Source organism: Rhinolophus ferrumequinum, chromosome 7 (assembly GCF_004115265.2).
Source record: "Rhinolophus ferrumequinum isolate MPI-CBG mRhiFer1 chromosome 7, mRhiFer1_v1.p, whole genome shotgun sequence".
NCBI classification, from domain to species: Eukaryota; Metazoa; Chordata; class Mammalia; order Chiroptera; family Rhinolophidae; genus Rhinolophus; species Rhinolophus ferrumequinum.
In genome coordinates this window covers 88,491,205-88,635,383 of record NC_046290.1, presented here as the reverse complement: position 1 = coordinate 88,635,383, position 144,179 = coordinate 88,491,205, and the positions used below count along the sequence as shown (strand labels likewise).

General features: G+C 36.4%; 1 protein-coding gene across 2 annotated transcripts; it reads right to left on the bottom strand.

The window, feature by feature from the left end:
* Positions 1 to 25,493: 25,493 nt before the first annotated feature.
* SLC12A2 (solute carrier family 12 member 2) lies at positions 25,494 to 111,189 on the bottom strand. Of its 2 annotated transcripts, XM_033110166.1 has the most exons (27): positions 110,278 to 111,189; positions 85,283 to 85,402; positions 84,149 to 84,224; positions 83,740 to 83,835; positions 77,504 to 77,643; positions 75,784 to 75,894; positions 74,003 to 74,111; positions 69,005 to 69,132; positions 68,808 to 68,892; positions 65,957 to 66,108; positions 59,994 to 60,101; positions 58,804 to 58,927; positions 57,650 to 57,751; positions 56,813 to 56,968; positions 55,431 to 55,530; positions 50,929 to 51,040; positions 49,472 to 49,612; positions 46,100 to 46,206; positions 44,336 to 44,415; positions 39,906 to 40,031; positions 37,076 to 37,123; positions 35,553 to 35,675; positions 33,181 to 33,292; positions 31,331 to 31,417; positions 29,341 to 29,476; positions 28,993 to 29,060; positions 25,494 to 27,729 (listed from the first exon to the last, which is right to left on the bottom strand). In XM_033110166.1, the coding sequence occupies exons 1-27, from the start codon at positions 111,001 to 111,003 to the stop codon at positions 27,594 to 27,596; spliced, it is 3,609 nt and encodes a 1,202-aa protein (XP_032966057.1). In that variant the 5' UTR covers positions 111,004 to 111,189; the 3' UTR covers positions 25,494 to 27,593. The 2 variants fall into 2 exon arrangements, with proteins under 2 accessions (XP_032966057.1, XP_032966058.1); XM_033110167.1 differs by lacking the exon at positions 37,076 to 37,123 and having other exon boundaries at positions 27,594 to 27,729; positions 110,278 to 111,003.
* Positions 111,190 to 144,179: the final 32,990 nt, after the last annotated feature.

Here is a 144,179-nt window from a genome sequence, read left to right as displayed (position 1 = left end):
TTGTCTCCACTGCAGGCCTGGAGACCAGTTCCCTTCGGGGTCATTTCCCTCCTGGAATCAGGATCAAAGCGGACACAGCCCACGCAGGGCCACAGCACACTCCTCGGGGAGGAAGCTGGCCTTACTTTAGAGCGACACAAGGGACTTTCCAAAACCGAAGTTATTGAGGAAAGCAGGAAAGGGAACGTTGGGGAAAAAGCGTTGTTAACACCTGATTCACGCGTTCTTTCCTCCCGCCCTCTGCTGCTCGTAATCACTCATAGGCACTGCGAAGTTAGGAACAGACAGGCAACCTCAACTTTCATAGTCCCCCAAGACCCGAAGCCTCGCTTCAGCTTCTCTGTTTTCTGTTCAACTGTAATTGTAATGTTAAATCAGGGGAAATTTTTTTTTTAACCTTTTGACCCCCTTCACCCATTTCTCCCATCTCCCACCCCCTGCCTCTGGTAACCACCAATCTGTTCTCTGTATCTAAGAGCTTGGTTTTTGTTGTTATTTGCTTGCTTGTTTTTAGATTCACATATAAGAGAGATTATATAGTATTTGTCTTTCTCTGTCTTATTTCACTTAGCATGATGCCCTCAAGGTCCATCCATGTTGTCGTGAATGACAAGATTCCATCCTTTTTTGTGGCTGAATAAATATCCCAATGTGTGTGTGTGTGTGTGTGTGTGTGTGTGTGTGTGTGTGTTATACATTTCACATCGTCTTTATCCATTCATCCGTCATTGGGCACTTAGGTTGTTCCCATATCTTGGCTGTTGAAAATAATGGTACACATATCTTTTCAATATTGTTTTCATTTTCTTCAGATAAATACCCAGAAATGGAATTGTTGGGTCATATGGTAGTTCTGTTTTCAATTTTTTGAGGAAACTCCATACTCTTTTGCCTAGTGGCTGCACCAATTTACAATCCCATCAATAGTGCACAAGGATTCCCTATACTCCACATCCTCACCAACACTTGTTATTTCTTATCTTGTTGATAATAGCCATTCTATGAAGTTTGAGGTGAGGACAAATTTTAAAAGGAAAAAAATCAAGCATAACCCCACCAGTATTTTCTTTGTATATTTCCTTAAAGTTTTCTGCTCTTTCTATCAATTACAGAGAGGTGTGTGAAAATATACTATTATACTATGATTTTGAGTTTGCCTATTTCTCCTGGGAAGTCTGTCAATTTTTATTTCATATATTATGAAAACATGTCTTCAAAAGCATGTAAATTTTAAATTATTACATCTCCATTGAAACTGAATATTTTATACTTGAAGAGCAACCTGCTTTACTTTTTAGTAGTGCTTTATGCCTGAAAGTTTCTTTTGTCTAATATTAATGTTGCTGCACCAGTCATTTTCTTTAGAATTTACCAGGTGCACTCTCTTTAATCCTTTTACTTTCAACCATCGTTTGTCCTTATGATTTAGATATGTCTCTTAAACAACATATGGTTGAGGGATTTTGTGTATCCAAGCAGGCATTCTTTTTTCTCTTAACTGGAGGATGCAATTCATTTAGGTTTAGAGTATTACATCTTTGTATTTTCTATTTGTTCCTGCTATTCTATGAAGAGTTTCTTTTTCTATCTATTCTTGCCTTTCTGGGGATTTCTTGAGTATTTTCTATACTGTTTCTCACTATTTTAATTTGGAAGCTACCCAAACTTTTATTTAAATTGTTTGTTTAAACTCTGTCTTGATTTTCTAAAAACCCACACAAGATATTGTTGCTTTATATGGTCAACACTTATTAAGAGATATCCACATATTAGCCATTTTCTTTTCTCTTAATTTATTCTTATATTTATTCTTTCTGGATTCACTTTATTTCTACCTCCAGTACAACATCTGTAATTTTTTTCTTGTGAGAATTACTGATGGAGAACTCAGTATTCATTTGTCTGCAGATGTCTTTATTTCAACCTCAGCCTTGAAAGATATTTTACTGTGTATAGAATATGACGTTAGTATTTATTTTTTTCTTAACATAAGATGTTCTATTAAAGATGTTCTATTATATCCTGACTTTTATTGCTACTGTTAAGAAGCATTGTCAAGCTATCATCCCTTTCAAGGAAATCAGTATTTTTCTTGCAGCTTTTATTTTTTTAAATTTTTTCCAGCTTTATTGAGATATAATTGACATACCACATTATGTAAGTTTAAGGTGTACATTGTGATCATTTGATACATGTATATATTGTGAAATGGTTACCGTAAGCTTAGTTAACAAACATATCCATCACCTCATGTAATTACCATTTTGTTGTTATTGTTATTGGGATGAAAATATTTAAGAACTTTTCAAGTATATAATGATACAGTAGTGTTAACTCTAGTCATCCTGCAGTACATTAGATCCCCAGAACTTATTCATCTTATAACTGGAGGTTTGTACTTTTTTTTTTTTAATTGGGGAATATTGGGGAACAGTGTGTTTCTCCAGGGCCCATCAGCTCCAAGTCTTGTCCTTCAATCTAGTTGTGGAGGGCACAGCTCAGCTCCAAGTCCAGTTGCTGTTTTCAATCTTTAGTTGCAGGAGGCGCAGCCCACCTTCCCATGGTGGGAATTGAACCGGCAACCTTGTTGTTGAGAGCTCGCACTAACCAGCTGAGCCATCCTGCCACCCCTCCAGAAGCTCAGCTGCAACTTGTTATTTTCAATCCAGTTGTGGAGGGCGCAGCTCACTGGCCCATGTGGGAATCGAACTGGCAACCCTGTTGTTCAGAGCTCTTGCTCTAACCAACTGAGCCATCTGGCCGCCTCCTGGAAGTCTGTACTTTTTGATCAATATCTCCTCATTTCTAGACACACACACACCCCCAGCCCCTAGTAACTGCCGGTTCTAGTCTCTGTTTCAATGAATTTGGCTTTTTTAGATTTCACATATAAGTGATACCATACAGTGTTTGTCTTTCTCTATCTGACTTACTTCATTTAGCATAATGCCCTAAAGTTTCATCCATATTGTCACAAATTGTTACTGCTTTAAAATTCTTCTTTTCGATTTTGATTTTCTACAGTTTCACTTAAATACCTATGAGTGCATCTGTTTTTATTTATCTGCCGTTTTATTTTTGAGCACCTAAAATTTGTTTTCTAATCTCAGACATTGCTTTTGTCTCATGTCATTCTTTCTCTTATTTGAGAACTCCTCACAAATGTATTTTGACCTTCTCACTCTATACTCCATACCTTATGTCCTCTTTCGTATTTTTCATCTCTTCATTTCTCTGTTCTCCATTCTGAATAATTTTTTCTGACCTGCCTATTAGCCTACTAATCCTCTCTTCAGTGATGTTGAATTTTATTAAATCTTTCCATCCAATTTTTAAAATGTTAAGTATTTTTTAAGTCAAGTAGTTCTGTTTAGTTTTATTTTTAAACACTTTGTTCTTAAAAGCGTATAGTTTACCGTTCCCATAGCAATTTTCTAGTTTGCTTTTTATTTTGTTTAATAAAGTTAGCAAGTTTTCATATTCTGTGTCTGAAAATTCCAATATGAGGCTTATGGGTCTGTTCCTGTTTTGTTTCTTCAAGTACTTGCTTATGGTGAGTGTTTTAGTCAGAGTTCTCCATAGAACTGAATCTATACATATATGAAAAGACTTATTCTAGTAATTGAGTCATGCAGTTATGGGGGCCACAAAGTCCTACAATTTGCTGTATGCAAGCTAGAGAACCAAAAAAGCCAGTTGTATAATTCAGTCCCAGTCCAGGCCAAAGGCTGAAAACCAGGAGCTTCACTGTATGAGGGCAGGAGGAGGTGGACCTCCCAGCTCAAGAAAGGAGAGCAAACATTTATCTTTCCTTCAGCTTTTTTGTTCTATTTGGGCCCTTAGGGAATTGCATGATGATTGCCCACATTGGTGAGGGCAGATCTTCATTACTTGGTCTACTGGTTTAAATGCTAATCTCTTCTAGAAACATCCTCACAGACATACTCAGAAATAAGTTTTATCAGCTATCTTGGTATTTCTTATTCCAGTCAACTTGACATATGAAAGTAACCATCATAGTAAGTCTAGTTAATTTTTTTACTTTCTTGGGAAAATCATGTATGAGAATTCATAGGATAAAGTATGTATCTTCAAAGATCAGGGTTGCTTCTTCCTGGTAGCTCAGGCCATTACTATTCTGGGACAACTATCAATTAAGCTCATACATAGGATTTTCTGGACCACAAAGATAATGTAAATTTGGTTTGCATATCCTTGTAGAGATGAGCTTCTGGTTATAGGTTGTTTTTGTTTTGTTTGTTTGTTTGTTTTACTTTTCTCTGCTTAAGCAATTGTCAATGTATTCCTCTAGAGTCAGGGGTTTGGACAGATTAACTGCCGGAGCACCCTTACTTGAGAGAGCGAGATCTCAGCTGAGATCTCAGCTTTTACTGAGATGATCTTCTGCTGAACTACTCTGAGTGTGCCATGAGCTTTTTCTGCTGTCCCAGGTGCCCATTAAAGTCCTGACAACTGAAGCTCATGTTCCGAAGACATGGAAAATACTCTCTGGGCACTGTGGCTTGAGGGGTCTACTTAGCTTTTTCAGTTCCCACCTTCACTTAGATATTGGCCCAGTGATTTCGTACTATTCAGCACTTTGGTGCTTAAAAAAGACAATAGATCTTAACAATAGATCATAAATGTTTTACTTGCTTTTACTAGCAGAAAAAATAAATTAGTAATGCAGTGTTCATGGCCACTCCCCTGACAAAGAATTCCTTCTTTGTCAATTCAGTTCCAGGGCATTTAATTTGCAGAATTGAGACAATGGATGAGGAGGAAGAATAAAAGTCTTTGGAGCATGCTTGAGCATTTATATTGGAACAGGCTCAGAGTTACTGGCAATAGAAAAATTAAAGAAATCTAGAACCTGAGAAAGGAATGAAATGATAGTTTGGGGGACTGGTTTTGGAGTCATGTTAAAAATGTGGAGGAAAGAGGGAATCCCAGGTAGCTAACCTGCCTTCAGATAGTAAGGGTAAGAGATACAGAAAGAGAATCTTAAAGAGTTTTTACTGTGCTTTAAGAATGGAGGAGGTTTTCATTTTAGTTTGAGAAATTTAGATCGGAAGACTTGATTTCTAATAATTTGTCAGATTTTAGAGTGATATTTGTTTGAATGATTCTCTTTATGGAGACTGTGTTTACAAAACTGCCTTGCTTTATTCTGATTATACCATATGCCTTATAAATGCTCATTTTAACAACTACACAATGTATAAAATTTAAATGGCAGGAATTATCTAATCATTTCAAAATTCGTGGAACATTTAGGTTGTCTCTCACTATTAAAACACTAGAGTGGATATCTTTATTATAAGATATTTTACCATTCACTTTCTTTTGTCAAATCTTAACGTTGTTTGCCATATTGCTCAAAAGCTTTTCTTTTTAAGAGAAACAAAATTTCAAGATGTGATAGAAAGCCCATTCTTGATAAAATACTCCCAGCTGCCTCCAAGAGGTAATCAGTAATGTGAATTTGGTATTATTACTGGCCAACTTTACATTTTGTTCTATATGTATCAAAAACAATATGTAATATTATTAAGCATTTACATTTTTTCCTAAATGTTATCATAGTGTATGCACAACTTTTTTTTGCTAAGGTCATATTTTTGAAATTTAGTCATGTTGATACATATAACTCTGATTCATTTATTTTAACTGATATTTATTATATTTCACCTATGATTTCAAGATATTTGTAGTGGGAAGTTTTTCAGATAACCAAGTCTATAACATTACCAGCACTAGAAGTTCACAACACCTTGGCATACAGTTTTTAACTTCTTTTGCATTATGTCCTTTAGAAACAAACCCAGAAGCAAAGATTACAAGATAAACACTTTTATGTGGAGGGCCACCATTTACATTGTGAAGTTGTGCTCACTGAGATCCTATTGGTAGATATTAATATTGTCATAATGCTTCCCAAGACAGCTATAAAAATAAATCAGATTCACTACGAACATATTAGCATATTTGATTACTATGTTAAGATGTTTCCTAATTTAATAGTGGTTAATGGCACTTCAAATTTGCTTTAATTTGTATTTCTTTGAATTTGCACTATTACTTCCTGGATAATATTTCCATTTGCTTTTTTTTATAAATTGGCATTTAAAAATTTTGAGGGATCTTTATATTGCCTCAGCCTTTTGTGATCTGTTAAGAAAACGATCGCTTGTATTGAGATGAACATTTCTCAATAGCCAAATAAACACTTAGCCAGGACTCAGGGCCTCAGCCAGAACAGCCAAGAAGTCACTTCTTCCATACCTTCAAAAGTAAAAGCAAAGAGATGAACATTTAAATGGAAGCACCCCAAAACTACCCTGCATTGTCACCATGAGGTAAACAGAACCACAAATGCAGAAGGAGGGATTATAGATTTAGTTCATTTTAACGAAGTTCACTGTGAATCATGTATGTGCGGGGAACTGTCCTGAGGCAATGGGGACATACGCATCTTATACTCTTTGCTGTGTGTCAGGAGAAAGGGGAGGGTTACCTAACTACATTAAAGACAGAAACTTCCTTCTGGTTCTTTTCCCAGCCCCACAGGACAGAAGGATGGTAAAAGGGAAAGGTAGAGGGTGCAGCACAAAACCAACTCTTTTCTCTCAGGTGGCTGGCTGCCTCCACTAGCACTGGTGAAGGAGGGAGCCTCCCATTGGTGGCAACTGGGGTCCAAGTTGTTGTGGGCCTTTGAACCCATACTCAGCAGTGGGGCTGTGCTCCAACGAACCCTCAGATGGGAGCAGGCTGTGAAAGAGCTCCAGCTTGAAGGATTTCCTGGAAGCTTTTTACCCACTCAATTGGATGTCACTGAGATTTGGGACAGTGATGATAAGGTAAATATACTATATCTGCCAGCTTGTGGACTGAGCCTGGATATCTTTTCTATGTCAATCTTCAGCTCTGAACTCTGGTCCTCTTCACTTAGTAAATGGTCCCTCTGAATATCAGCTTGGTCTTCAACTTGGGTTTAACATTTTTATTTATGCCTTCTCTGCCATCATCATAGGTGGTTTATAGAGATGAATTGATACGAACACATATTTCTAAATAATACCACAAGCTTAATTCTTTACAATGTTCATGTGCAGTAATCCATAATTATAAACAGGATTTCTGGCTCTCAAATAGACATAGAGTCATTAAAAAATGCTTCCAGTTGTAATAGGGGAGGACTCTAATGAATGAGGAATTTCCTAACCACTCCCTACTTTAAATTATTATAAAATAGCTTACAGCCTTCCACCTCCATTCCAACCACTTCTCCTTTGGGTGAAGCACAAAATGACTAGCATTCCAGTTGTGAGCCATGCCCTTACGAGAAGATCTGACAACCAAAGGCAGGTACTATCAGCACCACCTCGTTGCTTTCCGTCACAGTCCACCATGAACAGATGAATAAGAATTAAAAGAAAATACATTTATCTTTTAAGTGGAACTGACTATTTGAATTTGACTCAATTAAGGGGAAGGTGGAGAATTTTGTTACTATTCTTCCTTTTAAGTTAACAAAGACCATTAATGCATACAATCATATTTGTCATAGCCCTACAAAAGTGTGAGAACATGGTTGAAACATTTTCTAATAATAATAAAAAAAAAGACCTACAACGGAGAGCAATTACAAAGACATTTTTCAACATTCAGGCCAAGTAATGGACCTCCCTCACTGGCCTTAACTCCAATGTTCAGATATATGCCAAGTACAGCACACATTCTACTGAATTTCCTTTACTTCAACTTTCATTATAATTATATTTATTAAAAAAAAATACAGTGCCAAATTGGCCTCCTTGGCTGTTGGCCTTGCATTTTAAAGACTTTGTATAATTCCAAAGATAGTGCAAATTATCTACCACAAATATTCCAAACCATTTTTTCGGGGGAAGGGACGGGGCACAGTTTCATTTTCCATACTCTTTAAAATTGTTTTTTGTTTGTTTGTTTGTGTTTGAAAAAGGTTCTGCAGTTGATACATATCATTTTTGGGGGTGGGGGTGAGCACTCAAATTTAATCCTCAAATTTCAACTCAGTTATGACTCATCCTCTGAGACCCTTATGTCATTATTTGGGGTGCAGTTTCCTGGCTCTGCATTTGCTTTCCAGCAGGCACAGCAGACAGTCAGTCTGTCAGGCCCAGTGAGATCCTCACGATGACACTACATGACAGGTTTTGGACTAGGGCTTAGAAGACCTGGGTTCTAGTACCAGATAAGCTCAGGACTGGGTTAGTCATTTAGCCTCTCAAGCCTCAGTTTCCTCACCTTTAGCATACAGATAAAAATACCCACTTTATACATCTCCCAAGGTGAGTGGGGATCAAATAAATTCATGTGAAAGCTCTTTGTAAACACTGTTAAATATATTTCTGTATCCCAACCTTTGGGGAAACCAGTTATGGCAGTCTAGAGAAAAATGTTGGTTAGCAGTCTTTCAGTTCCAAGTACCAAAACTACAATTCAGGCAGTATTAAGGTTAACGAAAATGTCTTGGTTCCATATACAAAAATCAATTGTATTTCTATACAGTTGTAAAGAACTATCTGAAAATAAAATTAAGAAAATAATTCCATTCACAATAGCATCATCAAGAATAAAATACTTAGGAATAAATTTAACAGAAAAAGTGTAAAACTTTTTATTTTTTAAAATTTTATTAAATTTATTGGAGTGACATTGGTTAATAAGATTATGTAGGTTTCGAGTGTACAGTTCTATAATACATAATCTGTGTTTTGCAGTGTGTGTTCACCACTGAAAGTCAAGTCTTCTTCCGTCATCATATGTTTGACCCACCTTACCCTCTTCTATTTTCCCCTCTCCCTCCTTCTTCTCTGATGACCACCATACTGTTGTCTGTGTCTGAGTTTTTTTGTTGCTATTTGTGTGTTTGTTTGTTCATTTGTTGCTTTCTGTTTTATATCCCACATATGACTGAAATCACATGGCTGTCGTTGATTTTTTGTTTCACTTATTGCGCTTAGCATGATATTCTCAAGATCCAAACATGTTGTTGCAAATGGCAGTATTTCATCTTTTCTTACGGCTGAGTAGTATTCCATTGCATACATGTTCCACATCTCCTTTATCCAATCATCCATTGAAGGACACTTAGGATGTTTCCATGTCTTGGCCACCGTGAATAATGCTGCAATGAGCATAGGGGTACATATATCTTTATGAGTAAATGTTTTCAATTTTGGGGGGTAGATACCCAGAAAAGGGATTGCTGGGACATATGGTAACTCTACTCTTAAGTTTTTTGAAAAACTATTTTCCATAATGGCTGTACCAATTTACATTCCCACCAGCAGTGTATGAGGGTTCCTTTTTCTCCACAACCTCTCCAACACTTGTTATAAGAAGTGTTTAAAACTTATACTCTGAAAAGAACAACATGTTTAAATTAAAGAGGATCTAAATAAATGAAAAAAAATATCTCATGTTCATGGATTGGAAAACTTAACATTGTTAAGATGGCAAAACTCCCCAAATTGATCTACAAAGTCAACACAATCCCTATGAGAATCTCAACTGACTTCTGTATAAAAAAAGACAAGCTGATTCCAAAATTTACATGGAATTACAAGTGACCCAAAATAGCCAAAAGAATCTTGAAAAAGAAGACCAAAGTAGGAAGACTCACACTTCCCAATTTCAAAACTTACAATGAAGCAACAGGAATCAACCCAGCGTGATACTGGTACAAGGATAAACATATAGATCAATGGAATAAAATGGAGAGTCCAGAAATAAACCCATGTGTTTATGTTCAATTGATTTTGCTGCCAAGTGCTGCCAAGACCATTCAGTGGAGGTAAGGATAGTTTTTAACAAATGGTGCTCGGACAACTGGACAGCCACATGCAAAAGAATGAAATAAATTTTTACCTCATACCTTATACAAAAATTAACTCAAAATGGATCAAGGACCTAAATATAAAAGTTAAAACTATAAAATTATTAGAAGAAATAATTTCTTCTAATAATCTTCATGACTTCAGATTTAGCAATGGATTCTTAGATTTGACATCAAAAGCACAGCAACAAAATAGCAACTATTAAACTGAGCTCCATTAAAATTAAAAATTCATATAGATGAGCCAAACAGATATGAGGTTATCGGACTTAAAACATACGGAAATTTCTCTGGAATGTGACATGTCTAGAGAGAAGGAATTGAGCAGGACACTCTCCACTCTTGTACCAGGTCTTATTAGTGCAAAGCTTTGGAGTCAGTCAGGTCACAGTTTGAACCGTGACTGCATCATTTTGAGATTGTGGGCCTCTGAGAACCTCAGTTTCCTCTTCTGTAAAATGAGGACAATTCCTACTTACATTGGGATATTCTAAGATTAAGTAATAATGTAAATGCCTGGCACCTCGGGAGTATTCTCATCTAGGTCTTTTCCCTTTCCTTTCCCTCATTTGCATGGCAAGAGTAACATTGGGGCATCCTGCAATAGTTCTACCCCACCTTGTTTCCCAGGCAGGATTTGGTTACTCGAAATTGAACATCACTAAATCCTTCTGCCAGAAGCCATGTTAGTCTTAGAAAAGCTGGAAACTTTTTCTGTTCTGAGAGAGAGACAAAAATGTACTATAAAGAAAACAAGAGCGTTTCCTGTGTCTGCTCCTGAGGGCAAGACCCTGCCTGGCCTTCTTCTTCCACGCTCAAAAGAGAACCGAAGTAAATATTCAAGTCACAGACGTCACTAACCGCTGGAGCCACACGGGGGAGCCCCTGTCAACTTAAACATGGATTGCGCAGCCAGAGTCCTGCAAAAGTCGCTGCAGGGAGGCGGCGGGTTCTCCACGTGCCAGCGAGACCTACCCTGACTCCCTCCTGCACCCCAGAGAACAGGCAAGACCCCCGCAATTGAGTCCTCACTATGCGGTTTGGCGTTTAATAAAACTAAAGTTAAAATAAGGGAGGAAAAAAAAGATGTGTGTGTTTTTTTAATTACTTTCAGGGGAACAAAAACAACGTAATAGTTAGACATTTATCATTTATATCCCTCACAAAGTGATAACTACCCTCCCCAATCTACTACCCCTCTGACATCGCACACAGCCCTTACATTTCCATTTCCACTGTCTCTATTCCTAATGCTGTACTCCACTTCTTGTAACTATATATAGATATACAGATAGATATGTATAACTATATATATAACTATATATATAATATGTATAACTGTATATATATATATATATAACTATATATATAAAATTATAGTTGACATTCATTATTGTTCAGCTTCAGCTTCAGGTGTACAGTGCAGTGATCAGGCATCTACATCCTCCCTGAGGTGGTCTCCCTAATAAGACAAATGTCCATCGGATACCCTACAAAATCTTTACAATGTTATTGATTACATTCCCCAAATTAACTTTGGTCTCCCCGTGGCCATCTTGTGGTTACCATTTGTGCCGTCTAATCTGCTCACCTCCCCCCTTATTCCCCACCCAGCAACCCTCAGTTTTTCCTCTATGTCTCTGAGGCTGTTTCTGATTAATTCGTTCATTTATTCTTTTAAAAGATGTGTTTTTAAAGAAAATATTTTCCAGTCAAACAGAACACAGAAGGGAATGAACTAAGTCAGAACTATAGTTATTCTAACTGGAATAGAGGGGGGACAAGAAAGGGAAAGAAAAAGGAAGGAAAGATTGAGGAAAGGAGGAAGGGGAGAGTGTTGAGATAGGAAACGGTTAAACCTGTACAGAATTTTTATGAGTTTATTTGAGCCAAACTGACAATAATTGCAGGGAAGCAAAATCTCAGTGAATTGAGAAAATGCTCCTGAGAATAGCAGTTTTGCAGCTTATTTTATACATACGTTAGAATCAAAGAAGGAGATGTAAAAAGGTACATGAAATCCATTGGTGGTAGATTAAAGGGGCGTGAGAAAGCAAAGCGGGGAAATCTCTGTGATTGGATAAAAAGTAAAACATACTTCTTTTACATTGGTGGGTACAGGACAGGTAAAAATTAACATTTTCAGCACATAGAGATGGTATTTGCGGAACGAGATAAAAATGAGAGGTTCTGTGGTCTCTTGCTCTGGTGCTGTGGATATGCCCTCAGGGGTCTGGAAAAGGCTCTGACATTTCAAAGGTATGTTATCTTAGATGCACAAAGACAATAGACAGGCTCACTTAAGGTAAAGACTGACCTTTGTCAAGGAAGCTACAGGCTAGGATTGTGACTACCCACCATGGCCTGCTTTTGGTTAGGAGTTTTTCAGTTCAGACCATCCTACGTGGTTACTTTCGGTCTCTGAGTTTGTAGGGCCTGCCATGCTGGCCTCCCCTGAGTTGTCAGGTTTAGTATGTGGCCCCTTTTTTGTCCACAAGAGGAAGGAAGGACAATCGAGGCTTCTTCTGTCGGTCTGCACCTGAGCTGGGAGTGACTCGATTAACCAGGAATCCCAGGCTCCACTTAGGACCCTGAGATTGTGTCAACCCTCAGAATCACCTCTCTCAGAGAAGAACCTCTCAAAACACTAGAGGTTTCACAATAAATAAGGATTTGCTTCCATTTGTGTACTTTTCAGCACGAAGTTTACTCACAATAGCAGGCACCTGTGGGACTGAATTGTTAAATAATCCTCAAAGAAATCCACCCAGAAGCATTTAAAGGGCAGTTAAAATATAAACTGGTGCTTGGACTTGGCCGAATAGGTGACGAATTCTTAAGCATATACTTCCACACCTTGCTAAACGCTGGCTTCCTTGAGCATTTTACTCCCAGCCCTGCTGCCTCCCCGCCAGGGTGGGTGGCTGTCTCAGGACTGCCCTGGCTGCACTGTTCATCCAACTTCCTTCTCAGGGCTGGTGTGGTGGCTCACATAGCCTGTGAGTGGCCTTTTAGGGATGTCTTAAATGAGGGCCCCCTTTGTACAGCTGCCCAGCTCCCCTCCACTGTTTTTCTCCATTTCTCCTCACACCCATATCCCAGGGACCCTCCCCCAGATTCTGGGCCCCCAGCTCTTGTGCCCTATATTTCTTTAGTTCTTCCCAGCCTCCAGCCCCACCCTCCACCCCACCACTCGTCCCTGTTCCCCTCCTCCAGGTGCCCTCCATCTGCCCTCGCCCCCCAGTTTCTGTCCCCGTGCTCCCATCCTCTCAGTTCCCTTTCTTGGTTCATCTCCTTCTGTTGTCCCTCTACTTCCCTCTCTCACCCCTGAGGTGCTGGGCACAGAAAGGGACACAAGGTCCTCCCATCCCCCGTAAGGCTTGGCCTCCTATACTAGGCCCGGCTCAGCTGGGCTTCAGTGTTGGGACAGTGACGATCCCTCCTGAAGCCAGGGCTCTCAGGCATGTGCATTCTTCTCCAGCTGATGGCTTCCCAGTCTCAGGGCGTCCTGCTCTTACGTCGCCTGACAGCACACTTCACCAAATTATTCTCTGAGAATCAATGTAAGTGTCCTTGGCAAGGCCATCACTTAAACTCTGGAAGCCCCCTTTTCTTTTATGTAAAATGGAGATAATAATGGAAACTGCCTTATTGGAGATTTGGGGATTAAATAAGATAACTCATGGAAATAGTTGCTACCTGTACTGTTAGTTCCTTCATGTCAGGCACCTAAAACCCCTGCATTTCTTTGCATCTTCAGCTCATGAATGTTGTAGATGAAAAAGGTACCCATGTGTAACTCTCAAGTCCATAATAGCCAATAGTTCTGACCTATTCCTCCAGCAAATGTTTTTCTAGGACATTAAAAAAAAAATACTGCTTTACTGTTCTTGGATTTTGGCATTTACTTATTTACTTTGCAATTACTTATTTACAACAGAAGTCTGTGAATTCCTCAAGGACAGGGTTTTATTCCTTTTTATTCCCTGGCACTTAGCACAGTACTTGGGATGTGGGAGTTCAATAGATGTTTGTAATATTGATTAAATCCTGTGTTGAAATCTCCTAACTGCTCACAACTAAGATAAGCCGCTGGAGATATGAAAATGATCAAGTCAGTTTTTATTACACAATCTAATTGGGAAATAAAATAAATAACAATGGGATGGTTCAAGAGAACAAGAGAGAAGGCTGAAGGAGGAATTTGGCAACAGGATGTCAGAGAAGTTTCATAGAGAAGGTGACTTTTGAGCTATGTCATAAAGAAAGAGCAGGATTTTGTCAATTAGAAAAAGTGATGAGTAATATTTACATAGCATTTTTATCAATCATAAAGTATGTATAGAGAGCATGGGTTTGAGAGGCATTTGGTCTGCGGACACTTGACAAGATAAGGCATTGATGGTACATGTTCAATTGGCTTTTTCACAATGATAAGAAAAATTTATTTAGTTTATAAGTGTTTCAACACTGCCACTCAGTTCCAGAAATGTAATGATGTTATAGTATCATTGAAAAAGTAGGAGTAGGAGTGGAAGAGGAGAAAGAAAGGATGTGAAAAGCCAGGGGTAAACCTAATACCTTGGATACCCGCCATAAACTTCTGAGAGTCCTTTTTACCTACCGGTCAAGGTTAAATGGGAAACAAAATTAATTACATAGTTCATAAGATTAAAAAACAAATCAGTTACTTACTTTATTTGTTCACTTCCTTCATTTACTCACACAACATTTACTTACAACAACATTAAGTTGTAAGCCCTGTCTAAGGTCATGCCCCCAGGCAGCTCCCAGACTGGTGTAAAACAGAACAAAACAAGGTCACTTGAGTCCTGATGGTGAGGTAGAAGAGGGCCAAGTGGATGAGCCCAGCAGAGAAGGGGGGGCCCCTAATGCAGCCTGGTGGCATCAGAGAAAATTCCCAGAGCAGGTGATTTTAAGTTTCCTCTTAAAGAGGAAGGTCAAAGACCGACAGCCAGAGAAAGTGGCATGTTCAACTGCAGAAGAGAACCCTGTGCAAATGGTTAGTGTGGCTGGAGTAGAGAGTTGGAGGCAGCTGGCAGTAATGGCTGAAAATGAAGGACTCAGAAGACGCTGACGCACTTGGAAATGAGGGAAATGTGGAGTGATGGGGAAGTTTTAAGGAGAAGAGGGATATGATCAAATCTTTGTTTTAAAAACTTCACCCTGACTTTAGAGTGGAGACTGGTCAGAATGATGTAATATGGGAAACAAAGAGACAAATGAGAAACTTTTTGCAATTATGTAAGAAAAAAATATGATCCATCTTGGCCAATCCATAAAGTTAGAGGACTAGAGGTAATAATTTGGACTCAGCTTAAGTGGACTTCTCTTGGGTTTGCTGAAAAACTGGTAAAGAAACAGTGCAAAGGAGGGCAGTATAATGGTACAAGTTGGTGGACGGAGCTCTGAGGTGGCCCCTGGTTCCTCAAGGATGCACCCACCACATTCAGGGGATGAGGAAGGAAGAGCCCAGAGGTGCGGCCTGCAGCAACACCCAAGGGGCCACCTCCCCAGGTGCAGGAATTCTCGTTCTGCCCTGGCTTCATGATCCCCGACTTTTCCTTACTGTCTCATTAGGCTTAGAACAGGCCTGCCACGGCCAGTCTCGCCATGTTGGAAACAAACTGACACCATAGCTAACCTATTGGTTGGAAGAGGTAGAGATTTGAGACGTTCAGGAGAAAAACAGCAATAGGATTGGGTGAGGGGTTATTCTGGGTGGTGAGCAAGAAGATGGAGGCACTCACAGTGCCCTGACTGGTGAGTGTTATCTTCTGACCCCTAATTCAGAAGAGATGGGGGAGAACAGAGACACTCCATGTACCACCAGCTTATGTATTTTAACTTATTTAAAATATCACAACACCCCTCTGAAGTGGATAGTATTATCCTTCTCCTAGCGTCGAGGAGCAAGGCTTAGAGGGGCTGTGAGCACAGTCAGCAGCAGACTCAGGACTGAAACCGGGCTCAGGGTCCCTCCAAAGCCACGTCGACACTTCTGTTTCCTCTCACAGGGGGCCCTCCAGTAGTTTTATATTCAACTTCTTAACTTCTCTGCACAAACATGGTCTCCTGTAGTATGCAGAAAATAATATTCCTTTCACTGGTGACTTTCTTAGGCGTCACACTTTTAATTTAATTAAAAAAATGTTTTCCAGTTACAGTTGACATTCAATATTATTTTATATTAGTTTCAGATGTACTACTGCACAGTGGTTAGACATTTATATAATTTATGCAGTGATCCCCTTGATTAGTGTAGTAACCCCTGGCACGATACATAGTCGTTGTATTTCTCATCACTTCTTTAAAAATTCAAGAGATAGCTCTTGCTTATCAGCTATTCCAGTATAAGTTCATCCAACAGGACATGTCAGCTCTCTGTGCAACCTGAGCTCAATGTGCAGCTTTCTGCCACGGAGCTGATTTTGTGCCATGGTTTCAGAAATAGAAGAGTTACTTCAACTTTTTAAAAAAATTTATTTTATTTTTGTAAGGTTTTTCTAAAAATACAGCTATTGTACAGCATTATGTTAGCTGCAGGTGTACACCATAGTTATTCAACATTTATATACCGAAAAAAGTGATCACCATGATAAGTCCAGCAACCATCTGACACTGTACCACGCTATCACAATATTATTGACTATATTCCCTATGCTGCACATTACATCAGGTGTACAACATATGGTTAGACATTTATATAATTTAAGAAGTGATCCCCCTGGTTAGTCTATTACATGGTGCTATACATGGTTGTTACCATATCATTAACTGTATTCCCTCCGCTTTACTTTACATCCCCGTGACTATTTTGTAACTACCAGTTTGTATTTCTTTATCCCTTCACCTTTTTCACCCTGTCCTGTCCCCCTCCCATCTATCACCCCAACAAATCTAGTACCCATCTGACAGCATACATAGTTATTACAATATTATTGACTATATTCCTTATGCTATACCTTACGTCCCCATGATTACTGTGTAACAGCCAATTTGTGCTTCTTAATCCCTTTCCTTTTTTTCACCACACTCTCAACTGCCCTCCCATCTGGCAACCATCAAAATGTTCTCTGTATCTATGAGTTTGTTTCTGCTTTATTTGTTTATTTTGTTCCTTAGATTCCACATATAAGCAAATCACATTGCATCTGTCTTTCTCTGTCTGACACACTCCACTCGGCACAATTCCCTCCCGGTCCATCCATGCCACTACAGATGGCAAGAACCCATTCCCTTCCATGGCAGAGCAATATGCCATTGTATATATGTACCATGTCCTCTTTATGCATTCTTCCATAGACAGACACCAAGGCTACCTCCACATCTTGTCCCTTGTAAACAATCCTGCAATAAATGTTTGGATGCACAGATTCCCTTGAAGTAATGTTTGGGGTTTTATTGGATAAATAATCAGAAGTGTGATTACTGGGTCCTTCTTTGTCTCTTGTTATAGCCTTTGTTTTAAAGTCTATTTTGTCTGCTATAAGCATTGCTACCCCAGCTTTTTTTTTTTTACCCGTTTTCATGAAATGTCTTTTTCCATCCCTTTACTTTCTGTCTGCGTGTCTTTCAAACTGAAGTGAGTCTCTTCTAGGTAGCATATGTATGGGTCTTGTTTTCTTATCCATTCAGCCCTCTTGGCTCACAGAGAAAGTGCTTTCGGCATTGGGGGAGTTGGGTGAGGGGGGTCCAGTGAGTCAGCATGGCAGAGCTGCAGAGCTGACCAACCCAGTCCGATTCAGAGTCAGCAGGAGCTGCAGAACTCATCAGACCAATCAGATTCAGATTTAGCCATAGGCATAGGAGGCAGGTTCAATGCAGGAAAGATGGTGCCAGCCGACTGTCCTTGAGCCCTTTTCTTGAAGTCACACAACTCAGTCTGCCCTCCCCCCACCCCTGTATGTCTCTGATATCCCCCGAGTTACTGTTTCTCTCCTGAAGCCCAAGGTGAGTGCCTGTGAGTGAGTGAGTCTGTGTGCAGGCCCTTTAAGAGGACACCTGGGTTTCCCACCGTCTTCCATCCCACCTGAATGGGTGGAATTTCCAATGTTTTTCGCAGACAGATGTTGTGAGGGTTCATCTTCCCAGCACCGGTACTCTGGGCCGGGGAGGCCAGTGTGCGGCTGGCGTCTCTCGCTCCTCTGGGGGGAAACTTCGTGGCTGAGATATCCCTCTCAGTTCTCAACCGCCACACGGAGGTTTGGGTTTAGCCAGTTTCGTGTCTCTGCCCCTCCTACCAGTCTCCATGTGGTTTTTTGTTTGTACCCTTAATTATAAAACTTCTGTTCAGCCAGACTTCAGATGGTTCTCCAGATTGATTGTCTATAATTTAGTTGTAATTTTAATTTGTTCACAGAAGGAAGCAGGTACAGTGTTTATCTACTCTGCCATCTTGGATCTACCTGATGTTTTGAAATAGTTAAACCTGTTGTTGATACAAGCACAAATTTTCCTTTATCTACAGACTACTATTTGCAGGATAGTGGTGTCTTTTGTAAACTGATGAATATATTTCCATACATTGATATCTTATAGTATATTTTTCTGGGAGTATGAGAAAAAAACATTCCGTGTGATTTAGGTCACATGTCATGAAGGGGAGAATTAAAACATAAAGCATTGCTTCTCTGTATTTGTTTCTTCAGCCATGACACCTGAGAAAATTAATGGAAGTGATAAATAAATCCAAAAGTGTGTCTCATGTAGGAAACAGAAAGAAATCCAATCAACAAATGAGAAAAAAAATCTAAAAAGGAAAAGAATATATTAAGTATATAAAATTTGAAACTATAAAAGTATGCTCTACCTAATTGCTAAAAAATTTCCATGCATAGGAATTAACATTTAATGAAAGATTATTGTAACTGACACAGCAAGAAATAGAAAGCTTAAGTAAACAGTAACCATAAACTGAACTGAACATAATTTAAGTCCAGTCTCCAAAGAAGGCTCTAGTCCCTATGGTTTTATTGGTAAATTATTTCAGTGGTTCAATAACTAGTTGTCATGTGGGGTTCCAGACACTGTATCTTTAACTTACATTCTAAACAGGTTCTTTTATCCCCCTCCCGCATGCACACCTTCCCTCAAACCTGCTCAACTTCCTGCCTCAGCAATTTCAGCACCTATGCCTGGCCCAGGCCAGAAACTTTGATGCCATCCTCATCTCATCCCCCAGTCTCCTCCTATCCATACTACATCTTATTGTCTTTTTTCCTCCTGAGTTTATTGAGAAATAATTGACATGTTTTTATATAAGTTTAAGGTGTATGGCATGATGGTTTGATTAACATATATTGTGAAATGATTACCACAATAGGTTCACCTAACATCCATCGTCTCATATAGATACAATAAAAAGAAGAAAAAACAATTTTCCTCCTTGTGATGAGAACTCTTGGGATTGACTCTCGTAACAACTTTCCTATATATCATACATCAGTGTCAGCTACAGTCATCGTGTGTACAGTACATTCCTAGTACTTATATCTTATAACTTGAAGTTAGTACTTTTGGACCATCTCCCTCCAATCCCCTCCCCCCACCTCTCTAACCAGAAGTCTGATATCTTTTTCTGTTGTTTTTTTTTTAATTCCGCATATAGTGAGATCATACAGTATTGTGTTCTCTGATTTATTTCACTTAGCGTAACACCTTCAAGGTCCATCCATGTTGTCACAAATGGTAGGATTTCCTTTTTATGGCTAAATAATGTTCCATTGTATATATACACCACACTTTCTTTCTCCAGTCATCCATCAGTGGACACTTAGATTGTTTTCATGTCTTGGCTATTGTAAATAATGCTGTTATGAACATGGGAATGCAGATACCTTTTCGAGTTAGTGTTTTAATTTCCTCTGGATGTATTCCCGTAAGTGGAATTGATTGATCACATGGTAGTTATATTTTTAGTTTTTTTGAAGAACCTCTATACTATTTTTCCATAGTAGCTGTACCAATTTATAATCCCTGCAACAGTACATGAGTTCACTATTTTTCACATCCATGCCAGCCTTCATTACATTTTTTCTTCTTTTTTCAGTTTTTATTGGGGAATATTGAGGAACAGTATGTTTTTCCAGGACCCATCAGTCGTTGTCTCTCAATCTAGTTATGGAGGGCACTCACTGGCCCACGTGGGAATCGAACTGGCAACCCTGTTGTTCAGAGCTCCCGCTCTAACCAACTAGCCATCCGACCACCCCCTTCATTACGTCTTTTGATGATGGTCATTCTAAGAGGCGTGAGCTGATAGCTCAACTGTGGTTTTAATTTGCATTTCCCTAATGACTAGTGATGTGAAGCATCTTTTCATGTACCTGTTGGCCATTTGTATATGTTCTTTGGAGAAATGCCTATTCAGGTCCTTTGCGCTTTTTTTAGTTGGGGTATTTGTGTGTGTGTGTGTGTGTGTGTGTGTGTGTGTGTTCGCTATTGAGCTATAGGAGTTCTTTATATATTTTGGATATTAACCCCTTATCAGACATATGATATGCAGGTATTTTCTCCTGTTCCGACGGTTGTCTTTTCACTTTGTTGATGGTTTCTTTTACTGTGTAGAAGGTTTTTAGTTTTATGTAATCCCAGTTGTTTGTTTTTGATTTTGTTGCTTGTGCTTTAGATGTCATATCCAAAAAATCATTTCCAAGGCCAATGTCAAGGAGCTTTATTCCTGTTTTCGCCTAGTTTTATGGTTTCAGGTTTTATATTTAAGTCTTTAATCCATTTGAATTTAATTTTTGTTATGTAAATTATTGCTTTTTAATTCTCTCAATGTTTTCTGCATCTAAACTTTTTTTCTGTTCTTTCTGCTCCTTACTTGGTTCAGTCCCTCCCGCCCATCATCTCACTTGAGCTGTTGTAAGGCCCTCCTATCTGGTACCGATGCCACCAGTGCCCACGGGCTCCCTCTCACTTTAGTCTGGGTACTAATGTCTTCCCCAAAAGAAGCTGATCCTGCAGTATACTTCTTACAGCTTTTGTTGGGTTACATTGCCTGGGCATGGGGTTCAAGGGTAACAGGGTGTGGTGCTGAGAATTTAATGCAACATAATAGGAAAAATTAACCCGATTATTTTCAATTGCTTTAGAAAAAGTGTACTTTGCCTCTTTTGGTGAGGGAAGACTAGTACTGCATTGCTAAGTGGTTACTGCATTTCCAGGTGCTGGAGGGAAAACAGACACTTCTGTGATCTGCAGCCTATTAGCTGAGTTTTTCTGCATTTTCCTATGGGTCACAAAGGTCCATTGTCAAGGAAATGGGAAGGAGAATAAAGGCTGGGTCTTGTTCCCGGGTTGGGAAGAGGCTGCCCCCTGGTGTGGGAGGGGATTAGGGAGGGAGTTCCAGAGAGACAGTGTCCTAAGGAGAAAGGACAAGAGAAGTGCTGCAAACGGAGCTGCTGCAGACAAGGGGATCAGGATCGCTTTGCCAAACTGAACACAAGCTTTTGAGTTGGGGATGGCTGAGCAGCTGTTGGGCTGGGGTGGATGATGGGGAGGGGAGTGGCTAGTAAGCTTTGAGCTGCAGAGATTTGGGAACCTAGTAAAAGCGATGGTAGCCCAGGTTTGGCCTGCAGAATTGTTCACCTTTGAATCAACTGCTGGAACCTGGGCTACCCAGCAACTGGAGCAGCAGCTAGCATGGTGACTGAAGATCTGAGGCCCTTCCCTAATTTCCTGGGCTGCATAAACCCCAGACTGCAAGGACAACCCTAAAGGAGAAGATATGGCTCCCGACAAATGTTACTTTTGTTGCTAACATACCTTTTTTTTTTTTTTTTTTTTTACTACAGATGTTGCTGAACTAATACTGGGATTGAGTGTGGTTTTTCCAGACGCCATTGAGCAGAGTGCATGGAGACAGCTTACCTGAAGAATCGACTTCAGCCCAGGGAGGGAAACCAGCGAGAAGGAAAGGTAGGGACAGAGCCCTACCTCAGAGACAGTTCTGAGTCCCTGCCTACACTAACTTGAGTTCCAGAATCCAGTTGTCCTCCTGGACTCTTTTCCCGTTAAGTTGTTTAGGGTTCTACTCCTGCCACTGACCGAGCGAGATCTAAGTAATATAAATGGAAAACACTGAGTTTGGGAGGTTATTATTGGAATTCGCAGCTATTGTGAGAGGAGCCTGTGGAAGAAACTTGGTAGAAAAGGCATAGATGGTTAAAGACAAAGGCAAACATAGAGGGAGGGTTATACTGAGAAGCAGTGTGCATACGTATGTGAAGGGGAGGAATTGAACTCAGAACAGAGATTGTCTGGCAGGAATCAAGTATGTTTTCTCCAACCCTCAGGTGATTCCAATGCAAATGAAAACCACTGTTCTAGTTAGTGTTTCAATAAATAACACACCTGTGCTTCCTTTCCATCAATTTTTTTAAAAAACCCAAGGGTGAAGTTTATGTCAACAATGCTAAACTCACAGGTTCATAGGCAGTAAACAAAAGACTAATGGAAAAGCTCGAGAAATAAATTGGCTGAAAGCTGTAGGTTGTATCTCTGAGATCGGTACCGCGTAACTAATAGGAGATGCTGGTTATGATTAACAGATTTAAAAATTTAGAAAGAAAGAGAACTGACTTCCAGTCTTCACAATTCAGTTTTCCAGGATGACAGCAAAACTTTTAGCCATAGAGGCAAATCTTTCACAGTCTATGAACCTCTTTTCTTAGAGCACAACTTTCCATCCTACTGCTGACACCCCCATTCCCAAATTGTCATCTTTTAAATTTCTTAACTAGTAACATGTGGGCTTGAAATACAACCAACCTGTGGCTTTTCGGTCATTCAAGTAAACTTCTAAAGCTTGCTGCTTTTCAAATTGTGACTACTTCCTTTAAAAATGGCGTAATTGGGGCTTCATTTTATTTACAATGTCAAAGAGCAAGTATAATCGTATCTTACAGTTCTCATATGCCTTTATGTGTACCATATAAGTATCAAAACGAATGCCGTTTTAATTTTAAAACTTTTTCTTGGTATATCTGTTATTAGAAATATAAGAGCTGGATATAAAATTACCCTACAAACTGTTTACCTTCTTTAGAATGGATAACACTTCTAGGACAAAATCTCCCTAATTTCCCATCCCAAATGCTTCAGCAGTATTCTAATGAAATTCTAACAAGTACCAAAGTCATACTTTGCTTTTGCATATCCATGTATCGCTGATCCTATTCTGTGGATCAAAAAAGTAAGTTTATTTCCGTTTGTAGCTGTGGGCAGAATTATCTTGGTTAATTTGCATTCATATCCTAGAAAAGTGGAACTAGTTGACAAGACACTATCATTTTTGAGAATCGGTTCCTGATCTGTGAGGACAGCAGCCATGAGTGAGGCTGCACAATAGATGACAAATTCAGAGGCCTTCACATTTCCCCTAAAAAATAGTTTCTAACTCTTACTTTGTCTAACAAAATTCAGTGGTAGTTTCAAGAGGGGAAAATGGGCTGAAGTTCTGAATGCTACCATTTAGCATCCTATCTGAAACGAAATGCCTGTCACACATTTGAAACAGGTCTACAACCACTGCCTCCAAATTCTGTGGAGTAATGAGACTTGGATCTTTAGGTATTTTCATAATCTACAAAAAATAGATTCAAATTGGTTAACCCACCAACACATTTTGTGTATCGATGATCCAAACTAGCTAAATTAAACAGTATTTTCTGATGAATATATCCTAGGGCTTGTGACATATTTACTCAAACAGTTAAACATTAAACTACCAAGAATTTACCCTGACCCTACAAACATCCTGATGATAAAGATAGAAGCATATCAAATGCATTCGTCTTCCTGGTGATTGACAAAAAAACCCCTGCGGGCTCAAGGATGAATTATAATACATTCCTATTTGGAAAACTGTTGGATTCTCTAATATTACGAAATGCCAGAGTTGCCTTTGAATTCTCTTTTAACTCCCCAAAGCAGTGAGTGAATTGGCCTGAATAGTAGCTTATTGGAGAATGAGCATGAAGCAAAGATCGTACAATGGACACATATATTTTGTTTCAGATCTATTACAGCAGCCTTTAATCTGTATTTTTCTAACTGTATAGAAAGCTTGGAAATGACCGGTCTAGCCCATCCTCTAAGATACGGACCATGCAGCAGTAAAGGGGTCGGAGACATCCCTGAAGTTGAAAGACCTGGGCTCTAAGCCAATATCCTTCCTTGATTTACCACATGACCTTGGGGAACTCCCTACACTGCTCCATGCTACTTTCTTAAAAGTAGGATACTCTGTTTCCCTAAAAATAAGACCTAGCTGGGCAATCAGCTCTAATGCGTCTTTTGGAGCAAAAATTAATTTAAGTCCATATTATAGTAAAATAAGACTGGGTCTTATATTAATTTTTGCTCCAAAGGACACATTAGAGCTGATTTTCCGGTAGCTGTCTGTATATATATATAACACACCTATTATAATATTCAAATGAGAAAGTGAAAATGTTTTGTAAAATTGTAAATCAGCTTAGCCAAAAATTTTAGGAAGAACAGAATCAGATTATATTCAGGGACATTTAATCTTCTAGCTTCCTCATTCATAAATGCATGATTTGGCCCAAAGGTAGATAACGCAGAATTTAAAAAGCGAAATCATTAAGGTTAAAGTCTTTAAAAAAACTCACACATCAATAAATTATGTATATGAGGTTAAGTCACAAAGTTGACACAGATTTATAAAAGAGATAAAATATGAGTAGACATTAAATAGTTTTAATGAATCCACTTCCTTTATTGCAGTAACCTCTGTACAAAGCAGCAACTGCAATACTCAATGTTAAAACATTAGAAAAGCATTTGTGTGACAGTTATAGTACAGTATTATCAAAATATTACATTTTCAAACTTAGTAAACAGCCACCAGAGCTCAAATCTTTAAATTATTTCCATAGTCTTTAAAAATATGTAATGTCAGAAAGCATATAAAAAGAATGTAAAAGAACCTAAAATACAAAAGAAAAAAATGTAAGAAATAAATATTTGATTTAATCAACCATTTATAATCAGCTTAACACCACCATTTTCTCTAAACCCACTTAATTTTTACCTATATGAATAATAAACTGTCAAATGTCATTGCATAATTATTTGTTTCCAAGTTACCACCAATGATTTAGGGAAAAAATTGGCATTAAAATAATCAAATTCAGCATAAATAAAATAGAGAATAGCTTCAACACAAGCTAGCATCTCTAAGAATTATTTAAATTTATTAAAGCACTACAATAACCTTGAAAATTTTGAGCTGGTGTCTAGCGTTAAGTAAAAGTAACACATTTTTTTAAAGTGAAAAGCTTCATACATTATTTCACAGACAATATTACCCTCCCCCCATTATGCATATTTAGATATATTTTATGTACTTTATACACATATGTATGATGCATGACATTTGGTTCCTGCAGTACAGATCACATTGTTTTCCTGAATGGGAAAAACTTAAAAAAAAGTAAGTGTACCTGTGCACATTTCAATATAGCAGCATTCAGTTCATGCCCTATTATTCATTTTAAAAGTTCAAACATGATATTGTTTACTGAAAATGTGACATTTCTACTGTCTTTACCCCAAAACACTACAAAACCTGCAATAAATGGAACAATGCTGTGAATTATAATGTAGAAAAAAAATAACAAAAAAACTTGTTTCATTATTCTGAATTCAAAATTATCAGGTCTCCATATTTAAATTTAGTTCATACTCCTGCAGCAAAAATACTGCACTATTGACAACAGTAGTAATTTTATAGCTTTCTATCTTGATTCATGAAAACCTGCATAAATTCTTCACCACTGAAACATACCAAGGAACCCACTGAACAGCACTTTAGATAAAATGTTCCCCATTTTCTAACTGGATAACTGCTTTGTTACATGCTCTTCAAATGAACACCCTTGTTCTCCAGGAAACCTGTTGCTTTCCATCTAATTTTGAACTTAACGTTTTCTAAAACAAAAAAACTTTAATGAGTCTTGATCACTTACTGTGTTTCCCCGAAAATAAGACCTAGCCGGACAATCAGCTCTAATGTGTCTTTTGAAACAAAAATTAATATAAGACCCGGTCTTATTTCTAGGTCTTATTTCCAGGGAAACACGGTAAAATGCAAAACCAGCAACATAAATGTCATTATATACCAGGGGTGCCAAAAAAATGTATATACATGACTTATAGTCATCTTTTGTTATTGGTAAATATTGAGTATTACAATTTTAATAGATTTTCCTTTCTTAAAATGTGTATACATGGTTTTTGGCACCCTCTGTATATATACACATGCATCTGTGAATGTATACACATACACATATACATATACACACACAGATATGTAGATATATATCCCTTGAAATGTTTTTAGGAAATCCTTCCTTGAATAAAAAATGAAAAACTTCACATTAATAACTATATAAAGCTTGTAGTAACAGTACATATGCACTGTCAAATTTGTACTAGTAGACGATGATGTCAAAACAGACATTTCAAAAGCATAAAGTGGCAGTTTTTCTTAACACAAAAGTCTTAAAGTATTAAGAATGGATTAAATTTAAATGTTCAGAATAATCTGTTCAAACCTGAGTATATTAATTAAGACTAAGCGTACTTGACAACTGAATGAATTAAGCCTAAAAACATTTCACTGAGAAACCAGTGGTCCATTTAACCATTTGATGAGACCTTATTTTAATGATTTAAAAAGAATATAGTGAAATTCCATGTAGTGTTTATTGAAATATTCTATGAAGTGGCATAGCTTTGTATAATTTTCCTCCAAATTTTTTTTTTAGCATTTCTTAAAAGTCCCTCAGATTTGAGGAAAACTCTTAACTTAGGACAGATCTCTCTTCTAATAAATATAAATGATCTTAATGATTTTTGCCATTAAAGAATGGCAATATATGTTTTTTCAGCATGGTATATAGAAGTACTGGATAAATCTTCAACATTCACTAAGGTTTCAAGAAATAATCAAATAAAGATAAAAAGAGCCACTGAGAAGTTTAACAACAACAACAAAAAGGTTTATTGGGCCTTTTTTCCTTAGAGCTACATTTATACATACTCATACGAACCTAAACTTGGGGTCACTTTTTGGTTCCCATTTTTTTTTTTTTTTTGCATTTTTCATTAAGTTGCCCTAATTCTCACCTTTCATATCTAACATATACCTTTACAAAAATGATAGAAAACATACAGTACTCAACACTAATTGGTCAATGGAAGAAAAGCAGTGTCCATTTTATTTTAAGGTGGAAGAGACTAGAAATAAAAATAGCTGAAGGCAAAGTTTGACATTCTATAAATTTATAAAAGAGTATATATGGATGAAATTTGGTTATTTTTCAGAAGGCACCTCAAGGCTAAAGGCTTTTTGTACTCCTTTCATCAATCAAAAAATAACACACTTTTATTGCTATTCAAGTAGCAAAGGAAAACCTGACGCTCATGAGCTTCAGTCCAACAAGGAATTATTAAGATTGAGACACATTATTGACTAAAACTGAAGTCTCCATGCACAGACCAATGGAGCAACTTCCGGTGTGCTTTCAAATTAATGAAATAGTGAGAGAAAAGTCACAGTTCGCCATTGTGATGTTAACGTGTCACTGAAGATTTCAGTTACTGCACTAGGCACTGAAGTACCATCTGAAGAGTTGTCCACTGTGTAGCACATTTAAGAATAGAAGGTAAGGACGCTCTGATGATTCCCACGGACTAGGAGAATTGGTGGTAGGTCCTTAGAGAGCACTTCTAACCATGCCATATAGAGAGCGCTAGACACAGCACCTTTTCGTGCAACTGGGAGACTCCTGGTATCAAAAGGAAAAAGGAAAGGAAGCAATGCATTTAAGTTGAGAAGAACAAAACCTAATAAAAATTATAAATTAAGTCAGAATAACAGTAACTAAAAATTATTACAGTTGCAGAATATTCTTAAGTGTGGGGAAATTCTGCTTATAGTATAGCAACTACTATTATACTGCCATAACACTATTTCTTTTTTTTAAGTTTGAACAAGATTTTAAAATATTTCCTCATAAGAATAGCAAATAAATATTTCTATAAACCATAACACATTTGGTATCTAACATTAAACCCCAGATTTCCCCTTCATCAATAAGTATGGAATTCTTTTAGGAGAAAATAAAGTTTCCATCTGAATTTAGAAAGTGAAAACTTGGATAAACTTAGAAAGTGGATATATGGATAAATGAAATTCAAACATAATTAATTCTACATATTAATTTTTATCTTCTCATCTCTGTGGGCTTTCATTTCTATTTGTAGATACTGGTAGTAGGGACCAATTGCTCTGTAGAGTATTTCTAAATTTCTGTTTTAGCATTTTCCATTACAGATACTTGATTATCAGCAAAACTTGAAATTTTCTGGTGTATTAAATGTTTATTGTTTATTAAAATAACAAGTCTTTGTGTTCATTTTGGCATGTTACTGAAGGTATGAACTTTCCTTACCTACTTGGGAACGCAGGCTCCAGGACTAAGAAAATTTGGGTTCAAGTAACACCTAGCTAAGCTGGTTCAGTAGAGGAAAAGCCAGAGTGAGCATCAGCATCTATATTCAATGCAGGGACGGTGTGTCCGTATGGAAAGTTTGTTGTGTGGGAACATGGGGTGGGTTTCAGACGGGAGCCATTTTTTACATTTAATCCTCCAGGTAACTTTATGGGGTTATTTCTACGAGGAAGCTGCCTGGGGTCCATATTTTAACTTTGGACCCTTGTACCCCACACATGCTTGATGGCTGGGCTACAGTGTTTCCAAAGCTAAAAATAATTTTAAAAGGTGGGGATAAGGATAAAGGAAAAATTTCAGAATAAACTGTTATGATAAAAAAGATTCATATAAGCTTAAGATTTTTGTTTTTCTTTCCCCCTACTTTCAATGATTCCTCCATATGCTTAAAGAATATTTTAAGTTAGTTTTTTTCCTCCTTTCAACTACTAATTCATTATGGGTGTTAAATAGATATGTACTTGGCATAGGAATCAATCCTAATTGCATTATTATAAAGTAAATACCTATGAAAATCTTAGTACAAGTATTACTTACATGACAATGATATTAGCTGTGCTTGAATGTTCCTTTAATAATTCATTTAACCTGATCTGCCGGTGTGTCTGAAATGAAATGGACAAAGTCACTCCTAGACCATTTGAATATCTAGTGTGGTTCATAAAACTATAAGTAGACAGAGAGAAACCAAAATAATTTTGGTGTAATAAAAGTCTGTTCCCTAATTTAAAAAAATTAATTCTTTACACTGTCCATATATAAATCCAACTTAAAGTAGATTTAATTTACACAACTGGTTACCCCCGTAACGAATTGCAGCTCTTGATACTTACTTATATCTTAAGTATTTTAAAAAATCACATGGAAGGTTAATGAAAAGAATACCTTGGTCTTATAAAGTTCAAGCTCATTATCTGTTATTCGCCATGGTTCATCTTCTTTCATTTTATCTGCAATATCTTGTTCTTTATCATCTTCATGAAGTCTGTATGGCTCAATCATTTCATCAAAAGCTACAATACTTAAAAAAAAATAGAAAGAGTACAGACAATTATCTTTATTTTGAATTACTTAACAATAAGCTTTATAAACGCTAAATTATAACTTGAATAGTATTTTCCATCTACCGTACTCCCCTCCATACTCTAAATACTCTGATCTCTCTGTGCCCATCCCCCTCAACTTAAGTAAATTTTCACCACAACAGCCAGAATGATTCCTGTGAGCAATAAGTGAAACTGTGTTAATCCTTTATCAAAGGATTTCCCAGTTCTAGAACCACTAAATAAAAGTATTATAAGAAAAGGTATTACAGCATCTTGAAGGGAGGGAAGGGCAAATACTAAACATTTAAGAAGATGCAGAATTAATCTCTAGATCCAGAGATACTTAATAGGACAAAAGATACTAAAAGAACATAAATTAGAACATTCTACTATTCCATGAATGAGAAAAGCATTTTTCAGCACTGCAAGACTGTGATTTATGACATTTGGTCTTCACACACAGTTCCTGACTCACAGCTCCCAAAACCCTTGGAATCTCCTGTGTTGAGAGTGATAAAGGTGTTTTGTTATATTAATGAGGTAACTTTTGGATAACAAGGGTGGGAGCTGGTTGCCAGGAGAACCCACCTTGTGATTAGAGGTTTGGAACTTTCAGTTGCAGCCCACCCACAACCTCCTGGGAGAGGGAAGTGGCTGGGATGGAGTTCAATGGCCAATGACTTAGGCAATCATGACTATACAATGAAGCCTCCATAAAGACCCAAGAGGACTGCTCATGGGTTCCTTTCCCTCCTTTTGGGAGAGCTTCCATTTTGGGGAACCAGAATTCTTCCATGTACCACCTTGCCAGGCCCCAAGCTCCACGAGGCCAGAAGTTCCTTGCTTGGGGACCTCATCCTTGACCTACCCCTTCATCTGGCTATCGATTTGTATCCTTTAATATCCATTGTAAGAAATCGGTAATCTAGTGACTGTTCTAGTAAATTAATTGAACACGAGGAGGGGGTTGTGAGAACCTCTGATTTATAGCCACTTGGTCAGAAGTACAAGTAACAACCTAGGCTTGTGACTGGCATCTAAAGTGGAGGGCAATTCTTGTGGGACTGAGCCCTTTAACCTGTGCAGTCTGATTCTATCTCTGGGTAGACAATGTCCTAACTGAGTTGAATTCTCAGACACCTTGCTGGTGTTCGAGAATTGCTTGTTGGTGTGGGGAAGCCTCCATACACACATTAGAATGGGTCCTGTGACACCCATTTTTGAGTATGAAGTCTCATACAAATCTCTCCCTGATTACAACCTTACAAAGGTTATTCCTTATTATTTTCTATTTAAAATGAATTCTTTATACCAGCATCATCCTTTATTCAACATTTATCTGAGAATAATTAAAATTCTGTCTGGTAATATACATATAATTGTAACAACCACTACATATTATTTTCAGATAGAATATTCCACAAGTCTACTTTTGAGAACTGTGAATGCAACTATTATAAGCAAATTCTTAGATTCTCCTATTTTAGTAATAAAACAAAAGAGTGTAAAGTAATTCACATGTGGAGTAGGGATCGAGTAGTCATAAACAACGGAACTTTAAAGAACCACGTGGAGTTTCTGTGGCATTATGATTTTCAGAAATTACTTATAAACAGTAATTGAATTCTCTGAAAATTGAAAGCTCTTCGACATCTGCTATAGACATGCCAACTATCTGTGCTAGATTTTAAAAGCTGACGTCACATGTAATTAGCAGCACGCAAAACTTCCGGATAATTTAAGTTGAATGATCTGTTACTGAAGCGTCTGGGTAGGTTGTCCATAAAAGGAGCAAAAATTTGTACAAAGTAACTTATTCAATAACTTACTTTTCTTTCTTTGGTTTAGTATTAATATCTCCCAGGACCATGATATCGGAGAAGTCTATCCGGAACTTGCTAAGCAAAGTAGCCATCCTAGAACAAAAATTAATAGCACTGAGATAGGTGAAGGCTGTGTACAAGTATTTTTATTCTATTTAGGGCTGGGTCTGTATACCTGATTTATTATCTGAAAAGCATGATTTATGAAGTCTATTAGGTGCTAAACAAAGTCCATCTGAATTAATTCACACAGTATATGCACAAAATAGAGGTCTAAATTCCCTGAGTAGAGAATTCTGTTACATTCTTTTATTTTCTCTGAATCTCTCCTTAGTATCCAATAATGAATGGACAGAGAAAGACATTAATAATGAAATTTAAATGGCAACTAGTTACTTTAAAGTTAATTTTAGTCAAATTATATTATTAAGTACATGGACTTCAGTAAAAACTCGTAAATAGTTATTTGTTTAATTAATTGTGGATTATTTTTCATCCATGAAGAATGCATATCTCAAGGCACACATGTAACTTTTTAGGCCAAACTGAAGCTGTAAGTGACAGTATAGATTAAGTCCACAGCCTTTCTCTGCGGGGTGGGGGGACTTGGACAGGCATGGGTAAGGAGCCCCAACAAGTCTCTGATATTTCAGTAAATAAATACTTTTATGGAGGCATAGCTGGCAATAAAGCCTTGGTGACAACAATAGGAAAGCTGAAACATACAAATAGGAAAAGCAATTAACAACAAGATTTCATTTTTAATAAAATAAGTTTTCTAAATTAAGATATTGGAAAACAGATGAGCAACATTATCTGTTTACATTATTTCTACTATTTCTTGCATAATTCACTATTTGAAATGAATAAACACCTAGTTGAATTCTGGTATAAATCTACTAGGTGCCTGCTATGTGTTATAGGGCCCACGAAACTCAAATTTAAGCCCCAGAATGTGGTGAGTGGTATCATGATTTAGGAAGGAAATGTAACAACTGGGGAGGACAAGGGGAAAAAAATTAGGGAAGGCGTTATGAAGAAGGTGACACTCATTTTGGTCTTTAAAAGAATGGAGTATTTTAACAGAGAAGGGAGGCAGTAAAGAGCTATTTATAGCAGAGATAGGAGAGTAGACAAAGGAATAAAAGTCTGATATCACATGCAAGTTTAAGGCGGGTGGAGAAAATGTAAATTACAGTATAAGGTGTATTGGGGGGGCGGGGAACAGGAGATAAAAATAGAGAACAGGAAGACATTGTAAAGGGCCTTGTCACATTTTGGCACAGACTTTCTACGGTCTATAACAGAGAAGTTAAAGGTATTTTGGGCAGAGGAAGCATGATCAAGCTATGCTTCCCAAACATGAAGTTGGGAGCAATGCGTACAATGTATGTTGAAAAGGTCAGACACAAGACACAGGGTACTTAGAGAAGCACTGAAATCAAACCTAGAATTGTGACAATACAGACAGATATAAGAGAATGAATGATAATGGCATCCTGCATTTCTGTTGTCTAGAAGTCTACAAAATGTATCCCATATAAGAATACGCACTTTCTCCCGATTTAAAAGGAAAAAAACTGCTTAACACTTTAATACCGTATTTAATAAAAACTTTCAAAATGTCAATATATTACAAATTATTACATATCAGTAAAACTAAATATTTACAACTTAAACATAAAGGCTAAATAAGAGAATAAGGTTTTATGTCTTTAAGTACAATTTTCAGCTTTAGTATAGAACAGAACACATGACTGACATTTTATGGATTGCCTAATTTTTATCCTATCGACTCTATATTGTAATAGCAAAGTACTACTAGTTAAATGCCCTTCAATTTAAAGTAGACTTACGCTCTCCGGTCATGGTCTATTCTGTTTATTTTTCCACCAATGAATACTCTGATCTTACAATCTTTCCACTTTTTCTTGGTAGTCAGAAGATAAGGTATCAATAAGGTCAAACCTGAATCATGAAAATACAACAAATCATTTACTAAATGCTGATTTTTCAATTAAGAACTTTTAATTCAATTTAGTCTCTAAAAACATGCTTACTACAACTCAATATAAAACAAATTTTTTCTTTCTGTCCTTTCAGGATTCAGTCATAAAGCCATAGGCAGGGCTGAACTAAGAGGGAAGCCCAATGAGCCAGGGCCCATGTGAGCAAGGCAGTGAAATGGGACAGTGACCTGGCAGAGTTGGGAAATTAGCCACGTACAGGAAGGTTGAGAATATTCATTGAAGCTAATGGGAGTCAGGTTTCTCACTGAAATAAATAAGAAACATAAAAAGGGAGAAGCTGGACTGAATCCCTCAGTGTTAGACTGGAAGTGGTTTCCAATTTACATGTACACATACACACATATACAGAGTGTGCCAAAAAAAATGTATACACATTGTAAGAAAGGAAAAAACTATTAAAATTGTAATACTCGATATATGCCAATAACAAAAGATGAAGAATACAAGTCATGTGTATACATTTTTTTGGCACCGCCAGTATACGTGTATTTTCCAGATCTGTCCACTGAGAGGGCTTGGGAGCAGGGACACCCCAGTAGCAACAAGCATGTCTAATGCCCTGATCTTTCATTCTCAATACCACTCTGTATTAAAAGGAATCAGGGCTCCTTGGATAAAAGGTGATTCAATGGCTGGTGTAAGGAAAGTACAAAACTGAGCCTGGAACATCTTATTATATCAGAAACTAAAGAATGATTGGGACATGACAAATGGACACAAAAGACTAAACAGGAAATCCAGGACAATTTGAATATCAAAACAAATAATGAGAATGACAAAGCATTTCCCAGTGAATACAAGAGAAATCCAAGAGTCCGCACAGATAGAAATAAAGAGAAAGCTCTTCCTTGTAGTAAAATGCCAACTAACAAATGAGGAAGAAGTTATAGGATTGGAAAATCATCATTTGGCAACCACAAATCTACCATAACAACAATAATAAATTCAGGCAGAAATATCAATGGATGCTAAAGGTGGTGGTAAAAGTTGTATTAACAATGGTATATTGACATAGTCTCAAAGTAACTCCCCACCCCCCAAATACCTGTAACTATAAAAGGGGAAACCAGTAACTTTCAGTGTATAGACCTGAGGAAAACCACCTCACTCAACAGTTCATCAGTGATGAGACAAATCACCATCATGTACCACCTGGTGAGATATGGACAGAAGAAGAGCACAGCATCGCTTCCGTGATATTTCTACCGAAAAGACTTAACTTGAAAATAATTATGATGAAACATCAAATGGCACTCCAAATTTTAAGTGACAGTCTACAAAATGGTCTGTAATTTAAAAAAAATGTTAATACCATGAAGCTCAAGGAAAGACCTAGCAACTCCCAAACTGGAGGACAATGAAGAGACGTGACCACTAAGCGCAATGCCTGATTCTGAAATTAATCCTATTGCTTTTGGGAGCGTTGGCAAAACTGGAATGGGCTCTGTCTCTTGGTGAAGAGTATCTGCCAATTCTTAGTAGTAGTCCCACAACTTGAGTACATTTAAAACTGTTAAAAAAATATATTAACAGGGCCGGCCTGGTGGCTCAGACGGTTAAAGCTCCATGCTCCTAACTCCCAAGGCTGCCGGTTCGATTCCCACATGGGCCAGTGGGCTCTCAACCACGAGGTTGCCAGTTCAATTTCTCGAGTCCTGCAAGGGATGGTGGGCTCCTCCCCCTGCAACTAAGATTGAACACAGCACCTTGAGCTGAGCTGCCTCCCGGATGGCTCAGTTGGTTAGAGCGCTGGCTCTCAACCACAAGGTTGCTGGTTCGACTCCCGCAAGGCATGGTGGGCTGCGCCCCCTGCAACTAAGATTGAACACGGCACCTTGAGCTGAGCTGCCGCTGAGCTCCCAGATGGCTCAGTTGGTTGGAGCGTGTCCTCTCAACCACATGGTTGTCGGTTCGACTCCCACAAGGGATGATGGGCTGCGCCCCCTGCAACTAGTAATGGCAACTGGACCTGGAGCTGAGCTGCATCCTCCACTACTAAGACTGAAAGGACAACAACTTGAAGCTGAATGGCACCCTCCACAACTAGGATTGAAAGGACAACAACTTGACTTGGGGAAAGAAAAAAAAAAAAAAGTCCTGGAAGTACACACTGTTCACCAATCAAGTCCTGTTCCCCTTCCCCAATAAAAAAAATCTTAATATATATATATATATATATATATATATAACAGCCTTACCTCCATCATCAAAAAGCCACCAGACGTCAATAGTCTTCTTTCCTTGTTTTTTCTGAAACTGTGTACTGGCCTCAAGAAGCTTTTGATCAGCTACATTTAAAGGCACAGCAGGGCCTTTGGATTCTACAGGATTAAGGAGAAAAATACGATTTAAGGGAGCTAAATATTAAAGTCCCTTTTGCTGAATTCCTAGTTTCCTAACTTTTATATATTCAATTGCTTATAATGCAAGTAGCTGCGTATGACATCCATCATAAACAGTTGTTTATGATTTAAAGATACTTTTAAAATGGTTACAGATAAATACATCTTTACAATAGCTAAACTCATCCAAATTATCTTGCCTAACTTCCAATATTTAAGTATTCTGAAAGAGTCATAAATGCCAATCGAGAATATTATAATTGACTGCTGGCTTTTGATTTCTGAATGGCTATATTAGGCTAACTGGACAAATTAAGTTTATGCCTATTCCATAAATATATTTCTTTTGTAATCTGGTTTCTCAATAATTCAAAGCTCAAAAATTTTTTTAAAATAAAATGTTATCTATAATATGAAAGACAGAAGGAAGTGGAAGACATACCAATACAATCATAAAATTATCACAGCAAAACCTCTTAGTCTAAGAAAAAATTCCCTTATCTTGACCTAAATTTGTCCCCTCAATATGTAACACCCGAATCTAAAGCCATAAAACCACATCTTTCTTTGAACCACAGAAAGATGGTGGGAACTCCCTGGAAGGGCACCTGTATGATACAAGTCTTTGGACAATATATCGAGAGTTCCCTTTTATATTCTCAGGAATAGGGGAGGAAAAATCAGCACTGGCTCTGTGAGCAAGCAAATGACTATTATGAAATTCCTACACCAAATTTTGAAAAGCAGAAATCCATAGGAGGAAATCTGATCACTTCTGCAGAATGTCTGTCATTCACTTTTCATGCTGCCATGACGTACGCAAACATGACAAATGATTTTGCATGATGAAATAATATGGCTACCAAACCACACTGCTCCATAACTCTCACCTCTATCTCCTTTTCATAAAATTCATGTACGTTGACATGACTGTATCTCCCAAACGCAGCAGGACTGTGAGAAATATTATAATTTTTGAAATGAAAAATATATTAGTATCAAAATTAAGGACTTGGCTGGGTACAACTGATGGTAAAGAATGCAAGTGACACTGTAAATAAACCTATTTCAGTGTCTCTACTTATCATCTAAACCATGCAGTTTAAGTTAAAAAATTAATATTGACTTTCAGGGTTTGAATATTTTAGAAATGCTAGGATGATATAAAAGCATTTGTCTTTGATATATCACCTTTTCCTGGAATGATTTAACTCTTTAGTTGAACTAATGATAATTTTTCTAATCTGCATTTAATAAATAACTAACATCACCTCACCATGAAAATAAAAACTAATGTAAAAAAAGAAAATTATAAGGTTGGAGTTAAGAGTTAACAGTATGAAAAAAGGGATTAAAAGAAAATGATGAAAAATGCCTGCCTTTTTTCAACAGTGGTTGAGTTGGAGTCTTGCCATCCTCTTCCTCATCTAGATTATGTTCAAAAAACACAAAATATAAGTTAATTGCCTTTATATTAATAAAATAATTAAAATGTAAATAGAGCACATTTATAAATAAAACATAGTATGAAGAAACAGTCTGTGAAAAATAATCAAGACTGAAGATAGGTATTTTCTACACTGAGTGTTCAGGGTTTTAAAAAGTAAACATATATTAGACCCTTCCAAAGGGATTACTGATTAACACTCATCCCTAAATTTTATTCCAGTACAAACTGACCAAAACTTCAGTAGAATTTTTAAACTTTCCAACTTTCATACTTGAAATCAGTTGAAGATGTTGAACTATGGCTTACAGAGTAGAAATATGACATTAAAAAATTGATGTTGCAGATAATATATAAATTTTGATCATGCCCCTGCATCACTGTGCAAATGACTGAAAAGTAATTTTAGAAGCATTTAATGGGTAGTTGGTATTTGTAAAAAGTTAATCACTGCTTGAAATATTGAAGAATTTGATCAGTCTTTTGGTTTATATAAAATACCACGTTATACAAGAGTTATTTTTTTACACATACATCAATTTGTGTATATGTATATGCATGTATGTATGCATATATTGGTCCATTTACATTTAAATATCTATAAATTATTTCCCTGGGGTTAAAGTTTTCCTAACCTCAGTGTTTTTTCTTAATATAAGCTTCTATTATTTGTTTAAGGCATATAGAACTCCCAACTTGGACAGGAACAAGTACACAGCAGTGGGCTCTTCAGCCAGACTCTCAGCAATCCAATATTCCCACTAACCCCTTTTCTGACTGTGTGACTGAACTCCTCACTTTCCTCAGTTGTAAAAAGGATGAACAATACCTAACTCTTAAGGCTGTTATACTGTAAGCATTAATGCCTTTAGCTCAGTGCTTAACACAAAGTAAGTATTCAAAGGGTGCTTGCTCTTTTTGTTCCCTTGTAGACTATACATATGCCTCAATAATCAAGACAGACATCTCAAATATCTATGGTTATAATAACTACACCAGAATATCTATAATTCTGAAGACTTTTAAAATTGTGTAAACTTTTCTACAGTTTCCATGCTAATTTTGAAAATAACAGGCTAAATAGAAAATAAACACAAAATAAATTTAATGCTACTTTTGAATGCTAATTTCTTATGCCTGTCATGGAACAAAAACCATTTCAATTATTACATTTAATTTTTTAGTATTAAATATTATTGTTCCTATAAATTAGGTCTTTGATGATAAAAAAGTTTATAAATATAACTGGATATTTTGTCTTCATTTCAAAGAGCTTAGATATGTCAAGGAAATATTGACACTTCAAAATGATTTAAAGTAAGTTGAAAGTATTTACATTTTTACAATAAATAGAAATGTACTGATCCAGTTTCCTACTTTATAAAAATAATGACATCATAAGATTGGGACAAACATTAATGAGCTAATGTATGGATAACATCTACTACAACGTGGGAGACACAAAGTAACTGCCTGGTAACTATTACTTCTCCTCCAACCCCATCATAGTTTCATCTATTCCTAAAAGATTCTGTAAAGAAAGGATTTGTTCTGGGCAAGACAAAAGGATAAGAACAAAGGTAAGAGGAAATGAAAGAACGTATACTGTAAACTAAAAATAAATGCAGGAACATAAGAATGGTATTATCACGATCAGTTTAGAGTTTTGATACGAAACAAAGAAATTACAATCCAAGCCAGAAAAGAACTGAAAAGGAAAATGGGTCTCAGCTAAGCTCTCCACTACCATTACTCTAGGCAAACGAGGTAAAGGAGGAGGAAAGAAATAAAAAAACAACATTAACACTTCTAAATAATGGAGGAGAGATCACTTTTCTCAAAGACGGGATTTGTCCCAAGTTATCAATTTCAGGAAAAGAATGGCAATTATTTTACAGGAATCAAAAGTATGATATGGTTTGATGATTTACAGTGCAGATTTCTCTTGTTGCATGTCAGCTGGGAATAGGACAGATGGAGATACTAGACTGAACAGAGGTAGGAGAGTGAGGGTGGGAGAGTAAGATTTGGAAGTCATCCCTCTTTCCTTCTCATAAACATGACATACAGATTTGTGGATGAAAGCATCTGAAAGTCTCATGAGATTTGGAAATTATTTTGTGGCTTAAAGCACATGAGCCACCCGGGGTATTATGTGTGTAATTATGGCCTAATAATTCAGCAATCAAATACAAACAGTTTGTTTCTTCAGAGACTAAATTGAGAAATAAAATTGCACTTGATTTCTTATGACATTGTTTTACCTAAAGAACTTCAGATACAGTAAATGTAAAAAACATCCTGAATATCTTAGCACATAAACAAAACCCCTGGTATTTAAATATCTTGACTTAAACCAAAAAATTACGTAAATTAATTATATAAACTTCATTCCTTTCAATGTTATCATATCCTATATATACACTGCTCTAAAAGTATCGTGTTTCTTTCCAAGTTTATATTTAACCTAAGGTTCAAATTAAAATGTTTGATTTAAAGCAAGCATAAATAAAAACATACAAGAAAACATTAGTATATAATTAATTGGTGTGGTTTCTGTTCTATGATCTACTTTAATACCTTAAAAATAAGTAATCATTTTGTTGCCATTTTTGAAAGCCATAATTTTATCTGAGCAACTAGAAATGAAAAGTACAAGTTTAAGAATAGGTTAATTTATTAGCTACGTTATATAATAAAAACCATTTCTCCCCCAATTAAAATATTACCTCAATAAAATTTCTTGTTCGAATAAAAATTACCTTTATGTGTAACAGTTTTTTCACCAGATGGTTTGGAAGTATCTAAATCTGATTTCTTACTATACTCCATACTTAGTACCACATCCTTCATACCAGGAGATTTCTCTTGTGATGACAGTAATTCTTCTGTAGATATGAAAGTATTCAAAATGTTATCTAAATCTTACTTTAACCGTTAAAGAAAGCATCATGGCATAAATCAATTAAATGGCAATTCTAAGCAAAGTTTATTATGAAATAAGTTTATAGTAAATGATTTCTTGTGCAAACAAATATGATAATCTGTTTTGAAATGACTGTTCACTTAAATATCTTGAGCCACAACTAAGTGTCAAGCATTTGAATTATGTGCTGGGGAATCGGTAATGAGTGAGATTCATGAAACCAAGAATCTGGTAGACAAGGGAATGATGTATGACATGTGAATCAACTCTACTCTCAAAGTCATTTACATATGTAAAAAATGTAAAATGTGACAAATGTTCATATACACGTAAGATGACAGAAACTGAACACTGAAAAATTATAGCCATGACTATAGAGCCAAAACTAGGTGACAGAGAACTTTTCTAAGCTCATGGTAAAAGTACCATTTCTTCTTCCATCTTTTGGGAAAGAATTAGTAAACATTTAACTTCCACCATAAAAACATTTATTATAAAGATAAACATAATAAGAAATTGATCATCTATTCTTAATCCTGATCACTAATTTGTGTTTCAAGAGAAATAACAATAGAAAATATGTGATAGAACAATTAATCCTAAAATGTATATGGAACTATAGAAGACCCCTAATAGCCACAGTAATCGTGAGAAAGAAGAACAAAGCTCGATGTATCACACTACCTGATATCAAACCACACTACAAGACTATAGTAATCAAAGCAGCATGATACTGGCATAAAAACAGACACATAGATCAAAAGAACAGAGAGCCCAGAAATAAACCCATGCCTCCATGGTCAATTAATCTATGACAAAGGAGGCAAGACTTTATAGTGGGGTAAAGACAGTCTCTTCAAGAAATGGTATTGTGAAAACTGGACAGATACATGCAAAAAAAATGAAATTAGACCACTTTCTTATACCATATACAAGAATAAATTCAAAATGGATTAAAGACTTAAATGTAAGACTTGAAACCATAAAACTCCTGGAAGAAAACAGGCAGTAAACTTCCAGACATTACCCTTAGTAATATTTTTACTGATATATCTCCTCAGGGAAGGGAAACAAAAGAAAAAATGAACAAATGGGACATCAAACTAAAAAGTTTTTCACAGCGAAGGAAATCATCAACAAAACAAAAAGACAGTCTACCGAATGGGAGAAGATATTTGCCAAAGATACATAAGATAAGGGGTTAATATCCAAAATATATAAGGAACTCATATAACTTAACACCAAAAAGACAAACATTCCAATTAAAAGTGGCAGAGGACCTGAACAGACATTTCTCCAAAGAGGACATACAGGTGGACAATAGACACATGAAAAGATGTTCAACCTCACTAATCATCAGAGAAATGCAAATAAAAATCACGAGATACCACCTCACTCCTGTCAGAATGACTATTATCAATAAATCAACAAACAAGTGCTGGTGAGGACATGGAGAAAAGGGAACCCGTGTGCTCTATTGGTGGGATTGCAGATTGGTGCAGCCACAATGGAAAGCAGTATGGAGGTTACTCAAAAAATTGAAAGTAGAACTACGTTATGACCCAGCAGTTCCACTCCTGGGTATTTATCCAAAACACTAAATTGAAAAAAATATATGTATCCCTATGTTTATTTCAGCGCTAATCACAATAGCTAAGATATGGAAACAACCGAAATGCCCATCAATAGATGATTGGATAAAGAAACTGTGGTGCATTTATACAATGGAATATTACTCTGCCATAAAAAAGAATGAAATCTTACCATTTGCAATAATATGGATGTACCTAGAGAGTATTATGCTAAGTGAAATAAGTCAGGCTGAGAAAAAAAAAGAAACAGACTCATAGATACAGAGAGGAAACTGATGGTTTCCAGGTAGGAGGAGGGGTCTGGGGGCTTGGGTGAAAAAGGTGAAGGGATTAAGAAGTACAAATTGATTGTTACAAAATAGTCATGGGGATGTAAAGTACAGCATAGGGAACATAGTTAGTAATATTGTAATAACTGTATAGTGTCAGGGTAGTACTAGACTTTTCAGGGGATCACTGTAAGCTACATAAATGTCTAACCACCATGCTGTACACCTGAAACTAATATAATATTAAATGTCAACTGTAACTGAAAAAACAATTCTCTCAAAAACAACCCTATGAATTATGTTTTAACAGATGATGAAACTGAGGGTTGGAAGTCAGCAAATTTCCCCAGGCTGTAAAACTACTAAGAGAAAAAGCTGAGATTTTTAATGCAGATCTGACTCCAAAGCCTGTAGTCTTAATTCCTGCGCTAAACCAAATCCCTGTCTCCAAGCCTAATGATGAATAACAAGGATTTCAAAACAATTTTCATAATGATTATAAACACGTGAAAGAATTTTCAAGTTCCAATCACATTCAAATATCAGTAAATTACAGAACTATATAATTTATTAGCCAAACTGTGATATTTTTGAGTGAAAGAAAACACTACCAATAATTATGCAGTTAACAAGTACCCTAAACCTAAATCACTGTTAGAGCAAGAGAGAATGAAACAGGTATTTTGCAAGGCCTAGTTCAGAGTAAGAAAATTCGTTTTCAGCAAGCCATACTATTGTTACATGGATAAAGACCTTCCTTTCAGAACTGCACAAAACGGTGAGGGGAGTGGGAGGATGAAAACAGTTGAAATATATAAACAGATGACAAAAGTTCATTATATGCCTCTCAGCTATTTAGGTTTAGATACTTTTGATCATTCCGTTAATTAATTGATAAGGGGGAAACATTAGGTATGCAAATTTTCTTAGAGCTTAGAATATTTTTTAAACTACCAGGAAATCATTAGAGGATGTGGAATTTTCCATCATTTTTCTAAAAGTTGGCAAAAGTAGTAGGTAAATTTTAATTGATTTTAATCTTCACTTTTTAAAAAAATGTGTTTTTTTTTTAATGCTTTATTTAAAACTGATATAGTTGGAGAAGAGATGAGTGGTGTGGGGCTAGTGCTGGGGATTGCAGGGGAAGAGCACGCTGAAGGCCGTAAGGGGTAAGGGCACCAGGGCGCTGTGTCTTGATCATGGTGCTCGTTCCGTGAATCAGCGTCTGGGATCGACGGCACAGACCCCACACACACATGCACATACACTTGTATACAAAACTGGTGAAATCTCAATACGGTACGTAAATTGTCCTAATGTCAATTTCCTGGTTTCGATATAGAATTACAGATACGCAAGATGTTACAATTGGGGAAAACTAAATGGAGAGTACAAAGGACCTCCGTGTACGATTTTTTACAACTTCTTGTGAGTCTACAATTATTTCAAAGTAAAAACTTTAAAAAAATGATTTACAGGGTCTTTTTTTGAGACATAGTAAATGATATCACAAAGTTTAGTTTTTCGTTATTACTATGCCTCTATATACAAAACATGATTTTCATAAACAAGAAAATGTCTACTGATTTAGCACTAGTATGGGGAATGTAATCAACAGTACTGTAAAGATTATGTAAGGTACCAGATGGGCACTGGACTTATCAGGGAGATCACTTCATAGACTGTGTAGATGCCTGACCACTGTGCTGTACAGCTGAAGCTGATGTAGAATAATACTGTATGTCAACTATAATTAAATATATACATTAGGTTGGTGCAAAAGTAACTGCGGTTTAAAAGGTTAAAAACAATTGCAAAAACCACACTTACTTTTGCACCAACCTTAAACACACACACACACACACACACAGTCATGGGAGGTGGAGTATAGCATAAGGAAGATAATCAATGGTAATGCGACAGCTATACAAGATGTCAGAAGGACAGTAGCTTGGAGGAAGGGGGTTATCACTTTGTGAGGGGTGTAAATGTGTATCACGTTGCTTTGTACACCTGAAGCTAAATTTAACATGCTAAATCACATCCATAGGAAGTTAAAAATAAATAGCACTTAAAAAAAGTTTTTTCCTCTGACTATTTTATTATGTAATTTTACAAATTTGGCCAATCTACAATCATACCTAATATTTGTTTCTCTTAAATTTATGATTGAATTTTATTTGCTCCATTAATAATCACTAGCCACTATCTAGGTTGGTACAGAGAGTAAACACAAACTTTGGTGGAGCCAAACATATATGATCTTAAAATGCCATACAATAAGTACATAACAGAATAGATGGTAAACATTAAAATTATTGAAGAACTTGTAAGAATTATATATAGTTTTGTAACAAAGTAATTTCTATTTTAAAAATAAAAAACATATTTCAAACAAGATTTACCTTGTCCTTGAAGATGAGATATATCCAGACCCTCTTTTAGGCGGATAACCACCACTCCATATTGTATGTCAAAGGCATCACTACAATAAGGGGGGAAAAAGAATCACAAAGATGGGTCTTAACTTTTATAAATTGAAGGCAATAGTGGATGATCTCTAAAATTACTTTCAACTTTAAATGTCTGATTCTTTAATATGCTTTAAAAATTCTAGTGAGATCCATATGTTAACTCTCAAATCTTATACCATTCCTTTTCCCCTTTTCTGTAATACCTTTAAAAACTAGTTACATATAGATCTTTATAGTACTGATATTCTACCTACAGCAGCTGTTTAAAGCAGTAACTATATTTTTATCCTATCAGAAACAAGCTAAAATTGTGGAAAAACAACTTTCAGGAATCCCATATTTAATGGGATTTTCATATTTAATTTAAGCTTGTATCTTTAAAGCCAAGAGAAATACATGAAGACAAAAAACATTTTACTGAGAATGAGAGCAGGTCATTGAGTATGATCATTTCTAAAAAGAGAAAGGGCATTTTTAAGTAATTTAAAAATGTTTACAAAAGTAAAGTATGAACTCTGGTTACTTCCTCAAAGATGTTTCAAGGCAGCTATGAAAACAAAACTATCATATATGATACAGGCAAATAGCTGTGTGCTTTTATATAGAGATACAACAGGAGTTCCAGTAAGGGAAATAAATAATAACAGGAACAGAGTAAAATCCGAAAGACAAAGTAACAGAAGAATACAAAAGAACCCACTAGACAAGAGGGAATTAAAGTGATGTAAGTCAAAACTAAGCTGTCTGATAAAGATCATTGGAAAAACCACTGAAAGTGTACAGTAAACTCAGAACTTATCAGTAGTTCATCCAGGGGGTTGGGTGGAGAAGCAAAACATGTGAGTACATGTTTTTAAAAAATGTAAATAACTTAATGGATGGACCAAATGACTAACTGCAGAATTAGTTTGAGAGGTTGGTATCAGTGATGCAATGTCTTCCTCAGCAGGTATTATTATAATGACGTAACTTAGAAAGTGATAGGTCTAGCAACATACAGGAACTCTGCTCACCAACAGCTGTCAAGATGTGAAAAAGCTTCCTAATTTAAATGGGAAGCCAGATATATGCGTACGTGTATGTGTGATATGTGTGTGAATGTTTGTGTGTAAAGAGACTTACAAAGATCAGTCAAATTAATTAGTAGATCATCAACCCAGATAGCCTCATGTGATGTTTCTCATCTTATGTTTCTAGTAGAAGAGACTATATAAGAAACAGTCTTGGGGCTGGCCCGGTGGCTCAGGTGGTTAGCGCTCCGTGCTCCTAACTCCGAAGGCTGCCGGTTCGATTCCCACATGGGCCAGTGGGCTCTCAACCACAAGATTGCCAGTTCAATTCCTCGAGTCCCGCAAGGGATGGTGGGCTGCGCCCTCTACAACTAGCAACAGCAACTGAACCTGGAGCTTAGCTGCGCCCTCCACAACAAAGACTGAAAGGACAACAAATTGAAGCTGAACGGCACCCTCCACAACTAAGATTGAAAGGACAACAACTTGACTTGGAAAAAAGTCCTGGAACTACACACTGTTCCCCAATGAAGTCCTGTTCCTCTTCCCCAATTAAATCTTTAAAAAACAAAACAAAACAAAACAAAACAAAAAAAAAAAAAAAAAAACAGTCTTCAAAAGTCAGTGCAAGCTTTCAAAATTTACATTTTTCTGAGCCAAGTTACTGAATTAAAAGAATACTTACTGGAATACATTTATATACATATCCACTTCCCTCTTATCTGCTTGCAACCAATCTTTCTTAAATCCAAGGACAAGTGTGTTTGGTTTCATACGCCCAAGACCAGCAGCCTAAAATATAGGAAAAATACAACTTTAAAGATATACTTACTATTCAACAAAATGTTTTTAAAATGATGAAATCCTTTAAATGGAAAACCTCTAAACATTTTAAAACTATGCACCCTTACTGGCCAAAGTTCTTAAACATCCAGTACGTGCATATTTATAAATTACATATACTATATCAATCATATATTACTTATGATTAAACATATACAAAATAAAAGATAAAATTAAACACTTGAAAAGTTCTCAATGTACATTTTTGTACTTTTACGACTTATCAAAATTTTCCTATTTTTAGTAAAAGAAAGGTGACGGAATATACTTAATCTTTTGTAAAAATCATAATACAGTGGTATTCTCAGTTATTTATTTTGATAACAGCCATTAAAACCTAGAAGCAAAAGTCCAAATGCAGGACATGCATCGTTGGTTACAGTTCTGAATCATACCAACACTAAATTTTTAATTCTTTCTACCAATCGTGAAAAGTATCTGCTGAAATTTGGCTAGTTAATTTCCTTCCTCAATTGTTCCATCAATCAGTTTTTCTTGCAACCTCATCAAGAGTTTCCAATTCAAAATGCTTAACATGCCCAAAAAGCCAATGAATCACTGCTTTGGTAAGATTTTATAACACTGAAAATTCTATTCCCAAGGTAGCGTGCACACAAGTTTGTTTGTTTTTTTAATTTTTTTATTGTGGTAAAAGATAAATAAAACATTTTGTAACTTTAACCATTTTAAAATGTATACTTCATTGCCATTAATTATATTGACAATGTTGTACAACCAACCCCACTATCTATTTCCAAAACTTCCTCATCACTTCAAACAGAAGTTCTGTAACCACTAAACAATAATTTACCCATTGTCACCACCCTCCAGGCCCTGGTAACTTCAAATCTACTTCTATCTCTATGAATATGCTTGTCCTAAATTTTTCCTATATGTGGAAATGCTGAAGAATACTACCTGGACTGAACCACCAGCAGCAGCATCACGTGGAAACTTGTTAGAATGCAAATTCTCGGGCCTTGCCCCAGACCTACTGAATCATTCCAAAGGTGGGGCGAAGCAATCTGTCTTAACAAGTCTGCCAGGTGATTCTGATGTATAATGAATTTTAAGAACCATTGCTCTAAGGAAATATTTCCTTCATAACATTTATTAAACACATAGCTATCAAAATGTTCCTATAAATTGCACAAAAGCAAGCAAGATTTACCCAGTAGAAACAACCTTATGACGAGGGGTAGCATTCTATTTGAAATAGATTAAGTATTTCACATATAAAGTGAATAAAGTAATAAATAATCATACCCACCATCTAGCAAAAGAAAATAAACACTACAAAAACCCATCAAGTACCCTATGTATCTTTTTCACACCCTTTGTATTTTCACTATGTATTCCATTATTTAGGCACACATACATATACATTTTAAATTTACGTATTTTTAAAAATGTATAATATCTTCATATTCTTCATATTCTTTTCTTAACTTGCTATTTTTCCTTAACACTTTTTGAGGTTTATCCCTGTTGATATGTATAGCTCCTTTCACCCACTATACAGAATTCTACTGTAAGATTATACCACAATTTTCAATCCTGTGATTGATGAAGTTTCTTCCATTTCCTTTTCACTATCACAAATGATGTCTGTCTGAAATTTCAGATAGCATATTTCACATGTGTGTAAATTTCTCTACAGTATATACTTAAGAATGGAGTGTCCTAGGATATTCACACTTTCTAATCTGCAGGTCGTTGCCAGGTTGCTGTCCAAATTAATTGTCTAATTTACAATACCACACAACTCAAAGATTTCCAGTTGCTTTATGCCATTTTTAACACTTGGCAGGCTTAATTTTGGTCAACCTGATGGGCATGAAATAAAACTATATTGTGGTTTTAATCTTTACTTCTGTCATTTAGGTTTCCACTTCTCGTATCTTTTGCGCTTTGTTCCCCCTCTTATTGATGTATATTATTTCTTTATATATTCTTAACCATATTCTTTTGCTGGTAACGTTATCTTCTTTTGGTCTGTGGCTTCCTTTTTTGTTTCCATGTTTTCTTTAGAAGCACAAAGTGTTAAATTTTACCTAAAAAATAAGTAAGCTCTTTTTCATAGTTCAACTTTTTGTCTCATTTTTAAAAATTCTTCTCTAGCCCAACATCACAAAACTACTCTATATTTTCGTCTAAAGGTTAAAAAAATACCTTTCATATTTAGGTCTTTAATCCATCTGGAAATGGTTTTTGTAAGGATCTGTTATATTATTTTTTCACATGGATAATCAATTGTCCAAAGTCATCCTTTCAATGCCACCTCTGTCATATATTAAATTTCCTATATCAGTGGCTCTATTTCTTCTGTTTTGTTCCATTAATCTAATAATCTATTGCTAATTCAATACCACAATGTCTTATTACTACAGTTTTATGATCAGGCTTTCTATCTGCCAAAGCAGCCCCACTCCCACCCCTTAGTATTCTTGAGGACTGCGTAGGATATTCTTAATCCTGTATGTCAAGTTTTAAGGAACACAAAACAGAAGGGGCTCAGATGGCAGCCTCTCACTTCTGCTTTAACAAAGCAGCTCCACAATTACCATGGTAAATGGGCTTCTTTTGGAGAGAGGGGTTCCTATAAAAATCAGTTGGCAAACACTGTATCAACCCATTTTTTTCTCCCCACAACCTTTAGGGCTGAGGAAACTGGGTTTCAGAGAGATTAAGTAACTTGCTTAGTCCAAAATCCATAATAAGGAAGTGGCAGTGCTAGCATTTAAACCTGGGACTGATTCCAAATCCCACATTCTGGCTACTATGCCATATACAAACCTGAAAGAGAAGTCTAAGTTTAGTACTATAAATAAATAGTGAGAAGTACAATAAAGAACTGGAATTTTTAAGAAAATAAATAAAGACTGCCATTACTTAACACTCTTACAAAAAAAACAAATAAACAAACAAAAAACCCAGTGAGGTGTAGCAGGAAGTTGAATGGGAAACAGAAGAAGAGAAACAGGCTAAGATAATTTATAAATGGGTTCTTCACTGTTAGCCAACAGTATATTACTACTTCTATATAGTCCCTTTAACTCTCATTTATATAACTCTTAGCAGTCTACTTTAATGAAGATATTTTAAAAGCTTTACCATTTGTATTAACATGAAGAATGAAACCTAGAATAAAGAAGTGTTTAAAAGCTTACAACAAAACTAAAATGTGTTCATTTGAAAGGCACATCAACTTTACCTGCATCAAATACTGTGCACCTTCTCTCAGGTCATCTGCATGTACAGGAGCATAAAAAGCTTTCATTTTATTTTTAATAAGCCATCGCTGATATTTAGCTTGGTCAATGGACATCTCTTTCATGGCTTGTCTTCGAGGGCCCTGTAAGGAAAACGTTATTAGTAACACCTTTAATTGAAAGGTAATCTATTCCACATTTATAAAAATCTTCCTGATACATTGGCTTAAACACAGTGCCTAAACATTGGGAGGAGAAGAGAGAAGTATAATAACTTCATTTCATTTTCATGTCAGTGAATTTTTGCAGTACTTAAGATTATGAAAAGATCGAGCTGATGGAATAGTTAAGGCGATGCCAAAAGATGGGAGAAGAGGAAGAAACAGACTGAAAAAGAAATAAAAACTTTCCGATGCTAAGTAAATGAGAGGGATTAGAAATTATAGAAAACGGAGAAGAGAAAAATAAGAGCCTTTTGTTTTTCTACAGAAAGTTTCCTAAATTGTTTTGTTTGTCCCAAATGTCTGAGTTAATTTTCAGTAACCCAGAAATATCATTGGAAATCAAAGTGAGTAATATAAATGCATTTTTTCTTTATACTTGTATTAAAGGATAAAAATGAGCTTTAACTTGCAATTCTATTTGATCCTTGCAAACAGTACATAAAACGTGTTATACACAAATGTATAAAACAAAAATGTAAAAATTATTTTAAGACTACACCCTCATCACACATGAATAAGTAAAGTACAATTTATCTTTCCTAGCTGAACAATAGAGCTTGGGAGAAAAACTAATCTGACGAATACTCCAATTTCTCATGTAGAACAGGCGATCCATCATCTACTGACCATTTTCAATAGCCAAGATGCCAAAAACATAAAACTACCTTTGGATGAAAGTTTATCATTATTTTTAATTATTTTACTCTTGATTAAAACAAAAATGAATGGGTTATGAGAAGTGTTTAAACTTGGAAATGTGGCATTTACTCTGCTCTTCTTATACACCTGATGTTAGACATTTACCACGATTTGTCTACCTCCTCCAATCTCTTTTTTTCCTGGTAAGTAAATGTTCCCAATGTTCTCAGGACTTTATAAGAAATATCAGTAAGGAAAAAAACACATGCTGAATTTCATTTAGGCTCCTTAGTTATCAAGAAGCTATTGTGCTTAGCAAACCATTCTATATGGGCAATATAGTTTGCTCAAGTCTACTCATAATAAATAAGAAAAACAATTAAGATTTCAAATTCCAACGTCTTTTTAGAAATGAGGTTTTAAGACAGTTTAGCGGGAAAAATATTTTGAAGAAAAAAACTACCTTCAAAAAAACCCCAACAAGCCAAAAATATTTATGTTGTCAAATTATTTCAGATCTAGAAAGCTCCACAAATTATAAATTATATACACAGAGTGTAAAACGTTTTAATATAGAAAACAAAACAAACACTTACCATATGTACATGACCACAGATCATCAAACCAACATTTTTTGTGAAATCATGAACAAGATGAAGTAAAGCTGGGCGTGAGTTTGGAGCACCTGTCATAACAAGACACTGTGGCCTAATTTAAGATTAAAAACAAAATTGAGTTTAGGGTTTTGGTAACATGGACATGATTTTACTTCTCTAAGAATATATTATTATACTAGAATCTCATTTATGTAACTGTCCACAAGACACAGGCCACAGGGTTGTCATAAAAGACGACTTTTAACCAGGGTTTCTTGATATATGAGAAACGCAGAAAAAGAACTTTCTTGGAACAAGCATTATGCCAAATGTCTTTCTAAACTAATAGCTAATATTACACATCAAGATTCTGGTAGGTATTACAGAAAGACATGACCATGCTAGTTAAAAAAATAAGTAAAAATTTTCATCTTCTAAAGGTAGTAAATGTTCCAGTTCTTCCACAGACTTTACAAAACTTCCTGAGAGTATGGCCTTGCCTTCACGTACAAAAACAGGTTACTTTACTGTCCTTTTTAGCTTGATCATATTATAATTACATCTACTTTGTAATATTAGCCCTCTTTAATCTAGCTTAATTTTAATGATTGTTGTCACATGAGTAAACCCATCTGGGTGAAGAAAAGTCTTCTATTTGAACTAAAAGTTTTAATTCTAATTAACTGTGGATGGAGAGAACCAGAATTGAATTAAAATGTCTTTGCAAACACAAGACAATGGCATGACTTCCATACTAATTTTCCGTGACTAGAAATGATCTTGTTTAATGAAAAAATATTTGGGTATCCATTTTATAAGTTCAAACAGTTTAGCAAAAGTTCTTTACAACAAAAATTTATATAATTAAAACAGAAATAAGAAAAACCAAATAGACTAAAAATTCTGCCTTAACCACTACATTAATTGTTGGAGTAGTTTCTAACTATACTCATAAAATAAGCATGAAACCTAAAAAAGACTGAAAAATATACTAACATTCAGGATTTTAGCAAGCTATATGAAAAACCAATTCTGTCTGGGAGAAATGCTTTGGGGCAATCAAATGTGAAATCATCTTCTACAGACCAGACTGCTAATATAGTCCAGTCTCCCTGTCTGAGCTTTTGCAGGTTGAATGGCTCCCCAGCTACAGCTTATATTTCCTAGCCTTTCTAACAGCTGAAAGTGGGCCTATGACTGATTACTGCTCATAGATATTCCTATTTCCAGGTCATGTCCTTTAAAACTAAAGCTGGCCGCCCTCCATACTTTCTTTCCCTTTCCTGTAAGCTAGGCCATGCGTGTTGTAATGACTTTGACCATATGGACAAAAATCTCCAAGGGAATGAATACAAGGAATGCGGGACCTAAATGACTGAGTGTAGCAAATTTGCCTACCTGCCAAAGAACGATCCACCTACCTCTGGAATACCACATAACACGGATGTCTGTCTTGTTTAGCCACTGTATTTTTTCAGCTTTTTGTTATGGTTTAACCTATACTCAGTATGACCTATTAGTGTGGGAAATTAATCTGTAGTCCGTCTTTACTAAATAGTAAACATAGCACAAAGGCATAACTTCGTATCGCTTAATGATACCAAAAAAGGTATAATGCAAAATACATTAGGGATGACCTTGAGCAGCAATGACTATGAATATCTGCCTTCATTTTAACTCCTTCCTCAAAAATCTCCAGGATACAGTGGGATCTTTTAAGGCACAAAACCACAAAAAGATGGAGAACAGGAGCGGATACAATAGTATAAAAATATTAAAAGCTAGGAAACAGATGGAAGAACAATAAAGGATTTTACAAATCAGGAAAAGGCTAGATCCTAAATGAGCTTTAGAGAAAGCTGCAAAGCTATCTGATTTACACCTAAAAAATCACCAAAATGACTCAGAGTTACATGCCTCTGGGAGTGGGGGTGGGGTGGGGGGCTGGGGAAGGCAGGCAATGTGTTAAACTAAAATAAGAAGGACTGGTTTCAAGTTTGCAAAAGAAGCAACTAGATAAACCTAAATTATCTCTGTCACTATGATGGGCATTGTCTCTGTCCCTCTCCAATCCTATTAGGCGAGGGCTTATTTGCTAGAGAGGGCCTCTGGTGGAGGAGAAATCAGCAACATATGGGGGCAGAAATAGCTACTTTAAATAGGGGAGTTAGGAGAACACTTATACGCTCTATCCTGAGAGCTCTGAGCTTCCTTTCCCACTGGGCTCTCAAAATTGGTACCCAGGAGTTTATTAACAAGCAGAATATTGAAAGATTTTCTTCTGGGCAATCTATCAGATCAAAAAAGAAAGCCTTTAAGATGACTTAACTGTCTCAGAGAACCAGCAAGGCCACATTAATCTATATTAAGGATTTCACAGACAAGCCCCACCTACCAGTGCAGGGCTTCCCTGGCCAAGGATCACAGATACTGAAGACAAGGCTAAATCCAAGAAACCCAAATTAAACAAACAGGAAACAGTGAAAGACAGTTCAAGGAAACAGAAACTACAAAGCGAAAGAAACACACTCTTTCAACAAGTTTGGTGAAAGCTGAGATAGTGATAAAATTAAGTAAGAAAAAAAATTATGGGCTCCAGAGAAAACAAGAAAGCTGTAGAGGAAAGATAAAGCAATCATAATTTACTACATGGCTTAGCTCCAAATCATGTTTGAAAAGTCAGAAAACTATAAATACCAAGCATGATGTAATCCAAACATGGCATAAAAATATTCTGGATGAGATCAGGGGAAGGGTGCATGTGTGCAGTGAGTGCATGTGGATGAAAGACATCAATAGATAATGACTAAAATTAAAAATTAAAAAGTACAGCAAGAGGAGCATGTTGTTCGGGAATATGAGTATGAAGTAAATAGTAAATGAAACAGCTAAGAGTTCTAAGTGTTTGCTTGTGATATGAGAGAAATAGGAATGTGAAAAGTGGGACAATCTCTGCAAGTGGCATCTATTTACCTGTACCCTCCGTCATTCTTGTGGTTTTCATGACAAATCTAAGTTTTTCCTCTTTAAACTATGTTCGTGTATAATTCTGGTAAAAATTTTAGATGTCATACACAATGCAAAATATAGATGATATATTTTAGAATTGTATACTTGAAACCTATATAATCTTATTAACCAATGTCACCCCAATAAATTTAATAAAACTTTAAAAATAAAATATAGTACTGCACCCAGAAAAAAAAAAGCCATATTGGAATAAAATATATATGTATTTGTAAATGTTCCCATTACTAATAAGCCAAAGCAACAGGTTTTTATTGATGGCAAATTAACTTTGACTCTTGGATATACTCTCAGTTCCGGGATACAATTTTTTACATAAAGGAGTGATTTCTATTTTCTGCCATACTTGGCATCAACTATCTAAAATGCACTGAAATTAAAGTTTTCCTCCCATTCCCTTTTCTTTTCCCAAGTTCTCTCTACTCCAAAGCTGAAGATCTGTGGTCTCAGGGAACTTTTCATTTTAGAAACAAAGAGGAGGTAGATCTAAACAAGAGTAACAAAGAAAACACACAACAACTTTTCTTACTGGGAGAAATTTGGTACAGCCATTCTTTTCTGGTGCTTGTCCTCTCCTCAGGCTTTCTTTAAAAAACATTTTTCTTTTGGTTTACTGACAAACATGGAACATATTTCTGGGTTTATTTTGCCAAAGTCAGTAGAAGGGGATTACTCATGACTACAGAAAGTCACCTGCTCGCAGCCAGGCTTAAGTGAACAATGTAAGAACTAATGATCCATTTAAAAAAAAAAAATTACAAGCCTATTTTTAACTAAGAATAGATAATAATCTATAGCTTCTAAGAATCTATATAAGTAAATAATATTTCTGAATTTAGAAAAGTATATATCAATAGTGATTTAGTAACTGAATCTCACCAATTATTAGAAGCATGTTAAGTTAAGGACTAGTTTTTAAACCGATGACTGATCAAATAAACTACTGTAAGATAAAATATAAAGTCATTTATTGAGAAAAACAGTAATAAATACTCTTTACTCTAAGGCATTGATTCTTTATCACTAAAGCTGGTTTCCAGTTAAGCAGATAATGAGAAAAAAGCAACTAACATGAAAATATTCAGTTCTTTAATAAAATTACAAAATAATTTGTCAAAAATCTTTATGGATTCCATACACAGTAGTTATACAGTAATTATATAACTTCAGTGGCCACAAAGGAGGAAAAAACTGTTTACTTTATAACTCCCACTTAAAAGTCTTCAGATGAGATACCTCTAAAACTTTCATAACATTTTTGTAAGGCAGGTGATATTTATGTTTGTAAAATTTTGGTAACGAAGAAAGCTCAACCTTGTTTTTGAATAAATTGTCCAAGTCCAACCAAACAAAAAATATTCTATGCTTTTAGAGAACTTTTCATGAAATAGCAGCATATAAAAATGTTACTGAACAGTAAATGAAGATCTGATCATCACCTAAGACAAATGTTTCCACGTTACCTAGTCACTTACCTAAAGTTTTTCACATGGTCTTCCACTCCAGAAAGACGGATCGAGTGCTGCAGTGCATTCAGGTAAGTCAGGGCTTGTGTAGAGGATCCCCAGTTCACATCTGTGGGAAGACATTGTCCGTGCGGCATAACACCAATATTAAAACCCAATCAATAACCAATTTGAGACACATAGAGAAGTAAACAATGCTTTCACATTTACAGTCAATTGCTAAAATAAACTATTACAGTTGGAACCAGCATGACATGAAAACAATGCTAATCTGAACTATAGTTACATTTAAAGGGAAAGTACAATTTGGAAAAGATTGAGCTGACAGGGCTGCAGACATGCTGTGCATGCAACTCAAGTCTTTCACAGATAAAGAAAACATTTTAAAATTATTGTTTACATAGCCAAAAGTTTAAAGGGAAAGACAGATCTCTGAATGTTAAGAAGTAGTATTTATAATACTTAACCGTTTAAATTATTTAAACAGGCAAATTTTACTCCTTATTGAATAAACAGCCTGGACACCAAATGATGATTTTAAACATTTGTCACTTTAGAGATGTAACAGGCATACTAGAGAAATAATTGCTTCTAAGATGGTGAAAACAATGCTTTCTTTGTCCATTTCATTTCTAAAGCCACCACTCTATTCTAAAACCTCACCGTGTCATATCAAAATCACAAAATGTTTCCTCACTGTTTAAAATGACTACACTGCAACTACTCTTATCATCTCTTCCTAATCTATTCTATTGGGCCACAACTTTTCAAACCTCTATCACTGGATCTTTCTTCTAACCTGTGTTTCAGGTTACCACACTGACTACTGGACCAATCCTAGTATATCTTTGCATCATCTTCTTATGTAAAGATATACCAACAGTTATCAGTAAGATATATTCTAGATAATCTTTGACTATTTCCCAGTTAAAATATGTTTGTCCAATTTTTCCTGATACACAGTAAGCTAGTGGGAAGATACTGTGTCTTCCAGTATTTTATGAATTCCATGGTACATATTACCAGTACAGTAGATACTAACGCCATAGCAGGTAAAACATATGCTTGTTAGGCTAACAGCTACTACTACCACAAATCTAATCCTCTCAAAGAATAATTTTAAAATATACTGAGTGCAACAGAATGTTAATTATATGGATTTGTTACTTTCTACAAAAAGGATTAAATTTAATTTATGGGTAAGAATGGAATTCCATAGACTAAAAAGTCTTGTAGTAATTGTTTCATTAAAATGTATTTGGAAACAAAGTATTTGAAGTTTTACACAAAATAAAACTTTTAAATATACAAAAGATGATGCTTAAATAGAAGGTAACAAGAAACTTCTAGAGGTTTCTAGCTTGAAATACTAAACGGAAAAGGTTACTGACCTGGTTTTTTGTAGGTAACATAAATATACAGTCCCAAGACTATCACATACGTTAGCAATGCAGCCCACCAGTTAATGACAAACATCACTATGCAACAAAGAATTGCTCCAATGAGTGAGATCCACATGTTGTAGTATTTGAATGCTGGCCGCCATCCTAACAGTAACAAATAAAATAGATAAATAAAAGTCACTCACATGCCTCATCTGCTTTAGACAATGGTACATATGAATGCACAAAATAACTTTGTGGTTGCTACACTGAGAGGGCTTTAAACATTAAGTATATGTCTAATATGTAACAGTAAAGTCATAGGCCATTATTGATCATGATTTAATTTCACAATTCTTGATGGCTACGAAGAGGGCACATCTATTTACTTCCACATTATTCTATCTTACTAGTTCTGTATTCAATAAACTCTTTATCAAAAAAGTGTAAACCAACCTACCCTAGTGAAAGCTAAAAACTAGAAAAGATTTAAAAAAGGTTTCAAATTGAATCTTTAATAATGTGGCTTTATTATCTGATTTTTAGCATGATATATATCCATATGCTAATGAATATACAAAACAGTTCAAACAAAATGTTTCTGAGAAGTTTTAGAAATTCATCTACTTACTTAAAAAACTAAGAATTGATTATAGAAACTATCTTCCATTCCCATTTGGGAGATCTTTGAAGACTCAATTTGACTCAATTGTAAAATCTGACTCACAGACGGAGCATCAGCGAGCTAATCCCACATATACCATCTTTAAAATGTTCAAGTTTTATTTTCTCTCAAGTCAAAGACATTATGACATTTACAAAATTTTCAAAAAAATGTCAAATCACCTGGAGATTTTGCAAGTGATGCATGGAATACTGAAAAATTGATCAGTGCATAGGATGCAAGGAAGAAGTTAGAGATAATTGGAGCAATAACATTCAGTTCAGCTGCAAAAGAAACAACAGGCATGTTGACATGAGGCATTTTTTAACTTCCCAAAATCATGAATTATTTCAAACCTTTAGATAATGGCATAATGAAGACTCCTATATCCACCATCCAGATTTAATAAATACTTCCACTTTGCCCTATGTACTTCATGTATTTTATTTTGCAGAAATCAAACCTTATGTACACAGTTGAAACCCCCTTTATACCTCACTCTTCCAAAATGGGTATATTCTTTTTCCAATGATTTTATATAGTTTTACTACATACATATATAGTCCATTAGCATTCTGTAGTACTGTTCTGGGTGTTTTAAAAGTTACATAAATAGCATCATACTATATAATTCTGCAATTTTATTTTTTACATTTATTATATTTGAGATTCATTCACATCGATATATGAAAACAAAGTTTATTTTTTTTTACTGCTATATATTATTCTGCAGTTTCATTCTTCCATTTTTCACTACTATAATTAATGACACAAAAAACATTCTTATATACGGGCATATATGCAAGTTTCGGTAGGGTACATACATACCCTTAAAAAGAATGGATTGCAGGAAACTACTAAATAATGCCAACTTGTTCTCAAAAAGAAGCTATGACAAATACATACCTGACATTACATGAAAGTTAATTTCCACACCTGGTGGTTATCATTAGACTTTTAATAAAAATTGAGTGTCTTCTTTAGCAGTTAAGACCCATTGGCTCCCTTGTGATCAGAGGCAAAAGTGCCATAAAGTAAATCAGTGAGGGTTCTACCTTCAGGGGAACACTCAAATCCTTTTCTTTATGCTCTTACTGTATTTGTTTTAGGGACAAGAACCTAGGAGTTCTTTCTAGCCCTAACAGGGACTTAGCGATGGTAATAATTTTAGTTAATATGTATTGAGGGCTATTATTTGTAGATTTAAAACACTCTCTTTTGATCAAAAAGAAACTTAGTATACTAGGCAAAGTAACATTTTGTTTCTAATTTATATTTAGTGCTAAAATTATAAATGCACCAAAATCTACATTATCAGGCCATTTATATGACTAACCAATTAAGATGAATCCAAGTGCAATTAAGAATGTTAAGATGTAGCCACGAAGAGGTTCATTGTTTTTCCCATAACCTTTAGCAAACATCTGGAAAGCTGGGTAGATGTTGTCTTTACATAAAGCCTAATGAAGAAATGTAAACAATAAAATGAAATATATCAAAATTAAATATACAGATTTGCTTATAGTTACAAAAGGTTAATTAGGAATGGAACCCTCGTTTCTAATTCTTGGTCCTCTTTCTTTTCCCTATCTCATACTGCTTCACCTACAAACTGGAAAGGTGATTCAAACATTTCAAGAATCAAACAGCAGCTGGTTTAGAATACCAGAAGTTTTTATCCACCTTACCCCACTCCTATGTTGAAACTGTTTTATGAAGGAATCAGAAAAGCAGACATACAAATAGAAGAAATTTGGAAGCTTGAGAAGTATGACAGAGATATGACCTACTTCATACCAACTTCAAATTCTAGACTTAAAGCAGCTAAAACTCCTAATTATAGAACTTAATCATTTTTTTAAAAATTCTGAAAATTGTTTTAAGAAAGAAGTTCTACCTTTATTGTGCTAACTGGCTATAACTACAACGTGAAGAACAAAGCTGCAGAATCAACAACATTTCATTTACTTGATTTAGTAATATAAAATATTTCTGATTCAGTATCAGTTATTCATTTAATGCTCATTAAAGGGAGGTAATGTCTAACTTATTCATCATTACACTGTGATTATCTAACACAATGTGTGGCACATATTAAGCACTCCTTATCTTTGGTAAGACATGAAAATTTATGCTAATAGAGTATGTCAAAAAAAGCAAAAATTCATCAGTAGTTCCAGAAAGACAGAAAGACTGTACTCTAACAGTATGTAAATGTATAAATGTTTGTATAAATATGTTCATATGCATTCAATATAATAGCATTGCTACATGTGTATGTATATATGTGTATATATGTATGTATATATATACACATATATAGACACACACATATGTATATATATATATACAATCCATAATCAACCATATATATATATATATATATATATATATATATATATACATATATATATATTTATATGGTTGACAAAAGAAACAAATAAGTCTAAAATATTAACAATCCCAAATTAAAATATAGTACCTTAACTCCCCTTTTAACAAAGCTCATAATGTAAAAATACTTACCTGAAATATTTTGGGAGCACTCACAAGGGATGCTAACGCAGAAGAAAGAGTGGCTGAAAAGATACCTGCAGAAATTAATGGTGCAAATCCTGACACCATGCTCATTACCTTAAAAAAAGTGATAAAAATGGAAAAATAAGTCTTACAAACAAGTGAAGAACTCGATACTATACATCATTATTATCTAAAGAAGGAGACTAATACTGGGGAAAATTTGATAACAATAAACAGTAATAATTGTTATGCACATTACAAATTGCTGAAGTAGATTTACCCCTAGCTCTTAAATTTCCGAAACAGATTTACCATTAGCTCTTACCTTTAAAAACCTTTTTATTTTGTAAAATTTCAAAGACACGCTATGGCAGATAGAAGAGCATATTGAAACACCAAGTATCCATCATCTAGTTACAACCATGACCAACTCAGGGCCAATCCCCACATCATTGTGAATCAAACCACAGATATCATTTCATGCATAAATGTTTCGGTATTTACCTCTAATAAGTAACAACTTTTAAAAACTGTAACTACAGAACTATTGTCACAGCTTAAAAACTGAATAATTACTTCACTGCACCAAATAGCCGATCGGCACTCAAATTTCCCAAACTGTCCCACTTTTCTTGCTTTTTAAAATAGTTTGTTCAAATCAGAATCCACAAAAGGATTCTACTTTACCTTTGGTTGATGTGTGTCTTAAAAGTCTTTTTCAATCTACAGGTTCACCCTTTCCTTTACATTTTATTATTTTTATGTTATTTCTCCTATAAAAATGCCACTCTTGATTTCACTGACTGCATCTCCATTCTGTTTTTTAACCTGTTCCTCTCACCTCTGCATTTCTAGTCAACTGGTAGGTGGAACTGGACAGTTAATCGGACTAAAAAGTACAAGTTTTCTCGCAAGAATCTTTCAAGGTGGTATACTTTGGTCAGGAAGGTTGTTTCTATTTTGGATGTTAAGAGAGTAGATTAGTATTGTGATTATATATTTTTGGGGGCGGGGAGGAAGGGTTGTTTTTTTAAAAGAGTCTTACTTTTAGAGCTAAATGTGGAAATATTTCTAGGTGAAAAAATCTAAGTCTAAGATTTGGGATGTAGGAGTTATAAATAAAACAAAATTAGTCAAGCACTGATAACCGATGAAGCTGGAAAATGTGTACATTGGGTACATAATATTGCTTTCTTTGTCTTTTTACATGTTCAAACATTTCCCTATGATAAAGTTTTTAAAAAAATGGATTGATCACTTAGATAATGAGAAGACAATCAGATACATCCAAGTGGCACACTGCAAAATAACTTGCCTTAACTCTTCAAAATGTCAACATCCTAAAAGATTAAAATAGTCAGGCTGGGAACTCCTTTAGATTAAGATTTTAAAATAACATAATAACTAACTGCCATGTGTGAGCCCAGATTGGATCCTGGTTATGGGAAAAATAGTTATAAAGGACATTACTGGGACAGGTGGGGAAATATGAATATGGAATATATATTTAGATAACAGTATTTTATCAACATAAATTGCTTGAATGGGATAATTGTACTCTGCTTGTATAGAATGTTTTAAATGCTTCAAACTGACTGTCATGTTGTGATGTCTATTATTTATGAGGTATGATCAAACAATACGGTGAATGTTTAAATGAAAAATGTATTACAGTAAAAGACACATTGCCATTAATGCCCCTCAAAATACTCCCCCTTGCTTTGAACACACTTATCCTGTCATTCTTGCCGTTTTCTGAAGCAGTTCTGGATGTCTTCTTTCGTTAGTGTCTTTAGAAGTGCCGTCATGGCTGCCTCGATGTCCTGAATCATTTTGGCTCTGGGGAAAGAGCCTGAAGTCACACGGTGCCAGATCCGGTGAATAAGGTGGATGAGGACACACCGTAATGTTTTTATTTGACAAAAATTGCTGTATACCTGAAGCGATGTGTGACACGGAGCGCTATCATGATGGAGGATGATTTACGGCACACTTTAAAACACACCTCCTAACCATAGCTCACACCCGACTGACTGCACTGAACAAGTTGAAACTTGTCACACACTGTTACTAAGGTTTGATACACCACTTCCAGTATTGAACATCCCTGCCTTTCTGTTGGATGGCTCTTGGCAGCAGCATTCACCATAGTTTTTGTTCAGAACGGAAAGGCTCCATGTCACACATTGTTTCTAGTATATGGCAACTTCTGTCAAATAAAAACATTACAGTGTGTCCTCACCCACCTTATTCACCGAATCTGGCACCGTCAACTTCTGGCTCTTCCCCAAAGTCAAAATGACCATGAAAGGTAAACGTTTTGAATTGATTCAGGACACTGAGGCAGTCACAACAGCACAACTAAAGACACGCATGAGAGAGGACGTCCAGAACTGCTTCAGAAAGTGGCAAGAATGATGGGATAAGTGTGTTTGAAGTGAGGGGAAGTATTTTGAGGGAGATTAATGGCAATGTGTCTTTTACTGTAATAAATTTTTTTATTTAAATATACACCGTATTTTTTTTATCACACTTCATATTCTTATGTGTTTGAGAAAAATAATATACATACATAGCAAGATAAGCAGGTGGGGCAAAATATAAACAACTAGTCAATATAAGTGAAAGATGGGTACATAGGTATTCACCGCACTGTCCTTTCTGCATTTTTAAAATTTGTCAAAATACAAAATTCAGAATTCAGGTAGAAGCATTGTTGACGGATTCAGGTACTGTCAGTTTGATCCAATCATTAAAAATTTCATCAGCAGTGAATGATGATCATCACTACAGTCATTACTTCATTCGTGGAGATTTACCTTTCATTTATATCGACCAAGAGCATGCCAGCTGAGACCAAGGAGATAAGGAAATCAGGCTCTGAGCTGTTCATGACTATTATACACTTGACTACATGGTTTCATGTGTACATAAACCACCATTTTTTTCACTTAAATGTATCTTTCAGAAGTCCTAGGGTTAAAAATGAAGAATACACTTAAATGTTTTAAGAAATATTAGCACTGATTTCTCCGAGAATCTCGTGGGGGAAAAAAACTTGAAAAGGGGATTTTCTATTCAGCTCTTTAATAACAATTTAGTAGTTACATATACTCCATTCATTTTTCATAATCACTATTTTTCACAGTTATTAGTGCTAGATTATCTAGAATTGCCAGTCCTAACTTTAGGAAATGAGATTGTAAAGGGCAGATATAAGGCGAAATTGACACCACTGGCATTATATATAACCACAACCTTTCACCTATCGTGTATTGAGGAAAAAATTACATTTTCTCTTCTTCTATACCTCAAAATTGAGGTAAATGATGTTCCCTGTTTAACATCTGGAAACACTATTTCCCAAGTTTCCTGGTTTCTAGTTAATATGTTTACCTAATAATCTCTGAATTTCCCACTATTTTATGGTAAAATATGAGTAGCAAGGATAACGATAATAACATAAATAATGGTACTGTCACTGTTGTCCACAGATATAGTGGGAACAAAGAAAAGAAAAAAACAGTTTTATCTCTAAAAAAGAAGGAAAAAAGACAAAAGTCTAATATAAAAGGTAAAAACGTGGCAAGTAAAATAAATGTTGAAATTTTGTATCTGGGGTGTGTGTGTCGATGATTTAGGATTTAGGAAAATCTTCAGGGCGCGCAGATTTGGCCATCTCCAAAGAAAAGGGAGGCACATTCCAAGCAGGGTGAAGCACCAAATAAAGGAACAGAGTGGGGTCAGTGTGTGCAGGTACACGGACACTAACACACCACGACTGGCGTCCAGCCCGAACAGAAGGCAGTGGGACGTAAGTTTGGGTACGGAGGGCTTTGACTAACAGAGCAAAGGAGCTCACATTTTCTTTATTAAGCAATGGTGAGTCTGAGGTTTCAAAGGACATTAAAATGCAGAACTAGAGTAAGAAACATAAGACTACACACATATAAACTTAAAATTTTTAGGCAAACAAGGTGGATCAAATACCTTTTCCTCCTGAAGATGAAAAGTCAATTATATGCAAAACAGCGTTATAAAGTGTGGCTTTGCATAGATTTCATGGAGACTCCCACTTCCATGCTCCTCAGTTATGTCCTATCCTGCATTCTTCATTCTCCAAACAACAACCAATTTACATTTTCACAGGAAGTTCCCCCCAATTTTCTATCACATTAGAAAGCCTTTTAAAAAAATTTTATTTACTTAAATTAGAAAAGCAGCTTTACGTATACCAAACTTCTCTTTGCTTCAATGAGTCCATACTAGACTTGATAAAGACAACACACTTTTCTATTTTAAGGCAACAACACAGAAACTGATTGGCATTTTTAGTCACTGGGCAGAGACCAACATTTGTGCCTTTCATACACAATATCAATGTCAGAATTGGCCTGAATCATTAGTTGGACAAGAATACTTTCTTTCATTTCTATGATTTTGCCTAGTCTTGTGATTAGGAAAAACAAACTTCTATTACATAATTGGGTTCAATATTTAGAACCACCGAAAGTGTACTCAATTGCTTGAAACTATACAATAGAAAATAAAAATACTGCCATTAAAAATTAAAGTTACAAAATTTTGTAATATTTATGTATTCTACATAAAATTTATAGTGTTCTGAAATATATCAAATCCTCAACTATTCTATTTATTGTGTTGACACAATACTAGAAAAACACTAGGAAGCAAAATCTTTATTTTTCACTTTCAATTAGTAGAACCATCTATTCTATAAATTTACTGTAGAATATTTTGTCTTATCTCCTGAATCTATACCTTTGTGTTCTTTTCCTTCTAGCATCCTAGAACTTATCAAGCAATTTTCAAAATTATCCTCCAAATTTTAGTGATTCCTTCTCCCCTTATATAATCCTTTCTCAGTTTCTAAAAACCCATAAATTTTATAAAAATTTCATTTCACTTTCAGTATCTTAGAAAGGTAATAATAAAAAGCAGAAGCACTGATATTCTCCAAATACTTGAGATTTGGAGATTTGAGATCCCAAATACTAATCTTTACATAGTTCATATGTTTTAAAAGTTCACAAACTTTCAAGCGTCCGTAAAAAATTTAATTCTGTTGTTAAATGGTGGTTTGGCACAGCATGACTATATGGGTCACATCTAATTAAATAACACTATTGATACTGATCAATACTTTTAAAAAAGGGTATTTATATAAAGCAATTATGTAGACACCTCTACCTTGAAAACTGAACTTATTTCAATTATTGTGGATTTAAATTGTTCAAAATAAAAATTAAATACTTAGGTATGAATCTAACAAAATATGTATAGGACTTGTATTCTAAAAACCATACGATACTGATGAAAGAAATCAAACATCCAAAAAAAAAAAACATGGAGCAACATACTGTGTTTGGAATATTGAACATAATAAACATGTCAATTCTCCCCAAATTGACACACACGTTCAATGCAGTTCTTATCAAAGCAAGACTTTTTGTAGATAAACCTAAGACCATTCTAAAACTTAAATGGAAAAAGACTAAAACCATTTTGAAAAATGATAAAATGGGAAAAATCAATCTGCCTGACTTCAAGATGTATATTAACTACATCAATGTATGGTATTGGTGGAGGGATAGACACAAAAATCAATGGAATAGAGAATCCAGAAATAGACCCAACAAATACGACCATGTGTGAGATGCTTCCAATGCTTCCTGGGTTTCTGGAAGAGCATACTAAATCTATTATACTCTATTATAAAAGTGTTATCTTCGGGGACCCTTTTGCTCTTTTTGACTAGCTTCAGACTTTACTGTTCCAAATTTTTGTTTGCCCAATTAGTTATCTGCAGTTTTTAAAAAAGGTCTAAGTATAAAGTAACAACAGTCCTCCTTTCTAAGTTGTTGCTGTACTCTGAATGGTCAGATTTGATAACGGTCTGACCTCTAGATAAATACAGAATACCTATATAATATAAATTTGATGCTCACCTGGAAGTTGTTCATTAGGCCATAGGAACAAGGATTGCTTTCACAATAAGAAAAGTCAAAGTTTAATTTGCAGGCTGCAGAAGTACAGTTTGTTAGCTCTGTGACAATAGTGTCATTAATGTTCCCGGTGGCATCCCGAACAACACAAGCTCCTGAAGGCCAAATGACAATAGGAACAAATAATATAGCTAACATTTATATTCATTTCAAAATCACATATACCCATAAAGAAATTATACTACTGACTGCACATATACTTGCTTATAATGGCATACACTGCATTTACAGTTAAGATAGCTTTACGTGGAACAGACTTTGGAAAGCATCATGGTCCCCAATATTTAAGGAATGAAATGGAACCTTATAAAGAGTATTTATATATATACTTAATAAGCTTGTAAATATATTGTGGAAAATGGTATATTAGCAAAACTCCTTTCTGGCCTATTTGGTTAAGATGCCCTTAAGGAAATATCAAAACATTGTGTTGAAAGAGTTCAAATGGCAGAAACGTTATCCTATCCTCCAAATATTTTATATTTGAAATCTGCCCAAGATCAGAGTTCAGGTACTATCTTCTGTGAGAGGAAACATTTTGAACATTAATGAATTATAATTCTATTTAAACCTTTTCTCAAATAAGTGCACCCTAATAACAATATATGGTTTATCTGACATTTGCTTAAAAATAACCTATGGGGCAGAGTGAATGGATATAGATGAAATAAGATTAACCATGTACTGATAATTCTTGAAAACTTTTTTGAAGCTGGGTGAAGGCTGTTATATTAGACTCATTAGAAAACACTCTTTTGGTTTTGTGCAAAATTAAAACTTTCCATAAACATTAAAAAAGTTTCCTTGAAGAAAACACTTCATTATTTGGAATAACATGATGTATAAGTAACAGTAATTAGCATTCCTTAGACTTCATATATTTTTACTTTTGAAGCACTTTAACACTACTGTCTCATCACACATGAGGTAAAAATTATAGCCATGACAGCAAAAACTGAACAATACATGGAAATTAAATTTGAATGGGAGAATATTTTAATGACTAGATCAACTACATATAGTTCTTCATTATTTCTTCATCTAATCAGAGCAGTGTTTGCAAAACCATGTTTCTTTAAAGGTATTTCGGAAACCATTGCAGGGGTGAGGGGAGAACCGAGCCCTATCTAGTCCTAAAGCAGTTATGCTTTTATGTGCTTCGTATTTCAAAAAATGTTTGATGGTGGGGAGGCTCCATTGCTTTGAACCAGTTATACAACCATTAGTATAGAAACAATCTTTACTGATTCAGCTACTGAATATTGGGGAGAAAGGGCTACTCTTATTGCTCCGAGCCATAGTGTGGATAGAATAAAATGAGTATGAGGGCCAGCAGTGTTAAAGGGTCAAATAAAAACAGGAAACATTTATGTGCTCTAATAAATTATTTTCCAATTTGAAACATAAGCAGTTATATCAGTTATATTCTTTAAAACTAAATTTTATTTAGCTTATGTATGATAAACACAAGCATGCTAGGAACTTTTAAGGGAACACAAAAATATTTCAGTAAGATTATATATAGTATAATTCATTTGTTCAAAATTAATTTCAGGGATTTATGGATGGATTGTAAGGCTACATGAAATCCAATTCCTTTCTTAAATTTTAATTTAGCCCAACACAATAATGATTATTAGCATTTCTAGGTCTTTGTTTAGTGAAATTTCAAAATGACATTGATGCAAATTAGGGGCAGAGTTTGCAAAAACAGTTCTGTCATTACCTCGCAACAAATCACGGAATGTATGACAAAAATGAAATTTTCTTACAGAAACCTTATATTCTGCAGTCTATGAATTTGGAGTTTGTGATTCTTTAAATTGGTATTAAACTAAAATTTCTCTTATAGTATGTTTAAGACATTTAACTGTAAAACTGGACTTTTAGAGTTCAGACATTAAAAACAATGCTTACATTTCAAGAATATATGGTTTCTGGGTAAAGTACATAGTTCCATGAAAGCGTAATAAACTTGAGACAATTTATCTAATTACTGCATACAAATTATATATAAATTAATAGTTATTAAATTTTTTCTGGACTAAAGTGTTTCAGTTAAAGAAACTTATAAATAGGCTTTTAAGACTTTATTAAAAAAAGAAATCAAAACCCACTTTTCCAATTTAAAGAAATGAAACCAATTCTTTAAAGCAAGCACCAGTTATCTTTGGTAGCTCTGATTCCCTCATCTATAAAACAGGGATTTAGAGATTGGGTGACCACTTAAGTCCATTCAAGTTCTAAAATGCTATGATTCCATAAACGTAATAAAATGGTTTAAAACAATTTTCATTTAACTTACTAAGCAGTAAGATTTTTCATTCAATGTATTAATAGTATGTGCTGTTCATCAAAATCAGTTTTTAAGGTAAAAAATGCCAGGCACTGCTTGAAACAATCTTCATATAATAAGATTACCATAGATAAAATTATTCAAAAATTTGTAAAGATCAGAGAGTAAAAATGCATATGAATTTTACATATGAATTAATATTTTCTATATACTCAGTGAAATTTAAGAGTTTGCAGATAAGATTTTACTTAATTTTTTAAATTTATTATAATTAATAAAATTCCTGGAGGAGCAATAGAACATTTGATGGTTTAGATAATATCTATAAAATCACTACTAGTTAACTTAAAACAGGTTTTTAATTAAAATATGAAACTCCATGTCTTTTTATTGAAGTATTTCTGAATTTAAAAGTTAGAAATATGTTACAAAATTACTATTTATAGTATGTACATCATGAAATTTCTGAAACACGAAAAGAAATGTAAAGCTATTTACCTACAGATACTGCAATTCCTACGTAAACCACTGTAGTAATTAAAATGGCTAAGAGTGTTCCTTTGGGTATGGCTGACTGAGGATCCTAGAAGACAAGAAAATTTTTTTTAAGTCTTATCTTTAAAAATAAACATATATACCATTTAAAAATATAATCAGTACAGTATTTTTAAATATATAATTAATACAGTACTTACTGCAAGATCACCTGAGATATTTGCTCCAGCCAGAATACCAGTTGCAGCAGGAAAAAAGATGGCAAAGACAGAAAAAAAAGTCTCTTCCTCTCGAAAATCTGGTCCAAAGTTCTCATTAAATATTTCAGCTGTAGAGAACAAAATTTTTTTGGCATTAGTGAATAGCAAGTTAGACCCTAATAATTAGGTCAAGAGTAAGTGGTGTGTATGATCCCTGACTTTTCTACAAAGTAGTTGGTAAACTCTTGAATATTTCCTAGTTCAACTATTGATATTCCTTTTTTCTTGTATGAGGGAACACTTTCCAGGCAAAATGATTTGACCTGGTCATGCCCTACTATTTTGTATACCTTAATAATTAAGTTTCAAGCACCTCTAACTTGATTGTTGTCACTAGCCCAAATGTAAATCAAAGCATGGATAAACCCCTCAATCTGAGAGGTCAAGGAAACAAAAAAGGAGTTAGGAAAATAAAAGGAACATCATACTAATTGAACCATTTTTTTCCTTCCATCCAACTTATATATACTATATGTACACCTTTCTCTGTTTCGTATGGTGACCTGTTTGATTTTTGAAGTTATTCATCAGGAATCCAGATAATTTTAGTTAAGGCAAATTAGGTAAAGCTCCTTTCCATTTCAACAGTAATGAAAGCTGCAACTAGTCCTACTGTTTCCATCTATTCTGATAGGTGCTAACAATAAAACAACCAATTAATTGTCCTTTATCCATCCATCTATCCACTCATTCAGTATTTGATTATCCACAATGTGCCAGGTCCTGTATTGGAGCCAGAGTATCACAAGATGCTACTCACCTTGTGATAGGGATATAATAGTAAGAGATATAATAGCAAGAAGCTGGACATGGTTCCTACCTTTATGGGACTTAAGAGTCTCAATGGGGAGCTAAGCAAATAAGAAACAGATCATTTACAAATAGCAATAAATGTACTGATGGAAACAGAGTGTTGAGGTAAAGAATGAAAGAGAGAATCTAATTCAATGTAGTTACAGAGCTAAAGAGCTATAGCTGAAGAGGTCAAACGAAGGAGATAATACTTAAACAGAGACTTTACTGAGCCAAGAATTAGCCAAACAGGAAAAAGATTACATCAGAATAAGAAACAACACTTATCAAGGCCCAGAGGGAGGAAAAAGTTTAACTCTCTTGAGGAATTAAAAAGAATGTAAAGCTCTCATAGTGAGGGGGAGAACGAAATGAGATTGGAAAAATCAATGGGGGTGAGAGTATGCAAAATTTTACAGTTTAGATTTTATCCTAAATATAATGGAAGCCAAGGCACGCTTAGAAACATGCAAATAACACGATATGATTAAGGCTTTTGTGGATGCTATGTGGATAATGGACTGAAGGCATCAACATATGAAGCAGGGAGACCATGGAGGTTACTGCAGTGGTTCAATCTAGTGAGGAGAGAATAATGTACTGATTAGAGAAAGCTTAGACAGGGGGCAGATCAGAAACTCTGAGATCCTGGTTTCTTCTACGTACTGAGATGGAAAAGTCTGCGAAGGATTAGGTAGGAGAGACATCAAATAAGCAGTTATATATCCCGGGGGTGCCAAAAAATGTATACGCATTTTAAGAGATGTTAACACTTTGGTCAATGTTTGCCGTAATCAGAAGTGTCTGGACGCTGATGGTAACCACTTTGAGCACCTCTTGTAATCGTAGAAGCCAAACGTGACTTGTATTCATCTTTTGTTATAAGCATATATTAGTACAGATTTTTCCTTTCTTAAAACGTGTATACATTTTTTTGGCACCTTTGTATATATACACATTATGTGGAGTTTAAAGGAGAGATACAGGAATAGAAACATGTCTCTTGATAGCATTTGGAACAATGAGAATAGACATCACCAAAGGAAAGAATATAATTAGAAGGCCCAGGACCAGACTCTGTGCAACTCTGACATTTAGAAGACAGAAAGAAGAGAAGGAATAACGGGAGTAATAGACACAATGACCAGTGTGACATCAACTAAAACAAGAAAAGTACTGTAAGCAGAATGGGAAAACTAAATATAATGTTGCTGCACACGCAATCTAGCACCATGTGGCTGTGACCTTGCCAGACAGAAGCCAGAAAAGGGTTAAGGATGAAGAAATAAAACCATCTGGGGCAAGTAGGATGGCGAAAAGGCTACACAGGTCTCAAAATACCCCGCCACAGATGCCTTATCAATTACAAAGAAGAAAATGGCAACCATACAGTAAAAAAAAAACACCTCTTGGGTATCCTTTTGACCAAGTCATCAAAATTAAAATCATCAGTGATGGGAAAAAGTGACATCATGTGAGTCTCCTAATGTGATGCACTGAGGGAGGACACACCATTCATGTAGTATTTCTGGCAAAAAGGAATAATCTGAATCTATGGAAATAACTCAGACAAACCCAACTCTGGGGGCTTGTTCTTGAAAAACGTCAATATCACAAAAAAAGGCTAAGGTGCTGTTTCAGATTCAAGGAGATTGAAGATTATGTAAAGGACCATTTTTTTAAAAGAGGAGAATAAAGAGACGTGACAACTGAATGCAATGCATGATCATGGATGGGTTCCTGGAACAGGAAATGTTACTATAAAGATTTTTATTGGGACAATTGGAAAAATTTGTATATGAACCATATGTTAGATATTAGCATTGTGCCAAAGTTAAACTTCTTGAATTGTCCTTTTCCTTAGTAGATACATGCTTAAGTACAATGTTTAGAGATAAGAAGTCATGACTTCTGCAACTTCTCTCAAAAGGTTTAGCAATTTTAGTAATAATTAGATATATGTGAGTGATAAAAACAAATGTGGCAAAACAAAAGAATATAAAAGTATTTATCATTGGTGAATCTAGGTAAAGGGTGTAAGGAATTTAGTGTATTAACTTTTCGAGTTTTCTATAAGTTTGAAATTATTTTGAAATAAAGAGTGAGAGGTATGAATTTACGAAATCTATGAAAGGGAACTGGAAAATGAGATGGTAACTAGAGGAGAATAAAAGAAAGAAGACAGCATTTTCAAGGGTGGGATTAACAGAGCAACTTCATAAACATATACAGGGAAGAGTTTTGATGCAAGGAGTAAAATCGATTATTAAAGGATAAATGCCTTTGAGAAAGTAAATGTGATCGAGAACACAGCAGAAGCACTGGTCTTTGGTGAAAGAGAAATACTTCTCATATCAAAAATAAATAAAAAAAGAGGAAAAATGAATACCCCTATTACATAGTCATTTGAACTGACAAGTTTATTACTATTAACCTGTTTACTACTGACACTGCCTTAGTATAAAGAATGAGAGGAGAGCCAAGCAATACCAACCACCAAAACAAGTCACATTCCAAAGTATATTTAGGTTTATTTACCTCAGATTGAGATAAGCCTATATGTGCTACTTACATACAGTATAAATTATTACTATACTAGCTAACTATGTAATATTTTTATAAGTTGCCCAGGATCTGGAAAAAAAGGAAATGAAAAATATGGCCTAGCAGGTATTTGTAGATATTTTTAAACCAATAAAGTCATAAACAGAAATATATAGTATTAGTAATATTTTAGAAGTAATCATCCACTGTAATTTTTAATATTTATTTTACAAATAAAAGTGACAAAAATCAAAATTTTAAAAACACGTATTTTAAAAATTGAGGTAAAAAAATCATTTATAATTAGAAGAAATGTCACAAATATAATTTATGAGAGCACAAAATACAGAAAATTATCTACCTAACTGATGCTACTAATTTTCACTTCTGGCATGCCTAGTAGACATCTCTTCCTCCAACCCAGGAAATCAGGAATTTAAAGCCCAGACAGTTTAGAAGTAGGCATGAGCACTACTAGTCAGAATAGACATCTATCAACCCAGGACCTATAGGCACAATAGCCAGATGTGGGTAAAGGTGTAAGTACCTTGAAACAATTCATATCAGAAAATTGCCCAGCCAGCTAAATCAGGGTCGGATACGGGCTAAACCAGTGCTTACTCAACTATGATCCAAAGACTGTATGTTGTCACCAGTCAGCAACAAGATTAAGGAGCTTACACCACAATGTAAATCAAATAGGCCTATAGGCTCTATAGTTTAGTTCAGTGGATATTTTTCCTGTAAGATTTTCTGAAGGAAGCAGTACATTGATTTACATTCTGTATCTTTACGAGTAGCTCTGGGCTAAACAACTCAGGAGATCTAAACTAGGCCTTTTCTTCTGTGGCTTCAAATCAAGGAGTTTTTATCAACTAAAGACAGATAGACCTGTCACCCCAAGTGACAAGCCCTGATAAGCTATTGCAACTATGCTTTCCTACTTTCATTTTGTTTTGTGGAGCAAAGTCACAGTTGCTCAAATAAGTGGGGAAAGGATGCAGGGGATGACAAGTGGGAAGTAGAAGAGAAGATACAGATATACCCTTTCAGAAATAATAAATAACAAGTAAATTTCACCAGTAGTGACAATTAGATGCAGAATGAAAGGGTTACAGAAGATGAAAACTGTAGGAAATTCTCACACAATTAATAATGCAAATTGTAAAAAAACTTAAACTGCAATTACATAGAAACTAGTATTTCTAGTTACTTTTACAGTCTCAGGTATTTTTATACTGTTGTGATGCAATACAACTAAAAGAATGAAAAAGCCCAGTCAGAACAAAAATTACCGTTCATATACAAATTCCCCAAATTAGTAAAGAACTAAAGCACCTTTTCTGGGGGCACTGATTTTTTTTTTTTTTTTAACATTCTATTATCTTTTGTTGCTTATAATGAAAAGGAAAGACATAAATAAAACTGATTTTTTAATCCAATTGTAACATACATAAAGGAGACAAAACTAAATTCAATTGTCAATCAGTGTGAGTCACTGTACCAAACTCAATTACACTGTATCTAAAACACACTAAATTTATTTACTAATAGAATGGTATATAATATGCACCTTTAAAATATCCTATCTTTTTTACTTACGTTTATAACTAAAGAAACCTTTGGGCTTCTTGCTCTCCAATGGGATAAATGTTCCTATGATGAAATCAGCAATGGCAAGTAGCAGAATCACCAAAAGAACAATCTGAGCCTGGAATTTTTAAACATTAAAAATCAAAATCAATCTCTTATATTTATACATTGATTCAGTTCCACTAGATAATAATTTCCATGAGGGAAAAGATTTACCTTGTTTCCTCAGTGCCTCAATTTCAAGCACAAAGTAGATGCTCAATAAATTTGTTAAATTAATGACTAATCTTTAAAGAACTATCCTAAAATGTTCCAAACAGTGAAAAATGGATAACAAAAGTAGGATCATGCCATATATTTCTGAAATGAATCAACAATATGCATGTCCTCCCACAAATCATAAAGCATTATAAATTCCAAAATACTGCAGGCTTTTCATTCTGTATCATTCTTTCCCGTTCCCTCCACCATACAGTACAATCTTGACATGGAGAACATACTTACTACAAAAACAAGTTTTATACCAATTCCAAACACAATATTGAATGTCTGACAGTAATAGGAAAAAAAGAAAAAGTACAGAAAGAAGACAACATCGAGGAGGGGAATTCAAGTAGTAGCAATGGGACTGGAAAAAAGGAACAATCTATGAGAACAGCCATCTCTCCTCTTCCACTCTTTCTGTTTGTTTTATTGGCACATAACTGACATAGAACAATACCTTAGTTTCAGGTGTACAACATAATGATTTGATATTTGTATATATTGTGAAATGATCACCACAATAAGTCTAGTTAACATCCATCACTTACCTATTATGGGAAGTTTGTACCATTTGACCCCCTTCACCCATTTTGCCCACCCCCTGCCTCTCCTCCTCCACTCTTAACCTCCCAATAAGACTGAGCTGCTACCCATGAAAAACTGTGTTATCTGTGGGAATAAGAACTTATATGCTAATCACGTCCCAGGTAGTATGAAATTCTAGTCTTTTCAGTAAAGTCAATTTGTTAAAGGCTTAAGTAAATGATTGAATTTTATACTAATGACTTAAATAACCATGGAAAAATTATTCTTTCAGACTTTCCTAATTTTTGGTCTGGTAAATGTTATCATAGCTCATACAGAGCACAAACGTCAGATTTTCTACAATCTCTAAAAGTAAACACAAAGAAACCTGGAAGGGACTTTTGAGTTCTCAGCAGTGTCTTGTGGATATGCATTACTCAGGAAACTGTGCTGTGACACATTCTCTCAAAAGATACAGAAATAAGTTTGAGTGCTCTACCTACATGTTAACATACGACTTCAGCAATTTCCCCCAAAAACAGTGGGACTGACTTTGATTGTCACGATTTCTGAGATTTCAATAGCAGGGAGCAAGATTAGCTTCTCTTATCCCTAATGGGCATTAACTTATTGTCCCCATGTTTATTTTTGAAACCGATCTCTTAAATAAATCACAAAGCCAGCAGTTTCATTTGGGCTACCTAATACTGATCTGAGCCTTTCTATATAACATAAACCAAGAATAGAGGATGGAAGGGGAGATAGGAAGTCAAAAAATTTAGAAAGTACTGTGTTTAACTGGATTCTAGACTGGTGGCTGTCTCCAAATATTCCCCATCTTGTCAATTAGAAAATAACCTTATGCATAATTTTTTCTGAAAATGGCCATTTAGGAACCTTCAAAATCTAAGAATACTACTACACTTTATAGCATTCCTAAAACAAAAGCTCTAAAAGTTCATATATTAAAGATTTACAGATACTCCGATATCATTACTTACTTTTGCTTCCCACTCCATTCCAGCCACTGAGATACCTAAAAGGATCACCACTGTAATGGCTCCAATAATTCGGATATCATTGAGTTCATCTATCATAAGTAAGGAATGTTCCTAGAAAAAGAGAATTATACATGTAAATAGCAATACTAATTATTTTAGATAATGTCTTTAATTATTTTGAAATATTTTAGAGAAAGCATCGCGCCTTACATGTAGAAGTTGAATAAATGCTTATTTAACAAATGAATACGGAGACCTAAGGAAAAGGAACGAATAGCTATTTACTATTGAGATGTCATTCAAGTATCTGCTGACATCAAAAATATGACCAAATGAATAATTCTATATTTAGTGCAGACACAATAAATCAAAAAGAAAAACTGCTAACAGGCAAATAAAAATCATGAGCAAATAGTACTAATAGTTAGAATTTTCTTAAGTTACGTAGCAGAAATATATTTTGTATTTGTGATTAGTGAACTCATGCTTTAAATGGTCTTTAGTTTGCATAAAGAAGAGATCAATACACTTTCATGCAGTTGTCCAAAATACACTGTTCCCATTCTATGAGCAAAAGTATTTGTGGTTTAATATCAATGAAATTAAAAACATATACTAAATGATGAAAAAATATAAACTTTTGATTATTAGTTGCTTACTTATAGCCCTTCCTTTACTCCACCTTTTGGTCTACACAGATGAGGTGCCAACATTAAGTGTTGTTTTCAAAGTTTACACTTCGTAATGTACCACATACTAGTACAGAAGAAGAGTTACAACCTAACCTAACATGAACTATGTCAGCTGAGGATGCTTAATCCTACTTCACTTCTACTATTTTACACACATCCTAATAACTCTTTTCAAACAAGTTCTCTTCTAAACTCCAGAGCTGTGTTATCAACTACTTTCTGGCCAGCTCCACTTGGATATACCTCTGGTTCCTCAAATTAGACATCCAGAACTAAACTGTTCTGTGCTCTCTTATCTCAAGTGAATGGCATTACCTTCCATCTAAATCCCCAACTCAGAAATCTGTGTATAAATTTGAAGTCCTTTTTTCTCTTTTAATTTCTCACATCCCATTGATCAAGTCCACTTATTCCACATTTCTCAAACCTCTTAAATTCACCCAGACCTCTCCAGCCCCACTGGTCAGTTTTAATGTAAGCCACATCTCCTCTCCTGGGATAGCCTTCACTTTCGTTTGTGATCCCTCAAACCCATTCTCTATACGGTGGTCAGATATTTCTTTAGGTCTCAAATCTGATCATGTCGTGGTCTCCAACTCCAATCAAGTAAGACCTAAATTTAATAGCTAACAAGACCCTTCCTGACTTGATTTTTTTCCTCCTCTCTCTAGTCTCAAACCTCTTGTCACTTTGTGCTCCAGTCATACAGAAATATTTAGTTTCTTTTTTTTAAAAACATGTCACACTCCATCCCTTCCAGGCCTTTGTTTCCCTTTCTTCCCCGTCCCCCTCAACCACAGCCCACCTCTCCTTGACACACCCCTTCTACCCTTTGTGTTGCTAAGGCCTCCCACAGTTATCCACTTCTGACATTCTGTGATGATTTTCTCTTTGTCTATTTCACACACCAAACTTCTTGAAGGACGAATTTTGTGTGCATCACTGTTTTTAGCATCTAATATGGTGAGTGGCACAAAAGCCCGCAAAAAAGATATGGGAAACAAATGACTAGAGGAAAGGTGAATTACCTTAAGCAACTCCACCACAGTTTCTGCAAATCCAACCACATACATAGCAACTGCAACAGCGTTGGCAAAAGCGAAGATGAGGCCAATTGCACCACCAAACTCTGGCCCTAGGCTTCTAGATATCAAGTAATATGCTCCTCCTAAAGGAAAAACACAAGTACTAAAGTTAGGATTTTAAGTGTCCTAATCCATCAGGTGGGTGGGCCTCATTCAATCAGATGAAGGTCTGAACAGAAGACAGACCTCCCCAGAGCAAGAGGGAATTGGTGCGGCAGACGCCCTGCAGCCTCCATAATCATGGGAATCAATCCCTTCAAATAAATCTTTACACACATACACACACACACACACACACACACACACACACACACACCCATTGGTTCTGTTTTTCTGTAGAACGTTAATATAGACATGTCACATGGTAAATATACCAAAATCCCTATTTCCATATACTAGCAACGAACAATTAAGAAACTGAAATTTTAAAAAGTAACCTACAATAGCACTCAAAAACAAGAAAAATTTAAGTCTAAATCTAAAAAATATTTGCAAGATCTGTGTACTGACAACTTAAAACAAAAAAAAGTTAACTGAATAGATATACCATGTTTATGAAATGGAAGACATAGTCAAGATATTTATTCTCTCCAAATTGATTGATCTCCAGATTCAACTCAATTCTAATCAAAACTTCAGCAGGCTATTTCCCAGAAACAGACAAGGTGATTCTAAAATTCATATGAAAAGGCAAAAGAACTAAAATAGCCAAAACAATTTTAGAAAAGAACAAAGTTGGAAAACTGACACTACCTATTTTAAAGAATTTCTATAAAGCTACAGTACGAACATAGTATGGTATTACATTCAGGATAGATCTATAGATAATGGGCCAGTAGAGTCCAGAAATAAACCACACATGTAGGGCCAATTAATTTTTTTCTCCAGCTTTATTGATGTTCAGTTGACATGTAACATTGTGTAAGTTTAAGATGCACACTGTGACAATTTGATACACCTATACATTGTAAAATGCTGGCAAAATAAGGATAACATATCCTTCACCTTCTTGTTATGGTAAAAACGTTTAAGATCTACTCCTTAACAGCTTTCAAGTATACACTCAGCATTGTTAACTACCGTCTCCATGGTATATGTGAGATCTCCAGAACTTACTCTTCTTATAAATGGAAGTTTGTATTCTTTGACCAACATCTCATCATTTCTTTCATCCCCTTGCCACTTTTCTACTCTGTTTCTATAAGTTTAGCTTTTTAAAATTCTACGTAAGCATGATTACACAGTATTTGTCTTTCTCTGACTTATTTCACTTAGCGTAATACCCTCAAGTTTCATCCATGTCGTTGCAAATGGCAAGATCTTTTTAAGGTTGAATAATATTCCTCTGTATGTGTGTACATAGACATATATATATATCACATTTTCTTCATCCATTCATCCATCAGTGAACACTTAGGTTGTTTCTATGTCTTGGCTATTGTGAATAATGCTGCAGTGAACATAATGGAACGTAGGGGCACAAGCATCTCTACCAAATAATGATTTCATTTCCTTCGTTTAAATACCCAAAAGTGAGATTGCTGGATTATATGGTAATTTATTTTCTGAGACACTTCCATACTGTTTTCCATAGTGGCTGTACCAATTTACATTCCCAATAATGCACAAGGGTTCCATTTTCCCACATCCTCACCAGCTTTTATTATCTAGTCTTTTTGTTATCAGCCATTCTAACAGGTATGAGGTGATAACTCACTGTGGTTTTGATTTGCATGTCCTTTTTCATGAACTTGTTGTCTTCTTTGAAAAAACATCTATTCAGATCTTCTGTCCATTTTTTAATCAGACTTTTTTTTTTGAGTGTCTTTAGTTGCGCTGTCGTGGCTGCCTCGATGTACTGAATCAATTCAAACCATTTACCTTTCATGGTCATTTTGACTTTGGGGAAGAGCCAGAAGTCGCACGGTGCCAGATCCAGAGAATAAGGTGGATGAATACACACCATAATGTTTTTGTTTGACAGAAACTGCCGTATACCAGAAGCAATGTGTGACACAGAGCCTTTCCATTGTGATACAAAACTATGGTGAATGCTGCTGCCAAGAGCCATGTAACGGAAAGGCAGGGATTTTCAATATCGGAAGCAGTGCATCAAACCTTAGTAACAGTGTGTGACAAGTTTCAACTTGTTCCATGTAGTCAGCTGGGTGTGAACTATGGTTGAGAGAACGTGTGTTTTAAAGTGTGCTGTAAATCATCCTCCATTATGACAACACTCCTTGTCACACATCGCTTCTGGTATATGGCAATTTCTGTCACATAAAAACATTACAGTATGTCCTCATCCACCTTATTCACCGGACCTGGCACCGTGCGACTTCTGGCTCTTCCCCAAAGTCAAAATGATTCAGGACATCAAGGACAGACCAGGACAGACCAAATAAAGACACTTACAAAAGAGGACTTCCAGAACTGCTTCAGAAAATGGCAAGAACGATGGGATAAGTGTGTTCGAAGTGAGGGAGAGTATTTTGAGGGGGATTAATGGCAATGTGGCTTTTACTGAAATAATTTTTTTTTTTTATTTAATCATTCACTGTATTGTTTGATCACATCTCATACTTCCACTGCAGAAGCAAGGGAAAATAAGGGCCCTGGTGCTTTCTGTCTGTCTGATTAAATGGGGGAATCCAGGGTGTGGAAAGGGTTGGGGGGTACAACCTATACTTTTCTAGGTTGGTAACTGTTTAATCTCTGAAATATACTGTTAAAGCCAATGTTAAGGTTACTTAATAATATTAAATGTCTCTCCTATGGCAAAAAAGCACACAGCACTAGGAAAAGTATAAATTCCACATACTTCCACAGGGCTGGAAACACATACCTTACAAAATGAGAAAATATTATTCAATATTAATAAAATATAGATACATGTTATAATTCAGATAAGAATCAAGATAAACAAAATTAAACTAGTAAGCACTATCTAAAAATAGTTCTTTATATTAATAACTACATAAGTTTAAAAGGGGGCTCTTCAAATTGAAATTGCTAAATAGAACAACTGCAACCTTTAAGCAGTATTTTAGGCAAAATATTTCCTTATTAATCAACTTTCAGTCAACAGACTGAAAGTGTTCTCCAAACATCACTATTCCCATAGTATTCCTCCATTTCTCCGATCTAAGCCTTTGGCACCCTGAGCCTCTGCATAGTTCTAGCTCTATTACTCTCTTCTCCATACAGCCCTTTCAAGGGAGGCAGTCCAAATCAATTCCTCAGTGGCTGGGCTAGAGAAGATCCACTCCAGGCACTCTTGGTGTCACCCTACTAAAACCTAAAATAGTTTATTAAGAACAGCAAACAAAGTCACATCTATACCTTGAGTCTCTTCAAGTTTGTTGCAACCATACCGCTTTATATTTTTGGTCCTTGGAAAATTTTGAATAAAAATTCTTTGTTCCAGAGATATTCCCAGTCTGGAATGTGCTGGCATCAGCCGATAGTGTCATTTAATAAGTTCCTCTCTCTCCTGCATATTCTATAAAATGATTCCTGGAGCTGAAGGCATGAGGCGATTCAGAGTCAATTTGTTGGAAACAATACTTCACAGGTTTTCTTACTGAGTAAAGGGTATACAAAATCGGAATATTCTAATTCTCTTTCATTCTTATTACACAGAATAATTATCTAAAGAACAAATCTCTTGTTAATTTCTTGCACCGAGTTCAGGAAAAGCAACTTTCATTCATAAAAGCTTTATTTAACATTAGATTCTTTACCTTTATTTTTCAATTTTCATAGCATTCTTTAGCATTCTTCAAAGGTGAAAAAAGATTTTTTTGTGGGATCTGTGACCTTATGGATCTTATCATAGGTTTGTACTCAAATCAGTTGTTATTAGTAGTGGTATTGCTGTCCAAACTATCCAAACTTCAGTATCACCTTCTTCAAGTTGGTTCCTGGGTCTTTTTGACATGAAATTAGTAGCCTTTTGTTATCTTCTTTACTTTCAGATGTGAGATGTCTAGCCTCCTCTAGTACATTTCCTGCCCAGATCTGGAAGCGACCTTTTCCCCAAGGTTCCCTGCTTCCTTTGAGTGGAAATACACAACATGGGCACTAAGGGTGCTCGTTGCTACTGGGTTGGTCATTTGCTCCAGGTGATTTTTGTGGACAGAGCTAAGAAGTGTGTACTTTTGGGATAAAAATCTATGAGTCATACCGATCTGATACTCTCAATTTAGAATCATGAATACAGGGTGCAATGTAATCTCTTCAATTTTTATACCTGTATGTACTTTCTCCCATGTGGAAAATCCTATTTTCTCAGGAAACCAAAATAAATCCTGTTAGGGGTATCCAAGTCTATGAAGCACATAACAGAGAAGACTGAAGAGGCTTACGTTCATTGAAAGAATCCCCAGTAAATGGTCAATACAGATGATGCAGCTCATTTATATTCTGTAAAGGCTCAGCCAGGTGTCCAAAGTCACCATTCAACAAGGGAAAAACAACTGCCTTCTAGCAAAGCTTCAGAGTATTTGGTTATTTCTTTAAATTAATGCCTTTCTCTTTTTTCTTCAGGTTCTATTATTTCAGCAAATAGTTGCTCTCTCATTTATATGAATATCTGATAATAACAGAAGGACTTGGAATTGTATGATCCATTGGGGTTTTTTCCTATAGTTTCTTCCTTTGTGAACTATCGTTTTGAGGGAGCTCAGGCAAAATTGCAATACATGGTAATTTACTGAGGTACATCTTCATGCATTCCACATTCTCATACTTCCTTAGTATCCCAGGACAAAAGACTAAACACAAAGTCTCTGAACTAGATGAATTTGTGTAGATATATGAAAACTACTGATATTATTGAAAGATGAAATGGGTTTTTACTCATAATGCAGAAAAATCTGTATTTCCCATCAATTTGAATTCACATGGAGAATACTCTGGAGTTCATGCTGCCAGTGGCTTCATGTCCCATTCCCCTTGAGGCTTACAACCTAGAGTCAAAGGCTGAAAATGAGGAGAAATTCTTTCATGATTTCCGGTTCTCTCAAATATCAAACATCCCAACCCATTTCTCCTGCCACTTCCACTCCCCAGTGGTAACAGAAAGCAATGAAGCATGGGGCATCTAGTACACAAGAAGCCAAAAAAGACCCTTTTAGTTGGTGTTGTCTGGTAACTCTGTTGGGCATATCCACAGCTTACACCCCATATAACTCAGTCCAGACTCATGTGCACATGACACTTCAGCAGACGGTGATGCATGTTCAGCATAATCATAACCACACTGATACGAGTTCCCAGCATTCCCCCAGGGCCATGCTGATCTGAATCCTCTGGCATGTAAGAAATATGAAGATGATGGAAAAAATGAAAAGCTCAGTCTGGTTTTCTCTATCTCTCTCCAAATATCTGATGCAGATAAACCAGAAATTGACTGTATGTAATGTCCAATACAAATCTGAAAAAGAGTTGAGGCAGATGGAACAGGCTGCTTCTTTTCTCAGTTGATCTGCTAGGATGACTTTGCAGACGCTGGTACATATTTTCTCTCCTTCTCCTAGGATCTTCTCCTCGTTCTAGCTGTCTGACGAGTTTTGGTGTGGAAAACGCAATTCCTTTTTTCTTGTTCTCCGGGGTCCCAAGGCCATTCTCCTGGTCTCCTGGGTGCTCTCACTGAGAGGATAAAAATCTCACAAGGCAGACCTTGAAGTTCAATGAAAGAGGCCTCAGGGCACCCATAGAAGAGAGCTAGAGTTGAGGGTATGGATTCAGAGTCCCAGGTGTAACTCACAAAAGCTGTTAGGTCATGGGGAAAGAACTCTGCCTGTTTCCCTCAATGGGGAGGAATGAGGTCACACCTGTATAACAGTGACCGAATGCAGGATGCATGCTACTGACCCCAAGCTTAAGCCTGAGAGGAGGCAACAAGGGGCAGCCCAGTGAAGATGAAACCCAGTCAGAAGCTCCACTGTTGCTACCAAATACAATGAACACCCTAAATAATTTAAAGTGGACATGTTTGTGTATGGGTCAGTATAAAATTTTATATTCAAATAGACTTGTTTGAAAGTGCTCAGTAGCAAACTTTTTTACCTGCACAGACCTAGTATGTTGCTTTTAAAAGGTGAAAAATAAGATTTAAATGTCGTGCTTTTAGTAACAGTAATCTGATGACGATGATGTGCAGAGACTGAATTTACCTCCTCGTACAAATCCATTCGTGGCTATGGCAGAAGTAGATAAACCCGTGATAGTTGTCACAACAGTGGCCATCATTATTACAAGGACTGACAGACCTTTAGAGAAAAAGAAGAGAGACTGAGAATGCTTACACCTTTATTTTAACCTGCCATATTTACAACTGGATAGTCTGATTATAACTTATGAACTACCTTACTTTTATCCCATTTTAAATAAATCAAATCTGAATTATGAAAAAAATGACATTAAAACAACAATCTTTTACTAAGAAGAACACAACTTAGAATCTTATACTAAGGAGAACATAGCTTAGAATGATTCCAATCGCTTGTATTATGAGGTTCAGAGCCTAGACACGAACACAGCTTATTCATTCTCAGTGAGTCAAGCAGCCTGAACTTCACTTACCTATTCCAGCTTGACCTACAATCCATGACAGTCTAATGAAGAGCATCACACCCCAGATGTTTAACATACAACGTACCTAGGAAAGGAAGAGGCCACGGCACAGATGAGGAACATGATCGAGTATAATACAGCAATAAATGCTAAACTAGCCAAAAGCACTATAACATACATTTAAAACTATAGAAAGTCATTTTAAATATAACTATTATCCCACCATTTAACAGTTTTTTAAGAGCTTAAATGTGAGCTAATGTAAGTATAATGTAATATGTGAGTGTGTATATACAAGTGTGTGTGTGTACACACACACACACACACACCCATAATTTTCTGAAGCAGCAGAATCAACTGAACACGAAAGGTACAAGGAATATTTTAAGACTTCAACCCTAAAAAACAGTAGTCGATGTTCTCCTTTATCAATGGAAGTAAGTTTAGTTTTTGTTTATTCTTTCATGACATCCTCATGTCAGGATTTCTACAAGCGATTTAAATATTACATAATATTTGTCAATACAAAATGCCAATTGTTCACATATCTTTCAAAAACTATTTGTGAGACCGTTTCCTCATTTTTATTTATTATGTTCAGATATAGAACATAATCTTCTAAAATACTAAAATCTAAGCACAGGCAAACTAAACTATCTAGAGCTTCACACTCACTATTGATTAGGCAATGAAATTACTACTAGAACTGGGATTTTCCCTCTACCTCTCCCCTACGTGTCAATACAACTCCTTAAAATTAAGTGCTTCTGAAGTCCCAGTGAGAGGTCACTTGAGTCTGTCTAGTCAGATCCTTAACGTTGGTTTGAATACAGAAAACAGAGAAGTAAATCGGAACCTTAATCACCTAAAACTATCTACTGAAGGGACCTCATCACTTAAGAAAAGGATTTCTGTTCTATACATTTCTCTTCAAAAGACACTGGGGTAGCAGGAAAGGAAGCAGGTATATTTCAGCTCTGTCGCCTGCTCCACTTTCTTGATTCCAATGCTCTCGTCAATTTAACAGCTTCATACTTACTGAAAAGTCACAATATACGAGACTTACAAGAGACAATGAAATACAGTGTAGAGGTAGTCCAGTATAATTTGATTAACTCTAAAATTAAGTCTCTATGTACATACTAATACACCCTTGATCCAGCCAAACTTCACAACTCCTTTACTTTCCGCCGTATATGTGACCACAGCATCTCTGGCAGGAGTACTTTCTTCCCCATTTGCAAAGCCATCCTCAAAAGGTTCCTGGTTATAAAAGGAAATGTAATTTAGAATTATTTAAAATTGAAAATCAACTGATAAAAACAAATATCACTAAATGCGCTTAACCATGTTTAGAAGGACATGGTACAGATTTCCAAAAATGAAGGGTTCCTGAATATTTTACCTGAAGAAAATGTAAAGCAATCAAGTGGAAGACACCTTACTTACTGAGCTTTAAAAATGTAAATCTTATCATGACAGTAAATCCATTTCAATCATTTCAGATTTTCATTACACTGTGGTGGTATGTGGAGAACATAATGAGTACTGTTTGCTAAGCTACTCGGTCAGTCGATTCACACCTTTGTCTTTCCAGCCACCTCACACTGCCGAGGCTGGCATCCCTTCCGCATCTGAAATTTCACCATTAACCATTTAAAACGCCTCATCACCACCAAAGAACAGTTTTCCCTGGACAGTCAATGACAGCAGGATTCCCACAGACCCCAAGATTCACTCAGAACTCCTCCCTTTACTCCTCCTCTTCATTCAGTCACTCAATGCTCTTCACTTTTCCCTTTGTAATTTTTCTCAGATTCAGACATGAACTGGTCGACACAATTCATTTTCATAATTAGTGTTTCCTTCGTAGTTTTTACATTTCATGTGTGATTCTATAATTCTTAAGTTTTTTGTTCTCTACCTTCTTTCTCTCCCTCTCTCCCTGATTCTCAACTTTTGTTCAGTCCCAACAGACCCAAGGCAGATGACAAATTTCCAAACCAATAAACAGGTCATAAAGGGTGGAGGGAGGTGTTGGAGACAGAAAATGTTCTAGATCTAAAATCATGGCCCTAACACTGTCCCCATACTTCTTCCTCTACCCATATCCTCAACTGTAGGTAACAAAAAACAGCTTTCAATTCAAACATAATTCTTTACATGCAAAAGAGCCAACTAAATTAATTATCATTTAATCCTGAAAATTGTGATCTAAATTTCCTACAGTACTTTTTTAAAAATGATTTTCACATCTTCTAGTGAATTCTGAATATTAATTTTTCATAGAAATGAGCTGTTAGCAAGTTCTGTGTTACAGAGCAAAAAAGTTCTGTGTGACAGAGCAAAACCTGTCAAAATCCAAACTTCCCTATTTTCCTTGACCAGTATCTTTTAGCTATGTGGATTAATTTAATTGCTTATTGCATAATTGCTATATGCTTTTTCAAAGTACTATCAACCTAGATTAGCTCTTAGATTCCACATTTATACAACTTAACTACTGGTAAATTTTAGATTTTTAAGCAACAGAAGTGCAATAATATCTTTAAGTATATTTTTAAAAATTATTTTACTTCAGCTTTTTAATGGTGTTAAGAAAAAAACAATCAAATTTTCAACTAATCTCCATGTTTCCATTAACAAACACAGCTATAACTTCAACTATGTGAAACACATGGAAAATAAGTCATTCAGAGATCATTAAGAACTTAAAAATGAATTTTAATTTAGCCACTCTGACATTTCACAAATTGAAAACAGTTCCTAAGAGAAATAAATTATAACAATTTCCCTTTCAACACACAATTCCAAAACTACTATCTACTGTATTAATGATGATTATACTGTAAGAGGGATGCCCCAGGCTAATGGTATAAAGAACTAACCACTCCCAAATATTTTTAATTATCCCAATGTGCTACGCTTTTTAAACAGCTTTGAGACATAATTCACATACCACACAACTCACCCATGTAAAGTACACTAATCATTGATTTTTAGTATATTCATGAAGTTGTGCCATTATCACCACAGTCAATTTTAGAACATTTTCATCATTCCCAAAGCGAGCTTCCTACCCATTAGCAGTCACTCCCCATTACTCCTTTCCTCCAGCTCCTGGCAATCACTTACGGACTTTCTGTTGCTATGGATTTGCTATTCTGACATTTCATATAAATGGAATAATGAATCATACAATGTGTGGCCTGTGTGTGTGGCTTCTTTCACTTAGCATAACGTTTTCAAGCCACATCCATGTTATATAGCATGTATCAGTACTTCACTCCTTTTTATTGCCAAATAATATTCCAAGGTATGGGTGTACCGTATTTTGTTTATCCACTCAGCAGCTGATGAATATCTGGGCTGACTCCACGTTTTGGTTATTATGAATAATGCTGCTGTGAACAGTTATCTACAAGTTTTTGTGTGAACATATGTTTTATTTATCTTGGGCATATACCTAGGAATGGAATTGCTGGGTCATGAATACTTTTTGAAATGACTACTTCTGATCATTTTTCTCATCTCTTCTTTTGTATCAGACTGCAGACTGTTACTCCTCATTTCAGTCAATGTGTCTGCCTATTGTTACCGTTCCTCGCTTAGAATCTGGTATAAACATGGAAACCAGTAACCATTCAACTTGTTAGAAATATGGATAAATAGAAAAAAAAATTGTGACCAGGGATCTGTATAGCTCAATCACAAGAGCAACCCACTTAGGTTTTATTTCCACTGTTGGATGTGTTCTAGATGGTAGAGCATCAGTGATGATCCCAAATTAAAAAAAAAAAAAAAAAAAAAAAAAAGATTCCTCAAAAGAACCGATGACTCAACTGTTCAATTATTCAAATAAAAGCCAGAACAAAAATGTTTGCCTGTTAATTCAATTTAAAGCAGACAGAAGTTTCTTATTTCTCACAGTAGCATATTTAGTGCTCTTCAGTTAACTTATGAAAGAAGACTTTAAAATACCATATAATCTGCAAGTATTACAAGAAAATATAATGTCCGTAATATACACAAAAAGACTTCTCTATCTCATCTCAGTTTAAAAACAAAAACAAAAAACTAAAGATGTGTGTATGTAATAGGCTATTTTTTTCAAAGCTAAGTATTGGTGTGGGTGTCTTTTTAACAAAGCAAAAGCATGCAAGCATCTTAAAATTTCTGCTGTGGGTGTTTATCAGAATTCCACCTCAAAGTTGAAGATTTAGCAGTAACTATACTAGTTTCCACTATAATCCTATAAACAACTATATTCAAAAACACGAAGATTTTTCCAGAGTGCATGGAGTAGTATTTTAAGATAAAGACAGGCCCACATAAAGTGAAGTTTATCTTCCTCATCATGTTCCAATAGCTCTATTTAAAAAAGTATTTGTTGATAATCTCTAAAATACAATTCAAAAATTAAAATCAAATAAGTATTATGACTTATAGTTCAATCAACAGACTTAAATATAATGAAATTAGGTTTATGACTATATGAATTTCTGGAAGCAATAAGAAACCAGAGTAGAATACACATGTAGGTTTCCCTCACTATCTGAAAGTAGAGAGTTCCTATGAAACCTTTTGTAAGCTGAAATGGCGTAAAGCGAAGAAGCTTTACCTTAGGACAGACTTTGCTAATGAATGCACTGAATAAATCGAGATTAAAGCACAGGTGCTCACAGACACAGTTCAAAGTTATGACAGCTTGATACTGAGTGTAGTTCCCGGAGAAGGAGCTTGGCGGGGCTACTCTCACTGCTTGGGGTGTGCACTGCCTCCGTAATGAATGGCCCATTGCAAAACAAATGCTGAATGCTATGTTTGCTTTTCACCGTTTTTCATAAAAGCAAAACTTCTCTTTGGATTTCTTTCAGTTAGTGAAAATAAGTACTAGTGCAGTTCTATTGTAAGAAGTGAAGTGGCATAAAACAAGTTTTCAGAAAGTGGGGGAATATCTGTATTTTATTTCTTTAAATACATCAGTTCCAGAGAAATAAGTAAATTGTTGGGTATGGCCTTTTGTCTACACACAAAAAAATTGCTTTAAAACCTTACACTCAGAAGAATTTCACATATACAATTTTGAACTATAAATAATGCTAACACAAAGGTACATAAATAAAATCTTCAATTTACCTACTCTTTTCACAGAAACGATAGGTTTGTGTTCTTTACTGTTTTTCACATAATGGATAAAACATCAAAAATAGCAACATAAATGATTTTATGTATAACACCATATTAAATGAGATGGACCAAATTAATCTGAAGTTATTTGGGGAAACAATCTCTCAAAAAGCAGCACTGTGATTCTGAGTCCATCTACCAAGCAGGGATTGAGGGTCGGAGGGAGAACAGAAAGGAGGAGAGAGGAAGAGACAGAGGAAACAAGGGAAGACCCAGAGAGGGAAGACCCTCAGTAACTAGAAGGATTTCTTAACGAGAGAAACAGAGCTACCAGTAAATTATGTTAGCCTGAAAAGGAAATGATTAATTCAATTGGATGTGCTGAATTGGAGGAGCCATGAGACAATTCAAGAGTTCTTTCTATCAAGCAGTTAAAAAATTCATGACTGGAACTTAGGAGAGGGGCCAGGTAAACAGCTAGTGGGTGAAGCTACGGAAACCAAATGAAAAAAGAAACTTGGAGAGAGAAAACATGAGGAGTTGAACTTTCTTCTGAGGATATAGAAAATACAAGAATGAAAGAGAATTCTGGTCTCCATGGTCAGTATGTCTTTGCAGGGAGTAGAGAAAAGGAGAATTTTTACACTGTGGATAATGTCTTCTCTGTCTGATACATTCAAATTTCCACCTCGATTTGATCGTTCTTTCTCCTTTAACCCGTAGTTAACGTTTTACTGCACACCACTCACTCCACCCATCGCCAGTCGTCCCGCCGAACTTGCTGTAAATACTATATAGCACATTCCTCAGTGCACACCAACCTGGCTTCACCCCCCACCCCAACACTGAAAGTTTTATAACACATCCAAAGACTTCTCTAATCTACAGTTTGCAGTCTGTGTCTCACTGGACTTTTGAAACAGCATGATTCTGTTAAACACTCCCTCTTTCCTGAAACATTTCCTGAAACACCATACGTTCTCTCAGCCTCTTCTTCCAGCAATTAAAGAGTAACAGTCCCTCCAACACTTGGTCCTAGACAGCTCCTTTTCTCACTTTGTATTTCTTCCTATGGTCATCTCACCAGACCTGTAGCTTTAAACACCATCTAAATGTGATAAGTAGTAAGTGATGGCTCCCATTCATTTCCAGATCAGACCTTCCCTCTGAATTTCAGCTGTGGGTGTAGATACTGATGTGGCCACTTGGATATTTCATTATGTTTACTATTCCAATTCCTATCAAATGAGGAGAAATTGTCAATGTGTGATGAAAAGCAACTTTCCTCTAAATGAAAAGAGGGAAAAGGTTTCTCTTTTTTGATTAGTTTTTAATTCCTTAAGTTTTCAGTGAATACTTAACTATCAAAAAAGCATCTGACCAGAAAGATAGTAAGTTCTTAATAATGAAAATCCTTTGTAATATAAATGTATTTTAGATTTATTCCTCAATGTACATGTCTAAAAATTTACAAAGTATTTTCAGTTTCCAATATCCAAAAATTAACTCATCTTTTAACCCACTGATTTAAATGATCTTTTACATATCAAAGGTCATATTTCAATTCTGCTTGACCTAAGAGAAAACACTAGTTATAATATATTGACTTGGTTTAATGGTGATTTTTCAGTTAAAAAAAAAAAAACTCTTACAAAATCAAGGTACTGTTTATTCCCTAACACTAAAATTTTCTTCAATATTTTTGTGACAATCTATGATGAAATCAGATTTCATTTTAAAATAATGGACAAAAATCAAGCTTTAGGAAAAAATACTTACCCAAGTTTTTAAGAAACTTACAATGAAAAACCTTAACACTGCTTTAACTAGCTCTGGACCGTAGAGTGCAGGACTATCACCTGTGACACCCTTATCAGTTCCTAAATGCACTTTTCACTGTTAAATGCTCTAAGTACACATTACACTAAAATATTGTATTTACCTTTCTTTGAATATCCCAGTTACTAAGTCCACAAAATTTTCATCTCAAGTGTATAATGTAGCATAGATGGGTCTCTGCAATGTCACTGGCCACAGATGTCAGTCAAACCCACTAAAGATGATTGTGCGGGGATCAAATGATTTATGATCACATTTTTTTCCAAAGTAAGTTAATAAAGGTGTTTATCATTGTGCAAAGAAAACTCAAGATCATTTAAACAGTGTAACTTCTAAATACAATTAAAATACTAATAAAACACGTTTCTGGCAATGGTAAAGGCTGGGCAAAAGTCTTTGTTCAGAAATTTTAGGTCACAGTGGGCAAAAGACAATTACATATATTTTTTTTTAAGTTGGAAGGAGGGGGAAATGTTTAAGTTTTCGTTGTGTTTGTTGTTTTAAAGAACAATTGAGCAAAGCTGTACCAAAATGTCTCTTCAGGTCTTAAAGCTGTCACAATATTGGTTCCAGGTAGACTTAAGGATGTCCAAATAGGGGCACCCTTTGAAGAGGGAAATGTTCCAAACCCTTAACTGTATTTAATATGTTATTATAAAATGTCCAAAGTAACTTCTGATGTTCTGTTATTTGAAGATTCTTAATTTGCGAATAAAGTTTCTGGTGATAAACTACAATCATATCCTTCCACTCATTCATTAAACAAACATTTATTAATCAATTTTATCAAGCACATACTAGGTACTTTCCAGCCCTCCTAGAGTTTATATTTTTATTGTAGAGACTAGAGATGAAAGGTAGGTCTTCTAACTTTAATCCCAGGCAGTTTCCACTATACTAAGCAGCCTCTATTAAATTAAATGTTTACCCAGTCAAAAAGTGGGTGGTTGCTTTTTTTAATAATACTCCTCCTTTCAAGGCAGCCTCTGTGAAAATCAGTTACCTACTCTGTGAAATGGAGATGATAATCCCTGCCTCCAGTACCATCCCTTTGGAGTCTTGAGGCTCTAAATAAAGATCAATTTGTAATAAGACTGCCATATAAAGCAAGTAAGGCTTCTAGCGCACGGCCATAAAGCCAGCTGATACAGCTTGATTATAATGCAGCAATTTAAGTGCCAGGGCCATGTTAGAAATGTGAGTGTGACTTAGTTATAGATTTCAAAAGAATGAGTAGGAAACTTACTCCTAGGTGGCCTGGCTTTTCAATGCCTGGCCGTTTTCCAACAAGAACAAGATTACACACTCACTTGACCTTATGAGAGCAATGGCAGAAGTGTCCCTGGAACTCCACATGCTCTCAGGACCCAGTCAGTGCTGCTCCCATGGCACCTGTGGAAACGCTGGGACCTGTGACATTACAGGAGGACCAAAGCCTGAGGCACCTCCTCCTGCAACCAGGGATCCTCCTCTTTTTGTCCCCTCACTGCGTCTCTGATATACACGTATATACATACTGCATTAAATCTTGATCATGTGAGTGTATGCTTCTGTGTAAAGGTCCATTTATTTAGAGGAACAAAATTGCTTTTAGCATCACCTCCGTGACTAGAAAGTGGTTCTTAAACTAATACACTAACTTACACAGTTAATGTGAAGCTTGTGTAAGAGCAGGTATTCATTTACAAAAAGTATATATAAAAAAACAAGGGTGATTATTGATGAAGAAAGCTGCAAAGCAGAAAAAGAAAGAATATGAGATTGTTTTAGTTTTTCAATTAAGACAAAGTTACTTGTATTGGCTAATCATTTTCTTGCTGTCACAAAATAGGGATCAAACAATGACTAGATCTGCCAGATGATCTGGGAAATAAAATTTGGGTCCCAATCACAACTGATGTATCTTTTTAGACAGTAAATCAACCTTACTAAATGACAGAAAAAAAGCAACATGAGCAGGAAAAAAAGGGGGCGGGGGATACGCAGCTATAAAGCTTTGATGCATTTAACAACTGCACATGCAGAAGAAGGTGCTATATACAGGGTAGTAGCTATGGTAGAGAATACAGAAATTCAAAAATATACAAAAATGTTTACCCTCATTTAAGTTATCCAACTTCAAATTATTCTGGCAGAGCACACACATCATCTCAATGCTAAAAAATGCTGGTAACTACAACTACCAAAAAAGTCACAAGTCCATTGTTAGGAAAAGTAACACATAAATAAAACCAATATAATAATCCCTTCCAGAAGTTGCGTTTTATATCCTACCCCAAATTAACACTTGCACTAAATGAAAAACAAGATGGAAAAGACTGTTTAGCAAGCAGACTGCCTTAGTAAACACTTGATTTCCATCTGTTTCTGAGAAATTCCCTTACTATTTCCCATAACTACACAAACACTTGGAAAATAGAACAGGGAAAGGGATGATTTTTTTCCCCATGATTTTTACAGAGTTCAATCCTGGATAAAGAATTGGTTTGTAGGGTAGCAAATAACTTGATTTTGCATATTTAGGGATGATGTTAACCATGGCATAGAATCCAACCCAATTCACGTTTATTGTGATAGACCCCAGGTTTTTTGTGCAAAGTAATATTGCAAAACACAAAATAGTTTTTCTGCCCTCAAGAAACAAGAGTTTCTTATAAAATATAGTTGTACATAATCTAGGTCTGGTTATCCGTTAGCTATGGGATAAACTCAGAATTCTTAGTATGTGAGACCCTCACACTCTGTCTGGCTTCCTTGAAAGTTATAGTCAGACACTTCCCTTAAATGCTTACATGTCCTCTTTCCCCGAACTGGCACATTGGTGAGAGGTATTATTATCCCCCCTTAACAAACAAGGAAACAGTCTTTGAGAGATTAAGATTCCCCAAATCATGCAGCTATTAATGTGGCAGTGCAGAGACTCTTCTAACTGGTACAATTCCACATATTACAGTGCACCAACGTAAATTACATTAGGTACCTATTTTGGGACAAAGAGGCATAAGATTGACAAATCACCCAGTTTAGGACACTGTCCTGCTTCATCTTTCCCTCCTTCCTGTACTTCCAAATACACAGAAGCTAGGGGTTTCCTGACATGGTCCTCATAAAAATGACAGAAGTTCTGCACTGGATGGCACCACAGGAAATTTAAAGACCTCTGTGCTTTGTAGAAATTCCTCCAGGGTCTAGAGCGTCTATAAAACTCTTTGCCCTACAGGGTTGTAAGTTACAGACAGCTGCACTGGACTACCTATGGTAAAGAAAAAATTGCTCGTGTATAGACATATCCCATCTGCAAGGCATGTCAAATGTTTAAGTATGAAACTGTGACTAGATAGAGTTATGTGTGTTACTTAACTTTGGAAGTTTATTTGGAGGCTATTGTGGTAGAGAGGGTAGTTAAAACAGGCCAATCATTCAGTTTCTATGTTACCTAGGATTTTTTTTCCAATTAAAGACCCACATTAGTTGCTCACGCTAGCAATTCCTTTCAAGAAGGCTTAAAAAATAAAATTATCCATACAGAATTCTTGAATTTGTAATCAATGTTTTGTTAATCACTCATAGTAAGATTTGACATGATTAAAGAAAAGGCATTAGTCTGTTTTAGAAGTCAAGTTTCTGTATTTTTTCAATCATGGACCACTTTCCTATTTCTATTAATTTTCCTTAAAGTTTTTTACATACCCTTGAATGCCTCTCTTTTAAATTAGAAAATTACTAAAAGAGCTCCAACTAAAATATTTTATGAGATAATACTGCTGGAATACTGGTTTTAAAGTATTTTCTCCTGAGGGACTTTTTGCTTGCTTAACATACTCGGAAGATGGTTGGGCTCCTTCTCCTCCTTTCGGTCTTAGTTTAAATGGAGCCCTCTACTTCCCAGTCCACCCAACATATACTTTCTTCTCATCCAAGCCCCTCTTTTATTTTCTTCATAGCATATATCACAGTGTATAATTAACTTTTTAATTTACTTAGTTTTTGTAATCTATGCACCCACCCACCCCCACTCCTTCAATACGCATTAAAATGGAAGGTCCACCAGGGCACAACTTCCCCATCATTTTTATCAAAGACACAGTGAATAAATATTGAGCTTCTGTGGGCAATCTGTTTTCCAAATAACGTCCTGAAACAGAAGTGAAATTTAGAGAGTTTGCTCCTGAGTCATATCTAGATTCAAATTCCAGCTCTGCTACATACTAGCTATATGAACACTGGCAAGTTATTTAACCCCTGTGGCCCTCAATTTCCACATCTGTAAAAATAAGAGATAATATTACCAGGTTGCCCCATACTGTTTGAGAAGATAAACCGAGAAAATATGATGATGGTGTAAATATAAATTGGTAAACTATTTTGGAAAAAATTGGGCATTATCTTCTAAAGCTGAAAATATGCATACCCTTTAACCCAGCAATTCTACTCCTAGGTATATCTCTATACATAAACAATACTAACATGAAGCAGGACACTTGTATAACAATGTTCATATTAGCACTGTAAAAAAACTGTCAAAAACTTTGTCAAAAACTGTCAAAGACACAATCCAAACATCCGTAACTGCAGAATAAATTGTAGCATCTCATACAATGGAATAAAAATGTAATAGCAATAAAAATGAATGAATTATAAATACACACAAACCTAACAGTGAACAAAAGACAAAAGATGGCAGATAAAAATATACTGTATAATTCCACAGGCAAAACTAGACTACAGTTGACCCTTGAATGCAGGGATTAGGGGGTGCAAACCCCTGTGCAGTCAAAAATACATGTATAATTTTGACTCCCCCCAAAATTAACTACTAATGGCCTACTACTGACTTATTATGGAAACCATACCAATAACAGTCGATTGACATATATTTTGTATGTTATGTATATTATATACTATATTCTTAGAATAAAGTAAGCTAGTGAAAAGCATATTAAGAAAATCATTTAGGAAGAGAAAATATATTTATAACATTTATTTAAACATCCATGTATAAGTGGACTGGCACAGTTCAAACCTGCGCTGTTCAAAGGTCAACTGTAATATTCTTCAGGAATACATAAAGGTAATGAAAGCCATTTAAAAAAAAATTAAAACCAAGGCTGAAGGAAATCATCATTAAGCCATGACAGCAGCTTCTTTGGGAGATCAGAAAGGAGTGCACAGAGGATTTCTGGGGTGCCAGCAATGTTCCATTTCTTGATCGGGTGTTGATCACTTAAGTTATACATTTATTTTTTTCTCTCTGCTATTTTCCACAATAAAAAGAAAGACTTTTTTTTAATATAAATTTTATTGGGGAACAGTGTGTTTCTCCAGGGCCCATCAGCTCCAAGTCGTTGTCCTTCAATCTAGCTGTGCAGGACACAGCTTAGCTCCAAGTCTAGTCGCCGTTTACAATCTTTAGTTGCAGGAGGCTCAGCCCACCATCCCATGTGGGAATCGAACCGGTAACCCTGTTGTTCAGAGCTCGCACTCTAACCAACTAAGCCATCACGACTGCCCCCCCCAAAAAAGACTTTTAGAAGTATAACCAAAAACAATGACCTTTACATACAAACATGGCATCACCTTTTTGCCTGATGAGAGGATTTATCACCTACCCCATCTGCAAGTCAGTTGGGTATAGTGTGAAGAATGTAGCTGTGATGATCAAAGATCATGCTACTAGAAATGCTTTGCATCTTCTTTAGAACTAAAAGCTACTGAGTAAATGGTAACTTCCTCTGGCAACCGATAAGCACTTTATAGCAGGCCTAGCTGAGGTTCAGGTTAGATTTCATAATCTGAGAACAGAAGCAAAACTTCTGGGCCCAGCTTTAATTAAGCAAATTAAATCACTGCTAATGACAGCCAGAGGAGTGGGGATCTTTATTCCAGGGTACAGTTAATATATAAGAATTTATTACTTTGTTTACAAGCAGCTTATTACCAATTTAAATAAACCAAAAATTACACTTAAACTGTTAAAAGTTCACCCCAAAATGCTATTTAAATCCTAAAAGCAAACCTCTGAACTAAAGTATTAATAAAGATACTTTAAAGGTAAAAATTTCTTGTATAGTTTAATAGCATCTGCTTAATACTAAGGTAAGTCAATACCATGAAACAGCCAAATTAGTAATTAAAACTGATGCATATATGTGCAAATTGAGGTGCCAAAGTGGCTGGGTTTATTCTAACAATTTTTTCATCAAGTACTAGCCAATTATATCATCCTCAAGCCACCAACATTTCCTATCCGTGCTGTCGGTGATTGGTGTATTCAGTGTAATGCCACCCCACCCCCCACAGACTATTCTCTCAAAACGAAGTATTGTTTTACAGGAATCCAATCTGCTCTGGTTAACAATGGTCTATTAATATCCAGTGGTACTAATGCAAAGCTCAAAACTCAAGTGCCACAGATAAAAGTGGATGGTGTAGCCATGTGACTTTACAATGAACCAAGTCAGAACTGCTGACTGCAGTTAAAGAATTCAGTCCTCTACCTAGCCCATCATGTTCTTTACTAATCATTCAAGACTGAATTACAACAGAAAACATTAAGAATAGCATAATTATGTATCATTTCAAATCCCAACTTGCTAATGCCAATAAACTCGTAGCTTGAAAACATTTAAATTCAAATCACCAGAAAACTTATACCTTCCAGTATTAATGAATAATATAAATATGTGATCTATATTTAAAATTGTTTTATTTTTTAAATAATATGCATACCTACCTACCTAGGGCAAATGGAAGAAAAGCAAAGACCAGAAAGGAAACACCCTTGGTAGATAGAGCTGCTGTGGGTGAGATCCCTGGGTTTGCTGCCTTTTTTAACTGAGAGCATTCCCCAGAGATGTGTCACTTGGAAGGCTGAAAGTGAAGCCTTAATAACTTGAAATATCACAGAAGAGAGCCCAAAAGCCAGAAAAAGAATTGGAAATTGGAATCTCTAGGAAAAAAATGGAATGATAATAAGGGTAAACCCCAAATCTCAGCTGACAACTAAATTAGACAGGTGTAGGGGAAACCACCCAGCTTCCACCAGGAGCCAGGCTAAACAAAGCAGCTGGAAACCATAAAACAGAGCAGCTATCAGCGAGTACATTGCCGGGAAAGGAACCAGTTTGAAGTTTTAACGTAGGCAAGTTAAGTACATGTTAGAACAAAAAATAATAATCCTTAGAAGAACATAAACAACAACCCAAAGTTACTGTAATGTATTATCTATACTTCCAGTTTTCACCCCAAAATATTACTAAACAGGAAAATTGAACTCATAATAAAAAACAAACAAACCAATCATCAGAAATTAACTCCAAGTAGGCAGACAAAGACTTCAGAATAGGTATAATAAACATGTTCAAAAATTAAAGGTAAATATGGTACCAGTGAATAACAGAGGGAATCCCAACTGACAAATGGAAACTCTATTTTAAAAATTAGAAATTTTAGACCTGAAAATCACAATAATTGAAATCAAAAATTCACTAGATGGATTCAACAGAATGGAAATGGCGGAGGAAGCAGTGAAAAGAATTAACTTATAGATACAAGAAACTTAACAAACCCAAAAAGGATACACGAAGAGAGACACCCCTATGAAAAAACAGCTGAAAACCAAAGCTAGTATCTTAAAAACAACCAGAGAAAAACAACATATATATATATATAGAAGAGCAATGATATGATTAATGGCTGTCCTATCAGAAATGGTGGTGGCCAAAAGACACTGGAAGTGCATACTCAAAGGGCTGAAAGAAGAAAACCCTGTCAACCAAGAAGTTTACATCCAAAGTGAAGTGAAATAAAGACACCTTCAACTAATCAAAAACTAAAAGAATTTTGTTGCCAGCTGACATCCATTACAAGAAGTACTCATGGAACCAAATCGGTATCAGATAGCAACACAGATCTATAAGAAGAAACGAAAAACAATAAAAATAAATGAGTATAAAATACTATTATGTATTTTTCTTTTTTAAAGCCATGACTGTTGAAAGCAAAAATACAACTGTATTGTTGGTTTTATAATTTATATGAAAACCAGAGCACTAAGGAAAGTACTTTGTTTTAAGGTTCAGTATTTTAGCTGAGACATTCAAAATTCTCCCTAAGTAGAGCAACCACTAAAACAATAATGCAGAGATACAGAACTTTTAAAAACTCAATAGAAGAATTAAAATGGAACAATAAAAAAGTTAGAGGATCATAAACCAGATTAAAAGAAAAACAAAAAAAAACAGCAAAATACCAGGCCTAATTATAACCAAATCACAATAAATATAAATGGACTAAATAGTCTACAAAGAGAAAATGCAAGTTATGGTATACATGTATCATATGGTACATGTATGAGTATCATACAGACATTCACTTAAATAGACGACTACTAAGTGGTGAAATAGGAAACTATTTTTTTCATATTGATTATTTAATGCTAGGTGAGAAAAGTAGAATATAAAATTGTAGTTTAAAAATATATGTCAAAGTGCAAAAATGTTAAGAATTTAAAGTCTTTAACTTACTTTCTCTATTTTCCAACCCTTCTATATTATTTTCTCTACATAATGAAATAATAAAAATTTTAAATAAACAACATACAATGAAAGTGAAACCCTTGGAGTAAATTTTTAAAGTGTGGATTTTGAAAAGGATTTAATCCTCAGCCTCTGAAAATTTAATATTCTAGGATGACTTGAGTCTGAAATTTTCCAAAAATGTGTATGTAGTTCGTTGACTCTTTCTTGTATTAATATTTAAACTACTGTCGTTTATTTTGTGCCAGCATTATGCTAGATGGAGATGCTGCGATAACCAAAACTCAGGTCCTGTATCTTTGCATCTACTTTAAAAGGCTATTCTAGGCTATTTTCTGAGCACTTTGTTTCTGCTTTTCATGATTTTCTTATCTTGTCTCTGTAACATGCTGGCTATCTCTGGATCCACCTTTGCCAGTGTTCCTTCTTCTTTTTAACCTGCCCTGGTTCTGGAAACCAGACAGCCATATTTGTTGTAACTATGTATAAAGTGTAACTATACAGTCCCCAAGTGCAGGTGTGGTGAATCCCTTTTGTGTGAGAGCCTTTTTGTTGTCATTGTTGTTGCCTTGCTGAATTACTGGATCATTTTTTTTTTTCTGATCAGCAAATATGCCAAATAATTGGGATAGAAATAAGTGAGATAGCATCATAATTTCTCCAAGCCTATAACCCAAATCTATTATTTCTATAAATTTACAGTTAAGCCAGTACGGAGAGTAATTTATCATAAAGCTTAATTTCTAAAATAGTGAAGCCTGATTGTTTATGTCTAAAACCATTAGGTTTATTAAAAAAAAAAAAAAGTAGTATCTGGGACCAACTATTCCATGTGAACTCATCAGGATTCAAACAGTACTTTGTGTCTGAGTTCTAACAGGATCTTAATAGGCCACTTAATAAGCAAGATAGATGTTTGTCCTAATACCTCACATGTGAGCTTTCATTAATGTGCCTAGGTTTAAATCCAGCATCTACCACTTATTGGCTGTGAGACTTCGGCAAGTTTCTATTAGCCTCTGAGTTTGTCTATCTGCAGATTACCTGGTTTGGAAGATTATTGTGTGCATATAACAGAGAGCTCCTGAAACATGGCAGATGTTCAATAATTGGCAACTTAATACAATTCAGTATAGTTACCTAATAGTTAAAGACAGATTATTTTCATGGTTAGCATTTGTCTATATAAGGGTATTTCAAAGTTGAGAGTTAGGATATCAAAGAAAATAACTATGCATATTGTCACTGGGACAACCAAAGTGTAGGACTCTCAGTATGGTCTGGGCAATGGTTCTCAAACCTGGCTTTCTGGGAAATCACCAGAAAGCTTTTGTATATGTAGAAAACTATATGTACATTCCTTGGCAGAGAAGAGTCTGTAATTTTTCTCTAGGTGATTTAGAAATTTAGGAATAACTGGTCCAGAAAAAAAGGAAAGGGGGACAGAGACCTAATTTCAAAAGCTTCACCAAGTATTAGTTATGTGGCTTTAGGCAAATCACAGCCTTGCAAAATGAAACTGCTACTCCAAGACCTTTTGAAAGCCCATCTTTTTTAAAGATAGATTTGAAGACCAAAAATAGAGTATGTAGCTTTAGAGTGCTTTGGAAACTCTAACACTTTATATAATGTTAAGAAATTCTATACAGCCTTTCCAATTAAAGACCCAGATCTCAATCCTTGGAATAAAAAAAATTCCACTGATTCAACAAACAGTTCATTGACGGCCTAATATGTTTTACAAACCTTTATTTGAGGAAGAATCCCATGCAAAATTAGAAGAAAATTTTATTTTAAACTAGTGGTGACTATTTAATGTGGAAGGAAAACAAAAAGAAACGAGGAATGAGGAAAGGAGAAAAGTTCCCTTAAACATCAGTCCTTTGACAGGCCTGTGTAACAGATCTCTCTGTGATGATGGAGATGGACTATATCGCCGCTGTCCAATACAGTAGCCATTAGCCCCAGGTGAGTATGAGCACTTAAAACGTGGCTTGAGTAATTAATTGAAGAACATAATTTTTCATTTTAATTTAAACTGAGTTTAACAGCCACCTGTGACTAATGGTTACAGTATTGAAAAGCGCAACCCTAGAACATTAAAAAATTTAGGTCAAATTTATGGAAGATAGTGATAGGGAAAGGCAGAGGAAATGGGGAAAAAAACTTAAGACTCCATTTATAAGAAACTTTCTTATATTTAATTTCTTTTTGAAGACTCTTCTACTAGGAAAAGATATATCCACACAGTGAAACTGAGGAGTCCAAATCTTTTCTACTTTATCTTTAATGGAATAATAAACAACTGTCACAGGTATTTAAAAAAGAGAAAAAACTCACCAAAATAACAAGAACTTATACAGTATTAAACTGTAGGATATTGGAAGTAACACCAACTGGGAGGCAGAATGTTTGCTGGAAGTTTCAATCCTCGTTCTTCCAGTTACAGGTCCTATGATTTTGCACAAGTTCCTTAGCTCTTTTGCACAAGTTCCTTACTTAGCTCTTTTGCACAAGTTCCTTAGCTCTTTTGCACCTTCAACTTCAAATGTGCAAATTGGGGCAATTTGCCTGTCTAATGTCCTTTAGAAATTCTAGCTAACAAATATAAGGTACATAAAAGAGTTTAAGACTCTTTTATACTACATTAATTTATAAAGAACTAGTTCTATTATTCAACATGTATTGATTGAAGGTCAAGCCTATATACAAGGTGCTAGGGACATGATGATAAGCAGACACAGACATAGTGTGCTTCTCACACAGCTTGAAGTTCAAGCTGACTCAAATAACCATGTTAATAAGTATACTATCACTAACTGCTTTAAGGGGAAAAGGGGTTTGTCCTAGACGAGAGGACAATACGGCTTTCTCTCTGAGGAAATACGGATTGAAGTAGAATCTTTAAACTGAAAAGTTAACTGTGTGTATGGGAGAGAAGAGAGGAAGAGTTCAGATAGTACGAAGTACAAAGACCCTACAGCAAAGGAAGTATTGTGCCATTGAATAGTTTCAACACTGAAGAAGAAGAGGTAGGCCAGAGCGAGACAATGCAGGGCGAGTTTTAAGCCAAGGAATGACATAACCCATTTTGTTTTGAAAAGATCATTCTGGGCACAATAGTGATGGGGGGTGGGGGGAGAAGCAGGCATAGTGAATTTGGAGAATCTAGTCAGGTTACTGTAGAGGGACATGCTGCAGTTGGGTCTAGGATGGTAGCAGTGAAGATAAAAATATTTAGGAAATAAAAGTGATAGAACTCAGTGATGAACTGAATGTGGAGGAATAAAAGAAAGTGTCAAGGATGACTCATAGGTTTCTCACTTGTGCAATGCGATAAATAGTGGTACCATTCACAGAGACATAGGACACACTGGAAGAAGGCCGGGGCTGTCTTGTATTTGGAGAGAGAGTGAGGCAATCAAGTCTGTGAGTCTGTGGTGCCTTTGAGACATAATGCAAAAATTTCCAGCAGGCACTGGATGCCCACTCAGAAAAAGGGTACAGGTGGGAGACACAATTTTCAGTCATTAGCCTACAGATAATATAATGTAGGGAAAGAAGAAGACAGAGAAGACCAAAAGCCAGAACCAAGCCTTGAGGGTGGCCAGTTTAGAGACAAAGAAAATGCAAAAGACACTGGGCTGAAAGAGCCAGAGTGGGAGAAGAAAAATGAAAAGACAGAGTTCTATGATGGAAGCTAAGGCAGTGACAAGACTTCAAAGGAACATCAAGTGCTGGTGGACGGCTGAATGCTGCTGGGGGGAAAAAGAAAGTGTCCTGAATTGGTGCTAAGGTTGAAGGTGACTGGAGACTTCAACAACTATTCAGGTGAAGTGATGTAGTAGAAGTCATAGTACAGGACGGTGGGTCCCAGGTCCTTTGAGTCTTCTTCCACTCAAGTAATCAAGCTTAGCCTACCAAGCCCATCTGCAAAACAGCTCCAAAGTGACTTGTATACTAAACTATTTAGAAGCTACAGTGATGAAGGAACTAATTCACACCAAAGCAACAAAGAACCATGCCAGAGGTTTTCAGAGTTCTCAACCTAAATGAGTATCTAATTTGTGAATGTTCAGGAACAGCACATTTACAGCAGAGAAATTTGAGCCCAAGGGTAGTACAAACACACCAGCCATAATTAGCTTCTGCAGAGAGACAACATTCCACTAAGTTATTTTTGCTTTTCAGATTTTTCCCTTTCTTCTAATTAGAAATCCCCAAGTTCTTTATCAACTCCACATTTTTCATAACAGCTTTAAGACAGAACTGGTACAGGTTCTAGTGAAAAATGGAAGAATAATAAAGCCACTAGCAGACGACAGCCTCTGTATTTTAAATAGAAAGCCACTGATCTGTTTTTAACTTCAGTATTTTAAGTAGTTTTCCTGTTGTCCATCCCCCCCACCCTTTCACGCTGTGGAATCAACCCACTAGTTCCCCACCCCTTTGTACTCTATTTGAAAAACTAGTTTTCATGGCTTTACCTGAAATTTGTAGCAACGAGCACAGTTTTATGCTACAATTTAAAATCCATTTTCTTAAGTTCTTTTATTTCACTAACCAGTGGCTCCCATTGTAGAACTAATTTGTAGAATGAAACTCACCTCCTGAGTCCACCTCCCAAACTTGCTCTTCCCACGTCTTCCCTATTTCCCTATCTATGGACTCCACTCTAAATGGGGGAGGGGGGGAACCTGGCATTAATCTTTCCATCCCCTTCATCCAAGCCATCAGCAAATCTCAACAATTCTACCTTTCAAACACATCCAGCACTTGAAGAACACCTTTCATTGTATTACACACTATTACCTTAGTAAATAAAAGTCATCATCTTCACCGAAACACTGTTTAAGAGGCTTCTAACTGGTCTCCCAGCTTCCACCATTATCTCCTTACAGTATATTCTGCACATAGAATCAGTGATATTTTAAAAACGTAAATCAGATCATGTGCCTCCATGGCTCCTGACCTCACTTACGGTACAATCCTGTCTCTATCCTGAGGTGCGAGGTTCTACACTACCTGTTCCTCACTCCCGACTGCTCTCCCCTCCCACGTGGCCCTGCGGTCTTGCTGGCCTCCTTGTTTCTCAGCCACGCCAAGCACACTCTCATCTCAGGGTCTTGGTGTTTGCAGTTCCGCTGCCTAGAATGTTCTTCGCCCCAGGTATCTGCATGGGGTGATCTCTTACTCCTTTCTAGCGTCTGCTCACCTATCAGAGAGGCTTTCTCTAACCACCCTAAAAAAGAACGCCCCAGTCATCACTACCCACCTTCAGTTTTCTTCACAGCAATTACACCAGACCTACTTGCTTGTCTCCTGCCACTGGAACGAACGCGCCATAATTCTGTTGTGCTCACTGCCTGTCCCCGCCACCGAGAACAGTGTGGCTGGTGCTCAGCAAGGATGTGCTGTGTCACCAAAGTCATCTTCTTTTCACTTCAGCATGGAACCAATTTGATTATAGTACTACAGACTTTCTAAACATATATATGAAACGTAACTGAAAATTCATGAGAACAAACACACTCCACCCACAAGAACCGAGAAACACTATGTTGGTCCTTTAGATGCTAGTTTCACAGGACTGGGAATGTGAGTACGGACACCAGTACACAGAGAAGACGTCGGCTGTGACAGCAGTGTAGCCTGGGGGCCCCGTTGGAAACCCCACAGGTGATCTTCCCTTCTCGCGGGCGGTCAGTTTGTGTCGACCTAGGGAAGGCACACAGCAGTACACACACAGCAGACTTCCGCTCTGCTGGCTCCGTGTCAGGGTGGAGCCCCTGACAAAATTGTGAAATAGTCCAAGTTTGACTTTGCCACTTGCAAATATTTCTTACTGGGTCCCACCTTCACTCAATCCTGGAACTACTACTCTACTCCCTAACCCCAGGGATGTGACTCATTCGTGTTCCTCCAGGATGACCTCTAAGGACTCAAGCTCTGTAGTGAAGTGATTAGTGGTGTGTGGAATTTCTTGTCCAAGAATCAGCACAGCCGCTCAGAGAGAAGCAGCTACAGGAGTTAGAAAAGGGAACGTACTTGTTGAACGTTTTAAGTGAAAGGCCTTGTCAAGTAGGAGGAATTGCCCACCCTGATACAGCCGGGGAATAAATGTTTACTGAGTACCTATTCTCTGTATGGAGATGCACGAGACACAAGTCAGAGCCTAGGGACAGAGGCAGCCATCTCACACATCATCACAAGAACGCCTCACTTCTCTGTTACGTAATCATTCCACTCTCAGGAGGTCAGGGTAGAGAAGTGCTGGTGGTAATCCCCAGTGTGGCCCCCTCAATATCCCTGCCATTTCAGAGCAGGTCTGGGGGATAGAAAGGAAAAAGAGATAATTAGAAAGAGGAGGTCCTATGGTCTAGCATTAGAGTCAGAAAAAGCTGGGTGTTAATTCCATCTGTACCACTTTCCATGAGAGTGATATTAAGCAATTTCCTCACTTTCTGTGAGCCCATTTTATCATGAGTAAAATATACGTAAAACCTATTTCTTAGGAATTAAATGAAAAAACCAACAAGCTCATCAAGACATAAAAGACACTTTACCTCTCTGATTTTATTAATGAAAAAGGCTAAAACAGAGGTCTTATACAAAGACGTGATACAGTACCAGTAAAAGGCTCCTAAGCCTTGGCCTAAGGACAACTGTGCAAAGGTAATGCTACTTTCTAAAACTACTGTAAGAATGCTTTATATCCAGTAGGAGCTATTATAGATTGTCCACCACATACTTTTCCACATTTGATAATCATGCTTTCCATCTTCATGCTGAAGTTGTACATCAAATTCTTATTTGTTTACCCTCCCTCCACTTTTTTTCTTCTTGTAGGAGCAGGAATCACCACTTTGTTTTATTTTTTGAAACACTTTTTTTTTTTTAAGAAAATCAATTTCTGGCATCAGCTCTAAAGAGTTCCCACCTTCTTTAAAACTCTTTTTTCAGCCTCCCTGACACTGCTCTCCTGACTATTTCTCACCAGCCTAGCAGCTCCTTCATTTCCTTTGCTAGTGTCTCTCAATCTCTAACAGACCTTCAGACATTCCCAGACCCTATTTCCGTTCTCTCATCTACCCACTCTCCTTAAGTAATTTCATCCACAACCTTAGACACTATATACACACATATATACAAATACAATATATATATATATATATATTTACATATATATGTATGTGTATGTATGTGTATACACACATACATACATTTACATACAGATGTCTAATGTCCCCCTCCCTCATAATGACTCTTGGACTAAGGCATCTTACCAGCTACCCAGACAGATTTCTTTCTCCTCCCACCCCCCAAATCTATACCGCCATCTACTCAGTTGCTCAAATCCAAAACCTGGGAATCAGCTTCTCTTTCACTCCCACTTCCAGTCCACCTACATCCAATTCATTCTGCCACCAACCCTTATTATCTGCAACCCAGACCACAGTAATAGGTTGGGTCTCACTGCTTCCATTCTTGCCCTGGCCAATCCATTCTCCACCCAGCAGCCAGCAATGTTAAAACAAAACAGATCATGTTGCTCACACAAAATCCTTCAATCCCTTCCGACTACATTTATAGTAAAATCTTACACTAGCCTCCTTATAGAGCTTTGGACATACCAATGTCTCGCCTCACTACCTTCACGTATGTTCTTTTGACCTGGAATGTTGTCCTGCCCTAGCATCAACTTAGCCTTCAGGGTTCAGCTTCAATGTCACACTTCTTGAAAAAGGCCTCCCCGATTCCTATTAAAATTAGGTCCTATTATATTCTCTCTAGAATCCTATATGTACTTTCCTTGCATAGCATTGGGGAGAAAAGTTTGTTAACTATGTTATTTGTTCAACTATTTGGTTAATGTATGATTAAACAGAGTTAGTATCTGATTTTCTAATCACTGCATCACACCACAGTGCTACAGCCATGTGTCCAACACCTAAGAAATTCCTCTCACCGATAAATGTTTGATAAACGGAGAATTCATCAGTGCTGGCCCTAGAATGGCTGCATAATACAGCAAGATGCACCATGCACATTTAACTATTCCCCTTCAGTTGGATTTTTAGGCAAAATACTTCAAAATAACAGTGCTGTGCAATGAAAGGAATTCAAGTAGAAGAAAGACAATGTTGTCCTTTCCCCTAACAATCTGGAGTGCTTGTCTTTTGCTTTTGTTCTTCTATAGTTCCTAGCACAGAGTTTGATCCATGGAAGATACACAAGCACTTAGTGACCAATCTATACTACTACATGACAATCAATAAAGTGCTAGAATCAAATGTTATAAAATATTGAGGTTCACTGGGGGTTACAAGTATTAGAAACTGTTTTAGGGAGATAGAAGTCAATCGAGACAGGGTGAGGAACAACTTTTGGGGATCTAGACAACTTATGCTATCACCCCTCTTCTGCCCTCCTTCAACAACGGTGTATCTCTATAGCCAGATTTGTACTCCTTAACATGAAACATTTCTAAATTCTAAACAAAAGTATCTTCAATAGGAGGCTCTATGCTGAGTTAACCTAATAAATCTTTTTTTGGGGGGGCGGGGGGGTGGGACATAAAGGACCCGAGTGGTAGAAGATAAAAAACTACAAAGAATTCATTATACTACCTGTTGCATAAATGAAACTCTGAACATTTTATATACATTAATCTGATAATGTAGGAATTGAGAATCTAATTGAAATCCTAGAGTTTAACCACATACATTCTGAAGGGTCAATCGATAGAAGACTGCAATTAACTACCCTAGCCATTATTTTCCAGGCACTGAACATGCGTCTTTATGTGCATTTCCCCCCCCCCCACCAATCTTCAAAATAACCCTGAAAGCTGAGAAAGCTCAGGCTGACAGTCTGCGTGAGTTCAAGTACTATACAGCTAGCAATACAGGTCTTCTTTTTTTAGACACTGTAAACTAACCAAAAATGCCAAAACAAAAACAACCCTGAAGTGTTAGAGAATTTCCAGTGCTTTCTTACTAGATAATTTAAAATAAAAACTTTCCTAGGAAGCATACAAGTTCAAGGAATATAATATCCTTCAATTTAAAAAGCCTTTCTAAAACTGATGGGTAAATATAGAGTGCTTTACTGCTAAAACTACTAGGCTTTGGTGAAATAAATCTGAAATGTATCTGTGTAATATTTTCAGTATAAAAGTTCTCTTAAAAAGGGAAAATTACCAGCTACGAATGTATTTTACAAAGATTGAGTTTTGAAAAGAAAAAAAAACAGATCTGAGAGAAACTACAAGTGTATGAATAAAAGAAGTGTTTTAAAAATTGTTTTTCTTCTGATATGACAAAATACCACAATGGAATAACAGGAGTAGCATTATCCAAAGCTAAATGATGTCAGGTTTTTAAACAATCAATAAGCTGTAAGGGTTGGGACCTCTGTAAGTATTTCAAACTGTATGAATGTTACATTATCAAACACTGGGACAAGTACAGTCTTGTACGAAATGACTGTGAGTTCAAATAATCATATCCAATTCTGTATTTAAACTTTTCCACATTATGATCATTTCAACCTGTATGGTACCAACTCTTTGCATTCACAAAATTCCATCAATGTAGTCATTACACACTTGTAAAAGCAGATTTGAAGTAATCCCAACTCATAAAAAAGTTAAATATTAACTGAACCTCAAAAGCATCAATGTTATCTCGAAATAATGATTTTGTACCCTAAAGAAATAAAAGTCATATGTGGCCATAAAAAAATAGAATTACAGAAATCAATAGAATTTATAGGGATGGCTTTCTGTTTGCAGAGTAATAACAACTTATGCAAGACCCTAGAAAGTCTTTCTGGACTTCCTCCACAGAAAAAAACCAATTCTCTATTCTCTTTTCTTTCTTTCTTTCTCTCTCTCTCTCTCTCTCTCTCTCTCTCTCTCTCTCTCTCTCTCTCTCGACTCTGCGCCCCGCTTCCCCTCATCCCCCGCCTATATTATTTTGATATAGCCCTCTCCCAAAAGGTTTACATTAAAAAATGGATTTATGCCATTATCAGGAACAGCGTGTCCCAAGATTTATGATCTTTGCATATTCAAGACTGCAGGAATTGAGCTTTAATAATTCATAGACCACAAACACATCCTGTTAAGATTTTTCCTTGAAACACTGAAGTTCCCACTCTTGGGACCCCTAATGGGTGTACATAAGCCATACAATACAATCTTTAAAAAGGACACAGATGGTAGGTGCTTTCCACTCTCTCCCGAGAGACGTCCTCACCTAAACCTCCTGCACATTCCCTTCCCGGGTCCCACAAGCATAACTGTCATTCAAAGGGATGGTAATTGTTAAGCGTGGGTGAGAAACAAAGCGTACAGGAGATACATAACTGGATGGGGAAGGTTGTTAAATGCAGCCTCTCCTGTATCACGTAACTAGCCTAACCCGCTGCAAACTTTTAAGAGATTAAGTTACATTCCTCTGCAATTCCACCCTTGACAGCTGAATCCAAAGATGCCAGCGAGTCGTGCACGTTCATTCCCGCCGCCTCACCCGTGGAGAGCCGGCGGCCACATGCCGCGGTCAGCGCGGACCAGAGGTTGGGGAAGGAGGGAGGACTGGCGACAGGAGGGCTGCAGGGAGAGCTCACCTTTTCCAGCTCATCGTGGAGTTCCGCTAGGCTGGGCCGGAGCAACTTCTCGCCCAGCTGCGCGGCTGTGTGCCGGTAGTAGTCGATCCTGGGCACGGCGTCCATGGTGTTGTGCCCAAAGGTGCGCAGGTAGTAGGTGTTGGTGTGGGTGTCATAGTAGTAATGCTGGTGGTGCCCGCTGCCGCCGCCGCCCGAGTGCAGGCTGCTACCCTCGCTCAGCACTGTGTCCCCGCCGTTCTGGAAGCTCACGTTGGGCCCCTCGCCTCCGACCCCTGCCGCATCCGACAGGCTCTCGTCCGCCGAGGAAGCAGCCGGGTCCACGAAGTTCACACGGAAGCGGCCCTTGGCTTCCTCGCTGCCTTTGGCCGGCCCGCTTTCGCCGCTAACTTTCCCGCCCGTGGGGGTCTCCTTGCTCCCCGCCGCACCGGCCGCTGCCGCCGCCGCGGCAGCCCGCCCCGCGTTCTCGGAAACCAGGTCCACCTGGAAGCGGCTCTGGCTCGGTGTGGGCCCCAAGGGTCTGCCCAGCCCGTCCCCGGCCGCCGCGCCGCCCTCACCGCGAACCCCGCCGCCGCCCAAACTAGCGGCCGCAGCATCCTCCGGCATCGAGGACACAGCCGTGCCGGGCAGGTCCACCCCAGAGGCAGCCAGCGGAGCGGCTGGCGGCGTCTCCCCGACCCCGGCCAGCCTCCGGGCGCCGGAGGAGGGCGCCGTAGGCCTCGGCTCCATCGCTGCCCGACCCCCGGAGGACCCGGAGAGCCTGGCGGACGTCGCGGGCAGCACGCCTTCCGTGCCCCTGGCCGGCGGTGGCCGCGGCCGCAACGTCAGATGAGGGAGTCGCTCTCGCCGTCGCCCGCTCTCCGCCGCTAGCCCGACCGGGCCGGCACGAACACCGTCAGCAGCCGAGTCAGCGCGCGAGTGCAGCGGCCGCGGGGCGGGCCCCGCTGTTTAAAGCCTCGCCGGGGCCGCGGCGGTGGAGGCTCCCGCTGCAGCACGCGGGAGGCGGGGCCCCAAGCTCCTCCGCCCCTCAGCCCGCCCACCCGTGGTCCTGCAGTGGCACTCGGCGGACGGTCCCTGGGCGCCTCTGCCCTCCTGGGGTCCTGCGCTGCCCCACGCGAGAGCGGCCAGCGTCAAGACCGCGTCCAGCCAGTCCGCGCCGGGCCTCCGGCAGCACGAGCAGAGCGACCGGGCAGCGGGCGCGGCCTCCTGACCGCCGTCGCCGGGAAGATATCCGCGCCGCTACCTCCCCTTCCGTCGCCCTCCTCCCATCTCCCTCCACCTCCTTCCCCCGCCCCGCTCTGCGGTGATGAGGAGCAGGCCCCCCGGCCGCCTCCCCGTCTCCCCGCCCCTGGGGCTGTGCGTCTACGAGCCGACAGCCCAGGCCACGGCAGCCCAGGCTGCGGACGGCTCCCGGCACGGCCGGCGAAGGGGCGCGCGGGCCCTGCTTCGGGGCACGCCGACTGCTGATGCTCCAGCGGTAGCTGCCACCACAGCGGCGGCTCTAGGGGCTCTCCCCGCTGGCTTTTTTTTAAGTTCTGAGCTCGCAGTACTTGGGGTGAGCCGGCGAGATCTCGCGAGATGCTGCAGGGCTACAGGGCCGCTTCCCCTCAGGCGCGCGGTACCCGCGGCGGTACTGGAGCCGCCTGCTGCCCCAGGCTCCTCCGGGTGGTGCCGGGCGCTTTCCTGTCCCGCGCGCAGGTGCTTCCGGAGTTGCGGGCGAGGTGCGCCCCTCGGCGAGGCCTGCTCGGCGGAGCTCCTTCCCGCCGCGACTCCCCGCATTCAATTCAGGCCTGAGCCTAGGGGAAAACAGGATTTCCTCTGTGCCGCCTTTGAGGCGGTAAACTCACACGCCTGGCAGTGTTAGATTTGCATAACCAAAAACCAGTTCCAGTCCTAATGCAGTTGGGTGTGTGCAAACTTCCGATGACACCTTTATTTTAAAAGCTGTGATGTTTGAAGGTGAGAAAGGAGGTTAGTTGGGATACCTTTTTGTAAGGAGGCATTTCCAAAAATGATAGGAAGCTTAGAGATGGGTATAATAAAAGCAGTAACTGGGAAGTTTCAGCATGGTTTAAGTTGTGAAGAATTATTCCTGTTTTAATTCAAACAGAGGTACTCCTCGGCGGTCGATTTTTCTCTTTTGTAAAAGGTACGGGAAAAGAATTATTTTTGCAACTTAAGAAAGTTGCAGCAGAATCCATTTTTAACCTAAATTCTACCCACAACCCTACATAAAAACAGGTAACAATGAATGGCTTCTTCAATCACTTGATTTTTATTTATGTATTTTTAAATTTTATTTTTGAGGATAAACACCATCTTTTGCCGAACCCTAGAAGTATGATCAAACAGCTGCAGAGTTTGCCGAACTGTTTTGAAATACAATACTGTAAAGAAAGCTGCAACCAGGTAGTTTTTAAAAAATTGTCATAACCATGATCTTATTTGACCTGCATAACTTTTCATCACAGTTTATTATCTCTATTATAAAGATGGAGACAGGAAGGATCATGTAGCTCTTGGATCATGTAGCCAGTTTTCAAATCTGCTCTTGAGCTTTAGTAATATTAGCAGAAAACCAGAAAAGGCCAGAAAAATCAAGTGGTCCTTTAAGCCGTGCTGTTCCTACTAGGGGATTGCAGCCTTTGTAGCTGACCTGTGTGCAAAACTAATTAGGTGGCTGTTGGAATTCAACATTCATTGAACTGAACAAATGGTAAGCACCTACTGTGAAGTGGTCTGTGTCCTGGGGATCTAGCAGTGAGCAAAACAGACAATCCCTTCTCTCATGGAGCTCATAATCTAGGGTGAGAAAGCAAGGCAATAAACAAGATAAAGAGATATATGGCATGCTAGAGGAACATTGAAATACATAGAAATATACAGCATGCTTGGAATGCTGAGGAAAGGGGAAAAGGATATGTATGTGCTATTGAGATGGTAGAAGTTTTCACTGAGAAGGTGACATTTGAGTGAGGAAGTGGGTGATGCAAATATTTAGGAAAGGAATGTGCCAAGCAAAGGAAAAACAGAAGCCCAAAGATGAGAGCATGTCTGACATGTTCATGGAATTGCATGTGGGCCAGTGTGATTGAAGCTGCTTAAGGGATGGGGAGAATCAAAGGTGATTAGGTCGGAGAGTTTACAGGTTGGAGGGTTCACAGGTTGGGGGCATGACAGACCAAAATGTGTAGGACTTCTTAGGCTGTTGGAAGGTCTTTGACTTGTACTCTGAGTGGGATGGAGTATCAGTCAACTTGGGCTGCCATAACAAAATACCGTAGACTTGGTGACTTAAACAACAGAAATTTTCCTACAGTTCTAGATGCTAGAAAGTCAGCTCAGGGTGCCAGCAACGTTAGATTCTGGTGTGGGGTCCTCTTCCTGGCTTGCAGACCGTCACCTTCTCATTGCGTCTTCACACAGTGAATAGAGAACTCTAGTGTCTCTTTTTAAGAACACCAGTTCTATCAGATCAGTCCTCCACCCTTATGACCTCATTTAATCTTAGCCACTTTAAAGGTACTATCTCTAATACAGTCACATAGGTTAGGGCTACAATATACGGATTGGGGAGTGGGGGACACCATTCAGTCCCCAGCAGATGGCAAATTATTGAGGGTCTGAGTAGAGGAATGACATGATTTGATGTATATTTAAATGGTTAGTCTAGCTGCCTTGTTGTAAATATACAAGGGGTAAGTGGTAGAGACAATGAAAGAAGCAAAGAAATGTGTTAAGAGATAACACAAAAATTCGGAAAGTGATGATAAGGCTTTGACCACAATGGGTAGCAGTGGAAATGGTGGGAAAATCGTTGAATTCTGAGGAGGCAATAGAAGTTGCTAATGGATAATGGAGTATGAAAGAGAATCCAAGAGTTTGGGCCTGAGCAAGTGGAATAAGGGTGGTATTATTTTTTTAGATGAGTAGATGGTGAATGGAGCAGCCTTGGATGGGAGGAATATCAGGAGCTCAGTCTAAGATGTCTGTTGGAGGAAACAAATGTATAGTAATAAAATTAGGTTGGTGCAAAGTAATTGCGGTTTAAAAGGTTAAAAATAATTGCCAAAAACACAATTACCACCCTAATAAAAGTAGTCAGTCATATAAATGTGTACAAAGTGAGAAGTTCTGGGACAAAGAGGAACATGGTAGAATGAGAATGCAAAATAGTGGGACCAGCCTTCGGAAAGAAGTGACTTTTCAGCTGAAGTCTGAAGGATATTTAGGATTAAACTATAATTTGCAGAGGGGTTTCAAAAAAGGGAAATATTGTGGAGTGAACGTGAACTGTCTAAGGAGCCTGAAGCCAATTTGGTTAAAGCATAGTGATTTAGGGGCAAGAGTGATAAGATGAGTCTGTCTATTCTAAAAGCCTATAAAATCATTAATGGGTTTCTAGGAAGAAAAGCACATGATCAGATTTACATTAAAAGTCTCTGTAGTTATTCTGTAGGGAGAAGATTGGAGAGGAGCAACAGTAAGCATGGAAAGACAGGATATTTCAGTAATCTAGGCATAAGATGATAGTAATAATAGTAGCTAACATTTATAAGGAATTTATGTCCTGGTTATTGTGCTAAACTCTACATCAATAAATCTTATTTTGTTCTTACAAAAACACTGTGAAAAAAATCATAGTATTTCCCCCATTTTACAGATGTAACACTTGGTTAAGAAAAGCATGTTCAGTAACTTACCCGAGGTGACTCAGCCAAAACCAAGATTTGAATCCAGGGTGATTCCTCCACTAATCAAGATAGAAGAGTTTGGATTATAGAGACTGTGGAGGAGATGGGGAACAAGAAAAAAAAATCGTTAATAATTTTTATTAAAATATAGCTAACATACAATATTATATTAGTTTCAGTTGTACATCATAGTTATTCAATGGTACCCACCTAGCACTATATAGAGTTATTGCCATATAATTGATTATATTCCCTATGCTAAAGAAGTGATCATCATAAGTCCAGCAACCATCTGACACTGTACCACGCTATCACAATATCATTGACTATATTCCCTATGCTGTATATTGCGTTCCCATGACTTATTTGTTTTATACCTGGAACTTGGAACCTCTCATTTCCCATTTATGTTTTCCCTCCTTTTTAAATTTTTCAATTTCAGTTGACATTCAATATTATTTTATATGAATTTCAGGTATACAGCATAGTGGTTAGACATTTATATAAGTATGAAGCGAACGCCCTGACTAGTACACATCAGGCACTATACGTAGTTATTACCATATTACCGACTATATTCCCTATACTTGACATCCACATGACTATTTTATAACTACCAATCTGTACTTCTTACTCCCTTTGCCTTTTTCACCCTGCCTCAACCCCCTCCCATCTATCACCCCGATAGATCTAGTACCCATATGACATCATACATAGTTATTACAATATTATTGACTATATTCCTTATGTTGTACCCTACATCCCCATCACTACTGTGTAGCAACCAATTTGTATTTCTTAATTCCTTCCCCTTTTTCACCCACTCACAACCACCCTTCCATCTGGCAACCATCAAAATATTCTATGAGTTTTGCTTCTGGTTCATTTGTTTATTTTATTCTTTAGATTCCACTTATAAGTGAAATCATATGACATTATCCTTCACTGTCTGACTTACTACACTCAGCATAATACCTCCTAGGTCCATCCATGTTGTTGCAGATGGCAAGATTTCTTTCTTTTCTTTTAATGGCTGAGTAATATTCCATTGTATATATGTACCACCTCTTCTTTATCCATTTATCCATTCAGAGAGACCCAGGTTGCCTTCATATCTTGACTACTGTAAACAATGCAGCAATGAATCTATGGATGAGCACATCCCCTCAAAGTTCCATTTTGAGCTTCTTCAGTTAAATACCCAGAAGTGGGATTACTCTACCCAGCAAAGCTGTCATTTAGAATCAAAGGACAGATAAAGGTCTTCCCAGACATGAAAAAAACTAAAGGAGTTCATCACCGCCAAACCAGTATTACAAGGAATCTTAAAGGGATTTCTTTACAATGGGGAAAAAAAAATTAAAAATACGAATATAATAAAATGCCAATTACTATATACCTATCAACAATTACTTTCAATGTAAATGGATTAAATGTTCCAATCAAAAGATAGGGGGCTGAATGGATAAGAAAACAAGACCCTTATATTTGCTGCCTACGAGAGACTCACTTCAGACTGAAAGACACACAGAGACTGAAAGTAAAGTCATGGAAAAAGATATTTCATGAAAATGGAAACAGACAAACAAAAGGCTGGGTTAGTAATATTTATACCAGACAAAATAGGCTTTAAAACAAAGACTGTCTATAACAAGAGACAAAGAAGGACCTAGTAATCCTACTTCTGGGTATTGAACTGAAGAAGCTCAAAATGGAACTTTGAGGGGAGCATTCGTATGACCAGTTTGTGGAACTCTGCATCTGGTAGATTACTTGTCTCCATTTTGTTTAGTTCTTTTTCTGGAGATTTGTTCTGTTCTTTTATTTAGGACATGTTTCTTTCTCTCCCCGTTTTGGCTGCTTCCCTGTGTTTGTTTCTAGGTATTAGGCAGGGTTGCTATGTCTCCCGTCCTAGTAGAGTGGCCTTATGTGGGGCTCAGTGGCACAATCTTCCTGGTCACTAGAGCTGGGCACTCCAGGTATGTCCCTTGTGTGGGTTGTGTGTGCCTTCCTCTGGTAGTTGAGCCTGGGTTGCTATTTGCATGTCAATGGGAGGGATTGACCCGAAGGCTGATATGTGAGGACTGGCCATGACTACAGTGGAGGAGTTGTGGAGCAGGGGCTGACCATACGGAGCCAGATCTGCCTCAGCAGGGCTCTGGTGCCTGCCCAATCTGCTGCTTGGGTGTGTCATTCTTGGAGATGGCCGGGTGATGCTCCAGCTCATTTCGCAGTTGGCCACTTGGGGCACCAACTCCAGGACCACCTTGGAGAGGATCTGCTTCAGGTCAAGTTCAGCCAAAGTCCCTGCCCACCCAGGGTCACCCAGCAGGAACCACAGCAATTTGCAGATGGCCACCACCCATGCTATGATTGGAAGTCCTCGAGTAGCCAAGCTGTGAACCAAAGCTGGCTACCACTATTGCTGAGCTTAGAGATGCTCAGCCAGAGATACAGGACATGCTCAAGCCAGATATTGCTTGTCTGGGTTTTGCAAACTTTTGAGAGACCCTAGGAAAGTCTGCAGCATGAGCCAAAGTAGGAGGTTTGTATGAAAAAGCCACTGGAAACAGTTTAGGTGTGCCCCAAAATTGGGTGCGGTGAAGTCTGGAATCACCAGGGCTTGGTGAATGAATGGCGTTAGCCAGTTTTATGGAGATTCAGATATGGCGGCCACCTGCTTCTGCACGCCGGGAAGGGGAGTGCTCAACAATGAAACAATGGTTTCCACCAGCTCCTCTGTTTGGGAGAAAGCTGTCCCTCCAGCCCTTGTCCTGAAGCCAAACAACTCAGTTCCCACCACCCTTATATGTCCCATTGCCTGTTCAGCTGCTTCCCTACTGCTGGAACTCAGAGCCAATGATTCCATAGGTGAGTGAGTTTGGCATGGTCCTTTAAGAAAACCACTTGGGACTGCAGCTGCCTTCCTTCTTACTCAGCCACAACCTTAACTTATTTTCATAACCAGAAATTATGGCGACTTCTCTCCCCAGCACTGGAACCCTGGGCTGGGGTGGGGATGGGACCACTTGCTCCTCCAGGGGGGACCTCAGCAGCCAAGATATCCCTCCCAATTTCTAATGATCACACACGGGTGTGGAACCAGGCTGTTTTGCATCTCCACCCTCCTACCAGTCTTGAGGTTGCTTTTTCTCTATGTCCCTAGTTATAGGGCTTTGGTTCCACAAGATTTCAGGCAATTCTCAATGATGGTTGTTTTGTAGTTTAGTTGTAATTTTGATGTGGTCGTGAGAGAACATAAGCACAGTGTTTACCCACCATCTTAACTGGAACCCTCGAAAATTTTGAGAGATAACTTAAGACTTGGAAATGAATTGAGGAGTGAGGGAGAATAAGGGATAATGAGTTTTCTAACTTATTTGCCTGGGATTAGATGGTGGTGACATTCATGAGAAAGAGAACATTGTAAAACTATGTTTGGAGACAAATATGAGAAATTTTGCCTTGGGCATATTGGGCTTGAGGTATTTTTGAGACATCCCCTTGGCAAAGTTGAAGTATTTGGCTACATGGATCTTGTGCTCAAAGGAGAAGCTTGTGAGCAAATACAGAGTGGAGGTCTTCTGCAAATAGGTGATAACTGACACCATGGACATGTCGATGTACAAAATGTCCAAACCCATAGAGAATTTTTATAAGGGTTTACTTGAGCCAACACGATGGCATATACCAGGGAGCAAGATCTCACATGTTCTGGAGAGTAACAGGTTTGCAGCTTCTTTTATGCATTTGAAATCGGGGAGGTAATATATGGAAGATTACATGGAGGAGGGAGAAAGCAAAGCCAGGATTGGATTACAGAATAGTTGACATGATTATGTGCTTTCTTGAGTGTGGTTTTGGCTTATTTCAAAGGCATATTAACCTACCGTGTTTCCCCGAAAATAAGACCAGGTCTTATACCGTATTTCCCTGAAAATAAGACTGATCGGGTCTTATATTAATTTTTGCTCCAAAAGACGCATTAGGGTGTATTTTCAGGGGATATCTTATTTTTTCATGTACAGCAATGTACATTTATTCAAATACAGTCATGTCATCTTTTTCTGGAACATTGTCATAACATACTAAATGCGTCCATCTGGCTGATGATCTTAACTGGGGCTTACTTTCGGGATAGGTCTTATTTCCAGGGAAACATGGTAGATGCACAGAAACAATGGGCAGGGCTTGCTTAAGGCAAAGATAAACCTTTTACTAAAAACTTACATGCCTGGGGTATGACTGCCCACCTTGACCTGCCCAGTTAGGACTTTATGATCACTCTGTGAGGTTACTTTCCATAGAACCCCTTTTTTTGTCCTCAGACACGAATAGGGTCACTCGCAGATGGTATATAATTGCAGTGTACAATAGAACTTTCTGCGATGATGGAAATGTTCTATAGCAGTGCTGCCCAATATGATAGCTATGAGCCACTTGTGGCTATTGAAATGGCTATTGTGACCAAGGAAGTGAATTTTGAATTTAATTTTATTTTATTAATTTAAGTTTATTAAATAGCTACATGAGCTGGTGGCTACCGTATTGATCAGCATAGATATAGAGTTCAGAAGAAAGCTCAGGGTGAATTCCAACATTTAATGAGTAGATAAAAGGAGGAGTGGCCTGAGAGATGAGAAGAAAACCAGCTGAAGGTATTTTAGAAGTAGGATTAACTGTTAAATTGGACCAAGAGGTGGACAAGATGAATATAGCATATTAAACTTAGTAACATGTATTAGCCAATATAATGGGCGGGTAAATGGGAGGAGAGCAAGGATTCTAGGAGATATAATCAAAATACACATGTGAAACTCATAGAAACACTGTCAGGAGAGGTCTCCTTTTAGTTCACTGTCAGCAAACGTTTGATTATTAGACTTACCATATATCAGTTTAGAGACTAACCTTGAGGAGAACAGAATCATTATCAGTGCCATGATGAAGTACCCAAGTCACTTTGCTCATTTTCCTCTTTTGCCCAAAAGTTAGCCTTTGGCAGTATAGGTTTCAATGTACTTAGTATTAGGTATGCTGATTTATAACTAAAGGGACTTAGGTTATTCCATGCCTTTCATTTCACAATTGCTAAAAGGAGATATAAATTGTGTTAGACCTACAACTTTTCATATCGCTAGCATTACAACATGTGAGAATCATGTAGAAATCATGGAGAGCATTTAAATCAGCTCCTTTTTTTATTTAACCATAAGTTTTCGTTAGATGGGCTATGCTCACAGTCTACTTGGTTATGGTTTTCCTTTTCCTTTTTTACTAGCATACAGATTAAATCAGTGGTATTTCTATTGAGAAATAAAGTGATTAGCCTATCTTGGAAAAAAGTTACCAAGAGACGCTTGTTTATGCTGTGTTATAATTTTTTCTTACCCAAGTCCCAATCACATGCTTCTTTAATTAAAAATGTTATAAACAGTTTAAAGTCAGTCATAGAATTAAACAATGAAAATCTGTGCTTTTTCTCTAATATTTAAATCATATTTGTGAATTACGTCTTTCACAAAAGACAGCCCAAAGTTTTATTGAATTTAAATCTTTTATGTTTTGTTTATCCAAGCAGCAAATTCATAATGAATACATTTAAAATAAATGTAATTTCTGTCTTTTCTCATCCCCACTTCTACCTACAAATGTATATCATAAAGCTAGTCAAGGAAATCTCTTCCACTCAAATTTTGTATTAGAAAAATTATCTTCCATCTACACTGATTTACTTTTATACTTCTAACTCTGCAAGCTGTGAACATTTTGAAAACTTCAAAATTGTTATAAAATATTAATATATGAAGTAAATACTTTAACGAAATAGCTTAGTAGTTACAATCATAGTCTCCATAGCCAGACTGCCTGGATTTGAATCTCGGCTTCGCTAGTTACTTACTGGTAATGTGAACTTGGGCTAGTGTGACCTGTGTGCCTCTGTTTCTTCATCTGGAAAATAGTGATAATAATGGTAACTACCTCATGGCATTCTAAGGATTACGTCAATTACTATCTGTAAGGTACTTAGAACAGTGCCAGATACATGATAAGCCCTGATGTATATAAACATTAAATAAGTGTTTAAAACTTTTAATATTTTATTCAAAAAAAAAAGAAATAGTGCTAAAGCAAACCTTTAAAATTGTATCTTTTTTGTGACCTGTTTAGTTTTTAAATTTTGCTTTTCGTTTTTGAGAGGCATTTAAGTGATTTTTTTGAGCTAATGTAAGCTATTTTCTTCTATTACCGATGTTGAATTTTTAAAGCAGTTGTTAATATCAGTTATTTGGAAGACAACAGCCGAGACTGAGGATTTCTTTCTTGTACACTTTAAATCCATTTTTCCTCCTGCTGGGCTCTTTAAATGGTTTGTTACTAAAACCATTACATACTAAATGTATGTTATGTACTAAAGTATGCTATAGGAATGTTTTGTCTGCATTCACTGTATTGCATTACACTTTCCAAAAAATAGAGGTTTAAAACACATACATCAACGCTTACAAAACACATACCTTAATAATTAGTTTAATTGCACCCCCCTTGTGCAGTCAGATATTGTAATGTACCCCATGACTAAATTCCACACCTATATTTTTTCACTGTTAATGAAAAATATCTAATTTTTATCCTCTGTTATATTCCTTAATGATTAATTCATGTTTTCACTCTCAAAAAACTATGAGAATAATTGAGATATGTTTTTATAATTGTTTAAGATGACTGAAATTCAAAAAACCATAAACATGGAAGGGATCCTAAAGAAATATGTAGTAAGCCCATACTGTAAAAAATAGAGTAATTATTCTATCTTTGACACTTAAAGAAAAACAAAACATTTTCTTTCTTTAGTATCATAGTCTAATGGTTGTAAGTCTTTACAGCCGTAATACTGGACATGTAATAAACATTGAAACAACAGGACATTCTTCCTAATGGTTAAACTAAATTGTTTTTATAACAATTCAACCTTTTTGCTTCTTGTTCTATTCTTCAGAGGTTATGGTAACACATAAAATGTAAGGTTATTTTTGGTTTTACTTTCTAAATGATTTCCTCTTGCATGTCATTATAGAGCCCAGTTTCTAAGTATGTAATTATTTTTATTACTTTCCGCTGGGCTCTTTCCAAGTAATTTAATCTCCCTTTAAATGTGGGCCAAAACTATTAGGTTCAATATTCCAGTTAAAGAAACAACAACTGATGATTATAAAGGTAAAGACAGATTTTTGTAGTTCAAGTAATTGCTTTTACTTAAAACTGGGCTACCATATCTGACTTCAAATGTGGCCCTGGGTTTCAACTCTTCTGATTAGTCAAAAAATGTTTTTTGTCTTTTAAGAAATTTGAACTGAAAGTCCACCTCTATTTCAACCCATTTCTAAAGACAAAGTTCTAGAATGTAAATCAAAATTTTCAGTTATAAGAGATCAATTAATTTGATACTGATATGATTTTTCTAATTATAAAAGTGATACATGTTTAATGGAGAAGTCATGGGAAAAAAAATCAAAGGCCGTAAAATAACATTTACTTTTTGATTTATGATGATACAAAATGATTTATTATATGTTTTGTTTTGTAATTTTTAAAACTTACAATAACATGAACATCTTTCTGTATATATAGATATCTTGAAGCTGCGTGATTCCTATTGGCTTCATAATATTGCATAATTTGGATTTATCATAATTTACTCAATCTAGCACCTATTTTTGAATTTCATTTATTTATTTTATAAGTATAACAAGCAGTGCTGCATGTGCTGCATTGAATATCATTGTACATGTATCTTTCTTCATAATCAATTTCTTTCCATAGGATAAATTCCTAGAGGTGAAATTACAGGGTAAATCTTTTGGCATACATTGCAAAATTGGTTATACCCGTTTATTCTTCTATCAGCATTGTATTTGAATGCCTGAATTTCACCACCTGTACAGTTTCTGAGAAAGATCCTTCTTCTTTATCTTTGTCAATCTGATTAGCAAAAGACGGTTTAATTTTCAGATCATTGACTGCTAGTGAGGGTGAACTTTTTAATGTTTATTAATCATTTGTATATCATTATTTCTGAGTTACTTTTTGATAGCTGTAACAGACATTTACTGTATCCTGGAGGCCTGACTTCTATTCTGCCTCGTTTTGGTGATAGCATACAAATGTTTTTTGGTGTGGAAATGACCTCTCTGTGCAGTTTTGGAAGGACATAGTATTAGAGGACCTTGCCTGCCCAGCCAAATTGTGAGCACATGACCAAATGTGCCCATCTGGCTCTCCTAAGGGTTTTGAATTTTGAGTAGTGTGGTACAAAGTCAGAAAATAAGCCCAGGTGCTGGGACTATTAATTGCTCATACCTCACCATCTCCCTCACTAGAGAATTGCCTTGCCTGGTGCAGCCCAAGACAACTGGCTAAAGGGACACTGCAAAGGCCTTTGCCTCTATTCGCGACTGCTCCCAAGAGCAACCCGTAGGATTGGCTGAGGCTTCAGCTCCATCTTCATTAGGGGTCTGCTCCCTCTGCCCAATTCCTGTCTTCTTCTTTTCCTTACAGGTGTATCTCCTGAGAGCCCTCCCCAGGAAACCTTCTCTATGCCATCCTCTATCTCAATCTGTTTCCAGGGAACTGTTCGTTTATTCCAGTGACAGCACTCAAGGAAAAATGTAGGAGTAGTTCCTGCTACCAGCACCCTCTGGAACTACTTCTCTTGTCCTTTTTGCATCCATTTCTTCTTCCTTTTAGGTTTCCCATATTCTCCCAGGAATTAACTCTGTTTAAGAGGTGGTTCCTATGGCTTGTAGTCAAGAATCAGTATTAATACCATGGGGGTTTTTTGGGTTTTTTTTCTTTTTAAGCCATTTTTCTGATGTCTTTTACTTACCATTGTTGAGCTTTTCGTGTATCACAGGCCTAAACCTTAAACTGGTTCTCTTAAACCTTGAATTGGTTCTCTTCAGTTTGCATTGTAGTTTTGTTCATTATAGTGTTGACATTCAATTATTTTAAAAATGTATTGCTATCAAGTATCTCAATCATTTTCTTTGTGATTTTTACCTTTGATCTAATGCTTAGAGAGGTCTTTGAAATCACAAGATCATGTACGTAAAATCAATATGTAGATACATTTCAGTTTAAGGTTCTTAATCCTCTAATTCTTATAACATTTATTTTTGCGTTGGTAGAAGGCAATGATTTAACAATTTTCTTCAAATAATTTAACTAAATATTTAGGCTTTTATGTGAATATCTACTTTACCAGTATCCTCTAATTTCAATGCTTAAATAAGATAGATACTTATCTTTTACTCAGACAATAGTCCAGAAATGATCTGTCTCAAGCTGGTCACGCAGCTCTGCCATTCTCATCTGCAGGCTCTCATGTGTGGGTCAGAGGCAGTTGCTTCCTTTCTTGCTATTTTGCAATCAGTGGGAAGGGGGAACTAGAGAGTGGAAAGAAGCAATTTCTTAAACACACACTCTTGCATCTTATTGGCCAAAATTTAGGCACTTGGCTATGTGTAGCAAGTTGGGAAATACAATCTTCTACTGGGCATTCGGATAGATAGCCAAAACCCATGGAGCTCTGGGATTCCCTGTGATGACGAATCCTTCCAGCATTTTTAAAAACCTGCATTTTAAAGGGTTATAAAATATTCTGATACTAGCATTAAAGTGGTAATTACATTGAACATGGAACTGAAAATGAATGTACAAATATTAAGTAAAAACACATAGCTAATATGCAAAGGGGTTTACTCCTTACAAAATGGTGTGTGTGTGTGTATGTGTGTGTGTACACGAGCGTGCGTCATAGTATTTCAAAGCTTCTCTTTTTCCCTCTCTCTGCCATCACTGCCACCATATATGTGGATGTGGAGCATGAGTTGAGATTTTTTTTTTTAACTGGATGACTTTAAGTGTCTTGACATGCTTCACGTACTTTTGTTCCGCTCTCAGATTCTTTCTGTGCAGGCTGGGTGAATATGCGCAATGATGATAGGAAGGTTATATTAGTATGATTATTTAAGAGGATTTGCAATTGGTAAAGTAAATTAATACAATATTTTTGAAAAGGAATGACCTATGTCTGATTTAGGAATGACAGGAATATTCAAGATCTAATAAAGAATCAGAAGTTCTATCTTCTCATCTAAATCTATTCTCAGTACTGGTACTGATTTTTATTGTGATGGTTTGGACACTTTTCCATATTCAGTCTCTTTGTACATTATTTTAGAGTAGTAAATGCCCAACTTTAGAATTCATCCTGCAAGCCTAAGGATGACTCCTTGGAAACTCATGTAAGATGTCCTTTGGACTATGTGAACAGTGTTTTTTTTTTTTTTTTGGTCTATGTGAAGAGTGTTTCTTTTCTTTTTTTTTTGTGAACAGTGTTTATGTGAACAGTGTTTTTTTTTAATTTTTTTATTAGTTTCAGATGTACAAAACAAGGTAATAGACATTTACACCCTTCACGAATTGATAACCCTTCCCCCAATCTACTCCCCCTCTGATATCATATATAACTATTACAATTCCATTGACTCTATTCCCTATGCTGTACTCCACATCCCGTGACTATATATATTTAATTATAGTTGACATTCACTATTACTCAGCTTCAGCTTCAGGTGTACTGTGAACCATGGTTTTGAAGCAGAATGGTATTTGGTACTTTATTTTCTTTTCATAGTTTTTATTATGAGCATAACATACATACAGGAAGTGTTTAATACATATATGCATATTTGATATATCTGTATAAATCAGCATCTAGATCACAAAACGTAACAGTACCCGACCCGCAAATGTGCCCCATTCTGGCTCACAACCCTTTTATTCCACTCTCAGGTTGTCACAGTCTGATAGTCATTTCCTTGGTTTTACTATCTGTACATACATCCCTAAGAATACTACAAATGGATTCACACTGCATGTTTCTTTTGTGTCTTGCTTCTTTTCAGAATATGTTTGTGCAGTTGATCCATACTGTTTTATGTGTCTTGGTGCACTTATTTTTACAACGTTATAGTATTACCTTGTATTGATATACCACAACTGATGTGGCCATCCTACTGTTAATGTATATTTTGGTGGTTTCCAGGTTTGTTTTTATTTTTGCTGTTGTGAACCTGGCTGCTGTGAACATTTTAGCACACATCATAGTGAATATGTGTGTAAATTCCTGTAGGGTCTATATTTAGGAGGGTATTGCTGGTTCATAGGGTATGTTCTTCACCTTGGATAAATGGTGACAAACCATCTATAGAAGGTGACAAATCATAGATGACAGTTTTTGTATTGGTGTAGAACTACCCTGGGTCATTCGCAGAATGTGAAAGAATTTGCAAGACTCAGACAAGTAGGAGAGCAAGGAAAGTTTTATTAAGGTTGAGCAGAGAGAATGCACACAGCAGTGTTTAAAGAATATGGCTGCCGCAGGTAGTAAGGAGAGAAACACCGGCAGAGGAGCCCGGGGCAGAATCTAGAGTAGATAGCTGCAGTGGGTTGCTGCTTAGCTGGGGTTTTATATGTTTCTATGCAGGATGCAGGGGGCTAGGCATCTTGCAGTTGTTTACTGTTTCCGCTGGCCCGTTCTGAGTACTCTTGTTGCAGTTGGCTTCCTCTGAAAATTGTCCTGGTGTTTGTCAGCCTGCAAGTGTAGTACTAGCTGGGGGACTCAGAGCTAAGTGATTATTCTTCAAATCTGTTCCTGTTAGCTCCCAGACTCGTTCTTATTAAGTTTCTGACTCATCAGTTTTCCCAGTGGCTGTATCAAGGATGGTATTATTTTTAAGGTTCTTTACCATGTCTTCAACTATTTGCTAAAAGTTTCTTGAGAGAGGAAAACAAATTTGGTATACTATGGTATTGTATTTTATTATAAAATAAATTTTTAAATACCATCTGGAAAAGATAGAAACCCAGTCATTGGTTTAAAAAGATGTCTCAATGTGGATGAGATATATTAATATATAACATATAATATATAAAACATTACATATTATATAATATATAAAATATAGAATATAGTATATAATTATAAATTATGTAATAATAATATGCAATGTATTACATGATAATATATAGATAATACATTATTACTTATATTAATATATAATAGTTGTGTAACTGTTATATATTAGTAATTAACAGTATATTTATGAAACAATTATATAATATAAATATAGGGAGATATAATGTATCTATAAGTGATATAGATATATATCAAATATATAATATATATGTAATATATCATAAATCTATAATATATTGACAAGTATATATGAAAAATTAAAATTTTAAATCAGACAAAAGATATAAAGTAACAGTCTCTATTAATTCCTCTCCCTAAACGTCTGCCATAAATAACTGCCTAATTAAGAGTTTTTGTATGCTTCCTTAAACAAGTTTTTATTTCTTCATATGCATAAATAGACCGTAATGCACCTAGTGTTTTTTCACTTTGTTTAAGAGTATGTATGATTCTATTCTTTTAACAACATGTATAATTCTTTCTTTGCAATGCTAAATAATATTGACTTGGTTGGCGATAGAATAATTTATTTAACCAGGCAGACTAATTAATGGATATTTAGGTCATCTCCAGGTTTCTGTCATTACCAATGATGGATCAATAAATGCACTGGAACATATATGTTGTAATTTTTGAGTTTATTTATTAGATAAATTCCTAGCTATAGAATTATAGTTCAGAGTGTGCAACCATTTTAAATTTTGATAGATATTGTAAAATTGCCCTCCAAAAAGTTATATCAGTTTACATTTCCATTAATTGCTAATTTGTTAACATTGTGTATTATCAGACTATTTTATGTTTGCCATTCTGAGAGCTAAAAAATATAACTTGTTTTTGTTTGCATTTATTTAATTATGAGTAAAATTGAGCATGATTCTAGTTTTCTTTTTCTGTCAACTGCCTGTTAAGATCCTTTGCCTATTTTTCTATTGGGTAATTGAAGTGTTTTTCTTTAGTGATTTGTAAAACTCATTATAAATTAATTAACTTTTTGTCTCTTGTGTGCTACAAATATTTTGACTATTTTTTGGTTAATTTTTACACTTTATTTATAACTTTTGTGCATAAATTTTAATGTTCTTTATGATTTTCAGGTTGTACATAACTTTCAAATTGCTTAGAAGCCTCTTTCATGTATTGCCATTTGTTTTGTGAATTTATAAAGACGGCTAAATTTAGTTCACATATAGCTCAGCCTCTGTTTGATTTTTTTTTTTTTTTTTTTTGGCAAAGAAACCTGAAAAGATTCCTAGAAGGAACCACTGTAGTTTGATGAATTTAATGAGTTTTGATGATCCAAACAAAACAAAAGTATGTTTCACATTTAAAAGACTACTACTTCCTTCTTCCTTCAGTCATACTAAAGTCAATGGGTGGAAAAGTGTTATTAGTAAAGAACATTATCTTACCAAACATAAAGTATGTTCTCTAAGAAGGTAGAGAATACCTTCTCTCCAATCTTCCTTCAAACGATAGGTCTTCACTGTACCTGAAACACTGTATCAGAAGCTGTCAGAAGTTCCAGCATTTCTTATAACAACTTATCTATCCATGGTTAAATTTTGGCTTGACATAAATGAAATGAAATTGATTTACATGAACTTTTTCTATAGTCTACATTTGCAATAGAAAATCTATAATAGATAATTTAATAGAATAGTTAAAATATGATAGACATACAAAGATCATCAACACACTGAAGGACATCAAAATGAGTTAGTATTTGAATATATAAAAATAATCCATGTGAGCCTAGCTCATACTTATTTCTCAGCTAAAATGATTTCTAATTTCTCAACTAAAATGACTTGTTTAACCCAAATTAAAATAAGAGACTGAATAAAACTAAATACTAGCACTTATAAATAGTGGGGAGCAACCAATCATGCAAGACTGTTTTAGTTTATAGTTTTGTTTCTTATATGTTTTAAAGCTTTTTACAAATTACTGAGTAAAATTAAACATTGTAACATAAAATCTTATCTTCAGGCTTTGTTCAGCAGGCGAGGAATTCAAAGCCACCAGATAATGCCTAGATGGAAACATGAAATTCCACATTGTCCCCCAACTAATCTGACTTTCTCCAGAGTCCAGCTCAGGCCTATATAATAGCAGCATCTGGCCATCTTAGACTGGACCTCAAGCTCTTGGTTTGAGGGGTTTAAGAAACTTTCATACTGGGCTGAGAGAATTCTACTAATTATCCTATATCTGATGTTTAAAGATGATCTAGATTTTATAAAAGATTTTCAATTTCACAGAGCTTATTGTTTTCAATGAAAACAGCTTGTTAAATATTTAACTAAGTGATATTCAGTTTATAGCCTTGTAAAACTTTGTTATGAAAGAGTTAAAAAAAAAACAACCAAAAAAAACTATGTCATAATTTTTACTTAAACACTGTCCCAATTATAATGCTGTGAAAAAAACTGCTTAGCTGGCTCTACTTCTATAAATTAAACAAAAGTATAATACTAGTTAGATCATACAATTAAAAATGTTCCTAAAATATTTAAAGTTCTTCTCTAATGTGTATTTCTCATTAAATTTTAGAATAACTTAAAAACAACATTTAACTATAGTATTAAAAGTTGAATTGAACATGGTATATATACGTTGTGCCTCCACTAAAGAAAATCTAGAAATCAGTTGAAAAGTTAGTTAAAAGGTGACTATATAAGTTATCAGTTGCCTGGACACTTAAACATAAACCCTTCTGAATAGTAGAAATTTCAAAATAGCTGAAAATTTGTTTTTAGGATTTTAAACGGCCTCTAGAAATATTTATGAGGTACCATATGTTTTTTCTCTACTTTTTAAGAGAATATGAAAATACTTTAACTTTCTTTGCTCAGATCCACTTTAGGAATGATATAGTTACCATAACATACTGAAAGGTGGTAGCTGTAGACGGTTTATATTTATTGGGAGACAGTTCTCCATGTCTTTTGTGCTTCTGCGTGTCTTGCAAGCAGATACATTGACTTGACGGCTTTTGTTCCAGGCTGTCTTTTCTTGAATGTTTGTATAGCAGATAGCCTTGGGAGATTGAGATAATGTCTCCCTGGAAGCAAAGAGCAGGTATGCTCACTGCCCATTATAGAAGGTTCAGGATCCCTAAGCTCAGGTTCTCTAAACTCCCCTGTTAGAAACAACTACTGTGTGTGCAGGTGTTACCTGGCTCTCTTCACTTTGTCTTGTGGGACGTAGGGAACTGGTGCTAATGCTGATATTCTGTTGACTGCTGTGCTGTGAGTAATCAAGTCCTTTGTTTCTGACCCTGGAGTCTCATGTCTTCTGCCAGCATCTGTGAAACTATAGCAAGCTAACGATTTAGCTTGCAAGTAGTGTAAAATTCTTTAAATCTTCACAGGTCTTGATAGATGATATAGAACAGAGATGAGCAAACTTTTTCTGTAAAGGGCTAGGTAGACAATATATGATCTCTGTCACGTATGCTTCTGTGATTGTGTGTGATTGTGTGTGTGTGTGTGTGTGTGTTCCTTTAAAAACATGAAAACCATTCTTAGCTTGCAGGCCATACCGAGACAGTCGTTGCGCTGGATCTGACCCATGGGCCATCGGTTGATGATGTAGAGCCTTGATAGAACCCCTGACGCAGAGCATGGGATCAAATGGCTATTCTGCTTCACCAGCAAGTTCCCCAGAACTTTTCTCAAAATCATTGTCTTGTGTTTCACACATGCTTTTCTCATGACTAATAATAAAATGAAGCACATACTGCTGCACATCTGCTTGGAAATAAAATGTCACTATCTGGAAATTTAATTAGATAATAATAATAAAAAAAAAATAGCACTGTCTTCCTAAGTGGTTTTTTTAGATAATTTTCATCCTCACTCTCACTCTTGGAAATCAGTTGACCTGTGAGCCAGACAGCTACAATTCATTTGATACTAACAGTAGGTGACAGGCAACTTGTCCCTTCTATAATACAGTGCACAATAAAATTTACATGGAGTTTTTGGGGAGGATTTATTCTAAAACTCTATAATGTATTCCTCCAAAAACAGTGACATTTTTACTCATAAGGTTCTTAACTTCTGTGAACAGCAATTCTCAAAGAATATTAAACTTGGGTCTAGATTGGTCATCTAGTATTGATATGTTAGACAATTTAAATCAACTTTCCTTATAGAACAACTTAAAAAGCTCTTTAAAGAAAAAGCATGAGGGGATCTCCAAGTTAACAAAATAAGAAAGAAATCCCCCGCCAGGATCTGGGGGCGGGTGGAGACCTAGGGAAATAGCTAGGCAATTGGGGCTGCTGTTCCCTGGGGACAGGGATGAAGAGGCTGGCCCCTGGTTTTTAGGCCTACAATAAGCAGTTAGAGGTGCAGAGATAAGAATCTGGGGTCCACCAAACAGGGGTCATGGTGAACTCTTTGTCCAATGGGGTTGGCACCCCAAGGGTTAGAAGAAAAGAAGAATAAGGAGCAGATAAGCATTTTCAGGGACTACTTGAAATCGTTTGTGAGTGTTTTGAAGTGATCCTGGATTGCTAGTACTTCCAGGAACTTGGAGTAATTCATTATAAATCCCCTTTTGAAGAAGATAATAGCATCCTAAGCCTCAATTTACATCTATAAAAAATTTTGCATGAAGAGGCAAGACAAGATAGACAATATACATACATATATACACACACATAAACACACAAACATATATGTATATATAAACAAATAAGCAATGGAAACAGAAACAGACACATGGGACATTTACATCATGGAGTTACTTGACACATTCTAGTTATCAGATTATACTTACTATTTTTTAGGGAGATAAAAGATTAAAAATTTGTAAATTAAAATTTAATAAGAAGCAAGTAGAAATTCTAGAATTGAAAATATCACTGAAATTAACTCAATGGACAGATACATCATGGAGATAATCTGTGGAGAGGAATATAGGTCACAAAATATGCAGAATGAAGCATGGAAAACTTAAATAAGCTGAAGAAAAAATTAGTGAAATTGAAGCAAGTATCCAAAATAAAGCCTAGAGAGATAAAGGATAGGAAAAAGGTAAGAAAGTGTAAGGGACTTAGAAAATCCAGTGAGAACGTCTAAGGTCCTCAGAGAGTCCCAGAGGCAAAGAAAGGAAGAGGGGGACAAAAGCAATATTTGAAGAAATAATGACCAAGAACTTTCCAAAGCTAATAAAGACATAAAGCCCCAGTTTCAAGGTGCCGAGGAACAACAGGAAAGATAAACAAAAACAGGCCTATATCAAAGGAGGGGGGCGGGGAAATAAAAATGTTGAAAACCAAAACCAAGAAAATTTTAGAGCAGCCAGGAGAAAAAAAATCAAGTAATGCACAAGCACAAAAGTGCAACAATTGGTGTGAGAGCTGAATTCCTTTTTTTTTTCATTGTGGTCAAATATATACATAACATACAATTTATCATTTTAACCATTTTTAAGTGTACAATTCAGTGGCACTAATTGCCTTCACAATGTTTTGCAAACATCACCACTACCTATTTCCCGAACTTTTCATCATCTAAAATTGTATAGTCATTATGCAAGAACTCCATTCTCTCCTCCCCCATCCCTGGTAACATATATTCTACTTTCTGTTTTATGAATTTGCCTGTTATAGATATTTCCTATGCGTGGAATCATACTATATCTGTCCTTTTGTGACTGGCTTATTTCACTTAGCATAATATTTTGAAGGTCATTCATGTTGTAGCAGGTGTCAGAACTTCATTTATTTTTATGATTGAATCATGTTTAATTGTTTATCCATTCATTTTTTTGATGGACTCATTTTTTTGATGGATACTAATTATGGAGACTGGTAAATAAGACTATATTAAAATTAAGAACTTTTGTTCATCAAAATACACCATTAAGGGAGTGAAATGTCAGGACAAACTTGGAGAATATATTTGCAACACATATAATGAAAGAGGGCTTACATTCAGATACACAGCAAATCTCTCCACAAATTAATATGAAAATGACAAAAAAATTAGAAAAATGGGCAAAAGACTTGAACAGCACTTTACTGAAGAGGTATCCAAATGGCTAGTAAACATATCAGATGGTACTTAATTTCATTACTGATCATGTTAATTTTGATTAAAAACAAAATGAAATTCCTAGACACCCATCTGGTTAGACAGATAATGTCAAGTATTGGTGAAAATGTAGAGCAAAAGGAACTATTTTTCCATTGCTGAAAGGAATGTAGATTGTTATAAATACTATGGAAATCAGTTTGACAATATGTATTTAAGTTGAGTATAATTATATTCTATAACTTGTGATTCTACTGCTAGGTATGTATGCAACAGAAATGCTTGCATGTGTGTACAAAAAAGTATGTACAAACATGTCCACAGCAGCATTATTTATGATAGCCAAACAGTAGGAAAAGTTCACATGTCTATCAACAGTAGAATGAATAAATAACTGGTTACATATTCATACAATAAAATATGATACAGCAATGAAAATGAATGAGCTACAGCTACATGCAAGAACATGGATGGATCTCACACGTGTAATGTTGAAAGAAGCCAAACACTACACATAATTCCTATCAGAGAAAATTAAAAAATAGGCAAAGTTTTCTATTTTAGGCATGCTGGCTTACGTCGTAGACCTATATGGAAATGTAAGGAACTGATTACCATACAAGTTAGAATAGTGGTTACCTTCAGTGGGTATATCGAAATTAATGATTGGAAGATAAAACAAGTGAACTTCTGGGTTGCCAATAAAATTCTATTTTTTGAGTGGGGTGGTAGTTACACATATTGTTTCATGCATTTTTCTGCATATGTTATATTTCACGCGCACACACACACACACACACACACAAGATTTTAAAACCATGATTGGAAGACAGGAGGGGAGCTTGAGTTAGTCCCTAACTTCAAAACTTGGTTCTGTTGTTACAAAAATGTTAAAGGCTTATTATATTTTTCAGGACACTTTTGCTTGCAAGCAATAGAAACCCCACTCAAGCTGGCATGAAATAATTTAGGCTAGTTCCACAGACTGTTAAAAAGCAAAAATTCAAGTAACTTTGAAGATCTAAGAGGCTTTATTGAACGATTCATGAACCTGGAAGCATCCTCTCTAGTAACCACAGTGGAGCTCCGAGGGGCTGTACAAAATGGGAGGTTTTTACAGTCAGTGTTGAGAACCGTTGGATTATTTTGTAAATCATTGAGGTAATATTCAGGGGAAAAAAATGGCAAAAATAGTTATAGATATTAATGTGTTGTCTCATGTGAGTGCTATTGTTACTTAATATAAATTTTTTTAAAAAATTCACAGGTCATCACAACCTGTGATTCCAATTAAAGATGTAAAAAAAAAAAGAGTTCAGTCCATTCAAATATTCACGTATTGATTTGCACTCAAGTGGTAAATATAACACCTTTATAAGCTCTTGATCAACAAGATAATCAGTTAGGTTAGTTACATTAGCAAATGAGAAACAGTCAACTGATTTTAAACCCACAGGAAATGGATTCATTAGCATCTCCTAGAAGAGAAATTGGCATATCATTTCATCAGCACATACGAGATACATTGTGCTCTGTAAGGAATTCACTGAAAGACGCAAAAAGGTTCCACACTCTCCGATTTTCTAATTAGTTACAACAGCATTTTAAATATCCTTCTGGAAATATAAAGGATCAGACTTGTAATAATTCATCCAGGACTGTTACATGATACTTTTATAAACTCAGTTTGAAAAGGGCAACATTTCTGAGTTTTAATATCTTATTTGTAGATAGGTTCTAATATTGTACCAACAGATGCTAATATAGTTTTAACCCAACATGTCTATGCTTATCCTTTGTAAGTGGAACGAATGACCGTTCTCTCTTGTAATGTTAGAACAATTAGACTTTTGCAAGCAGTGGTATGGCATAGTGAGAAGTAACTTTTAAGATCTGATATTCTTGGAATTAAATTCTGTCAACTATTTATTAACTATGTGGCTTGGGCAGATTAACTTCCTAGTGCCTCATTTTCCTCGACTGTAAAATATGAATCGGAGCCATCTTGTAGTGTCGTAAGGATGAGGAATGACAATTACCATCCTGTCATTTTGCTTCAGAATTTAAAAAATATATATACAAGTGAAAAATGAGTAAAGGTAGTCTCCTTATAAAATAGTGAAATATTACAGATGAGAGAATTAGCTTTTGATGACCGTACCCCGTCCCAACTTGCCAGTGGTGACCACTATTATCAGTTTGGTGCATATTGAGACACTGAATGTACAGCAAACAGGGCCAGACTGTATATTTCAATAGAACTCTGACACGCAAGTTCTGCAGCCATTGGTCCAGAAGTGTCAGAACTTCATCGATGACTCAGCTTCCAACTCAGGAGCAACAACAGAAAGTCAAATATGCTCCCCAAACAATCACACAGTATGCCCCACTTCTAGTTAGCCCATCTAGCTTCCCATACCAATAATTTCCAATCACAGCATACTGAAGCCTTCCCTTTTTTCTTTTTCTCCCCACTATCACACTTCTTTTCACCACTCCTCTGCTTGTCTTTAAACCTCTGCCAAACGTTAGTGATGGTGGCTGATTCCTGTGGGGGTTCAAAGCTAGTCAACCCAAGATGTGCTGTAGTATGTGGATTGTTTTGAACTAAGGGCAATTTTAGCTGCTGGTTCAGAAGACACTTCTGCCCCTCCCTTGACTACTTGGAAGAACTTGAATTAGGGGCCTTGCCCATAATAGGAGATTATCAAAGATAACCTCTTTTGACCTGTACTGTAGGGCAGGACAAACTTCTATTTACTGTGTTTCCCAGAAAATAAGACCTAGCCGGACAATCAGCTCTAATGCATCTTTTGGAGTAAAAATTAATATAAGATCTGGTCTTTTTTACTATAATATAAGACCCGGTCTTTATAATATAATATAATATAATATAATATAATATAATATAATATAATATAATACAATACAATATAATAATATGTAATATAATACATGATACCAGGTCTTACCTTAATTTTTGCTCCAAAAGTCACATTAAAGCGGATTGTCCAGCTAGGTCTTATTTTCTGGGAAACATGGAATATAAGACCGGGTATAGTATAATATAATATAATACTTGGTCTTATATCAATACTAAACATCTGCTCTTTTTATCATTCTGCAAGGACCCCCTTGAAGCTCCCAAGGCACCTTACTTCATCCCCAGCTCAGAATATCTCATATGCCCATGTTCCCTTTCTGTCTCTAACTCTCTCATGTATGTGGGGTTCCATACATAAGTACGTATTAAATTTGGTTACTTTCTCTTGCTAATTTGTCTTAGGTCTATTTGATTATTAGACCAACCAAAGAGAACCTTTTAGAGTAGAGGAAAATATCTCTTCCCCCACACTTCCTCGCAAGCCCTGAATAAATAGCACCTGATTGTTCTCATTTGGTGGTCCCGGTTTATTTCCACAATATCCTTCCAGTCTCTTCACTATGAATGTATAGATAGACATTCATATGTACCTTTGGGAAATATATACCAGTTTGTGGATTTTTAAAAACAAAAGTAGTGTTATATATATTTTTATGTAACTTTATTTTTTTTTTCCTTAAAAATGTCCTGGAAATCTATCCATGTTAGTTCATCCAATTTTCCATGGAGGGAGGCAGTAATATTTATCCTGGCTTCTTATAATGCAATTAGCTCTGTGGTGTTAACTACTCCAGTTCTTTATAGGCTGCTTGCTTTCCTGTGTCCACCACAGGCCTTTCTTTCTGCCTTTGCACCCCATCCCACTTCCTTTGCACCCCCACCCCCAGGCCACTCCTCCGTTAGCCTTTATCCTCTGAGCTGTCGTTGATTCTCCATGACTTTGGGTGGCTTCTGTGGGCAAAAAAAAAGGTGTTTTATGGAAAGTAACCTCACAGGGTGATTTGATCATAAACCCCTAACTTGGGCAGGTTATGGTGGGTGGTCATACCCCAGGCATATCACTAAAAAGTGATATGTAAAAGGATTATCTTTGCCTTAAGCAAACCCTGTCCATTCTTTCTGTGCATCTGGGTTAACACACCTTTGAAATAAGCCATAACCACCCTCAAGAGAGCACATAATCTTGTTAACTACTCTGTAATCCAATCCCGGCCTTGCTTTCTTCCCCCTCCATGTAATCCTTATATTCCCTCTGTGATTTCAAATGCACAAAAGAAGCTGCAAACCTGTTACTCTCTGGAGCATTTGAGATCTTGCTCCCTGGTATATGTTATCATGTTGGCTCAAATAAACTCATACAAATTCCCTACGGGTTTGGACATTTCTTACATTGACACTGCTTTCCTTCACGGCTGCTAGTAATGGCTGTTCTAGGGCTGATTCTTCAGCTGCAAGGGTGGGGCAAGTCTAAGGGCTCAGAGATACTGGTCTCCAGCTGAGCTAGGTCCTCTGCTTAATCTGCTCAACATCCTCATTACTGACAGGAAGTGTACAAGTCCTACTCATGCTTGGTTCTTTCACCTTGAGTCTGTTTTCCAATTTATGTAAATAATTTATTCCAATGAATTAGACATAACGTGGACCCCAAGAAGAAAGATTCATTTGATATGAACCCCAAGAAGGAGTTTGTCTGCTGAGATAGCCTCCCCATTGTCAACTGAGGGCCTAAATTTTATGAATAAGAGTCTAGTGACCTTGGAGAACTGACTGGGTGGTGAACACAATGGGATTTATAGATGATGTAATACAGAATTGTACACCTGAAATCTATGTAATTTCACTAACAATTGTCACCCCAATAAATTAGAAAAAAAAAAAAAAGAGTCTAGTGACCATTTGCTGACCAGGGGCTCCTCACATACTCTATCCTGGGAAGAACCTCAGACTGAATTGGCTTCCCTGGTTTTGTTTCGTCTTTTTGCCAACTGACTGAGTGTTGCTCCATCTAATCAGAACTGCACAATTTGGGTACCTCATTTACATAAAATGGACCTAATTGAGAACCTGGGTGGGAACTTACTCTATAAAATGTGGCCTCCGCATTGTCTCAGTGGAACATAATTTAGATTGCTCCTTGAATCTGTGTCTCCTGGGCTGCTGTACTTTTAACTCAAACAAGTGCTTATTATTTTTTATTACAGTCTACAATTAATTTTGGTTTACAATAACAACCTTAGAAAACAGTCTGTGAAGGAAGTGAAATAAAGTTGAATGCTTCATTTATCTTTGTTTTTACTAAATAATTTTGGTAAACCTTGTAGTCACCCAAATAATATTCTTCCTGGTGAATGCCAAAACATTCAGAATTAAGGCATCGATGGTAGGGTCTTGGAAGAATTTTTAAGGTTTGACAGTTTACAGGGGCTGGCAGAGCCTGTAGACCTAATATAAACAATGTAATGAACTGATATTAGCACATATACTCTGGGACAATATAGCCTGGTATTTGAATCTTGACTCCAAGTTCAGTGAACTTGGGCAAGTTTCCTAATTTCTATGAGTTTGTGTTCTCCTGTCTATAATGAAGATGAGATTTACTTACATCATAGGGTTTGTAGGAGGAAAAAACTTTCCTCTACCCTGGAGTTCAATAATTGGGGACATGGGAATTAAATTGACGAGAGATTAGCAAAAGAAAAGACAGTTTGTATTCATCTATGTAGTGGGATCACATTAGAAAAATGGGACTCTCCAAACAGCTCAAGACTAGGGTTTTATTATGCTTCACTTTATTGTACTTTAGGTGTTGCTATTTTGCAAATTGAAGACAAGTTCCTTCACCAGCTAAAAGATATAGTGATCTGAAACTGAACCTGCAGTATCTCTGAGGTATGCCTGTCTATATAATATCTAACTTCATAAGGGAGAAGGAGCAGGGAGAAAAGGCTTCTATGGGAAGAACAAATGGGTTTCTAGGGGGAACAATGGGAATAAGAAAGTTTGTGATAATGTTTGTTCACACAGATGCAAGTAGTCTTCTCTCTGGCCTGTAAAACTCCCCTGAGAGGGGATTTATGGCAGCCTCGCTTCTAGAAGTTTCTGCCTCGCTTCTAGAAGTTTCTGCCTTAGTCAAGGGAAGTTTCAAAAAGTCTTCTTTCTGCAACTATTAAACCTCAAATATCTTTAGTTTAAAATAATCTTCATACCAACTCTGGGCATCTGAGCAGGTCCCCACAGGTTGCTGTGAGAATAATTGAGGTAAATCCCAGGAAGCTCTTAGCATAGCTGTGGGGACAGAGCCAGGAGTGCAGTTTCCAGGCTCTCGCCCTCACATGGAAAGGTGCTGGCTCAGGTAGTAAATGGCCATCAGCTGTGGCTAGTTGGCCGTCAGCTGTAACCAGTGAGCCATTGGACACTAATATAACTGCTGTGGTTAGGCTAGCAGCAAAATGGGGGCTAGCAAGAAGATGGTGGCTGAGCCTGCAAGCGCGGATTGCAGTTAGGACAGCGGGTTGTGGACAGTGTGGCTCCTGCTTCCTGTGTCTCCAACCCAGCCGCCAGCGGGAATATAGTGGTGTGACTCCCCTATCTATGGCTCCGTGGGTGTTCCTTTTTGGCCTCACCATGTCCTGCCTTCTTATGTGGGGAGCGGGAGCTGAGACCCCGCAGGCCGCCTCGCACGACAATAGCACTCCAAAAACATTTGCTACATTAGTTGTTATTATTGAAATTTGAAAATTAACCTTTCTGCCATGACACCAGTAGCAGATGGGAAATTACGGTGACTTTTAGTTCTAATATTGATCCATTTAATAGACATCAGCCAGTCAGCTTAATTCCTGGATTAGCATTTCTTATATAGTTATTCAATTGCTGATTTATTGCTTTTTGCTTAATATTCAATGAAACTCTCAAACTAACTTTTCAAAATCAATTTTTTCCTGATTGTAAATTTGCTTTAGAATTCATTACAGTTGTCCTAAATAATTTGGGTGACTCAAGAAAAATAAGATCTGTTAAGATCTGTTCCTACCTTTCCTAACTTCTTCCTGGCTTCTTTTGGCTGCTCTGGCATGTAACTTGGGGTGGGTTTTTTGTTTTTTGTTTTTAAGTCTGTATTCTCTTCATCTCTTTTGGCTGCTTGCCCCTTAGAAGAGAAACAGAAAAGTGATACCTTTGTTTTTGTAATCCTCTCATCTCGAGAGTGGTTTATAAATGCTTAGTATTTATAGGGTCACTATGGGTTACTGGGAAAAATGCATCTTATCAATGGATATCATCCTTTTTGCCATCTGATAATGTCAGGGACTTTTACACAAAATCTCTGTATCTGGAGGGAACAAAATCCTAATACATTTAAAACAGATGGGTCAGAAGATTTGGATATTAGGTTATATTGCGTGCAGAAGATATGTAACTTCTCTTCAAATTGGCTAGAAACATGTCAATTGTCACTGTTATCTTCTGTTGCCTAAATTCACCAGATAAATATTTGATTTACTTTGCTCGGGAAAGCATTACTCATAATAAAAATATCTTAGGTGTTCTCTATACAGCTTATAAACATGCATTTTAAATACATTGCTTTGGCCATTTGACATGGAAGCATTATTCCATTTTGCATTCAAAGTTGCCAAGAGGTGAATATTTAATGCCATTCCCTTAAGGCTAGTAAGTTTACAGTTTGTTGGACCACCAGGGGGAGTGAATTCTAGAGCTAAGAATACCTCACTGATTCTACAATGGACTTGAATAAAATAAGGTCAACATCCATTTAGTTGACCAAACAGCCTGGCAAAATGCATAAGAAAGAACTAGTTGGGCATTCTTGGTATTAATGATTATTAATAAATGATTTCAATATTTTCAATTAAATCAACTATTAACTTCTTTTAAAACCAGTTATATTCACATCTGACTAAGTCTTTCATACTAGAAAACTGGAATTGTGACTATGAACTGTCAGACTAGACATCAGCTTTAGACTTGTGCTTTGTGGATATGGAATTTGTTCCTGGTTTACTGACATCTATGACAATCCAGGGGTTCTAGAAGACCTCTTTCAGGTTTTCTCTGTCTCCTAAGACGGAAGTTGAATCCTAAACTGTAACTAAAAAGATGGCCAACCCAAATCAGAACATCACTTACAATAAAAAGACAATAGCTCAGGTGTACAACCGTTAATTTCTTGGGTAATTCAGGATAGGAACCACTAATTTTTCTAAGTTACAAAGATAATTGAGGGGTTATAGAGTCAATGAGCCTGAATTATCCCAGTGGTTAACTGTACAATTCATATAACTTGGTAACTCTAACTCCATATTTCATAATTTTAAGGCTTATTTTGAAAAAGTGGCCTTTGTTTCATTTTGAGATATATTATTTAAAATAGAGTTACCTCTTACGAAAACTATTACCAGTGATTGAAGCCAATTAGCATATATTTTTCCTGCTCAAAGGGATATAAAAATCTTGATGATTATTCTTAATTTCTCGTATTATACTATTGTCCATTTGTCCCATAGCATCTTTTTTCTCCAGCTAACAGATGAATAGTCGGAAAACCTGTCCTCTTACCTGGGCTTTTCAGGACCCACTGGGACAAAGCCGATTATTCACAAGACAGAGAAGTCACTTCTGAAAGACTGATAATCCATCATTTCAGTACAGAAATGTTCCATATAAAAGCTGCTCAAAATGGATTCTAGTTAAAGCAGCTGTCTGGCCTTGGAAGACCAACCAGAAGTAACACCTGGATAACCTGTCCTTAAACCTTGGTCCTCCCTACTGACCTGCTGTTCAAGGCGAAAGGTGATGCCAAGCCCCAGGAAGGGAAGCTGGCCTAGGCTAGGCAGGATTTTTATTTCTTATGGGGTGTTGGAGTAGAATGAGAACCAGGACCAAGGCAGAAGTTCAGCAAAACAAACCAGTGCCAAGGACTTAGGACCAAGGTTGAATTCTGTCATCACAGGCATCAAGTAGCCACACAAAATTCTTGATTCTCCAGCTCCCACTAACTTGCTTCTCTGCCTTCCCCATTTCAATAAATGGTACCACTATCCATTCCTCCCTAGGCTTCCTGTGTCAGACCTACTACTTCTTTTTTTCTCAATTCAAAAGATCTCCTCTCTTCTTTCACAGGATGATTGAATATTATAACCATAGCAAAACTCATTGGCAACATAAAAGCTGGTTTCATTTCCTTAAGGGCAAAACATACTTAGTTTTACAAACATGGACTCGTCTCCACACTTTGAAGAGATTGGAAATATTTGTTTTATGTCCTGAGGGTGCACAGCTGGGAAAGGAGAAAGGTACTCTTCCGCACCGATTTATTAGAATCTTCCTTTTAATACTAAGAATAAAAGGGAAAATATTCTAAATTAAAACAGGCTAATTGTTCATATCCAGTATGCAAATAACTGCTGGCAAACATATTTTCTGAAAGACAGTACTATATAATTCCCAAGCAAAAGAAAAATAATGAGTTTTGTTTTCACCATTTCGTTTTTTTCTGGTTAGCTCTTCTAATTACTGGAATCTGCTGGCAGCAATATTAAAATGGTAATTTTACCAGTATAGTTACCTTTATCATATATGAGAAATGAGTCACTGATATGATAAATGAATCAATCTTCCTCAGCTCTGGTTGAAGTGAGATGAAGTGTTGAGAGCTTGGCACCATCGCCATATGTGCTCCAAATGATACCACATTCCTGATTTTCTGTAACCACGTAGGTATAGACTTTTCTTGCCTGGGCCACCAAATTCCATTCCTAAATAAACACCAAAGAGCATTATCTTGTAATGAACATAGAGAAACTCTATTTAAGGTTGGTGAACATCCTTTTGTGATCAGAAAGAGTTAATGTGACATGGCATTCTACATGTCTCATTTCGTACCATGCATTGTGGGGAACTGAGCTTATTAATATATATTGTCTTGGTTTTTAGTGAGACTTAGGAATTGCCCCTCTAACATTGTTATTAACACACAATATGTGTCAACCCTTGGGGTAGATACCGTAAAGAATAAGATATAACCTCAGTACCTGGAAAATGTGGAGTGTGCTTGAATACAGACTCTTGAATTTTTTTAACCTCCTTTTTTAATGTTCTCACGAAAGCATTTTTGAGGAGTCCACCAAAGAAGCAATAGAGGCATCCATCAGAAGTTAATAGTGTTATCTTTGAATGGTGCTTTTATATTTGTAATTTTTTCATTTGTTTATTTGTCTTGTATAGAGTATATTTAATGTTTTATAAGTGGAAAGATAAACACTAGTTTTTAAAGTGATGAACAAGATCTTATAGTACTTTTTCACAATAGTGTCCTCAATGAATATTTGTTAAGTGAATGAGTACATTTTTCAAATTCTCAAACTTTTCTCCTTTAAAAACATTAAGAATATTTATTTCAGGTCAAAAGAACTCCCCAAATTTCCAACAGGGGAGGTCTTCTGCTAACTTTTTCTTCAACGTTTGAAAACCACTGACAAAAATGTAAAGAGCTAGATAAATTCTGTGGCTGTTATGTTGTATACAAAGGATAAAGAAAGTAAATTTGTTTTCTCTCTTCTCACTTTTAGAACATCTATAAATAAACACTTCTGGTGTGTAGGACATAAACATCGTTTGAGTGTCATCATAACTTGGATTTAATCACAACAGCTAAATTCTCCAACCCATATTGATGGAATAGATTAGAGAAGAGAATGCAAAAAAATGTTTATCTAAGCTGTGGGATGTGAAGATAAATTAAATGTAATGAAAACCAACCTTAAGTTACTAGAACAATTTGACCTTGATCCAGAAGTAAAAAATTTCAAAACATGGTCTGTAAGTTTAGTTTAGTTGGCTGGACTGTGAGGGCTAATGAGTCCAATGTTCCAACTTTAGATAGTCCACTCACTTTATTTCTTTAACCAGTGACAGTCGAGCTTCCTACATAGATGTGCCATTGTCTTAAGGAAACCTGGTAATAGGAACATACGAAAAATGAATTCAAAATACAAGCTTTAAAAACAGTGAGTGGGGAGTGCTTTTGACATCAATATTGAGGGCAGAACTGGGAAAGGCTGGTGGTATTTGTTGGTAAAATTCTCTACTGAATGGATATATGCCATTGAAGAGACAAGAGACAGACAAAGCAAATGGAATAAGATATATGCTTTTGATAAGCCACCGGTCCTCTCTGTGCCATGTCTTATCAATACAACTGGACAGAATTCCCC

What these genes read in the sequence shown, in the direction of transcription:
- SLC12A2 (XM_033110166.1), bottom strand. Translation starts at nt 111,003, where the DNA reads ATGGAGCCGAGGCCTACGGCGCCCTCCTCCGGCGCCCGGAGGCTGGCC. An exon ending in GTGCACAGTATTTGATGCAG is followed by an intron (nt 46,207 to 49,471) that starts GTAAAGTTGATG and finishes CCTATATTTTAG; the next exon opens with GCTGCTGGTCTTGGGCGTAT. An exon ending in ATCTCATCTTCAAGGACAAG is followed by an intron (nt 40,032 to 44,335) that starts GTAAATCTTGTT and finishes TCATATCTACAG; the next exon opens with AAGAATTACTGTCATCACAA.